A 116,871-nucleotide genomic window follows, 5' to 3' on the forward strand; every position below is an offset into this window, starting at 1 on the left:
GCAGGAATTCTGGAGGTGACCATATGCTTACCGATCCTTCCGTCCGCATTTAAGCCGACCAAACACGACATATAGCATTGTATTAAAATGTAATGTCGGTCGTATTTGCATAACATTTATGAGACAGTTCAGATTAACAGCCGGCTGATGCCGACTCAATTTACAGATTACGCCTGAGCTGCAAAAGGGAAATCAGATGAGCGTAGTTGATTTGCCTCCTGGGCAAGTCTGTGAAGACAGCGACTGCTCAACCAAGCCTGCGAAGACAGCGACTTCACTCAGCCAAGCTCACCGCATTGCACAAGACGGGAACACGCTGATCATCTATCCTGTTTAATAAAAGAAACGAAAAAGAACAACTTTCGTCTGTGCGAAAGAACGAACCTGGAAGACCCAAGAACGAGCGGAACCGGGAGAAGGGGGGGGGGGGGGGGGGGGGGGGGGGATTCAGGGTCTTATTCAGTATGGCGGCGCCCTACCTAACGAACCCCGTCACAGGTCCAAACAAGATGGCGCCGCCCTATTGTTTCGGTGTGCCGCCATCTAGATTTTAGTACCGCCACCAAACGTTGAGGGATACAATCGGCGATGCGGACGTCCATTTCGAGACGCATGGGCGGTATAGGAAGGTGCACGCCTCTGTTTTCACTGTGATGCATCCGCGGTGCCCAACCACGTCAGCTGAACGCAGCGCACTCATTGGACTCGAGCACTGCCTAACTCGGGAGCATGCGGCGTCAACAATGAATCCGTCGACGAACACGTGGATTCGCGTTCCTGGTCAATGAATGCCGTGACGGGGACGCTCGGAGTCATCGCACTCGGTGTCCATGCATGTCACGACCACGTGATTTCTCATTTCGCTTTGAGTTGACGATTAAACCTAAGAAGGAAGAACTTGAAAAAGAATCTGATGGTTACTTTAAAAAAGATCATCGCATGGACAGCAAACCTCTTTAGGCGTTCACCTTCAGTGTTTATTCGTGCAGTATGTATCGCATATGACGTTTGATAGCCATGCTCCTACGAAACATCAAACGAACAACCTCAGATCCCACCAGCCGATCCGTATACGCTACAAGAACCACCTCGTGGCCCTCGGAGTTTATACAACCAATGAAACAGTGGCACCGAACCACTCCGAGAACGACTTTGTGGCTCTCGGAGTGACTCGGTACCATTGTTTCATTGGTTGTTTGATACGAGCAGTACAGTCCTTACGGGTGGGTGATCTTGGGTTAGAGTTCCTGTATAGGCTCCCTACGGGAGCCAGAGTTGCGCGTTCATCCCCGTAGCGCCGTCTTTCCTGCACGGCATGTTGATCCTGATCCTCACGCTACTGACTTCGGCGAATAGCGGCGCCGCGCGTTCGAGGCGCGCGGCGCGCTCAGAAGCAGGGGAACTTACGGCGGGGCGCGTGCAACGTCTACTTTGCTGCACGGCGCTTGATCCGGCTCCTCACGTGATCGGATCTCGGCGAATAGCGGAGCAGCGGCGCGTGGAAAACAGACGCGCAACTCTGGCTCCCGTAGGGAGCCTATACAAGAATTCCAACCTGGGCTGTCGCACTGCGCCATCAATAGGGGGGCGGTGACGCGCCCCCTGTTTGATTTTTTTTATAGCTTTTTGGTTCATTTGATTGCAGTCGTCGCTCGTTTTTGGAACTGGGTTCTTCGCTGACAAAACGCTGATGTTGGGCCACTACTCACATGTTTACTAATAACGTGATGTCGTCCAGCCCTAATCTGAAACTGCGGTGGGAGCTACGTGCCGCCTGACCAATCAGCCGCCTCCCTTTTGCCACCTGACCCGACCCTCTGCGCGTGGGTATGGGCGGGAGCGTGATCACGTGGACAAAGATAGACGTAAAACTGGTTCAACGAGGACGTAGCTTCCACCGCATGTGTCAGCTTAGGGGTGAACACAATCTAGTAGACATGGGCGTATCGAAGAAAGAAAAAAAGGTGAGGGGGGAAGCGCCACGGCCGGAGTTCGGCCAGGCCGTTTTAGGATGTAGGGCCGGCCCTGGATACAAGGAAGACATTTGTATCACAAAATTAAGCGAAAGCAGAAATACAATACACCGCCGCGTGCGCGTTGAAATTTGAAAACGAAACCAACCAAAGTGAACCAACCTAGCGGCGGCGAGTGCACCAGCGCCATCTTCCCACCGATCAGGCAACTACTGATGTGAAAATGTCTATACATACCTGTCTGCAGACAACTTTGTACAAAGTTGTCTGCAGTCAAAAAAAAAAAAAAAGGCCTCAGTCTGCAGACTGTCTTTTGTATGACGTATTCGCGGTAGGAACGCGGCTTTAGAGCGCTATGCGTTCAGTATTTCGCAGTCTGCTGTTGGGGAGGACGCGAAAACGATCTACGAAAACTGTTTAATTGGGGAGTTTTCGTAGAACGATTTCGCCGTCCCGCAACGCTCTCCGCAACCCGCTACGATACCCGGAAGTCTACAGACAAGGCTATCGGCGCGCAGGCGCTGTAGCGGCTTCTTCGTTGCGGAGGGCTTAGCACAGGGGGAAACGCGGTCTACGAAAACTCCCTATTGACACCACGTTTTCGTGCGGACTTTCGCTTATCGGAGTCGAGACTTTAAGGCTTGCTCCACGTGCCAAATGCGCATACCTTTAAGACTTCCCCATGTATAGCTATGTACGTGTAGCAACAGACATTTACAATAGGGCCGCTCGTGAATGTCAGTTCAGATAAACTGTTATGTGATGATGGGGATGTCAAAACATGTGAAAGTTTATTCTAAGCCCTCATGTAAATTCTTCGAGTCAGCTACCTGGCCAGAAAATAATCGGAGGGTTATCAGTAACGCCTCTTGCGATTGCCTACGCAACATATAGTACAGCGAAATAAAAAGAAGAAAAAAACGGTTTTAGAGTCGATCACATTGAAGAGATATTTAGGAACCTCGCGTTATGGATCACAATTACAGAAAAGACGGTGGAACGTCTTCTCTTACGATTGTAACCCTACTACTTTTTTTCCTTCTTTTTGATGAAGGGGGTACAGCAAAAAGCACATGGTCACGCGCGTACGAGATAAAATATTATTAACGGTACAAAACCAAAAGGTTACAAAACACGCGCAGACAAAAAAGAAGAAAAAAAAAGAAAGAAAAAAGTGACGAATTAAAAAGCTTTGTACACCTTGACGGCACGGAATACGGCATTAGCCTATTAGGGCCGAAAATTTTGTCCGTATCGCATCTATAACCCCCTCTCAGTCGCTTCATTTTCAGGCGCAATTAACTGCAGCCCAGTTGACGAATCCTCGGAGCGTCGAGAAGCCATCCGAGTCTTTTCTTGGCGTTTCTCTCTCCTTTGCCCAAATTTGCTCTCTCGAGCGCCGTTGGCCTTCGAGCTAGGCAGCTCGTAATCTTTAAGGCCCATTAAAGGGTCCCAGAGCAGCGGCATCAATAAGGGCGGAGTGCGGGTCGCCCTCCGCCTAAGATTCCTCCATCCCGGGCCCGGAGAGCAGGTGCGGCCGAAAAAAAAAGAAAAAAAGAAAGCCAGCCGAAAGAGGAGCATCGGAGGGTGAGTGATTAGGGCGTCTACCGAGACAAGCGCACATAAAAACGAGGGCTGTAAAAGGGGTGTAAAAGGCGACCGGGATGGCTTCCGGAAACTAAGATAAATTCCTCTTAATCCGGCACTTTTAAGTGAAAAGGGGGAAGCGAGGGGAGAGCCTCCGGTGTCGAGGGTGTGATTTTCCGCCAGCACCTCAAACGAACGTTGGGAGTCCCCTCCCCATTTGCGAGGCCCGTTTTTGCGAGGGCCGCTATTTACTGCTGCTTCGGTTTGTCCCCATCCCCGAAGAGAGAAGGAGAGGGGGAGGAAGAAAGAAAAAAAGGGGGGGGGGGAGGGTGAAAAAAAAAAGGGATGATATAAAACAACGATTTACGTCGCGCGTGCTGCTGCTCCGAGGAAAGAACGATCCATACATCTTTGTTTCTGATTAAAGTGGCAAAATCTACAAAAAAACTGCCGAGGCACGCCTAAAAGCAGACAACTGCCTCGCCGCTGGAATCTTCCTTCTTGTCCCGGCTGTTGTTTGTCGTTGTTGGTGCAGTTAGTGTTGTTGACTTGACTGCCCTTTTTTTTTTTTTTCTTCCTCGCCTTTGTTTTGTGCGTGGTGCTGTCGGCGCTTGTTCACGACGGGCGAAGGCGCGAAAATTAAGCCGGGCGAAGGTGGACAAGGGTAATAAAAGTTAAAGCTGCGCCCGCGGGACGAGAAAGCGAAAGAAAGCAAGAGGCTGCGTCGTTGTACCTCTACGTTGTACATTATGAAGCGTTCTCTAACTTAGAGTTAAGGGAAGAGTGACAAGGTACCAAAGAAGGGGAGGTGCTAAAAGAATAATTTGCAAAATATAAGAACTGTAGCCAGGCACATAGCAGGAGCTTAAAGATGCTCTAGTTGCAATTTTATATATGTATATAGAGGGATGGCAATTTATTGCGTGATACCTCGCTTCCATTTTAGCTTCTAGACGTGTGCATGAGCAGCGGAACCTCTTGTGTTCTCAAGTCAAAGTCACTTCCTCGACACAGTGCGCCTTTCCGCCGCCGACTGTGGCCTCTATCGTTTTGTCGAGCTTTCAATCTGTTTCTACGGTTTTAGACAGTGCACGCGCTCTGGTGTGTTTCCACTCCGAGCGCGCGTGCGAGCGCATGCGTGGCACGACTGCGCAATTTTACGAAATGGAGTCGAAGTTTTTGCGCGTCACAAGGGGCAATCACAAGGGACAATCACTCGCGCAAGGAAATGGCTTTCTTTGCGCGAGTGCTCGTGCGAAGCGAGTATCTTTCCGAGCTCTCTCGCGTCCACCTCTTTACTTGGTTTCACCTTAGGAAGTACCGCACCGACGGCTGCAAGCGCGAGCTCCTTGCCCGAGCTTACCTGCACGAACTCCCTCGCAGCAGGGGCCGCTGCCAAAGGCTATGCGCCGTGGAACTGGGGGGGGAGGGGTAGACGAGAGGGGCGTCAGAACACCCAGCTCTGCTTCGAATGGTTAGTGGGTAGACTAAAGCCTGGTTCAGACAGCTGCGTTTGATTGCGTTTCACTGCGTTGCGGCTCCGACAAACCAGGACATCCCTGCTGCTTATATCCCGTGCCAAGATGATTCCTTGAATTGGATTCCACGCTTCATACGAAGCACAGATGTGCCGGTGACTCGCTTTCGGTTCTCGACGCAACGCGGTCAAACGCACTCAAACGCAACTGTCTGAATCGGCCTTTAAAGCTGCCTTTGTCTCCACTGCACTCGTAGAACGCTTTCGAATGCGAAGACCAAACGCCAGACGCCGGCGTTCCGCGTTCCAACGCGTTCGACGAGTGCAGTGGAGACAAAGGCGACCAGCGTTTTTGTCTACCCCAGGGGTCTCAAACACGCGGCCCGCAAGCCGCTGGGACGCGGCCCGCGGGCAACGGGCTGCGAGCCCTCGTTCCCATGCCTTGAGCGCAAGAAATGGCACGCGCTATAATGATATCATAATACAATGATATCATGTTGCAGATTCATTTCCGCTTGAAACATAGCTCCGCTTTTTATAACGTATTCACACAGTTACCATTCTGTTTTCACTTGCCTTGTGTCTTCTTTTATATTTTGCTTCCCCAAGTTTTGTCACGTTAGTCACCTGTACCACAATTTCGCTTTTGGGCTCTAAGCGCGAGCACTTCGCTCAAGGACACACTTCGGCTGCACAAACTCTCGCTCAGCAGAGGAATGGTCAAAGATAAAGCTAAGAGCTTGAGATTTTCGCCTAAAAAAAAAAATCAACATTCGACTACAAGTATTTTTTTGGACTGCTGCTATCAAGAATCCCGTAGAAACAAAACACTCTCATATGAAGAGATTTCCTCCTTTTCTAAAGAAATCTAGAGCTTTAATAATTCCCGAGTGAATTGGTGAACAAAAACAGCTGTGTGCTTGCTCTCGTGGGAGCGGTGCCCATTTAATTCTTGTTATCACATCAGGCAAGGGCCAAAATTAGTCCTATAAACAAAGCAAAACTGAAGATGCCAGTACCTACATTGGAAGTTTACAAAAAAAAAGAGAGAGCATCATTTTTAAAAACTTCCCTCCCCCTCCCCTCCCTCCCTCCCCCCCTTCCCTCCCTCCCTCCCTCCCTCCTCCTCCTCCTCCTCCTCCTCCTCCTCCTCCTCCTCGGTTGGCCCTCGACCTTTCGGGAATGGGTTATCGGGCCCCCGCACTCGAATGAGTTTGAGACCCCTGGTCTACCCACTAATCCTTCCAATCAGAGCTCGGCATTCTGACGTCCCCCTCGCCTCCTCCTCTCCCTCAGTTTCTCGGCGCATCATGCTCGGGCTTCCGCGTCATATAGACCAGTGTCCGATATCCTAGCCCCCAGCGATAAAAATGGGAAATAATAATCTCAAACGCAGCCTCTTGTAAAGAGGGGGGCTGCGCATAAAACAATATTTTTGCTTTTTACAACGCTCTTGGCGTCGGTGCGGTTCTTGGAGCTTCGTGACTGTGCATTTCTTACCTTCTTGCACTATACTTCGTTTCACCTTATGGCCGACCGCGGACGATGTTATGAGCCGAAGGGCCAATCAAACAGCGCAAAAAGCGCAACGTCATGGCGTGCTTCCTGCGCTTGATAGGACTAGCCGGCAGAGGAGCACGCAAAGAGGGACGGCGAATACCGGCTATTCCTATCAACTGCAGAGAGCACACCATGACGTTGTGCCTTTTTCGCTGTTTGATTGGCCCTTCGGCTCATAACATCGGCCGCGCTCGGGCCTAGGGGGCAAAGGTTTCTAAAAGAAACTGAGCCTTTCAAAAAACGCAGCCGCCCTTCTGTGCCATGACGTCAGCATAAACGAACATGGCGGCGCCCATGGAACAGAGCAGACACTGGTCTATATTGAGGCGAAATGGAGTAGGGCATTGGGCTCTGGCGGAATGAAGTCGACTGCTTCATTGGCATTTGTTTCTTTGTGCACCCAACGTCTTCTGTTTTCTATTTTTTTCTTCGGCACGCGCTGTCTGCACCAGATGGAGCGGATACGTCTCCTCTCCCAGAGCCGTTTATTGGGAGAGTTTAGCCATACATTGGTTTGGATAGGTGAGCATCTCGGTGCCAACCACAGGCCTCGAAACAGCCCCTAGCGGTGGGCGTGAGCTCTAAATATGTTACACGACTAATTTAAGCCGTTTTAGCGGCGCTAGAGTGATAAGGTTTAACTCTCGGTACTGAAAACTTTGGACATGTGAGGTTTCCGTTACGCCAATATTCAAGTATAGAATAAACGAACGTGCGCTCCAAACCGGGGCCGACTTGCTAGAACCAGCGTCTCAGCTGAGACGGGGAAAGAAAGCACTGCCAAAGCCAGCGCTCGCGCGCCTCTCCCTTTGCACTGTTTTCTTTCAACCAGTCTCTGAGACGCTGTTCTAGCAATCCGACCCAGAGCAAACTATCACCGATACTCCATCTGCACAAACATCAGCAGTGTAGACAAAGGCATGGGCACGAGCGCGTGGCTTTGGAAAGTGCCTCCTATGCACGAGTTCTCGTACAAACAAAAGCATTTCGCTGAGCTAGGCTCACGCGCCTGTGCCTTTGTCTTTACTGCTTTAAATGTCGTTTGCAATATTGTGACGTTGCGGTCTCCTGATTGGTCGACGCTGTGTCGCACCTTTAGTTTACGCTCTAACCGCGGGGGGGAGTTTTCGGCGCTGGCGGCGGCCTTTGCTCCGCCCACTGTCCAAACTCTCCTAATGTACGGCTCTGTCCTCTCCGAGAGAGACGAAGAAACGAAACTCCCTTGTATCCTGCATCCTTCGAGACGATAGCTCAAACTTCCGCGGAAGCAGCTAGTCTTGAGAAGTGTTGCGTTCAATTCTTGGTTGTTTCCGACCGTGAGCACGCGTTCGAGCTTTTCTGGAGTTGTGCCCGCTGCTAGGATACACGCGTAACGGCTTTTCAAGCCACTCGGGTCGTGCTCCCCAGAGGCTCACATGAGTTGGGCCAGTGATTCTGCAATGTGCACGCAGGTGCAGATCGGAGAAGTTTCCGAAATCAATCTTTTTGACAGACGGGCATAAGCAGCGAAGCGACCAGAACGACCGGCCTGCTTACGTGCGTTCGCCGTTTCAATGCTATAATCACTCGCACGTGCCACGTACCGACTACCCATTGTCTCATTTCAACGTAATTTTTTTCTCAGACTTTGTTCCACTCAGTTGTTGTGCAGAACACGCCGGAAAGTTTTAAACTAATCGCTCAAATTCACATTTATATATATATATATATATATATATATATATATATATATATATATATATATATATATATATATTAGTCTCGTGGTGTTTAAGTTGAGAGATTGTTTCAAAGATACGCTAGGCCATAGTTATTTATTTATTTATTTATTTATTTATTTAAATACACTCAGGGGCCAAGACAGAATGTTTATGTAGAGGGGGGCGGGCATAAACGTTCGGAATAAATAAACAGCAAAGATACAAACGTAGAATGTTGCTATTTTTTTATGAATTAACGTGATATTAGTAAACGTGTTTAGTTCACGCTGTTTCGAATAAATCAATGGATGGTATGTTTACTAAAGATGCTGGAAGGTGGTTCCACTCAGATGACTTTCTTGATATGAATTGAGGAATCTATTTAAGCTGACGTACATTTCACAATAATATATGCCGGCTTTAAAATGATCATCGATTCGCGGGGAAATATATAAGGGTATAAGAAATAGTTTACTCTTTAGTAAAGCGTTGGAATGATACATTCTTGTAGAAAAGTCGTGAACGGGACATTTGACGACGTAGTGATCGAAGAGGCAGGGTTAAAGTGGTTTTGGTAGATGAGACACTATACACCGACACAGTGTTTCCAAAGAAGTCTGCTCTGCCCACACCAGGTGTGGGCATCGCGCCTGTGCTGAAACCAAATTCGGGAGAAGTGAGGCGTCCTGCGCATGCGCAGTATCGACAGCAGCGCCACCGGAGTGGCGTGACGTCAGTGAGTTGAGTTGGTCAACCGGCAACGGCCAGGCGGCGCCAGCAGAGTGCGAACCCGCGGTTACACCCGGTCTCGTTGTAACTTGGCAAAAAGCGAATGACAAGCCCCACATTCCGTGCGGCTTCGATACGCGCTACATAAACGAGCGCAACGCACACATATTGGAGCATGACGCAGCGAAGAGTCTTCGCAGTAAAAACGCACTCCGGTGATACGTAGTCACGTTCCGATTGGCCCACGAAGGCCGTAGCTTCCGCCGTACTGGCATGTTATGCGATCACGGCTTCCGGTTCCTGACCTATGCCCAGCATTTCTTGCTTCAGACATTAGGCTTAAGCGACGCCACCAGAGTAATAGCTCACGTCTGAACAATGCAGCTGCCACTTCCAGGCGTACCCAAATGTTTCTTGCTTCAGTCGTTGGATAGCGGCAATGCAAGGCAGCATCGCAGGCTGCCTACACCCCGCTTTTCTCCGAACGCAGCCGACGCTACAAACGAATGGAGCCAACCAATCAGCGGAAACAGTGCGTATCGTCGTGGTACTCGTCACCTTTGTACGTTTACCATTACCAACGAGGTACAGGGGCTGAGAGCGATAAACTGGTATCTCCTTCAGCAGGCAAAAGTGACCCCCACTTGGCTGTCCCTATGTTGTACCATTTTGACCACTGGACACGTGACCGTACCAAATCCGGAGGCTTTTACGCGAAACTGAGCCGAGATTTGCATTGCGAGATCTGTAAAAAACATGATAAACTATTTTTTTTCAATACTGTTAGTCCCAGAGATAAGTGTCTATAGCTCCCATAAAAACCCTAAATACAGCACCGCGGCTGAGGGCATTTAGCGGAGGCATTGCGAAGCTGCCTGAGTTTTTGCCGCAAAGGACATTTTGAACTGCAAACAAACGAAACATAACTTATCTCGTCGGTGCTGTTATTAAAGATCAATAAGCATTTATTTGTGCGCGGTACTTCGTTAAAAACTAGACGTAAAGCTGTAAGGTCACGTGTCTATAGTCAGTTGCAACTCAAGAAGGTAGGGCAAGGGTAAGACGGGCCGGAAGGGAAAAGCAGACGGAACGCTAAAGAGTGAAGAAGGTTTTCCCGTCTCTTCTCCAGCGTCCCGTCTGCTTCCTCCTATCCGGCCCGTCTTACCCTCGCCCTACCTTGTTGAGTTGCAACGGAGTATAGTAGTCAAAAATGTGCAACGTGGCGGCGGCCAATTGGGAGTCACTTTCAGCTGCCAGTTTATCGCTCCCTCCCCCCTTAAGGCCCTCTACACTCTAAAAAAATCCCGTGTGTCTGCTTTCCCGCAGAACACTCGGAGAGCCAATCACCGCAACTTACGGAGGCAGCTCAGCGAATGACGATGCCGAAACATATGTTTAGACCAAAAAACGCAGTCTGAGTTTTGACATTAAGCAATGCAAGCGTTACATTTTGCATTGCTTAATGTCACAACTCAGACTGCGTTTTTTGGTCTAAGCATGTGTTTCGCCAACGTCATTCGCGGAGCTGCCTCCGTAAGGGTTGGTGATTGGCTCTCTGAGGGTTGTGCGTGAAAGTAGACGCACAAACTTTTTTACCTCGTTCACCATTACCAACTAAACCAATGAGTGCGTTTTAGAGCGCAGCTCTTAGGGGCCCGTTTCCAGCCTGAGCGGCGTCGGCGTAACCGGGGGGGGGGGGGGGGGGGGGGGGGGGGTCACGTGACCACCGAGGTCACGTGACCCCCCCCCCCTCCCCGAGATCACGTGACCGCCCCGGGGTCACGTGACTACCCGCAGGTGACGTGACCCCACTCAGTACCCTTCCCTACTCCTCCTCAAGAGCTGCGCTCCAATTCGGCGTTACAGGGATTTGTTTTTCTTTTTGCGTTTAGCTGATGATAGTAAAGACCAATGTCCGAAATCCTAGGCCCCAGCGATAAAAATGGGAAATAATAATCTCCAGCGCAGGCGCTTGGGGCTGCACATATAAAAGAAGATTTTGCTTGCTTTTTACGGCACTCTTGGTACCGGTGTTGGTTTTGGAGCTTCGCGACTATGCATTTCTCACGTTCTTGCACTACGATACGCGCGAAGGTTTCTAAGAAAACGGAATCTCGCCCCCCCCCCCCTCCCCCCCTTTTTACTGGGTCATGGCGTCAGCATAAACAAACATAGCTGCGCCGATGGAACAGAGCGAACACTGGTCTAAACGCGCAAAAATAAGGAGCGCAGTGACGATGCATTATTGACGCTATTTGATTGGTTTCACTGAATCGTAGCGTCGGCTGCGCTCGGATTTGGCGTGACACGGAGTATGGCGGTCTCGTCTGTAAGAAAAACACTAATCCTAAAACGTTTTTGAAACGCTTCACGAACTCGCTCATGCATTTTCAGTCACGAAAGAAAAAGAGAGAGAGGGAGAGAGAAAGAGAAAGAAATAATGAGGCTTAGTGTCCAAACCGATGAAAAATACGTTATTACCAGACTGTACCAGGACCCGACCAAGCAAACGTTTTTAGGGGCGGCTTCCCCCGCGTGCATCATGCTTCGAAGGAGTGCTTTCCCTCTCAACAGCTGTGTATAGCTGCAAAGACGTTGTAGCGGGTTACCTTGCGGTAGCCGTAAACGTCACAGGAGAGAAACGGAGCAGTGATCAGGCACGTAGCCAGGATTTTGGTTCGGGGGGAAAGGGGGGGGGGGGGGGGGGCGCCCATGACAAAATGCTGCATGAGGGGGAGGGGGAGAGGAGGTCCCAGCAAAATGGAAGATTTCGGGGGGGGGGGGGGGGGGGGAGGGGAGTAGGCATGCCCCATGCCCCCCCGTCCCCCTGGTTACGTGCCTGGCAGTGATACCGTGTTTGGGGTGGCAAAACCGAACATGATGGGGAATAGTGGAATTCCGCGCTCCAAAAATTGTGACTGAATTGACCCGAAAGTCGCACTTTTTGAGCAATGTCGTTTCTTCGTGAAACAGCCCTGGAGAAATGTATACCTGATATGTTACTCAATAGGTGTATTCCTGTATGTTATAAAATACATACTAGTAGTATGTGTTTTATACATAGAGACAACTAGTATTCGTAAAAATATGTATTAAAAAAAACAAAAACGAAAAGAGCGCTCCAGAGGTTCTTTTCGGAAAGCTTCAGAGTCGCGCTGGCAAACTCTCAAAACTTAGCCAGTGATTTTCAGTATCGTTATTTACATCATTATATGTTACCTGAATGTTCCCAGCATATATTAACACTGGAAATATGTCTCGAAGCAAAATTATCTCACATCAGCGCTCTAACACAGTCAAGTGGCAATGCACACAGCGAAAGACATCCTCAAACGTACCAAAAGACTGTAGGCAACCCCACTATTGTAGTAAATGCCTCTTCGTAATCGGTTGAGAGTTCCGTGAAAGGAGACCGCGCGCCTATTTCTGAATACTGGAGTAACATTTAGTATGCGTTGATATGTGTTCCGCTTAAGAACGACAAAAGTTTGTCCCGGCCAAAAACGCCATTCTATTCTAATTTTTTATTATTATATATTTTTGTAAACGCACCAGAAGGGTTGCCACTCATATAGTAGCGAAAATCATCGCATATGATGTTGTCGCAAAACGCGAATAATTGCTTTTGTTTGTTTTTTTAAATATGAAAAAAAGGTATTGACAAACTTACACTTTGTTTGATTCATAACGAGAGTTTCACATACCAGCGCCGAATCGTAGATAATGCCTGCACTGTGTGGGATTCTGCTCAGAAGAACCCTATTTATCGCCCCGAAAAATACAGTCCCGCCGATCGTTGTCCTGCGGCAGTATGACCGTTACGAAACCCTGACTAATATGAAGCAATCACTAGGTTGATATTCCCTAGAGCTTCGACGGAAAACCTCGCGCTTAAAATTCTTATATAGTATTTATCATAACACGACTGTTATTATTAGTTCATCTTACCTTTTAAGCCCTAATTACTTTTCTTGCCGAAAAGATCATGAACACAAAATACGTGAGTCCAGGACCAGGACTAAGCTGTGCAGAATTTTTTTTTTTTTTTGTCAGGACTCTTAAAGACTGGAACGCATTAAAACATTAGCCTGTGCTGCAAATGCAGAAACTTTTTTTTTTTCAATATTGTTTGCCCCTGCAATAATATTTTAACAGGCGCTGCTGGAGTTTCTGCAATGAAGAATAAAGAAAGATTCGTGGTTTAAAAAGGGTGAATGATTGAAACTTTAAAGGAAAGAGTACCCTATCATTATTATGAATAAATAAAAAGGGTCATTTAAAGTTTCTCACAACCAAAACTGAGACGGAACAAAAGTAGCTTTGTTTCAAACTGAATAACCTAGCACAGCCCGTATACCGCAGCATTCCCAAACATGATCATATGTAGCGAGTTGATAAAACTCGAGCTCAAATAACAAACTTCGCGAGCAGTGCCTGTTGTTTGTTCAGGGGGACCAGTTCCTTAAAAGCAGCCAATCAGCGGACGAACATTTGAACGGGAGACGAAAAAAAGGCGGTGACCGCCGTCACGTGAATTCCTTCGCATACATACCGAACGTTGGCGCCACGTTCGATTCGATACTTCGCGTGTCTGTTGATCAAGACGACGCACGACTGTTTACACGAATCTTGGCCCGACCGCTGTCACCAACCGGAACTCCCCGTGCACGGCCGATTCTTCCGAGCTCGTTCGTAGTGGAAGCGCGCGACAAGACAGTGGCGTCACGGTGCGGCTCCTAGAGGAAGCGTTCCGCTTAGACATCGCATGTAGCATCCGATCTTAAACTTTCATCGATATGAACTTGCCTGAGTACAGCGCTATACAAAACGTTCAAGACCGCAGTCGGCACTAACTTTTCTTACAGACCCGGAAATTGAGAACACATCCCTTCCATGCATGTGCGGGCGAAAATAGCCGCGGTCATCGCAAATCCCAGTACGTCTACTCGTTCCGCACCAGCGAGCGAAGAGCAATCTCATAATGAGAGGAGCGAGAAATACTTTTCATGTAGGTTTTATCACTAAGTGGCGCTGGTGAATGTCGTCCCACGGCGATTTCCGGACCGCCAAACACACATACGTTTTGTAGAGGCACGTTTTAGCGCAGATAAACGAAAACCAAAGAATGGCGGTGTGCTGCACTCATTGTCGCGTACAACTGCGGGGACATGATTGAATTCGAGCACCGAGCAACCCCTGCGGATCGAATGGTTCGAGAACACATACAGAGCAACGATAGATATAGATACTTTTTCGAATATCAAGGGTGTCAAACCTTTGCTCCAAATCGAGATCAAGAAACGTGGCCGCGGGAAGGCGCAGAGGCGGCCAATACGCTGCGGGTCAAGGTCTGAGCGGGCAGACGTTACGCGGATGCTGTCGTTTGTGCTCCGCCCATTGGCCGAGCTCTCTGCAGGGGCAGAGAGCTCGGCCAATGGGCGGAGCAAAGGCCGCCGTTAGCGCCGAATATTCCCCCCGCGGTGAAAGCGTAAACTAAAAGTGCGACACAGCGTCGACCAATCAGCACACCTCGACGTCAAAATATTAGAAACGACATTTAAAGCGTGAAATAGAAACATTGAATCTCGCAGCCGCAATGAACACAACTACGCAGTTTGCTCTGGTTTGGAGCGCACATTCGTTTATTCTACCGTTGAATATGGACGTGACGAAAACCTCACATGCGCCACGTCTTTAGTCACCGAGAGTTGCACCTGTCTACTCTAGCGTTACTAAAACGGCTTAAAGTAGTTGGGTCACATTTTTAGAGCTCACGACCACCGGTAGGGACTGTTTCGCGGCCTGTGGCTGGCGACGAGATGCTCGCCTATTCAAACCAGTGAATGGCCACGCCTGGCATGAGAAACCAAGTCCGAAACGGAGACTTCCCATCTTCGCACCGGTCGCCGTGTTAATAAACACAGCGCTGCTTTAGTGCGTCGGATGGTGGTGAATGAAATACGCTGTGTATGTATACGTCTGCCAGCGCGGCAGCCGCCATAGCGGTCAAAATGACGACCGGCAAATCTTCCACGCATCAAACGGCGGCGTTGCTTTCCATAATTTAATTAATTCGATGGTTCTAGCACTGACCTAAAGTTGTTAAGGAGAAAATATTAGGTTGACGGTGAGTGATGGATAAGGTTTATATAGCTAAATAAAAAAAAATATGCATGGATTACAGTAATCAGCATACAACCGCTCACTGTCTCCCTTTCCATGTTAGCCTCTGCACAGGCGGCGTGGTTAGGCCTTTTTCGCATACTCTTGTCTCCAGCCACAGGCCTATTCGGTATGGGCGACGAAAAAAATAATAAAAAGCTTCAACCTTTAAATAGTAAAAAAATAGAGGGGAGGCAAGACGAGAATCTGTGACAGATACGCTTATATCCCGAATGTCTTCTATTGGCGTGATGACGGCAAGACAATGTTTTCGCCCATACTGGAAGCAACAAAAATTTGAGATGACGGCGTCTTTGTGAAAAAGGTCTACACCTCTCCCCTAACCTCGCTTCACGCGGTCGCCATTTTTGCAGTGCACTGTTTCTCATACGACCGCAATAGACCATTTCCGAAATTCAGTTTGGCCACTTTGATCACCATCATCATCGGAAAAATGGCATATGTGCCGTACTAATGGTGGCCTTCTGTTTACTGGTGAACGAAGAAGTTGAAGATGCTCCTTAGCAGATAATTCGAGGCTTGTACATTCGTGACGTTAGCATGATGCGAAGCAGGAATTGAAAGCAAGATCTGCGTAAGCGTTCATTTCTAGCTCGGGCCCAGCCAATCTGTTGGGAGCATCAAGGTGCTCCAAAGCCACTTGATTTGTAAAACTTTATCAAGCCGTGTACATGGGTTGACGCTTCGTCCTGACTGGTTGCATCTTTGTTTCTGTTGTCACTGAAAGAGATTGAGAAGGAAATGTACTTGGGAAACGCACACTGTCGTTTGCCGTTGACTTGCCAAAGTGACCGTGCCCGATAAAATACGGCAGACTCCATTTTGATTGCCGCCATTAGTACGTCAAAAGTTAAACTGCCATTATAGCCACCAGATGTCACTGAATTTCGGGAAGGGTCTATTACCTTTCGTACTTTCATATCTTGACCCGTATTTCCTCTTCAATTGCGATTTTTTTAATCGGCAGTAGGGACTCTGGTGTGTCTACCCCGGGATATGGAGATCAACCTTGAGTCGTTTTCTGAAAGTATAAATTGACTTACAAGTTCCACCTGAAATGGAGAGCAACTCGCACCCACTAGGCGACGTAATGGATGCCATACATGGGTAAATTACTTCCAAAGTCTATTTTAATGACATTTACAATTACTTTGCTGCAAAAGTAGTCAAACTACAATTACAGTTACTACTACCCGAAAGGTAATTAATTACAATTACAAATTATTTAAAAAAAGTAATGCAATTAATTTACAATTACTTATTTCTGAGAGCGACCCGACTTGGGACATATAACTTTAAACCAGTCGTATAGAATGAAACAGATTTGTTCATTCCTTGCCCCAATGTTTGAGGGGGCTTAAGCATCGCTGCATGTCACGCATTGTACTTTCCTTTTATAAATTTTGTTCAAGTCATGATAGAGCTTGACAGTTTGGGGCAACGAAGTACTACGTTCTTATATTTTTAATAAATAATAATAGATTCGTTCATATGCTGGAAGACGCCAGCAGATCCCTAAAGAAAAAATTGGGTTGACAGACTTTGTTAGCCAGGCAAATAAAAATGCGCCAATTAGTCATATATGAATATTTTACAAGTGTTCATATATAAGACTAAACTCCACAAGCGCTAATACATTTAAATACAAACACCATATTATTTTAAACGAATTACATTGAGTTGAAATTATAATGCTCAGAAATATATAAGAACCGAAACGGGACTCCCGAATTATTGGTGACAATATTCACAGGTGCGAGTCAGTCTCCAAAATTCGTATGGAAATAATATCCGAGGTAAGACCACCAGGAAATAAACTTCAAGATAACACAAAGATACAAATATGCGACAGTACTGGAAGAGGGGCGTAAAAAACTGACAAAAAAAAAAAGAAGAAAAGAAATAATTTCATAGACAATTAAAATTCTCAGCCTCGGCTGAAAGATGAAGCTCATTTTTTTTTTCCTTTCAATATGTTGGCATGTTTAAGCTATTTTCTTCTGCTCGCACGGCAGACGGCGCTGCACGGCGCCGTTGAGGTAGGCTCCAAAGAGGATTGTCTCTCAGCCCGCAGTATAAACAACAAAACAACAAACAACGCGACGCTATTTTTGTTGTGTGTGTAGGTGAATGCGTGTCTATGTGTGCGAGTGTGTCAACCGAGCGCTATACTTCGTTTCACCTTATGTGCGAGCGAAGGCAAAGCTGCAAGCGTGAGCACGAAAGCTCCGTGCGTTCAGGCTTTGCTCCAGCGCGAGCTGGGGAGAAACGCAAAAAGCGCTGGTCTCGCGCTTCTAGCTTTGGCTTCGCTCGCAGATAAGGTGAAACGAAGTATAGGCCACTCGTGCGACCGCGGAGGCATTCAGAGAGAATCCGTGAGCGCAGCCGTCTTGCTCAAGTTTGCAATTCTGCCTGAAATTTTGCAGTTACCGACGCTAGGAAGTAATTAAATTACAATTACACTTCCTTTTAGCCGGAAGTATTTAACTTCAATTGCAAACTACAAAGAAAGTAATTGAATTACTGTCATTGAATTAATTCCCAAGTATGGTGGACGCTGAAACAAATCCGCCTGGTCTGGGATTCGAACCCGGGACCGACACTCCAGGACCAGCGGATCTCTATACCAATTGAGCTAAATCGGAGCTGGCAGTCAGTAGAGCAAACGGCCACCAATTTCGATCGTAGCAACAGCAAGGGGGAGATCAGGCGTTAATGATGAGATATAATGATTTTAGGGGAAGCTGCAGGTGGAGAAGATGTATGCGAGAATAGATTAACTTCCACCTAAAATAAAGCAACGTCGCACCTATTTTTTTTTTTTTTTGCTAGCATAGCCTTTTCTTTGCACAACTCGTGTTCTTTTTTTTTTAGGCGAAGCCGTGTTTTAAGACTGATATGGTGCGCGCGCTGTTTTGCATACCTCTTGAGATGCCGCTTCGACGTTTTCAACCTCCGCGGGTGCTCTGCTTGCACTAATTTATTTGCCGAACGCACAAGCTTTGGGATATTTCTTCTCAAAAGTTTGGTAAAGCATTAGGAATAGTAAGGGCGCGTGTATAATGAAGTTAATCGGGCGTTACAATGCTAATTGCTCTTCTATTCGTGCGAAAAATATGACAAATGAAAAGCATATCCCACATTGTCTAGCAGCAATACAGTTAACGCTCTGGAATCACTACCACTCGCTTGTTGTATAGTTTGATTTCATCGAGCGGATGCATATGTTCCTAGAAGGTGCGACTTTCAGACCTGATGAACGACGAAAGCGCCACAATTGACGCTAAATCTTATTTTAAAAATACTGTCCTGGCATCGGCGACCAAGCACACTGGAACACCTATAAAATTAAATCTATCTAAAACATAGGTCACTAACAGCTCTAAAAGCAACGATTGAAATGTGTTTATATCTAAAGTAAATTTTAAAAAAAAATTGAATTTGAAAAAAAAAAACTATTCATTTGAGTTAAGCCGACACTTTTATGGATGCCGAGAAGCGTAAATAAAAATAAATAGAGAGAGAGTCTGTGTGTGTGTGTGTGTGGGGGGGGGGGGGGGGGGGGGGAAGCGATGAGAGCCGATAGAACAGCACGATGACAATGTGCTCTTCCGGGCAGAAAATCGAGTCCGGGTCGCCCTGCATCAGTAGTCGGCAGACAAGACGTAAGATGGCGTTCGTTGCACAAAAAAAGGTAGAGCTGTAAGGTCCATAAGCTGGTTGATATTATTAACCACCTATTGAGCGTATTTTACACCTTAAATCTTGCGCCCTAGAGAACTGATCGAAATTAATTACTTTACACGCAACCCACATTAATTATTTTACACGCTCTTACATTAGCAAAACCTAAATGTATTTTCGCTCAACCGACGTGCATATGTGCGCTCGCTAGCTCGATTTTAGGTAACTACCCTCGTATATTTTACGTTTCCCCAATTATGGTAAAATTTTAATTTAAAAGGGTGATCAAGAGTCTCAGTAGCCGTCTGACAACGTTCGAAACACGCTTGAAAAGCTGCACTGAGTGCCCTCTTTTTCTTTATTTTCCCTCTTTTTTTACATTTGTGGCGTGTTGTAGTTGCACGGTGGAAGGGTGTAACTGCCGGTGCACACTGGTGGTGGTTACACGCAGACTCGTTCCCGTTACAGGTGAAACCACAGAGGAACATGCACGAGCCGTACATCATATCGTCTTAATTATCTGATTGCACGCGCCAGAAGAGTCACTATCGTTTCTGTATAGTGGTATATTGGCCCGTGTTAAAACAAGGCTGTGAAGTTGATCGATTAGCCTACCAATTAATCGATAATTGCTTTAATCGCAATTATTTTTAACAAGTTCATCGGCTTAATTTTTGACAAACAAAAAGTGAAAAATAAACCCCTTCACTACGCAGACCTGAACGAGTACATCTGTATGAAGGCAAACTTTAGGTGAAAATTTGACCTAAGGCAAGCAGTAGGGGCGAGATTTGAAACTCCAGACAAGTGGAGAAGGTATGTATACGTGCGAGTGTCCATTTAGCTCCGTGCGAGTGTCCGTTTAGCTCAGCAGAGACTATTGGGAACAATGAAAAGAGTTCGCTATTGCTGGAGCGCAAGTCGAGGAGCCGTGGCTGGAGATTATCAACAAACCTCTTTGCCTCTGCGGCTAAAATTATGATTTGAGAGTGTCTCTTTTAACTATTATCAACTACACGTCAAGGATGATTTAAAATCCGAAATTGTTACACTGCGCCCTTTATCACATAATCAGCAAAGGCAAAAACGTTTTATTTTATATATATATATATATATATATATAAACTATTATGCCTGGGAGTGAACGAAATCAATGAGTCGATTAATTAATCGGTTAAAGGATGGGATTACTCGGGTTACACGCGCGCATCACGAGATAAAAACGCGAGGCTTTTGCACATCGCAAAGCCTGACGTTTTCGTCGTGGGATGCGCGTGCCGGGAAGAAATCCCCGGGATTTCTCCCTCGTGTGAATACCCCTTTAAAGGGGTATCCACACGAAGGAGAAATCCGCGGACGGATGTCGTGACGTCAACAGCCCGGGAAACTCCGTCCCAGGCTCCGCCGCGTGCACCGGCGGAGCTTTCGTGCTGACAGAACGAAGCCTCCGCGCCTCCGCCACGGAGGAGAACGGCGGCGCGAGGCCAGCGAGGCGTCAAAAAGGGATGACGTATGTCTCACGTGATGCACGCTCCGCGGAGGAAAGGAGCGGATTTCTCCTTCGTGTGGATACCCCTTAAGGTGTATCCACACGACGGACCGGGCCGCGGACCGATTGATCACGTGATGCGCGGCCCGCGGGCCGCCCGGCTGCAATGAGCATCCACACGGCGGACCAAAAGAGCAGACGACAGAGCGAACGGGCCGGTCTAACCCTCGACCTCACAGCTCCGCCAAACGCATGCACCGAGCTGCTTTGAGGCTATTTGCAGGGATGGGCAAAATACATGCAAATATGTATCGAAATACAACTACAAAATACTTCGTCAAAAATATATTTAATTACAAATCTAATTAGATTCCCATAAAAGCATTTAAGTACAAGATACAAATACAACCAAATATATTTGGTCTCCTTCAAATACTTTTCCAAATACATTCCTCAAAATTTGCGTCAGCGACTTCAGTGCACCTGCAACGGGTTTCTGGGTATCTCATTTTAATTTTGCACCCCACACTCGGGAGTTAGTGTTCGAGGCTCTAGTAACGTAATAGAAATATAATCACAAAGAAATGTAATGAGCTTGGACGTAATAGGTGAAAAAAATACAGAGCTTCAAGCAGCTTTTTTTGTCGATTACATTTTGGTATAGACCAACAAAGAACCGAGACGACCAAGACGCGCAGCACTAGCAAGAGAATTTTTTATTGTTGCAACTCGCACCTGTTACGAAAATTTGGACGACCCGCGCATTTAGAATGTTCCAGGCAAAAATATGGAGGGAAATCAGGCTGGAAAGCATCACAAGTTGTCACAGGCACTTATTTAGCCAGTCTGCCTGTGAACGTCGATTTCGTCACTCTTCTTGCCCTGTACTAGCACCGTAATCACAGTCACTAATCGCTTGTGCTTGATTGAGAGACACTGCATTCGGTGCAGAACATAGTTTTCTGCCTGCACTGGACAGTGACAATAAATTTGAGGGATGTATTTTCGCCCACAAAATTGTATTTAATTGCAATTGTATTTGAAATACCCAGGTTTTAGTATTTAAATACACACGTGAAATACATTGCCCAATATGTAATTAAATACAAATGCAAAATACACAAAGTATTTGAAATACGTAATTCAAATACTTGTATTTGAAATACTGCCCATCCCTGGCTATTTGTAAGGAGCCAAGATGGAGGTTGAACGAAAGAGACGTTTGGCTGCGGTGGCCCTGGCGTTGACTCTTGAGAACGAGAAGGACTTAAGTGAAGCGAAAAAGGCACGGGGACATCTTTAGATGATTATTTGAGTAGTCGTCGCGAATATTGTCCCATAGAGCGGGCAATTGCTCCACGAGCGCGATGAAGTAAAAAGTTCCATCGTCGCACAACGAAAGGTTCGTCTTCTTCGTCTTCAACAGTTGGCGCCAGAAGAAAACGACTTTGGATTTGGATTCCAATCCAAACAACAAAAGTCAGCTTGTTGCCAGACTTAGCACTTCAATTATACTAAAAATGCCTCGGTCCGCCGCCAAGGTCCGGGCGAAAAAAGCGCTTGGCATTTCTCACAAGCGCGGGCCGCGGGCCGCCGGCGGACTTCGAAAAGTGGTGACGTAAGATCACGTGATGCGCGGCCCGCGGACCAAAACAGCAATTTGGTCCGTCGTGTGGATACACCTTTAGGGGCTAGCCATGTCCGTATGTCCGTCCGCCGGCGGGTGCACGTGCTCCTGCTCGTGAGCTCACGCACTCACGTGCTCACGAGCACGTGAGCACGTGCTTCCGTGCTCGTGTAGGGCAAAAAAACAACAACCGCATCTCCACGTGGTGAATGATGTTGATTGGGGCGAAGCTCTGGTTACAGTGTTCTCTGGTGGTGCTTGTCTGCGTAGACGCTGAGCCGCAGCAGGCCGAGCCTTTCGTTCGTTTTCATCCATGTCAGAAAGAGAATGTGTGGTATAGAACGTGGTTATATACGCATTTGAGCATTTGACCACAGCGTGACATGGATGAAAACGAACGAAAGGCTCGGCATGCTGCGGCTCAGCGTCTAAGCAGGCAAGCACCACCAGAGCTTCGCCCCAATCAACATCATTCACCACGTGGAGATGGGGTTGTTTTTTAATAGACGCCCAGCCCTAGTTACAACTCGGGTATACCGTACTGATGTATCCTACCTCCGTGATTTCACACAACGTATACAGCCGTGTGGGTCGTAAACTTGTAACTTAATTACCTTCGTTCGGATCTAGAAGGTCTCGCTTAGAGGCCTTGCATAGCACGTTGCTTTTTGGCGGCGCACTGCTTGAAATGTAGTGAGCACTTTAGAACGCGAGCTTATTGAATTGGAAAGAGATTTGATGAGCACGAGCACTCTCGCTACCTCATCTCTACCCAAACCTACGCGCTCGAGAACATGCTTTTTTTTTTTTTTTTTTTTTCAGTGCTGCACATTATTAATGATACTAAATATATCACCTTGGTTCTTTCTCCTTTCCAGTCATTTTTTCTTCAACTACTACGATAAAGTTGGTGATGCGGAAAACTTGCAGTAGTGTTGCAATATATTGTTTGAAGATATCAAATGTCTATTCATTTCTTAAAAGTATTTGAACATAAAATTTTTATAACGTGATAGTAATTTTTAACGTAACGAGTAAAGGAATCAATTAACTTTTGACGATCGTAATTAGAAACGGTAAGCCATTACATTTAAGGCTGAGAACTTGTAATTGCTAGTCATTACATCCTTAAAGTAACGGGTACAAATCGGATCACAGAGCTTTACCACAGTCAGTTAATATGTTGATAAAGTAACGAGAAATTAAGGTACTGTGATACAAATATAAGGCGCAGAAATGTGACGTGATAATTACAAAATTACTCGAGCAAGTGATGAATTTCCTTTCCAGACTCCCAGACGGAAGGCGGCGGCTGTGATGTCACGTAAGTGCCAATATTACACGAGTCTGCCGCTCCTCCAGCCCTACACTTGCCCTATTACGTGCGGCTATAAATGTGCGATTACCGTTTACACGTCAATAGTCACACGTAATTCGAGTGCTCATGCTCTGTTCACCACTAAGGGGCGGTGGAAGCGGTGGATGCTACGTGCTCGTTGAACCCGTCAGCTGCGCGCACAGACGATGATAGGTTGGCGATTGATTGGTCCGGAGAGCACGTACACCGCTCTGTCAGCTGGGTGAGTGGAGTAGATTCGCTTCCACGGAAAGGTTCACTTGAGATGACCATTTTTCGTTCTCTCAAAATGCAATGATTTAGTAATCGAGAAGTTTGTGCTATTAGGTGCCAGCCGAAAAAAAAGTTATGGAGTTTTTCGTACCGCAAAACCTATGCAACTCCGAAAGCTGACTCTGCAAGAAGTGATTTTTAGACATTTCCAACTGGCGGCCGTTGAGCCCACGAACACATGGAGGTAAATAGCGTTGTCTGCCAAGGACGAACGCTATTATTCTTATTAAAAACTTCAAACAATGGTTTATAATTTTTCAATCAGATAAGGTTGAGTTCTCCCATTCTGGCCGCGTACTTAACCCCTGAAGCTACAATTCAGCGAGTCGTAGTTTATTTGCTGGGAGGAAAACAAGGTTTGCGGATCTCGGCTGACACTCACTATATTTATTCAAGTCTTTGCTTGTCCTTTTTTTTTCAGAAGAAATCGTGAATCTACTACATATTGAGTGGCGGAGATGGGGATGGGTGTCCTAAATTACGCTAGTGCTTATCAGCTTTTCACAAACTGCCTCCTTGTTACCACCAGACACGCGAATTCCGTAGACAATGATGTGCGTAAGACATGCATTTTCAAAATACAAAGTTTATTTGCCTCGAAAAACTCGCGAATCACCAGTTTTGGATGAAAAAAAAAAAAAATAGAAATGTAAAGAAAGGAAATATACCTTTAAACGACCCGTGTGCTTGAGAACATATGATGTCAGAGTGGCATGCATCAAATCGGCGAAATGACAAGTCATAAGGCGTCACCAAGGAATATTGAAGAGCCCGCAAGCCAAAACAGTTGCGCTGCTCTTGTACCCAGGAGGATGCCTGCGACATCGGGTTTGGTCGTCCATCGGCCGTGTATCCAGACAGAAAGGTGAACATAGAGGAATATATAGTTTGCGCGTAGCGTTGCTAGGCATATTGTCGCTGCGATAGAACTATATTTCGAACATAGGAAAATTTAGAAAACTAGAATACGATATCTATACCCTGCTTCGTGTTATTGATAAGTAAAACTCGGAAGGTGGTACACAAAATTATTATTTACAAAATGTTTTCACTGCGAAACTGATAAAAAAAAAAAGAATACTGTCAAATTAGAGACTTGGAGCACTCAGTTGCAGACACTCTGCGCATTATCACCGAAATATATGGCTATACAAATGCAGACTCCGGTGCCAGCATTAGGATATCCCTTATAACAATAGATTAACGTGCCTAGCACATATCATAAATATTGAAAATTAAGCACGTTGTTGAGTAACTTTCACACGGCGCTTCTTAGCATAATGACAAGAGAAACGAGTCGCTCCCTGAGCGAATTTGAACTGTTTGATTGTTTGAAATCACCAAGAACCATTGACCTCCATGGTAACCCGACGCTTCCAGATCCCTCTAGATAGGAACCAACATGCTGATTAGCATATCGTCGAACGAAGTGGATGTCACAGTATACTGTCCCGGCCGCAGGGGGGCAATGAGGAGAAACCGCGCAAGTCAAGCGCGAGGGCACGTCACAGGCAGGGTCGAGCCCTCAGGGTTCCGGTACCACGTCCACGGGGGCACTCGTGCATTTTGCAGTGTTCTGTGTTCTACCGGTAGAGTGTGGGGCGCTGGCTGGCGCTCCCGGAGCACTGGCTGCCTTCGGCGACCAGGAACGGCGGCGCGAGACGTCAACCGCCGTGGCTGCTGCGGACATGCTGCTCCAGCTCCAGGGGCGACTCGAACTTGATGCGGCACTCCGGACAGCGGCCCTGGTCCTGAACGCCTTTGGCGTGGAAGCAGTCCTTGCACATGAAGGACTGCTTCTCCTGCTGCCGGCCCGTGATGATGCGGCTGGCCGCGTCCAGGGGCCGCTCACACACGCAGCACAGCGAACCCTTGTCGCAGTGCGAAATGTGGAAGCGGGCGTGCATACGCAGTTCCACTTCAGACATGAGTGTCTGTCTGCACACGACACACGGCAGTGGCAATGCGGGTCCTCCGCCATGTGAGTTGACGTGCGCCAGGAATTGGTCCTCGGAGCGAAGCACCTCTCGGCAGACGGCACACGTGGAGCCCTTGACCACTTTGCAGTGGGTGAGTTTGTGTTCGGCCAGGGTGGTGGCTGACGGACAAATTTCGTCGCAGATGTTGCACTTGTGCTTGCTTGGGCTCGCCGTGTGAGCCTTCATGTGATTTTCCAGGTCTGAACGCGACTTGCACGGTTCGTTGCAGTAGGCACAGAGCAGGCTGACGGACTTCTGGGAGCCCGAAGAGACCCTGACGTTGTGGACCTGCCTTCGGTGCGTCGCGAGGGACGCGTCCGAACTGAACGCCTGGTCGCAGATGTCGCACTTGGCCTCTTTGAGCCTGCTCTTGACGCTCAGGTTCTGCACTGCGTCTGGATGGAGCGTGAGGTCGGCCGCGTGACAGGCTTCCATGTGTTTTTCCAGGAGGAACTCCACGTGAAAAGCCTGACTGCACAGTGCGCAGGAGAATTGCTTGCCGTGCGTGTCCAGATGACTCTGCAGTAACGGCTCGCTGGCAAAAGTCTGGTCGCACAGGAGACACCTGTAGGGCGCTGCCTTCGCGAGGTGCGTTACCTGCACGTGAAGTGCGAACTCGGGCTCCGATCGGTAGGCCGCGTTACAGGCACTGCACTTGAACACCTGACACTCGTTGCTGTGCTTGACTGCGAAGTGCACTTGGACGCCCACCTTGGAGTCGAACACGTCTCTGCAGAGGGCGCACCGATACAGGTGGTGCGCGTGCATATCCAGCAGGTGCTTCTGAAGCTCGTCGGGCCTCGTGAAGAGCTTGAGGCAGGCTTGGCAGCCGTACTCCACGGAGGTGGACAGGAAGTGCGCCGCAACGTGCGACTCGAGCTGCTGCGACGAGGGGAACTCAGCCCGGCATTCGGGGCAGGACCGGGACATGCGGCCTTCCAGGTGCGATGCCAGGTGGGCCCGGAAGGACTCGAAGTCCGCCGACGGGGCGCCGCACTGGCTGCAGATGAGTGGGCCGCCACCCGAGTCCGCGCCCATCATGGCCGACATGCGTTTGCTCAGCACCTCGCTGAAGCTGTGCGCCGCCAGCGTGTGCGTTTGCAACGCGTGCACGCTGGGGAGCTTCATGCCGCAGTACTCGCATTCGTACGAGGCGTCTACCAGTGTCAAGGCAGTCGTGGCCGCGGGCGGCGAGTGTCTCGAGGGAGTTCTTCCCGCGGGGTCCAGTCGCAGGGGGCCCTGCGATGGACCCACCAACGACGCCGCCGAGAAGGGGACATGCGTGGCGCGCACGTGCGCCTGCAGAGCTTCCAGGCTGGTAAAGTCCCGTCGGCTGCAGAACCCACACGGCAGCGATGTCGGGGCCATGACCAGCGCCGAGCCCCCACGCCGCTCGGCACTCTCCTCCGAGCCTCCGTCGTCGTCCTGAGGAGTCGAGCAGCTCGACCGTTCCGGGTCCTGCCAAAACGGAAGTTATAGAGTGAGACGTGGACGCCGGAAGGTGCCAAGTGAACAGCCAACATACATCAGCGGGAAACAGGGGAAAACGTAGTCTACGGCAAGAAGCATATGCTCGAACGAGGGAGCCCCAACGACAAATAAACGGATATTCAGTTAAACGCTCAAAGCTGCTTCGCACAATTGGGATGGCTGCGTTGCACTGCGTTGTGTTGCGTTCCTTGCGCTCTACAACGCTCTGCGCGTGTTACGCGGCCTTCGGCTGCCATAGCCACCCGTCGTATCCTTGGAAGCACTCGTAAGCGGTCGTACTCGTACAGCAGTCAGTCGTACACAAAATGCGAATGATTGAACCAGCCTTCACAGCTTCGTCACTCCTAGCTACAGCAGCCTCCTTTGACATAGTCCCCGAAACTACTGAAGAGCATCTAAACGTTGGAAAGGTTGTAACGAGGCACCTCCGATATATCAGTTTCACGTTCGGATTGCGTTTTGACGGTATCAGCACATTATAGTGGTGTCAATTTTCATGCGCTCTACATCAACCGCCTACACCATGGAAGGATGATTCATCAAAGAAGTAGAATGCCTGAGTGTGTGCTTCGTTGTGCAACACACAGAGCGCCAACCATTGAGAGTGATCGATGGAATGACTAATCCCAAGAACCAAATTGAGTTACCAGCTTACAAGTGGGCACTGAGTATACAACGTATCTCATTCGGTGTATCCTCAATAAAATTAAATTGGTCAAATACGAAATGCTTTAGATTTGTTCGCTAATCAGCGCTCAAATTTTAGTCAGCTTTTTTTTTTTTTTAGTTATAAACAAAGAGAATTAGAAATGGAAGATTTCCTTCTAGCGGCAGACCTGCGCATGCGCAGCTTCACTTTACTGTACACTAAAAGAGGCTGACGGTTGGTTCTTCGGTGCATTTCAGAGAAGCACACTCTCAGGCACCTCCCTGAGTGCTCTTTACCTGCGCGACGCGAGCGCGCATGGCGTCGGTTTGTACAGTTTCCAACCGGGGAAAGGCGAATTGGAGATGGAATTCGAAATACCTCTTCCCAGTTGGAGAAATCCGCTTACAAAATCCCGACTGTTTTGACTCGGGCTTAGAGAAGCAAAGTAATCTATTTTGAATATGCAAGACGTGAGCCCACACGGAATGCGAGCGAAGCTTCCCAATACAATCCCCCCGCTCCCGAGTGTCCAGGGACGAAACGATGGACATTGCGCGAGCACACACACGCTGCACGAAAAATAAGCAAAAAAGAAACAGCCGGAGAGACAGAGCGAAGGAAAGAACTGGAGGCCACCAAACAGGGACCATAGTAAATCTATCCCTAGCCCGCTATTCATCCCGACCTGGACAGGAAGCCTTCTTTTGGGTTTTTTATCCGCCTCCATCTCGGCCGTATCACGGCGCATGCAAATAGAAGGGACCCCCGCCTCCTCGTGCGTCCGGGCTGTTTCGCATTTATGATTCTCTGTCTGCTGCCCTCGCTTTCTTCTTCTCCCTTCCTCCGAGAGGAAAATCAGTTTCTGGTCCGGCCGTCCGGCCGACTCGCTGCTCGCGCGACTCAGGTTTCCTCGAGCCCTGCAGAGATTTCGTCAAAGCCTCCCCAGATTTGCATCCGGGATGTTAGGCCTCCTGGATTACCGAGAAAAAAACCTTCGATGCTGCGTACGCGTCTAGCGTCCCGCCGCCGCCGCCGCCGGCCGCGTGCTCTTTTTCGCCAAGCTTTAGCAATTCGAGTTGAAGTCTGCGTTCCCTGGTCGAATTTTGAGAGCGAAAAGCTCATAATCTAAGATTCGCTAGGCGTCCCAGAAAGTTGTTTTCCTTTGATAGGTTGTGCTCGCGTTGAAGGGAAACAGCGATTCGTTCAGAAAATAGAGGGGAAAAAGTTTTCCTTGCTTTCGTTCCCAAAGAAGGCGGTGCCGATCACCGATTGTTATCATACAAGCTGATGGTAGACACAAGCTGTTATACCAGAGTCACTGAAAGACAGGGTGTGGCGAGGCGCACGAGCATTATAATGTGAATCCGCAACCAATGAAATAAGCCAATCAGAATGCCGAAAAACGAAGCGTGAACATTAAAAGCGCAACGCCCTTAATAGCCTTGCATATGGTCACTGGCTACGCTCGCGGTCAGCTATACGCACTTTCAAATGGTCAAACATCACGAGGCGTCAAATAAGCGAAGCTTGTTCCCTGTCCAAATTGAAGAAAGAAGAAACACGTAGGGACAAAGACAACGCAACCGCATCGTTCAACTAGCAGCGGGCACAAAAGAATGCCAAAAGCGAGCAACCGATTAAAGGCGGGAAAATCGACGAAAGGGAATGTAACTATTAAGAGAAGAAGTAAGGAAGAGGCGGTAAGATAAAATGCAAAGTCTGGTCGACGGAGTCACCTCTGATTTGAGAAATTTATCTTCAATCTTCGTCAGAAGACCGTGAGGAATTAGAAACGTTGTTGTTTGCGCTGTTCATGGCGAATGACCTCATGCTCTCCCCGACCCCATCTGCTGTTCCGCACATCGGTTAAAAGCCATTACGTCACGGTTCGACACGAACGTAGTGTTTTCTTGCCATATGCTCCTCCCGCAACTCTGCCAACAAGTTAACAATGACCGGATTCCGAGTTGCTGCACCGTCAAACATGAAAAGAAATTCATGCCAAGCAAAGAGAAGGAGGTGCACTCCATTTCCTTGAGTTGCGGGAGCCAACACATAGGTCAGACTGGCAGGTGCACAAATCACCGATTTCGGGACTCAAGTTTCCAAGGTCGCACCTGACTCCTACCATCCCATAGTCATGCACGCTCGTTCCTGCACAGACTGCAAGACCCGTTTTGAAGAGACAAGAATTTTTGGGTAAAGGGGGGGGGGGGGGGGGGGGGGGGGGGATAACAGCAGACATGGCCGGGAGGTTATAGAGCCATTCGCCATGAACAGAGCTTACAACGACGTTTCTAATCTCTCACTGTTTCTGAAGAAGAAAGATGTTTAATATCTCAAATCAGTTGACTCCATGGACCGAACTTTGCATTTTATGTTATCGTCTCTTCCCTCTATCCTCTTTTCTTAGTTACTTTCCCTTTCCTCAATTTTCGCGCCTTTAATCGGAGAAAGAGCAAGTAAACAGCAGAGCTGGTTGATGTTACACATATCTGGAAAAAAAAACAGAGACGACGGACAAAGGATTTGAAGAAAAAAAAAACGGAAACGACGGAAGAAGAAGGTTTTGAAAAAAAAACCGGAGACGACGAAAGACGATTTGAACGGTTGTGTCAATAAAGTTTAGTAGCTGCGTTTGGAGACGTTTTGTGTTTGTCACCTCCTTAGTACGTTGTCTCTAGTTTTTTTTTTTCAAAAATATATATGTTTAATCGGTTGCTCGCTTTTTGGAATTTCTATATGTCCGCTGCTAGTTGAAAGATGTGGTTGTGTTGTCTTTGTCCTACATTTTTATTCTTTCTTCAATCTTGACCCACAAAAACACGCTCTTCGTCCATTAATACTTATTCCCTGCCTCGCTCACGGACCTGCCTCGAACAGCTATTCAAATGCTGCAGCTTCATTGGAAGCTTTTCCATGGACGCGACCGCTGCACAGCGAATCGAGATTTGACAACATACGACTTTGCACAAGAATAAGAGAGAGTGAGATCAGGTGCGCGTGATTGGTCCGCTCACGATTCGCTGCGTCTCGGTTGCATCATGTAAACACAGCCATTAATTGGCTGTGTCGGCGGTCGCAACACAAGCACGCCATTTTTTTGTCGCGGAGTTATTAGTTGGGAGCGCTCATAGATGTTTGCAAGCAGTCACGCTGCAAACGCTAGTCTGGCCACCCCCGTGGCCACCAGGGGTAGAAAATGCCTTGTTTTTAACCCATCTGGCAACCCAGTCGATCTACGCACGCCAACAGCAAGATGGTGGAGCCCTTGCAAATAGAGCACCGGAGCGTATCACTCTAAGAAATGCCTGCGCGTCTACTTACCCGCAAAACACTCAAAGAGCCAATCCCTGCGATTCACGAAATCAGCTCAGCGAATGATGAGGCGGAAAATCCGTTTAGATCTAATAAGGAAATCTGCGCAATGCAAAGCGTTATGCTTGCATTGCGTAATGCCACAGTGGGGACTTAATTTTAAGGTCTAATCAGATGTTCCGCGTCATCATTCGCTGAGCTGATTTCGTAGATCGCAGAGATTGGCTCTTCGAGTGTTTTTCGGGTAAGTACGGTTAAGTACACGCACAAGCATTTCTTAGAGTAGACCCAGTCAGCATGGCGGTGAAGCGAGGGAGCGTACCGTTCTGCATCCGTTGATCTGAAGCTCAGTGCTGGCTGGCAGTGGACTGCCCGCGGCGGGGCTCAGCTTGCCAGTGGAACAGGACGAGCTGTCGTCCCGAGACAACGACGTCTGCAGGCACAACACGTTGGGCGGTCAGAGTCACATAGGGAGTAACGGCGCCGGACACAAATTAGCGGAACATTTCTGGTTGACAATCAACCATGGAGTATATTGACCAAACGATTTTGCACATGAGCCCATCAGCGGCGAGGCAACTATATACACTGTTTAGCGAGATCATTAATGCCGTCACGGAAGATGGAGTTTATTTTGGTCATATCTCGAAGTGTTTCGGGTCTGAACAAGCGAAAAATGTCTCACCGAGCCATCGGCCGTAGGCGCTGCCAGAATCCCGTTGGTGAGCAGACTGGAGCCCAGGCTGGGCCTCGCTGCGCCGGGAGGCTCCAGCACGCCCGGGCCCTGCCTGTTCGGGCCGGAGGATGCGTTTTTGCGGTGGTTCTGCATGTGCGAGGTGAGGGCCGCGGCAGTGTTATAGCCCCTGTTGCACATGGCACATTGGAAAGGCTTGGCGTGGTCGTGAGTCTTCATGTGGATCTTGAGGTGGTCGGAGCGGGAGAAGGCCGCCTCACACTGGGAGCAGCGGTACTTGCGATCGCCCGTGTGCAGCTTCACGTGGCGGTCGCGGCTGCGCTTGTGCTTGAACAGCCGCTGGCAGAAATCGCAGCGGAAGGGCATCCGGTCGCTGTGCACCTGCAGCCCAGAGGAGTCGCGAAGGGTGAGTGTACACCGAAATAGAATAAGACGCCTAGGTACAAGGGTTGGGTATGGGTTCAGTAAACCAATGGCTCAATTTCGCACGATTTAATCAGCCACTAACACCAAGTCGAAGGCAGGCTTTGAGAGACAAAACTCTGACAGTGAAAGGCTTACGTTATTAAGTCGTAGAAAGCATTTCTCAAAAAAAGGAGAAGGAATGTTGTAGCAGATATAGCACCTACACGATACAAGTATTTAATAAAAAAAAAAGCTATTCGGCTATTTTGGACGACAGAAGATGCCTCTTTGAAGCCTTAGTATCTCTGTTCGAGCGTCGCCAAAAGGATCAGAAAAAAAAATTGATGTTGATAACAAACGAATCAAGTTTGGAGTGCCCACATAACGTCCTAAGGCCCAGAGTAACGGGTATTGTTCAGAAATGTTTCACGAGGCAGCAAATACCCTGCGATTGCCTGTAACGTAATCAAGCGCGCAAACATCGCAAGACATACATTTCATGTTACTTTTGTAAGAGTGTAATAAAGGACATAGCAATGTCTGGTTACAACGAAAGTCCCTCTAGTTACACCGGTTTCGAGGACAAGCAGAAATAAGAATATGCAACGCAAGTCTCTTCTCCGAACACTTCCGCGAATGAGCAGCAATTGTCCGCCGTTATCCGGGAAGCTCGGCATCTCCGATGTGGCACCCAGCTTGGTGCCGTCAACGCGGTCGATGGCGCATCAATACGGTGCGCCTTATCCCGCCACGCTCGGTTGCGTATACGAAGGGGCCCGGCTGCAGCTGCCGGAAGGGCCAGAGTCTCGTCAGACTCGGAAGGATAGCGCAGAGGAAAGGTGAGCCGACTGGCGGGCCCGGCGAGTCCCAAGAAGCGCGCACCTTGGCGGGCAATGTTCTCGAGGGTGAGCTAATCAGCGTGAGGGCCAGCAGAGTGGGACAACGCGGGCCGAAACGCGACTGGTCGATTCCCGGTCCCCGGGGACAATCACGATTGACGGCAAGGCGCAATTGCGGACCATTAGCGGGGCCCCTGAGATAAACAGGCTGAATCGGACACTGCGCCGGCCTCGGCGAGCGGTCGCCGGCCCTGGGGTAACCGACTGGCGATAATCCACTTTGGTCCTGGCCGCCAAGCCAGGGATGGCTCAAATTGGATGATCCAAATTGCGTTGTCGCACCTAGGCGCTTTTTGGCCCCTTTCGCTCTCTCTTCTCTCGGCCGGCTGCCACAATATTCGCGGTCCACAGATTAGGCCTAAGCACGTTAATGTGGATCGGGTAACCGCATTGCGGGCAGGGACTTGGGCTCCCGAGGGACTCGCGGCGGAGTCTGGCCAGCGTCAGCTGTCTTTTCGACTCCGGCAGGGGCGCGCCCGCCTCTGCGGTCGCCCGGGGACTGGCTTTGTTTATGTGCGCGACCCGCGCTCCCCGCAGCGGGGCCGGACACTCCCGCCTCAGCAAAGATTTATAGCATTCTTTATGAAGGCCGAGCAACAGGGGACCGTCCCGCTGCCGCCACGGATGTCGCCCTCATCAGAGCGGGCAAGTCGATCTATAGGCTGCTCGTGGGTCCCGCCGACCTGCCCCGAGCCATAATTGCGGGCACTGGGGACATCAAGGGGGAACAATGCTCGACCCAATCGATGCGTTCGGCACTTGCAACGACGGTCGGCTGCACGCCGGCGCAAGTGCTCCTCGAGACTGCTCGGGGCGGTCCGCGCGCGTTGGCGCGACCGCCTCGTCTTGACTCCGCTCGGAGCCCCGAAAACGCCTTCTTTTTTTTTAATCGCACGCATGCGTAGGAGTTAAAAGTGACGGCGATTGAACTTTGAAAATGCACCCGACGCAAATGCTACCGGTTAATTGCCTCTGTGCGTTGCACACGCATTATAACTTTCACATTTCCAATTGAAGCGCCTATGCTCGTTGCATTCGTTTGTACATTATAGGAACTGCCCGGGCAGCCCGTTTCGCTTGCACTCAAATAGGCAGAAGGATCGAAAAAAAAAAAGATTGACAATATCTAATGTGCTTAACGAAACGAAGAAGTTTGGGCGACCGTCTTCATTTCGGTTATCGCACGAGGCTCAGCAAACTAAAATAAACACACTCGGTAGTGCTTCACTTCCAAGTTTCGTAGCCCAGAGACGCGTCCGGCTATTATAAAGAAGACCCGGTTAGTTTAGACGTACATACGAGGATCGAAAGTTCAACGCCGCGTGTGACCGAACAATCACAGATTGGGAAGGACACGAGGCGTAATTGTTGGCGAGCAGCTGATCCTTCTACTGGGAAGCTATGTGTCCGGCGTACAAACTAAAAAAAAAATCCCGTGCGTCTACTTTCCCGCACAACACTCGGAAAGCCAATCACCGCAACTTACGGAGGCAGCTCGGCGAATCGAGCTGCCTCCGTAACACTCGGAGAGCTAATCACCGCAACGGTGATTGGCTCTCCGAGTGTTGTGCGGGAAAGTAGATGCACGGGATTTTTTTAGAGCGTAGACTTAAGCTGAAATGAGAGTAGGTTATGTACAGAAATGAAACGACACGATCCCAAAGAGAACGTCGAAATCCAACCCCAAAGTGCCAGGGTTGCCAAGCTTCTCAAAGAGATTGCAGCGACTGTGCCGTGACCGCGCAACTTGGCGAACGCACGTAGAAAGTATACGCGTGCACTTCTACCACGTCGCTGCGCAGTGCGAGTGAGCCAAGGGCCAAAGCGGACAGGTGTCCCGACCGGTGGTTGGCTGAAGAGGACACCTACCTGTTCGTGCCGCTTGAGGTAGCTGAGTCTGGGGAAGGCCTTGTCGCAGAAGTGGCAGGCGTAGGGCGTCGCCTCGGTCACCCCGATGGTGAAGGACAGCTCGGAGTCCGAGCACGAGGCCGAAGCCGGGCCGCAGGCCAGCAGCGAGGGCGGCGGCGACAGCGACGCCGACGTCAGCTCGTCCTCGGGGCTGTCCGACGAAGAGCGCCAGGACGAGGGCGTGCCCGCGCCGCCGCTGCCCGAGCCGCCCGGAGCTGCCCCTGGGGACGAAAGCGGAACGCGCTCAGCACCGAGCCGCCGGACCTGAGGGTCCGCCGACGCCCCGACACAGCTGGACACGCAGGGCTCGCTTACGTAAGCGAGCTCGCAGACGCTGCCGGCATCCGCCAAACGCTCAAAGGTCCCGAAACGAAACGAAGAAAAAAAATTGGAAACCGACGATTCCTTCTTTTTTTTTTCTTTTGCCGGGAGAAGACCAAGACCACTGATCTCTATGACCAAGACCGACTGGTAGGCTTTGTCCAGTATACATATGTGTGTGTGAGTGTATGTGTGTGTGTTTGTGTGCGTGTGTGTGCGTTTTAAATAACAAATGCGACGATAAGTTTCTTGGCCGGGAAGCGCGCCTCTGGAAAGAGTGAAAGGGCGGGACGTTCGAATAGGCCAGTCGTGGCGCCGGAATCGCCTCAAGGACTTGTTCCACAAGCTATTCCGAATACGCGACTCTGCGTAGCTCTTAAATTCAGATATACAAAATTCTACAATTGCGTTCTAGTTTTGTGTCTTATATATATATATATATATATATTTTTTTTTTTTCGCGATAGAAATTTTAGACAGAAGAGCTGGATTCGAAAATGGACGCGAGAAGAAACTTCGCACCAGAAACACACTATAGATTAAGCATGAATGCAAGGTGTTGTAATGAATGAGAGCAGCACAAAAGTTTGTTGCGTTGGCCGCCTGTCTCTTACTTATGTTCTTCAGTTTCGGGTGGTCGGCATAATATGACATATATTTTTTTTTATTTATTTATTTATTTTTTTTTTGCTTTTACAGCATACAGCATACTGGTAAAGCATTATTTATTTCAGGCTTCATCATTAGCTCAGTTCTGCGTCCTCTTTGGGGGGGGGGGGGGGGGGGGGGCTTTGCCACTCGGCTGTTACGTTACATTTTTCCTCCCCTTTTCCTGCCCACTCCAGGAACGTTCCTTCCTCCAAAACGTTAGCAAAGAAGTTATGCTTGGATTCATATCGGAGTGCCCACAATGCTCTCTCCAACATCCGTTAAAATTTCACCATGATCGAAGCCCAAAGTAATTCGGAATTCAGGCTTTCTGTGTGTACGAGGGGTGCCCCATACATGTGTACCGGAGCCGCACGGGTTTATTCCACAACACTATCAAGCTATGCATATCCCGAATGCACGCGCAGGAACGTCGAAGCATACCAGAAAACAAGAAAATAGAGGCATATATAGCTCCGACATTTCAATACGGTCTTTGTTCGCCGCGAACGCGACGACGGCTTCCTGACCGCGGAGACGCCCGCTCTGAAATGTGTCGCTCGTGATATCTTGCTCCCGAAAAATGATGCCGTTCGTGGCCCCGTTGCATCGGAGGAATAAAAAGTGCGCAGGTGCCCCGCCCCCCTCCCCAACCGTTGCCGTGCTTGTCGCGGGCGACTTCGTTGGCGAGCCTCGGGCAAGTGGGTTAGAGGGCTACTCCCGGCGGGGCTACTCCCAGCGAGCCAGCCGTCGGCACGCAGGGAACGCAAGTGCGCACAACGGCCGGGCAGGCAGACGCGCGCCACGGGAGGTCGCGCCTCGCCCGGGGACCGGGCGCGTTTAATAACTGGCGTCCAAAAAGAAGGAACCCCCACAATGGCAGTCCGGGACCGCAGCAGACGCGCCATAAAGACGTGCCGGTGCACCCCCGACCGTGACCCCCCCTCCTCCCCGCGGAACACCCACCAGCCGAACGAAAGGAAAAAATAAACACGCCAACGGATCTCAGCAAAAAAAAAAAAAAGGAAAACGAAAGAAAAGGGGGGCGCGGAAAAGGGCCGAGTTCCGAGAACCCCGGAGCAGTCTCGGGCGTCTCGGAGCAGCAACAGCGAAGCCCCCCGTCTCGTATGGGACGGTCGGTGCCGGATTTTCGGGGTGCCAGCCCCACGACCTTCCTTGCGCGGTCCGTCACGGCCCGAAAGGACGGGCCGAACAAGCAGAAAAAAGCCCCGTTTTGAGGCTTGTCTAAATCAAGCGTTCGACCCGGCAGCTCCACCCAGTTGGGCGCCAGTGGGCTTATGTTTTGGCCCTGTTTGCTTGCGCGCTCCCGCTCTGCTCATCCGAGCTGACAACTCAATGGAGGAAAGCGCGGGGACCGGGGTGAGCCCCCGGGAAGCCTCCCCGGAGCGGGCCACAAAGGAAGCGGGAGCACCTCCGCCGAATTCCGAGAAGGCCGGACAGCCGACGGCAACAGGTAGATTTATCGGAGACGTCTTCATCGTCCTCTCCCGAGATGCTTGTCTCTCGGGCGCCCGGGCTCCCTCGGGGCTCCGCAGGGTCCCGCTGGCCCTCGCCGCCGGCCGCCGCCGATAGCGGGACCCCCTTGCATGCCCTCGCCTACGGGGACACCCGGTCGGGCCGAACGCTCGCCACTCGCCCAAGATGACGGCGTCATCGCAGCGCGTCGACGCCGGCCCATAGTTGGACGTCCTCATGAATGAGCTCGCAGTTGGGCGAAGAAGCCCGGGGCCGCCGCGCGTAAGCTGTGTACGTGAGCCCCATCAAACCGGAAACTCGCGCTGCGGCCGCCATAAAAGTTTTCACCTGGAAACCTCCACCGCCGATAAGGTCTTCCAAAAGAAACCAAGCGAGCCAGTACGCGAGTCTTCCCTCCTCCCACAAAAAGGGAAAGAAAGAGGGGTGAGTGCAGTTAAAAAAGAGACCGCATTTTAAGGTTTTCTCGATGCCGCCGCTCTCGCAGTCAGCGCTTTAGCACCTTATCTGGCTCAGCAACTTGGCCGGCGCAGATTGGAGCTCGAGGCCCATGTCCAGCCAAAGGGAACGCGAGACGTGAATAAAGAGAAGCCGAGGAACCGGCCCCAGGGACGCGGTCCACACCGCCCGGAGCGGACGCGTGGGCCCTTTTACGACTTTGTTTTGGAAGCCAGCGACGGAGGGGTCCTGCGCGACGGAAGGTGCGGCCCCGACTCGGCGTGGCCCGGGGCAAGCGGCGGGGGAGCGAAGAGTGTCACCCGCGTGGCGGACTCGCCGCCTCGCACGCGAGCGTCGGGCTCTAATGAAGTGAGTGAGCCGGATGCCACCCACCGCTGCGCTCCTGCTCTCCCCTCGGCACCGAGCGTGCGCCGCGCTCGTGTGCTGGGGGGTCCTCGGCCTGATGCGGCGATAGCCTCCCGCGGGACGCCAGACGGGGGCCTGCGCGGCCGCGCCTCCCGCCGCTGGACAACGGCGCGCGCGAGGGGAGGGCGCCCGCGCGACATTTCCTCGGAAACACGCGCGAGGCGACCGGGCCCACCTGAATGGGCGAGATACACTCGGAGGTCGGGCGAGGCCCCAATCAATCTTGCGACCTCTGCTGCCTTGGCACCGACCAAGTCTCTCTCCGACAGCCTCCATTCTTTGTCTTTCTATCGTTTCGTCTTCTCCCGCTCAGCTCCCCTATTGCGTTCTGAAGGTACGATGGTTGACACAAGGTCAAATGTGAAGTCTTCATGAAGATGGCATCTCGCAACCATGTCTTTCTTTCTCTCTAAAACTGAAGTTTTGTTACGGGAGAGAACGAAAGCAACTCCATTCAAATATGTAATCAGCTCGATCGGCTATCCACAGTCACGTGGCTTCCGCAGTATCGTGGGCTGCTTAGCAGTTAATCGGGTCATCATGTGCTCACGCCATGTCGTCCTCAAACTAACGATGCCTATAAAACACGCGAAGAGTGATCACTTTTCAATTTTTGTTTAGCTCTGCGAAGCGACGCTGCATATTCGCTGGCCCATATGATGCGTCGTAATGTTAACGGCAACCGAACCCGAGGGAAAGTACACGCGCTAGTATTTCATAGGTCACCATTGGTGGCTTGCAAGACGAACATCGCGCGAAACTCTGGCGGGGGCCGCGTGTGCCCGTTGTCTGTAAAGTGTTAACGAAGGCACCCTCCGATAAATTTTAAGAATAAAGGAAACAGCGTCCGACTTGTCAAAAAAAATTATGAAAAACGCGGACCTCTTAATCGAGAAGACAACCTCATGGGAAATACAGACATTTTCCTGAACGCCGAATTTAGATCTTTTCTCGTTTTCTCCTAAACCTACACACAAAGATTGCTCTCGCGCACGCATCTCATGCGTGCGCGAGCGTCACACTAGTACATATGTTTGCACTGTTCGCATACTTTCAGTTTTCGGTGTGAGCACCCCCCTTGTCTGTTGTTGTTGATGTTGTTTTCTTTTCAGATAATTTCACACATAAACGATACACAAAGTAGCCACCTCGTTAACTGCGCTCGACAAAGATGTAAGCAGAAGAGGAGACGTGGCGATATACCAAGGCTCCTGCAATGCTGAAACTAGGTTTAGTCTTAGCCAACTTGTAATATCCTCAATTTCCTTTTCTCACAGGAGAAAAGAATCGACGCATTGTTTGCAAGCATCGACTCCGAAAAAACTCAAACATCCCGCGTTCCTCTTTAGTTTACTGTCCAAAAGAAATGTGATACTTTGTGCCGGGCCAGGCGTGCTGTGGCGTCGTCCGGATAGGAGCTGCGCCCCAGCGTGTCCCGACGCTTCTCTCGGTTCGAACGCCAGCGAGCCGACGACGGCAGCGACCGGCCCGAGCCTAAACACTCTCGAGCGACCAAACCCATCTGCTCGGGAAGCGCGGCGGTCGGTTGGAGACCGCGTCAGCGACCAGAAAGCGTTATCCCCGCTCCGCATAAATCAAAACCGTCCACAGAATATAGAAAAACACTTTAGCAAAACCCACCGATCGTATATCTCGGTCCCCACATTTCCCGTTTCGCCCGTATAGTTGCTGCCCCTGTGACAGAAAAGGGGGAAGGTGGGGGAGGAGGATAGGAAACATCTAACTGTGAAAAACGGACTCGGGGAGCTAAGGAGTGCGGAGGAAATATTGAGCTACCTGGGACTCCCTTCCGCGGACCCGCCAAGTGTTCTCCGCCTTTCCCAGTCCCCGTAAACACCCGACACAAATAACTTGGGTAGAACACAAAAGAAAGAAAAATAGAGAAAGGGAGAGATAACGCGTTTATCGACGGTAACTAATCATTTCTGAGAAATTACTTGTATGTAGGATGCGCGTGCACAGACAGCAGGATGCCGGGTTCCCCATTGGGGATCTCGGTCTTATGGCTCTAGGCTGGGAGGGAGGGGGGTTTCTTGAGGTCGTTTTCGATCAGATCGGCGAACGGTGGGGGTGGCACCCCTTTTTAACACCCACCTGTGAAAGTACCCCCCCTCCCCTTTATCTTTCTTCTTCCCAAGCCCACGCATTCTTCTTTCTCGCTTCCTTAGAGAGGAAAACAAACAAAGAGGAAGCGCAAGAAAAGGCTCGCGTCGGTGGGATCGCCCGGGGAGCCCTCTCTCGGATCGACAAAGAGGAGAGCGCAGTGGCTTCCTCGCGGCCGCGACGGCGCTGCGGAGGCTTCGGTAATGAGCGAGTGGCGCGAGATTGAGTTGTTTGTGCCCGGATGATAGGTGGGGGTCTATTTTCCCCCTAACCTAATTTACAGGAAGTGGAGACGTGGCTACAATTTACGCCCGCTTGAAAAAGCGGCGCGCCGGACGCCGAAGCCAAATAGACGGGAAAAGAAGGCGGAGGGAGAACGATGAGAGATGGTGTTTCGGGGCCGTCTGTCTGTACGGCGCGCGAAAAGCGCCGCTCGGTTTCTCTTGCGCGAACAACTCGGAGTCTTTCGTTCGGGCTTTGTCGCATTTCGGAACCTGTTAACGCTTTCCAGTTTCGCTGGATCGAATCGCTTCCGTCAGTGCGTTCTTCTTAGAGAAGTTCCAACACGATGCCTGCTGTTTCACGAAAATAACGACAAGGACAAGAACGTAACGATGACACCGACCACTTGAACCTTCACAAATCGTCACTGTAGTCCAGGCATTTTTATGTCTTATCAACTCCACTGAAAAAAAAAACAAAAAAAAACTTTTTCGCGCTATTAGGCTCAAGAATCACCAGCTGAATTATAGCGTAAGTTCAAACAAATATAAAAACCCGTTGATTTGTAGAATTATAGCTGGACGAAGGGCCAATAAAAGATTGTGCTTTTGCGTCCACATCATTTTTGGCGCAACTCAAAAAAAAAAACATTTTGAACTCAAAAGGCAGCTTGAAGGCTTTCCCTCGCGGTGAATGAGTTCATGGGATACCTCGTGGGTACGGCAGCTGGATCCTTTTCATTTAGTCTTTTCGATCATCATAGATTCCACGAACATTCGAAGATTTCCCAAGTTTCTGAAGGCACGAAAAATGTAATGGTTCAACAGTCTGCTTGACCGACGTAATGGCATGTTGGATCTGTTGGTTACAATAGCACGCGCATTTCCTCGACCTCCGAGACCTCAGCGGAATAAACAGAAAGGAGAAACCAGCGAAGGAAAGAAACGCGGCGTTTCTGGAAAGAGCGCGAGAGCTTCTGAAGTCACGCCGCAGAAAGCGACCGTGTCTGCTTTTATCACTTTCCCCTTCACATATGGGCTGCTCTCCAGCGTGAAATTCTTCAAAGGACGCGAAGACATTCTTAAATGTCGTTCAACACATTTAAAAACACGCATATTTAGGGATGACGGAGGGTTTTCCAAGTTTCGAAGAGTTAATTTTACGTTTGGGAATTCATAACAGGACTCTAGTGCAGCCACTTATACTGTCAAATGATTTACCTAAACCTTTCTCAGGCTATGTAAGTTTGCTAGTGCTGAGGCCTTTCGCTTGTGTTAAACCCACGACAAGAAAACAAAAAAATGTGGAAGAGGGGGGGGGGGGGGGGGGGCGCTTTGTTTTTCTTTTTACTAATATTATGTCAAAACCATTCGTTTGACCGAAGCGTTCAGCCAAAATTATAACTTTTTGATCAAATGATGGTGCCGCAGGTCTAACACCTTTTACGTGTACAGTCGTGGGCAAGTCTTAAAACGACGGAGATTTATGAAGTCAGCTTTGTTCGGCAGTACGGCGGGTCCGACTCATGACATCAAAGCTGAAGTGCAGTTAAAAAACCATCGAGAACACCGCGATTTGGTTGCATTCCGAGTGAGCTGAAGGAGGCTCCCAAACCAGAGTACGAAAATGGCGACCACGCAAGAGAAAGTGCAAACAAACTACAAACGACAGCGTAAAAAAACAAACAAACAAACGGCTCTTTTGTTTTTTACAAACAAACTTCAAGCACGTGAGAAACGTTATCCTACGCAGAAGAGTGGCACAGTTTCTTTGGAGCACAGTCTGCCTGACACAAGTAGCATGATGGACGGGGTCCTCAGCCCGACCCACGGTGTAATAATATTAATAATTGTTTTGTTTTCTTCGTACCCTAGAACAACCTGGCGGTTTTGATGTGGTAGCACAATATAGAAAATTTATGAGATCCAGTGCACATACTTTCAAAGACGATAGAAAATGAAAAAGGTCAAACTCATCACGGGGAAGTCATAAATAAATCTGACAAAGCTGGTTTACACTAGAAAACGTTCACGCTTATTAGAATATTAAATACAAAAAAAAAAATGAATGAAGAAATTCACGAAGAAACGAAGAACACCGTCGCCCGACCTGTTCACCGAAGCCTCGCGGAGCTGCTATCGAGTTTCGCTACCCAGACGCAACAGAACGACGAGCAACCGAAAACGCGAAGGCAGACGGCGTCGACATTTGATTCTATATACTCCGCGTACACACTATGGCAAAAGTGGAACAAGAAACCCAGGCTCGATCCCCTTCGACCTTCGAGTTTCCGTCACTGAACAGCCTCGCTCGAGCTGTTGCCAGGATTGGATGGAGAGGAACACCACCAACACCGCACCGCACGAATGCGTGTGACCGGAAGTCTTGTTCGAGCTCGAAAACATCCACACGATTGCAGTAGAGACACATGACCCAATATCAAAGGTTTGAAGTAACATCTGCTCGACCCTGAAGCGAACTCTCTCGTGATATTGAGAAGTATCGCAATGACGTGGCATGAAAAAATGGACGTCCAAGTTTCGTGGTGCTTCTGAATAAACACGCGAACCAACTGAGCTTTCTTGTACGCGTGAAGGCCTGCTTGATAGGCGATGATTCGTTGCCATTCAAGTGAAACTTTAGCATCTGTAGATTGACAAATAATCGTAACGTTTGACTGAATAAAACGAATTTTGATTTGATGTGAAGTCCCACGTTAACTAAAAGCGCAGCCGAGTAACACGTGGAATCCGAGGATAAACCCGCATTTTGTTACACAAAGTCCCCAGACAAACTCAAACCTTATTTCAGAAAGCCCATAGTATACGTCCGCCACCACCGAGGGACAGGCTAAGTTCCTCCGTTCACGCTGCGCGTTCATCAAGGGGCTGTATACTCGTTCTCCCACAGAAAGAGAAGCAAACCTAGGAGACCATGTGAACAAACTGGATTGCCCCCACCACGTGCTGGTGTTGCTTAAATCAACGGTGTCACAAACCCACTCGGTCGATAAGCTAAATTGGCCCAGAGTTGCTCACGCCCACTCGCTTTTCGGGTGATATGTTCACTCTCGTGTCAGTCGGGCAGGTAAGGTGATCTGGCTATCCTGCGCGACCGCTCGTACAGTTCAAACACTGGTGCCCTGTAGCATAGTACTCAAAGTACTCCGAATGTGTATTCTGGGTACTTTGATTGAGCTCGCCCGAGTACCTGAGTTGTTGACTGATTACGCGAGTATGTACTCACTGCCGCCAAAGGCCGTCCCGTCGCACCGACGATACCTCAATAGAGGCAGTCCCCGAGGTATATGCCTATAGGGAACTATACCTACACACCGATGCACTGTTTACAAATAAGGCCGCCTTTGCCCACACCGGCTGGAGGTAATGCGCGCGCGCAGAAACGAGAATTGCATGAGGCATCTGCGCATGCGCAGTGCCGACTGCAGCGCCACCGCAGTGGCGCGACGGCAGAGAGTTGAGTTGGTCTACACTTCAGACTTCAGTGTCTATAGCACATTTCCACGTTGAGCTACAAACTGGAAATGCAATTCCCCGCAAACCAGAAACTGAAGGATTGCGTATACAATTCAAGAACAGGAAAAATACGAAGGAGAGAAAGAATAAAGTTCTCTGGAATTCTGACAAGAGATACAGCGATACAGTGATATTGAAGAATTATGCAGACAAAAACACCAGGCGGCTGGAATTTAAAAAGATGAAACACTCGAATGCGCGTCCGAACGTGCGATGAAATAGCTGATAAAGAGGAGCATCTCCATCAACGCCTTGGGCCCTCTTTGGAGAAAACAAGAGCGTGTCTCTGTTTTGTGCAAACAGGACCCAGGACTCTCCGAGCTAGCGCAAGGCGCAGACTCACCGACATCCTGGGCGTGCTCCGTCGAGAGGCTCAAGCAGACGATCATGCCCTCGGACTGGGACTCGGATGCCACGTCCACGTCGTCCGTCCCGTCAACGTCCACGTCGGAGCCGGGATCCGAACTCGCCATCTCCCGGCACATAACAGCGCTCGAGTTGCGGCACAGGGGCTGTCAAGCGCTCGAGTGCAAGCGTCTTCCCTCTTCCGGCGCCGAAGCCTGCGGGCCCAGCAGCCTCTGGCGGAGTGCTTGGATGAGGGACCTCCGCGCGTGTCGGGCAACAGCGGTCGACTCCGAGCGGGCGAAGCGGCCGCCGCGCGGCTACCCACGGGGCGACGGGGGAAGGGGAGAAGGGCGTACCAGCAGCGGCGGACCCCCCGGAGGAAGCGGAGGGGGCGCCGGTCCAGGGGGGGTCCCGGGGGGGGATTGCACGCGACCTCCCACAGAGCGCACCCCCCTGGGCCTTTTTTCTTGTTGGCCACGGTCGCTTCCCTCGCCCCTGGGTCACCCTGGTGATTATACGACCACCGGCTTTCTCTCGGCCCGAGGAGGGAGCTTTCCAGACGATGTCTTCATTACGGACGCCTTTATTTATGCTCTCTGCCAGCTCTGGCCCTCGCCGAGCTTTTGTACGAAAGTGGAGGGCCGCGGGAAATGAAGAGACCTGGGAGGAGTGGACATGGGTGGCGGAGGTTCCCGGTGGTCGGGCAGGTGCCACTTTGGGCCCGACCGGCTAATGAACTGACTGCTCGCATGCGCCGGAGTCTCGCCCTGACAGCGCCTCGGGCCGACCGTTCGTCGCCCACCGGATCGCACTGACGCGCTTGGGCGGCCGCCCGCTCCAGACGTCCGACCGACGGACGCTCGTGGGCGCGGCTACATTCCCGGCTCCGGGGCCTGGGTGGGAGTCGCTCTAAACTCACGGTCCTCCCACCCCTTCTTCCCGCCTTCCCAGACATCGTCCAGGAGGATCGCGTCATTAGCTCACGCGATTCCTCGGAGCCTGGCTCTGCCGAGCTTCCACTTGGCCGGTCTTCGAACGAGTCCGCCACGTCAAACCGTTATCGCGATCAAAGGTTTCTAGCCGCAGAGGCGCATCGATGGGCGTGCCTCGCGGGGTATGCAACTGAAAGAGTTGCGATGTGATTCGTTGAGACGTTCGCACGTAGCTTCGTGAAGATCCATAACATCTCCGTCACGTCATGAAAACGCCGAAGGTTTCGAAAAAAGCGGTAAAGGCTTTCGGATGGTCGGCCTTCCAACAGGAAAGGACGACAACGATGAGGGCCACTCTTCGTATCGGTAGTTCAGAAACCAGTTCCCCAAATCTCGCAGTAAAAATTATGTTCGCTTCGCAGTTTTAATTAAAAGAGCGTTTTCTTTTTTTTCTAAATAGGCAAAAACAAGAACTGTAATTTCGATCCGCATTTAGGGCTCCCTTTCACAACTTTCAATTTTACAACAACAACAAAACAAAAAAAAAAGGGGGGGGGGGGGGGGTTCCGATAGAGGAAGAGCAATCAGCGCACCTCACGGAGGAAGCTCAGCGGATGACGATGCTAACACATACCTTTAGACGAAAAAAACAAAACAAACGCAGTCTGAGTTGTTACATTAAGCAATGCAGGGGTGACGTTTTGCATTGCTTAATGTCACAACTCAAACTGCGTTTTTTGGTCTAAACATATGTTTCGGCATCGTCATTCGCTGAGCTGCCTCCGAAAGTTGCGGGGATTGGCTCTCCGAGTGGTGTGCGGGAAAGTAGACGCACGCCGCACGGGCTTTTTTTTTTTTTAGAGTGTACTCCGTTTCACTCCGTCCGCATCCGACGCCACGACCCTCGGGAGCCAATCGGACAGCACCAAAAAGTGCATCGTCACGGCGCTCGTCGGCTTTGTCCGTTCGCTATCACCGGCTCAGCCAAATCAGGCAGAGAAAAACAAAAAAAAAAAAAGAAAAGCGCCGGCTCGTGGCACATTCACCATGCCTGATTGGTTGAGCCGGTGATAGCGAACGGACAAAGGCGAAGAGCGCCGTGACGGTGCACTTTTTGGCGCTGCCCGATTGGCTCCCGAGGGTCGTTGCTGCGGTCGGACATGCGAGTGCAACGAACTATTGGCGACCGGGGGGAGAGAGACGGACCAAAAGCGTTGCTGTAGTTTGCGATTGGCCAAACGTTCACGTGACGTCTTCATTTGGGTTAATTTTACTTCCATCGGGCGGAAATGAAAAAAAAAAATGTCAGACTGTCAACTTTGACTGTGAATTGGTTTAAGAATGCGACGACTCCAAACTTCTATTGCGCTTTTCTTTTTTTTCTTTTTTTACGTGCATTATTGAATTTGTAGTTCGCAACCGATGATAAGCGGTCAGGGATTACAACTCGTGATGTCACGGTGCGGTCAAACCCCGGTCGTGACGTCACGAACGGAAACCATTAGAGGGTGCCAGCGAGACATCTCGGCGCTAATAATAATTAGGTTTTTAACACACTCGCGCCAAAACATTTTCAAGCCGTGCTTCATTTTCTAAAAAAGAAAAAAAAAAAGATTTCGCGCGTGATCGGTATTTGTCATTGATCGATGTTTGCGGGACCTTATTTGTTTTACCAGACATCATTCATTCTGTAGAACTGAGCACGAAGCTTTTCCGGCTTGCGTGTGTATTTAAACTGATATTTTGCAAAAGCACGGATGAATAAACAGTACCGCTCGAGAAATTTGTGGAAAAACAAATCGCGACATGTGGGAGAGGTGACGGGTAAGTGTCACATCGCTGATTTCATTTCGCAGAAGGTTATCGTTCGAATTGTTCATTTCGCTTTACTCCTTTACTCATCTGCCCATTTGAACGGCCCGCTCACGGAAATCTGGGATAAAGGGGCGATGCAACGGCTTTTGTAATTTCAGTAAATACCGCTCAGAGTCATTCCTTGATACCCTTAACCTAGGAAACACGCGTTAATTGTTTTTGTTGTTGTTTTTCTCCACACAATAGCAGTTGCAGAAAACAAATTAGAGAAAAACGAGCAGCATTCACCCCCTCAACTCGCAGCCAGAACAAGCGGTCACGTGATCTGGAGATGATTATATGAGGGGTTGGCAAGGCACGGGATAGGCGCTAAATTCCAGACATTGTTATGGTTCGGCTATCGTTGTCATTGCAGCGATTAGAAACGAGCCACATATCCGAATGCATAGCGAGGCATTGATTGTCACAAGCCCTAATCGAATGCTCATGGAGTGTTCATGTCCACTGATGAGCCGCATTTAAATATCGTCAGGGCGAGGATCGCAAAGCTTAATGACAAAATCGTGGAGATAGCGTTATTGACAACGCCAGCAATGCGATCCCCACAGCTTCGTTATCAAGTATTACGAAGGAGAGGCTGGAGAAAAACGTTCGCTTTTATTCTTGAAATATTACGCGACGACAAAAAAAGCTTATTGGACAGTGGCGTTGCGTACGAGCATACCTGAGTCCCACTGGTGCCGGTAAGTAAGCTTGTGTAAAGTGGGAAACATTCCATCCCAATATAGTTGCACGGTCCCCTTGCAACGAGAAGATTCAATCGAAAATCCCTTCATGCATACTGCTCCGCAACTCACTCTCTCCACCAATCACTTGACCATTTTCAGAAATAGCCTTCTCGAAACGTTTGGGTATTGGCAACTTTCAGCGGCGGTGGTACCGCGGTGTGAGAATCGCGCTCCCTAACTCGTCGATGGTCAGTTTCACAATAAAGGTGCTTGCCAACACCTTCCTGACGTGAAAAAAAAAGAAAGAAAAAAAAACTAAAAAAAACTAAGGCTCTAATACTTTTCGTATATAGTAAAACCAGAATTACTCATGCGTCGCAAGTCCAGCCTCGTACTGCTGTTCTACGATGATCATCCACATGACAGTCGTTTTGATAGGCACCAGTGCGCCCCCTATAGACGCTTTACACACGCGCCAAATTACAGCCGCCATTGCTGACCTTCTCTTGTCTTACCGAGATGCCGAGCAACTGAAACGGTAGTTGACGATCCTCTACAAAGGCCGATGCTTTAGAAAAGGACACAGTTGAATCTAATGTGGCAATAACCTGGCCTGCTATGGTAATGATGTAGTGAAATAAACGAAATAAGGGGAAACAAAAACTGAAGGTCAGTTATGGCGGCGTCCATGCACAGCTGCTGCAAAGCGTCTATAGGTCGTGAAAGTTGCGAATTTAAACATTAAGCGCTGTTCATCCCAAAGCCACTCTTACCTCATACCAAAATCTTATACCGCGAGTGCGAGAAGAATGGCCCGATCGAATGAGCATTCGCGCAATGGAAGCACGTTCTCAAACCGCCAATACTTAAAATAATGGATTACTTCAGCAGATGAGAAGAGCCAACGTTGTCGCACCTTCCACCCCTTTTGCCACTAAGACTGAATTGAATGACCACTGAATAGCCATTTCACTCACCCTCGCCCCTGGTGAGTGTGGACTCAAATACAGTGTACGCTCTAAAAAAACTCAGGTGTTTGAGAGAGTGCGCAGCGAAGTTTCAAAAAAGGTAGGAGCAACTATGCATGTCATACGTGTGATCAAGAGGCGCTGTCGTTACGGTTTTCTAGGATCAAGTAGTCATAAGTATACGTTGGTCTCCATTTATAATAATCAGTGGTTTGCCGTGTGGTTATGTGCTCTTGTGTACACGCCGTTTCACGTTGGACATATGTTACTTTCGCGTGCTAAAGCATCCGGTGAAGACCATGGAAATCCACATCGTTTATAGACGTTTTTCAAGCGCGCCAGAACTGCAACGACCTTCTGTTCCCGCGCCAAGCCACTGAAATGGGCAACGACGAGTTCACACAAAGTCTGCGTCGGGATCAAGAACACGGTGGTATCTAGAAGGCAAATAACTTGTCGCACGACTACAATGATGATTGAAGAGATCGGAATGAGAGGAAACAAAAAGGGAAGGTCAGTTATGGTGGCGCCCATACAGTTACCAAAAAGCGCTATAGACCCCTTTTAAAAGTGTGCCCTCTGTTGAATCAGTGGAGCGTGTATACATGGCGGACACAAAAGTCACGGCTAAATTTAGAGTCTACATATGGTACTAATGGCACTTCATCGTCAACATATATGCAATTTTAAGCTGTAAGTGGTATCGGTTGTTCCGCCAGCTCAGCCTAGAGTCACAGCTCAGATTTTCTAAGGATCGGCACGCCGACTTTCGAAATGGGTCTACGCATATGATCTAAAATAAAGGCAAGAGCTCTTGGTCTTCGATTTCTTGCTTCCATCGCACGAACTAACGAGCAGATCGGCGAATTTCCAAGCTTTGAAGTATTTGTGCTGTGTGCATCTTCAGAGAGCGGAAAGTTCCCCAATCGGCGTCAGGTGTCTCCATGAGAAATTTAGCCAGTATACTGTACCACCGCTAGCATTGCTTCTTTAACATGCATCATGCAGTAGTGATACACGAAAGCACGCCGGTATAGAGAGTATCCACTGGCGGCCATAGCTGTGTGCGCGGCGGCTATAAGCGAGTGCTAGCGGCGAGCTTCTGCAGTTCTTTTGCAACGTGCATTCCGCACCATCAAGATTGCCGGGCTTAGCAGGCTATTAATGTGAGCTCGTTCTGAGCATGCGCTCTAAGCATCGCCCTCAAATATGGCGTCCAGTGATTACGATGCTCATTCAGATCGAAGCGGACAGGGGTGGATGGAGATTGAACCCAGCCTCCCTGCTGTTCGGTAGCGCGAGCTTTTGCTTTACGTGGTCTGAGCTGCGGTGAAGTAACACACACTATATACTCTATACTCCGTTCACCCTTAAGCTGAGACTTCAGCCAAAGCTAGAAGCGCGAGCTAGCCCGCGCTCCTGGCTTTGAGACATGCATTTCTAGCTCGAGCGCTTATTCTGCGGAAGAACGTTCAAGAGCAGCGACCTTGAGCTCTCGTGCTTCTGGCATTGGCTGTACAGTCTCAGTTTAAATACCCATTAACTGAAGAGCGTGTTGGTAACAATGATTGGCAGCCACAGCTAGAAGCGCACGCTCTAAATATTCGTTGTCCCATGTCCGGAGTTTGTTTTATTCTTTCTGTTGCCAGTTAAATACCCCTACGCAGAGCTTCGTCTGAGAGGGCGCCTTCATGTGCGCTTTGCTAAGAGTGGAGACATCTGGCTATTTTGTCCCACACTTTTATCTTTATTTTTTGTTAAGAAGCGCCTGAAAGAGCGTGTTCCTACACGCGTTTGTGGCGCTAGTGGCGCTGACTGTGCTATGGCGACATTTTGTTTTTGTCGATTTCTTTGTATTTTACCCGTGACTGCGTTCTGTCGGCATCGGGTACTACAAAGTGTGGCATCACCCCACACAGAAGGACGTTGAGGCACCCTAGTTTGAGCGCGTTTGACTGCGTTGCGTCGAGAAACGAAAGCGAGTCACCGGCACATCTCTGCTTCGTATGAAGCGTGGAATCCAATTCAAGGAATCATCTTGGCACGCGACATGTGCAGCAGGACTGTCCTGGTTTCTCGCAGCCGCAGCGCAGTCAAACATGACCCGTGTACCGCTCTGCCGAACGGTGGTAAGCTGCACGTGATCGCGTAGTCTTAGAAAGTGCTTTCGTTGCATGAATGCACGTGCATGTAAATGTTTTTTTTTGTTTCTTTTCTTTTTTTTTAGTTTCGCTTTTTTCCCCTCTCTCTCTTGCAACCGGTACGCGAGCTACAGTAAAGAACCAATAATCCCGCTGCATGAGCGCTCGTGCAGCCGAGGCGCGATCACATAGAAGAAGCTCGCGCTTGTTGCCTTTGCGAGCTATCAGCTCAGATCAAAACCAGGAGGTATCGGTTGTATACTCCGTTTACACTTGAAGGCCCTTACGCACAGTTGCGTTTGAGAGCGTTTGAGGGGAATGACCACCCAAGTGTAGTAAGAGTTTTGCATCTTGAATATGTGTATTTATTCCTGCGTGATGCAGGATAAGGGCACACTAAAATATAAGTTTTCATCTTGGTTATTTGCTTCAATGTGGCGGCACCGGATCAGGTTCAACAGATAAACATATCAGCAGAAACGCGAAAAAAAAGACATTTTAGAATTAAACGATTCTCAGATAGTACCTAGCGGGCGCCTATCTGTAACGTCTCGTCACGTCCCTGATCTCACCAGAGCAGAGCCGAGGTGCGACAGCACAACCTCTTTGTAGGAGCAACGAGGCGTGAACGCACGTGCGAGTGTCGAGTCGGCGGAGCTGACTGAGGGTCGCAATACAGCTGTTCGGTGTTAAGGTATTCAGACTGGTAACAACTCTGAAACGCCGCCACATAACGGAGCTCGTGAGCAGGCCAGCTTTGAGCCGTGCTGAGACAGCTGACGTCACGACTGCTCTACGATGTATTTCGTATTCGACGGCTTTTTTTGGAGCGCTTCGCTGAGTGGGGCATTAGAAACTGAACATATCGTGATCTGTTCCGAATAAAAGTGGGTTACTATTAAAAAACGATATTATTGTAGCTACAGCTTAATTATTAAGATAGAATTACGTGTATAATTCTGTTCTCTGTTCAGTATCAAAAACAGGTCCACAAATCTTGAGGTCTATTCGATTAGATTAAAGCTGGAAGCAAGGACATACAGTACGCATGAAAACGAATATATTAGGAACTGAAAACATTCCTCGATGTTGCACATTATACTTGCGCTAACACTATTAAAAAGGTCATCTGCTGTTAGCATAAGAAGGTAATTAAAATAGTAGGCTGAAAACAACATTTCATATGAAGAGCTGATATCTTCAGTGTGTTTCAGTTTAAATTTAGTAGACAAAAAAAAATGAATCATCCTTCTGTCGTTCTATACCTAACCCTGACGAGCACGGACAAGATAATAATGACGTAGATGAGGTCACACCTTTGGTCATACAGCTTCTTCGTTCCTTACAAAAACAAACAAACAAACAAAATAACTGGACGCTTCATGCCAAAATTAACTAGATACATTAGACTATACAGAAAAAAAAGTGAGGCTGTTGGCCAGAATAAGGGGACCAAAAGATCAGCAGCAACCAACTCGCTTGTGTTTAAGCACATTTTGGGCAACGCTCTTGAAGATAATACCTGTAATGGTATCAGGGCTTTTCTCGGGGTATAAAGAAATTCCGTTGCCATGAGTCTTTTGTAACAAATTGTCAGTCAAATTATCCTCTACAATGTGACAAGCGATATCGCCAGGACATTAATGGAAAATGCTGCAGACTATCACTCGTAGCGCATAACTCAATTTGAGTCGTTGCTGCCTTAGTTTATGGACCAGTGTGCGCTCTGTTCAATGGGCGCCGCCATGTTTGTTTATGCTGACGCCATGACACAGAAAGGGGGCTGCGCTTTTTTGGTTTTTGGGCAAGTCTCCGTTTTTTTAGAAATATTCGCACATAGCGTAGTGCAGGATCGTCAGATATCCATAGTCACGGAGTTCGAAGGAAAACACCGATACCAAGAGTGCTTGTATGTAAAAAGCAAAAATCTCGTTTTATGCGCAGTCCCTCTCTTCACAAGAGGCCGGGGTTTGAGATTATCATTTACCATTTTTGTCGCTAGGGGCTAGGATTTCGGACACTGGTTTATAGATTCTGTAAGAACCGGCACCTTTGTATTTTCTAAAAACACCAATTCGTATTGTTTACCTTAGGCATGACCATACATGCCTCGTTCTTTCGATGTTCTATAAAATACTGTTTATGCTACCGACTCGCAAAAAATCGAGAAAAAAACACAAGATATTATACGTTGTATTTCGAGAAATGTACACATGGCAAGGGATATAATTATAACTGTCCAGAAACAGTGTGCTCGTTTCTAGCCCATTTGCCCTTGTCCTGTGCAGTGATAGTGGACCAGATAGCAGAGCATGTCACTGTATCGGAGTGTAAAAAGCACACACAAAAAGTAGGTGTTCTGATATCTAGAAAGTCTGAATTTAGTCTGCCATCTTGATATCAAGAAAGGCAACTCATTTTTCCCTTTTAGACACGCAATTTACGATTTAACGTGCATCATTCAGTAGCGATTACACGACTGCACGCCGGTACTAAGCCGGTACTCTACCCGTCACTATTGAAACCGGAAAAGGCACAGGAAGGCCTATATAGGATTCCTGGGGGACTGCAGCGTGAGTTCTTGTGCCACGGGCTCCGAGCTGCGATGCGCCAAAGCGCTCGGCAACCGATATCATATCGGTATACAAACTAAAGCCCTCATAGTAAAATTCACGCTTCGGATTTCTTACCTCGAAGTGTATACACACAACGATTGTTGTGCAAACGCGCGACACGTGTTACGAGAGAGTTCCCTAACAACAAGGCAGCATGAAGACGGTCCTTGTGCTTCGTGGAACTTGTCGCTGAGTATAGAAAGCAGCACGATAAGGGGCTCTGTTCGCATCGCCACCTCTAGGTTTACCATGAAGGCGTACATCAGCACGGAGTTCACAAATTTGTTGAAAAGTTTCAAGTGCACCGGCCACTGCTGCCAATAAAGACAACGTTGATGGTCTGTCATAGAACAAAACAAAACAAAAAACAAATTCCCAGCGCGCGCATTGAAAAAAAAACAACTTATGGCTCGTTTGTTTAAAACGGTGAATGACTACGTAATTTTCTTTGATAATTTCATCTCCTGAGGAATAAGCGGACGCTGTAAGTTGAAATCCTGCGATATGTACAGTGCAGTATGATGGCCGTTTCAATAAAATGTTTATCTTCGGCGCCCAAAAGTGAACTGAAATAATCTAGGCACGGGAACGAACTTGACTGCACCTTTAATCGTCCGCTGTAGTTCGGATGCACCTCATGAACCTGTATAGACGCGGTTTCTGGAACATATTTGTTGAAGCTTTGTCGGCTGGGCTACACATCTAAAGAGTAAACCATAAATGAAAAGCCTTGGTCTCTGTGAATTGGAGGTTGTCACTGTATGAACTGATGTGGGCTTCGAACGGTATGCGAGAACGAGTAGCACAGATAAACCGATCTTAGAGCGCGCATGCTTTAGCTGACTCGACGGAGAATAGGAGACTGACAATATTTCCCTTTAGCTATCTATACATACGAGTACAGGGTGAGCATGTTGAAGAACAAATAAAAAAGGAAATAAGAAAGCATATATAGTCACTATGAACGCAGAGACCAACCTCTCATTTCATGACGCATAAATGTTTACCCAAGAGCGAACGAAAAATAACTAACACGAAGCCGCATCCTTTGAGGGGAGCGGTGGAGTACGATACGCTGACAGAGTCGAAAGTCAGAGAGCGAGAACACCACAGTGCTTAACGCTGACACTTGGGACGGATGAGAGTTCACGTTGTTTGTTCCATCATTCGTCCTCTAAGTATCAGCGTACACAGCAGAGAGTATCTGCAATATCGTGGAGATACTTCCATCTGGAACAATCACGAGAGTTCTAGACGTGTCGATCCCAACTCCCCGATTGCCGCCAAAAGGGGAGAGATGGGGGGTCACGATCCAGGGCCCACACTCTCGGAAGCTACGACAAAGTGGCACTCACGTCCAAAGAGAGATTCAGACACCATGGCACCGCTGCCCGGGAGTCTAGAGGCCGGCGGATGAGAGGCTCCGCAGTCGGTCGAGGGTGAACCGCGTGGTTCCCGCGTCGTGGACACAGAGCCGGCCGGACGCCCCGAAGCGCTGCTCACCGCCCACGGCGACGCCAAGGAAGCCAGGGCACGACAATCGGTGCCACAAAGGAGGCGAGCGCGGGGGGAGAGGTGGTCCGGCGGGATCTGTTTCAGGCCGGTTCTGCTTCGTCATTGGCCGAGGGAAGCGAGCGGGCCACCGCAGCCGCTGAAACCGCCTCCTCCGAGAGAGCGCCTTCCTCCCTTTCGGGTGTCCTTCCAGCGGCGAGAGGGCGACGCTGCCGCAACACCCCGCCACGCGGGTGGGTGTAGCGGCGAGAGAGGGTCAGCAGCCATCCGATATGCGGACAGCGGGAGACGCGCAGCCCGAGGCCCCCTGCCTCGGGGTGGCACTGCCGAGGGCCTTCCCCGAATTACACGGCGTCTCGGCCAGCAGCGTTGCAGCCGGCTCGCCCGGAGACACTCGACGCGCCCCACCCGGCCAGCCGCGCGCTGAAAGCCCTCGAGCCCGAGTGTTTCGCCAGAATTCCTCCGGCTGGGCCGCCGCTATGCGGGGTACGTTTCCGCACGCCGCTCGAGAAGTCGAACGGATCGTCCACCGGAACATGGGCCCCTGCGACACGGGCGTCCTTACTGGACTCCGGAGCGAGGCGGCGAAGCGCGCCTATTATGGCCCGCGTGAAAATGCTCACTCTGTCTCGTCTAAAACATGCAATGGTCATTTCGGTTTTCACCCCCGAGTAGCGTTCTCTCGTTTTCTGTTATTTTTCGCACGAAAACTGGCAGCAGCCTGGTTTCATAATCCCAGGAATCCAGAAAGACTTCCAAAGCTCGGCTAACAGGCCACACAAAACTGAGGGATCCGCAGAAGGTTAGCGCAGCCCGGAAACCGACACCTTCGAGAGCTAGGAGCGGCGGCACACTGGCAAGGAGCCCGACAGCGGGCAGGCTCGGCCCCTGGCTCCCGCAAGGCACCGCAACGGGGCTCAAAGGCTCGCAGGAGGAAGTTCGTGGTATCCGCGGCGGCCGGCGAGCTTGCCGGCCGTCGGACGGGCCTTCAGAAGAGACGCCCACCTGCCCCGCACTTTATTTACGAGGCGGTCCTTTGTGGCCTACGTCTTCCTCAGCGCTCTTCATTAGGGCGCTCGGCTGGGGCTCTCCGCGAGACGTCGACCTGCGGGATCCTCCCAGCGCAGTGTCCACGGCTGGTCGTAGACCCGGCAGCCCACAATGGCCGCTCCCCGCGCCCAGCCTGCGCGCCCCCTCCACGCGCGCGCCACCGACGCTTCCGAGAAGGGCCTCTCAGCACGCGCTCGGCAACCTCGTTAGGCGACGCGGCGTCCTCGCCCTCCCGGCGCACCCGTGGTCGCCGCACAAGGCCTCCGCCGAGGGGCAACGCGCACAAAACGACACGCGCACAAAGAATTTCACCGAAAGGGTCCGGCGATTCTCCGCCCGAATGATGAATGTGTCACGATTCTTCTTGGGTGTTCGAATGCCGTTCGTGGCCAACGCGCTCGCCCCGGCCATACTGACGACGAGACCTCTATCGCATTCCTCGAGCGAGCCGGTCGATCACCGATATCGCGGTTGCCTCACCTGTTTACCGCGATTTCAATGGTGGGCGCCTTCAGCCCGTAGCTTTTGATTCCTTTATCAATCGAACATACACAACCGAAGCAAGAACACGTGTAGTTTCAAAGATAAGTTCGTTGAACGAGTGCTCGTGCAACAACAAGCACTTGTCAAGGTTGTGGGCTTCCGCTGACAGGCTTTTCTATCAGGAAAATTGACGTTGGGCGCATCGCGCTGCGAATGTTTCGCAGCACGGTTCTGATCAACGATGCTGATGGCTGCAGTCATTCAGCATAATCGAGTAAAGAGGAACGCGAAACTGCCATAAGCAATATGAGCCATGGGCGAATTTGTGACTGCTCCTTGGCTAAGTTCGTACTACTCGTGCCGAGGCCAAATAAGTTTGAACACACGCTACTGGCTCCAGCAACAACCTGCGGGGCTTGATAAAAGTGCAGGGCTTGTTACACGCCGGACGTTTCTTTTGTCATGCAGCTTTTTTTTTATACTAGCATTAAATTATTGTTTGCCCGTAGAAAAGAGTCAGACTAAGAGGCCTGGATAATGTCAGGCTACACCACGTGTTCCAGTGAACAAATGGACCGATAGCGCAGCAGGGAAAACATCCCAAGTCGGAGGAATCGTTTGAACAGCGACTTAAATATCACATGTCGGGATATTTGACAACAACGAAGGACATTTTGAAAATCAGATGTAAAAAAACTCCAAGGTAAGACGAATGCGCGCCTGCGGTTTCACCCGAATTCAGAGATGCCAATCGAGCACAAAACTTTCGCATGCAAGTTGACGTTGCGATCAAGCAGGTTCTCCAAGCATGCTAAGAGTTATTGAAGATGGATCGAGCTTAATATGGTCGCCATTGATGTTATTTTGCCATCAACCACGCCGATATAACTTCATGCTGCAGCTGAGAGAACCTTAGAATCTCGGAACGATTATAATTCTTTTCTCTTTAAATTCTAGGACAGAAACAAATATGGGTAATTTCTAACCGCCACTGATGATGCTCGCCGCTACATCCTTAAAGTTCCAGTAAAATCACAACCTCCGATTACTGTCTTCGAAACAAGGATCTCAAAATAGTCACTTTTGCCATTTCAAAAATTTCCGGGACGACTTCGACAAAATAGCATTTTTTTTACATACATTTTTGGCAGTTTAGGGTTGCTATAAACTACCAAAGTCGCTAAAGCGCGACTTGAACGTGTATTCAGTGCGCATACTTAGTATGTTTTGTCACTAAAAACAATTAGTACGCAATGTTGAAAGAAGGTTGTCCAACGAATATACTTTACAATATTTCATGCTCAAATGTTCCAAACTATTCTTTTTTCTTTTTTTCTTGGGGGGGGGGGGGGGGGGTGGTTGTCGATTTTCTATGTTTGGAGTGGATATATATCTCCCACGCGGAGCCTGCGCAGGGCGGCATATCCATGCGACACCTGCGATCTCTAGCAAATGACGAAGCCGAGGAACGACTTTGAATCCTAAATGCAGTGTGATCTGTGCTCTCGCGTGCATCACCCCTTCGGACAGGGAACAGCCTGCGCGCCTCCCCAGTCGCTATTCGCAACTCCAAAGGAGACGACGCACGCCGCCCAGCGAAAAAGAGAAAAACGGGGAGCTTACGTCTATCCAAGTGCGCAGCGAAAACCGGAGAAGCCTCGCGGCCGAAACGTGAAACTGAGATAAGGTAAATAAATGCACGAGGCTGGAGTTGTGTCTCCTACACGAGGGTGCACAGCGCCTGATGCCTGGCGTGTTCCCTGGGAAAGTATGCATGCGACCATCTTTTAGAGGGAAGTTCCTGACGTGTTAAAAAACGGAAAACCCTGCTACGTGATTGTAGACGCTATCCCGTTTCGTTACCAACCAGCATTGGCCATCACCTGCTCGTACGTAGTTGGTTGACGCACGCGCCCGCGTCTTGGTTCTCGTTCCTCAGAGGTTCGGGAAGTTTAGACACTCTACGGGGTTCGAACGCGGAAGAGCGTTTCGGAGGTCCTCCAGCGTGTGCTGAATGCTCCCACGCACACCGGCGGCGGGGCCAACCTCCTCCACTGAGCGACGTTTTCACCTTGGGGAGGCACTCAGGCGACCGCAAAGGGCTCCGCGACGTCTCAATTCGGCAGCTCATTATTAATCGCGGCGCTTCCAGCGCGTCCCGCCAAGGTCCAGCCGCCGGAAAACCTCTCGGCACGGCCGCATCTCCGCCGAGCGTCGTGTTTTCCATCCCGGAAAGCGGCGCAGTCTTCTTTCAGGATTAGCGCCCACGCGTCTGCGCGCGGGGACAACGCCGTGGGATCCCAGAGACAAGGAGAGAGGACCCGAGCACGGCGTAAGTAAGGGCGAGCCGGCGCGCTAATCCCCTCTTCGGAGCCGCGGAAAAGCAACAGGTTCTCCGTGCAACAGCGCGAACCGCGTGCACGCGGCCCAGGCGCCCGCGCCGACTTCCTCGCGTGCATCTCCGGCGTCTCCCGGCAGCACGGGGACCCGCGAATGGGCGACTCGTATACGCGACGAGACGCAGCTGTGCGCCCGAGTGGCCGGCTCAATGAGGACGAAAGGCCCTACGGGACAAAAGAGGTGGCCGCGAAAAGGACCGCTGTTCCTCGCGGGGTCTCCCGGAGCGTCAGGTGTGCTGGTACCACGAGGCGACGTCCATCGCGAGGAGGGGGGGTGGGCAGACACACCGCGAGGGAAAGAGGACGTGCAGGGTCCGGGGCGGGGGTGGTGGCGACACAACGGCTGATCTATGGCCCTTCTACGCGAAGAGGCCGGGCGCCAATGGCGCGCAGGCCGGCTACTCCAGGTGGCGTCTTTCTTGCGCAAGGGCGATTTTTCACAGTAGGGATCGCTCGCGGGAGTACGCGACGCACTTAATCTGGGTGCCCACTCCGGCGAGGGCCGCGCGGATTTACAGGGATGGCTTCATTGTGAGCACGCGCGCCTCGATGCTACGTAAGCGGGGCTGGGCCAAGCTGCCGTTTATGCTACGGCTTTTTGGGTCGACCTCGTCGAAATTGTGGTGGAAAGAAGGCTCCCGGTTGCGAGCCGGGGTGCCTGAGGCAGTGTGCCCTTCGCTCCTTCCGGGCGGCTCACGTTGACCAATGATGAGACCCGTAATTAAAATCGTCCAATGAGCGGTCGATATGCTCCAACCTTGCTGTGACTGAAAGACTCAGTCTGCTTCTTTAGTGAAAAAAAGAAAAAAAGGAAAAAGAAAAAAGGAACAGTTGATTGTTCCTAAATGTTCACCTCCTGGTGGTAGTAGAGAAGGTAATTAAATTATAATTGTGTTGTGTGTTTCCTTAGACAGTCAGAAGTTGGTCAGCACCAGTGGGCGTCTGTTCTCTCTCCTGTAGATGAGAACTTTAGCTCGGGCAGTACCACTCTTAGCCTGGGGTCTTTAACGTGCATCACGCAGTAGTAATACACGGCCGCATGCCGATACGATGTGTATCCAGATCCAAAGGAGCAGAGACGGTTAATTGAGCACAGGATCACTGAATTCTGCAGCGCGAGGTTTCCCTCAAGGTGTTCCGAGCTGCAGTGCGTTAGTACACTTGGCCACCGACCCTCCATGCACACACGTAAACATAAAAGGAAATTTGATTGATAATTTTATAATTCAAGCCGACAAATTACCGGTAGATTTCTTTCCCCAGCAGAGCTTTAAAACAGCGAAAAAAATAGCTAGAGAATCTTAGAAACTCCTCAGGGATGGTTATTATACTCCAATACAACCGCCTGCAAAGTTCGCGTATACGGCTCAGCAACGGCTAATTTCTCACTTTAAGTCCTGTTTGATATGAAGGCAATTGAACTCGAAGTTGAAATCTAAGAGCACCTTACTCTACACTCAGTCAAAGTCCGAAGACGTGTTCCTGGGTATGGCAATATGGGGCATCCAAAGGATTGGCGATATGGGGCCTAGGCCCAGTTTTCGTACCACGCGGTGCTGGATGGTCAAAGGTTTGTGATGCTCGCTATCACTTAAGCTGTACGCCTGACTCGCAGGAAACGAAATGACCTCGGGTAAAATGTTGGATACCGTTCTATTGAAGGCACAGCGGAAGTTTGCGCATCGACAGTAGCTCAATCTGTTTTAAGCAAACCGATGAGACGCAAATCAAATTTGCGATTTGATAAAAAAAAAAAGAAAAAAAAAAAAAAACACTGATCTAAATATATCTCCAACAGAGCCGTTCTGCATGCATATGACTCTGCGCTGCCTGCATGGCCAGATGCGTGGAGGAGCTCTGCACCGCAAACAGTAATATCGGCGGTCAAAAAAAAAAAATTGTTTTTTAAATGATTGCACAATTATTTAAAGCTCTCGTAAAAAATAGAAAAAAGGAATTTAATGCGTACTTTATGAATATCAAGGAAGGTCGCAAATGTTTTGATTATCTATTTACATTTTCATCAACGTGAATAGCGAATTATTAATTTGTTTGGATGAAATTAAAAAAAATATAAAGAAACGTCAGAAAATAGTTTGGCACGTGTATTTGTCGCCGCGGTTTGAAATAAAGTATGGCCTTTTTATACTGCCACCTATATGATGAATGGTCACAAGTAACGCAAGCGTGCCAAGTTCGTTCGTTTTAAAAAAGAAACGGTAACTTGTGATACTTACGACGCTGCGATGATTGGTAAGGTAACGAGTAGTGTTTGTTACTTATCGTTTATAAAAATATAAATGGGCACAAACCGCGGTTTTATATTAAACTTATTTAATGCAAGAATGATGATATCCATTTCTTTTTTTGCAATCTGATTTGAAAGTACAGCGATACGCGAAAGTGCTTGTTCACTACCGCTACATTAACATTTTTGTCAACACAACAACTTTGTGAAAGCAATTCTGAACTCGCACACCCCAGTCATCTCACAGCAACGTAAATAATATACGAAGGCAATTAAACGTGCCGCGGGCTGTCACCCCTGCATAATTTTCTCCGATATATCTCAGACACCGATTCCCTTTCTGGAACGTTAAAAAAAAAAAAGAGCCCGAAAAGAAGCGATTCTATACTTTGTTACACCTTAAGTCCAGACGAAGACGACGCTACGAGCAGACGGTGCTAATCAGACAGCCTCAAAAACGCACCATCATGGTGTTCGTCGTGTTTCTGTGCGTGTTCTATCATCGCTGAACCAATCATAACAGAAAAGGTCCAGTGACTTGCACTTTCGACGCTACTTTATTGGACCCCTTTCCTCGTAGCGTAGGCTGCGTCTGGAATTAAGCTGAAGCGAAGTAAAGAAGTTGCCATTTTATGTCGACTTATGTTGGCAGGCGGGACGCTTTGCGAGCAGAAATTCAGCGCAGTGTTGCTGAGTGCAACATCCCCAACTCATTACGTCTCAATACAATAAAGATCTGGTAGGGCTCTTTTTTCTTCTTTTTTTTTTTCTCCTCCTCCCTCTCTTTCCCAACTCGAAATGCAGGCTAGGTCACCGGAGGCAATACAAGCGCCACGAGAAGGCCTGCATGCAGCAAAGCAGCGCACGAAGAGGCTACCAGCCATATGCTTTTAACTCGTCTGCTTTGGAAACTCGACCCACCTTTTCGAACCGATCCTCCTAAGAAATTTCGCCCAAAAACGGCGTCGATGGGGAGGAGGCTCAATAAAACCCGAGACAGCCGCGCGCCAAAACACACGGCGGCCCCTAAAACTGCCCCCACGTCAAATTCACGAGCCAAATCTGGCGTCGTCCCTCCCCTCGAACGCCCGCTAAGCCCGTCCAGTCATCGGAGAGCGGATCGCAGGGCGCGTGAATCGTGCTCGGGGCAGGAGCGGCCGCCACCGGGCCCCAGGGGGAGGAGGAGGGCCCGTCGCCCGAAGACCGCTCCGCAGGTGGGCCCCATTCAGCTGACCCCTCACCCCGCGCCAAAGAGACCATCGCGGTCGCAGCACTCGGCCGCTCTACTCTCCGTTTTAAAGAGAAACCATCCACTCGGAAAGCATCCCCCCTCCCGTCTCCTCTTTGCCCCGGGGGCAAAAAGGTAAACCGAAAGAGCTATTAAAAGATTTTCCGAGTCCGGCAGTGGGCTTGACACCAGGACCGAGAACTAGCCTGCCATATGCTACCGGGAGGCTTCCCTGAATGCGCTCCCGTTGCTCGTACGTGAAAAGGGACAGTGTATATGCAGCCGTGTTTACACGCCCTTTAGGCTTAGCAGCGAAAACCCGGGAGAGAGGGGGCGACCCGGCCACGGCCCCCTTCGGAGACTCGCTGGGTCCCCAGCCAGCGACGGTTCCACAAACGGGGGAAAGTGCCGCATTGTGGGCGAGCAGCATCACGTCGCAGCTTTCCAATTGAGCCGTGGCTTTAGTGGGCCTCGAATGTCCAGCCCGGCATGAGATTGGGGCCGAGGCGAGGAGGGAGACCACTAAGCGTCGATCTGTTCTTATGGGGGGTATTAGGGGAAGGCACCTGAGAACCTGGCAGCGTGTGCAGAAGCGTGCGTCGCGAAAGGAGCCTGACAGCGGAAGGGTTGGGCCGTTTCTCGAGAGCTCTCTCCTCGGGGGAGGAACGTGCCACCTCGGCGCCGTCCTCGCTGTCCCGTGCGTTAGGACGGCCCCAGTGAGCTGCATGTCTGGAGGCTGCCGCTCGGGATCACGCGGCTCACAAATACGCATACCGGCGGCTACGGCGCAGGCATACCCGAGATGAAATAAGAGAGTATGCGCTAAGGGCAAGCGATTATTCGATCGGCTTTTTGGGAGTTGGAGGTCTGGTCTTTGCGAGGGTCGATTGGTTTAGTTATTTTTCGAGCGAATGAGCTGCTCGGTGTGTATACTTTCGGTAGGTGTTCTGCGCATCTCAGATGACCACAAAGCTCAGAAGCGAAATGAACGTACATCGAGAAAATTTAAAATAGAAAACACTGCGTTTTGATGCGTCGAGTAAAAGGGAGGTTTCGAGAACTCGTCGTGTTTAGGCTCCACCAGAGCCGTATAGGCTCAACGTGGGGCACGAGGAATGCGACACTTTCCTCGTAGCATACGCTGTTTAGGATCAAGGTCCGTTGTTAGCCTAGACACGCGGTACTTCTCCTGGAACACAAGACCTTGCTCGGTATCCTGGAACAGAAAACTGATCGCGCGTCCTTCCGAAAGAATAACACGAACGAAAGTAACAGAACAAATTAATGCCCTGGCACAAACAGCAACTCGAGGAAGACGGGCGTCAGATTCCCAGCCGAGACCACGTGGAAACGAACGTCTCTAAACAGCAGCAACATCGGAGCACGTGTTTACATGGCGACATGACGGGCGAGCCCATCGAAGAGCGGCGTTCCTGCGGGCTGCAGCGTAGGCAGACGCGAGTGTCGGGCAGGGTCCCCCCCCTTCCTCGCTGCCCCCTCCTCCCGGCTGCAGCAGGTCCGAGACGGACCCGCGTAGCGTGCGCTCGGCGACCAGGGTGGTCGGGCCGCTTCCTCCGCGCTCACTGCCTCGCTTTGTTTGTTTCGATCGCCTGGCTGCCAGCGCTCCGGAGGCTGGCAGCGAGACGGGTGGCTTCGGTGGTTGTCGGCGGTGGTATTTAGGCTGGCCAGGGAACATAGTTATTTCGGAGGTGACGTTATAATTTGAGCGGAGAGGAGGCCGCACTTCCTCTTGTTTAAGGGAGGGCAGGCGCGGGGGCTCCCAGGGTTCGCCTCGTTTGCAGCCGGGGGTGGCTCGGACGCGCGGCGTGGGTCGGCTGGGAGGTCGACTCCGGCCGCCGCATTATGCGAACGCAGCTTGTCCACTGGGCGGCTGAACGGATCCGCCGGGAAAGTTGGGGAGGGACGGGGTTGGGCGCTCGGGAAAAGAGAAAACGATTGTCCGATGGTATGGGCTTTGGGTGGGCTGGCACACTTCGCCAAGACTCCTCCTCTAGGGTTCCAGTGGAGGATGATTTTTTTTCCCCCAGAAAGAGTGTGAAGTAAAAAGGGTAACGGATGCGGCGATACCGTACCGTGCACAGGTATCCGAGACCAGTGTTTGCACACCGCTAGATTGGCTTTTCCCGGCTTCAGGGGCAAAATTTTCATTGTTTTCTCCCACAAAGTAATATTCACTTACGAAAGAAGTTAACGGCACACAAGCATCTCCGAACCGTGCTCCAAACACACACGCACAGATAAGCAAAAAGGAAAATAAAATCCGGCTAGAAGTTTACTACACAAGAATGCTTACTACTGCATTCATCATAGGAATCATTTATTTAATAAAAACAGTTATTATAATAACGCTCATGCTTGCATTTTTTTTAACGTTTGTTGGACGTCCCGGCGAGGGCCTGTATTTTTGAAACACACAGAATTCCATTATAGAAAAATACGTTATAATTTTTTTTAACAGTTTTACATTGGTTTAATTAAATTAAGTTTCTCTTTGTGTTTCGGGGTTTCCATTTTCCCCCCGATATGGGAAATTTCCCAGGATTCGGCAACAGCGCGCGGGACAAGCGATAGTACTTTATGGAACAAGAGGGCTTTGCGCTCGCCCGCCCGTTTTCCGCCTCCAAGACGACAATTTTGTGGAGATCAATCGAAATAAAAAGCGGAACACCTCGAAGCGACATAGTTACACCTCCAACGTCGCCAGGTAACCGGTGCAAAAATGCCGTTTGTTAAAATAATACGACGACACGAATCTTTCAGGAATCATTGCACTCGGTTCGTTTCGGCAACTGCCGCACAACAGGCCCGTTGCCTCGTCCCATGCAGTGAGCGCCGCGCATAGGCAGCGCTCGGCAGTTCCTCGGAGGGCGCGCGCGAGCAGCGGCAGATGCGACGGAAGACGGCACCTGCTTAAGACATCAGGCCGAGGGTCCCCGCACCAGCCCCCGATCAGGGCGTAATCACAGCGCGGGCCCATCTTGGCCCGGGCGAGAGGGCAGGCAGACGCGGCCCCCGCCCGGCCTTCCCGCGAAGCGGGGCAAAAGACGCATTCCCGCAGAAAGAGCGCCGGGAAAGAGCGCTGGGACCACCGCGCCCTGCACTTTTGTTGCCAAAACAGAGGTCCGCCGCAATGAAACCGACACAAAGAGGGTCGGCCGCGCGGGGACCAAAAATAAGCAATCCAAGCGGCACGAGAAAATTGTTTCCTAACTACCGGCGGATGCTCGGCTGGCGGCTGCTCCCGCTGCAGCGATACGTGCCAGCGGCTTCCAGTTGGTCCGAGACCCCCCGCAAAGGCGTTCGTCGCCGCTCTTTTTTTCTTCTTCTTTCCGCTCGCTTTCAGTTTGTAGGTGGCAGGAAAAAGAAACGCCGGGACGAAAGAGGAGAAGGCCTCGGCGTCATCTGGCCCCGTCGTCTCCGGCGCTGATGAGACGTCGAGGAGGCGACGCCGGCAAGACGCGCTAAGTGATCTGCAAACCAGAGGCTGCCCCAGAGGTTCGTTCGCACTTGACGGAACACACACGGCTCCGAGCAAGAAAGGAGGACACCAGTGTCGCCCGCAATGAACTCGCCGGCCCTTCCGGAAAGATGCTGAGCGTCTTGCACCGGGCCTGATCGTCGCGGGGTAAATGTCCCTCGTGCCAACTGTCGGCCCTGGCTTCCTGGCTGTCGCCCGACACCGCGGAAAGCGGAAATTGATTTCGGTGTCCGTCGCAATTACAACTCGCGCAAATGCGAGGGGAGCGAAATGACGATGACGGTATACTTTTACGACGGGCTCATAAAGCGCGACCGAGGTTCTCTCGGGAGAAAACCTGGCTGATCTCGTTTATTCGATAGACGCGTGGGCGACCCTGCTGTTTCTTTATCTTTTGTCAACCGACGTCGCTCCCGAGCTTTCCGAGGTGTAGAACGTTGCCACCGATTGCACGGCTCGTCTCAAATATTGTCGCCTCAGTTTTTCATTAATTTAACTCGCGGAGAGTTACGTTAAACATTGTCGGTACATATGGAGCGCGATAGCAGAGTGACGAATAAAACACATCTTAGGCTAAGATTACTCAACTCATGGCGATATGATCGCGAACGAAACGTACACTAGAAAGTAAAGCGTCAATCGAACGTTCAGTAAGACAGTGATGTCATTGGTCTGAGTCATTTTGGAGCGCCTGCCGGAGCAGCCAATAGTATGCACATTTTGAAGGAACAAAAGTCACTTTTTAAAGCATACGCATACACTTCCTTCAGATTCATACCACTGCTGATATTATACGCTAAGATTCGTGTGTTCGCCCGTCCAACTATAAGACAACGTCTTATTGCCTTCCCACTTGTTTGCAACCTTTCGTTAGCATCACTCCCACGGCAGGCTTCATTCCCTCAAACACAGGTCTAACTGTTTAGTTCAGCGTAGAAGCACCAGACAGGGCAACAACGATATGCTGGTTGGACAAGGACAATGGGAACTGCTCTAAATGGCTATTTTAGGTACGAAATTAAAGCTAAGCCAAAGCATATATTCCACTGAAATAATGTTGAAATATTTTAATTTTGAACATCCAAGCTGATGTTTCGTTCGAGTTCCACAGATTGTACTAAAACTGGCACTCTTAATTTAGATAAAAAAATATACTTGCTAAATCAATTGTACTAGCTAAATGAAATAAAAAAGAAAAGTCCTCAAAATATGGCAATTTAAATGTACATATACTAGCCGCAGTTTTTTTTTTTTTTTTCTTTTTTTAAGTTCCTGCAAAGTACAGTTGTTTCATCAGCTATCACCAAATAACTGTTTCTTCGTCCCGCTCTGGAGGAATGCCTCCTTCCTAGCACAAGCGTGCGCTGCGGCGAAGCAAGATGCGCAAACTCGCGATGCCTACTCCGTTCTTACCAGTGCGCTGTGTAACGATCCGCCCGAGTAGCAAGGCCCGAACTATTATATTTTAAGTAGCAATAAAGTGCAATTAAGCTTTAGCGCAATGTTGGCGCAATTTCACCATATTTTTGGCCAAATGCGGAAGGGTGTAGCAGGATAAGCACTTTAGTGCAGTTTGGCGCAAACGGCGCAGCAATCACATCACCGGTAAGAAGAGCCTGCATCATACAAGCTAGAAATGCATCTAAATAATAAAGCGCGCCCAGACGGTGCTGGCACATAGACTGTCCTCCTAACATAATAAACTGTCACTTTCACACAGAGTCATCTCTAAAACGGTGCACTCTAGATGCTCAAGAACGTTCACACTAGCTACGATGGGCGTACCATACTGGTTTCCAACTTATTTGTTCGCTGTACATACCGGTCACTGAGAAATCTGTACATATGTCCACCTTTTTGACAGAGTCCTCCTGGAGCCGAATGTCCCGTACACACCCTGTGTGGCAGCTTCTCCATGCCGTGCCGTGCTGGAACCACTTTTTGGAAGTGCGTCGTACCCACGCCTGGACAGCTGCTTCCAGCTTATCAAAGACCGTAATATGGCGCCCTAACGGGAGTTTATTTTTTTTTTTATTGCATCCAGCAGATGATAACCACTGGGGACCCGATCAGGCCGTGCCCGTGCACAACCAAATGCTTGACTGATCGTACGACGTGCACCAAAAAGGCAGCCGAACCTGATCAGGCGCCGGTCAATCACATCGTCGTCCGCATTCACTGAGGCATTGGCCGACGTCTGATCGAGTTCCGCCGTCTTTTTGGAGCAAATTGTACGACCAGTCAGACATTTGGTCGTCTATAGGTATACCCTGACAGGGCCCTGAGTAGTTATCACCTGTTCGGCTCCATAAAAAAAAAAAAAAAGGAGGACGTTATTTTCCGTTTATTGATAAGCTGGAATCAGCAGTCCAGGCGTGTGTTTGAGGCGCTCCCAAAAAGTGGTTCCAGCAGGGCATGGAGAGGCTGCTGGACAGAAGTGGTGCAAGTATCTGCAGCAAAGGAAATATATAAATTGTAAATCAATATGTCACACCCTCGTTACACAAAGAAGAATCTAAGAAAAATAGTGGTTGCCGGCTGGATGCGGATCCTTGCCAACGAACCGAACGCCCAGCAATGCATTCGCAGGTCGCCATAACTTTGGGTGTGCTGGGAGCTTCCATCACTTCTATTTTACATCATCAGTGTTATGGACAGGTGACAAGTAACTGCACCAATAGATCGCACTGATGACAACATGCACCGGGGTGATGTTCTTTTGAACTTCTTTATTCGTTTTAATGACCTCAACATGCCCGAACGCCCTTTCCATGTTTTGCGAGGTGAGGCCCGCTGCCTCCGTTTCTTTTCGGTATACAAGGCGCGAGGCACGCGGTGCTCCCAAATCCCGGGGCTTCAGTGAAGAAGGCGGCCACCACGGAGAGCTTCCCTCTTCCGGCGACTGCCCTGCCCGCCCGAGGCAATCGAAGCCCCGAGATCCAGACACGGGCGAGCAGCCAGAGCCGCGTCTAAACCGAGGGCCCGACCAGGAGGAGAGGCAAGCGGGAGAGGAAATCCCACCGACGGTGCGAAGGTGGCAAGCCGGGGCACGAGCGCATCTTCCCCGGCTCGACGTCCAGCGGCACTCCGAGTTTCCCGGCAACGGAGGAACTCTAATTAAAGTCCTCGCGGAGATCCCACGGGAGCCGACTTTGGAGCCGTCTTTGTTCTCGGGGGCGGAGTGGGCGGACGGGACTGCCACCGGCGCCCGGGTGGCCCAGGGCAGGGCCCGCCGGTAGCAGCAGCCCGCGACGCTGGGCGACGGCCGGCACCGCCTTCCATTCTGGCCACGACGACGGACGAAGGTCGCCAGCCCCGCAGAATGGCGTCGGGAGAGAGACGTACGAGTGTCGCCTTCGGTGCCCGCGTCGGGCGTGGACTGCGGGAGGTCGCGAGAAACGCCACGGGCACACGCCCAGGCATTCTTCGAGTCGCGGGAGGCGGTCACGTCCCCAGGACTGCGTCCCTCCGGAAATGGACCTGCCTGGTGGACGGTGGGAACGTGCCCATGTCGACGCGCTGGCATGTTGAAGACGGGCGAGAGTGGCCACAGAAAGAGCTGCTTTGGAAGGCTTCGTCGTCGCCAGAAGAAAACGTATGGTATACGGTGCGACAATTGTTGCCTTCGAGTCGCTGCCTTCGCCTCCGCCCCAAAGAGCGCGACAGTTTTATGACAGTGAAGCCCGATGCAGCAAATATTCCGGGAGGTCCCGTACTCGAGGCCCCGCCTTGTCTAAAGATCAGCGCTATCGAGTTTGGATACAGACGAAGTATGTGCGAGGCACAGCAATGCACGCACTGAGCATGACGTTCGAGCGATCAGTGTCCCCAAAGCAAATTACGTCTAGACTTTGTAATCGGCTTTGTTTCTTTCGACTAGTTTACTGGGTCCCCCAGAAAACTAGTCGAACGGACGCACGTGCTGGCATTTTTAGAGCGCGAAATTTCGGTAATAGAGGAGGGCCAATGAGGGTTATTGAGGCGCTTCACTTTGCAACTATTCATCCACATTAATTATTCTTTATGAACGACAATTCAAAGAAGTCAGAGACATCCCAAACACCCGACCGAATCACCGGGTCTCAACTACGAGCTGGGGCGTTTAATACTTCAAAATCTCAGCATCGCAAGATGTAAAGAGGCGGGCGACGCGTCGGGCACGCGTCGGGCAGTGTCGGCGATATGCCTCTCTGCCGACACCGTGCTGAGGCTCTTAGGTCCTGACTCGTGACCAAAGCGAGCGGCGCCAGCGTCAAAGGGACCCCAACAGAGCCCGCTGCACGCGCCGTGGCTCGATCTCTCGGCAGTCGCTGCGGGCCGTTCGGGTCCACACAGCACGGCTCGACGCGAGCTGCTGGCGGCACCGCGGTGGCACCACAAAACGTCTCAATCGGCGCACAAAGGCGCACGGCGGGCCCCCGCCGAACGGAGCCGTGTCGCACGGCCCGGACCCCATTGACCTTTGGATTGGAGGGCATGTGCTCGTCCCAACGGTCCGGCTCAAAAGGACCGCTTTGTGGGGGCGGGGGGTTCCAGCTGGGGGCCCCCCCGCCAGCCCCCCGAGAACCGCTGTTCACGCGGCGCCACAAGTCTCCATCGCGTTCCGGGCAATGGGACATTCATTACGTTCCATTTAAAAGCGGGGAACGGGGCTCGAGACTCGATGACAGTTGCCCGAGCGGCGTCAGCGAGCCTCCTTGGGATCCCCCTTTGGGCCTCGGGACCTTTGTGGCCTCGCAGCTTGGCCCGCCGCCGACGACACAAGCGTCCGCGGAGGCGGCAGCGGACCACCGGTTCCGCCCTGCTCCTCGGGTCCCCCTTCGACGCACCCCGCCTTCCCTGCCCCGCTGCGCCCGTTTCTCCGTTTCGGCAGGCGCCCAAAATGGAAGAGCCTGGAGGATGCACGCATCTGGCAGATGAGCCAACGACCGGCTCGCCACAAAAGGAACGGGGCGGATCATAGCCACTGACGGGCTACGAATAACCGGGCAAATGTTTCTTTGTTTTGCTCACAGTGCGAGCTAGCTGCCTTCCGTGGCGCTCTGGCAGGGCGTCGGCTTAGCCTTCCCCGTGCTAAAGGCTATAGTCGCCGGCAGAATGAGAACGGCAGGGAAGTTTTACAGTTGTCCCGCCTCCAGCGCGAGCTTCCTGCGTTCGATAGCATTTCGGTGTCTCGTGAGCTTGAGGAGCTCGCAGCCAAAAGCACGGCGGAAGGCGACGAGCGCGTCCTGGAAGAGACACCCCGCCCTTCTCATACAGTCAGCCCAGTTGCCGTCGTACTACTATGCGACAGGGATGGGCAGTATTTCAAATACAAGTATTTGAAATACGTATTTCAAATACTTAGTGTATTTTGCATTCGTATTTAATTACAAATTGGGTAATGTATTTGACGTGTGTATTTAAATATTAAAATGTGGGTATTTCAAATACAATTGTAATTAAATACAATTTTGTGGGCGAAAATACATCCCTCAAATTGATCGTCACTGTCCAGAGCAGGAAGAAAACTACATTCTGCACCGAATGCAGTGCCTCTCAATCAAGCACAAGCGTTTAGTGACTTTGTGATTACGGTGCTAGTCCAGGGCAAGAATAGTGACGAAATCGACGTTCACAGGCAGACTGGCTAAATAAATGCCTGTGACAACTTGTGAAGCCTTTCAGCCTGCTTTCCGTCCATATTTTTGCCTGCAACATTCTAAATGCGAGGGTCGTCCAAACTCTTGGTAACAGGTGCGATTTGCAATAATAAAAAATTCTCTAGCTAATGCGGCGCGTCTTGGCCGTCTCGGTTCTTTGTTGGTCTATACCAAAATGTAATCGACAAAAAAGCCGCTTGAAGCTCTGTACTTTTTTCGCTTATTACATTCAAGCTGATTACATTTTTGTGATTATATTTCTATTACGTTACTAGAGCCCCTCACACGAACTCCCGAGTGTGCGATGCAAAATTAAAATGAGATACCCAGAAACCCGTTGCAGGTGCCCTGAAGTCGCTGACGCAAAGTTTGAGGAATGTATTTGGAAAAGTATTTGGAGGAGACCAAATACATTTGGTTGTATATGCATCTTGTACTTAAATGCTTTTTTTGGAAATGTAATTAGATTTGTAATTAAATACATTTTTGACGAAGTATTTTGTATTTGTATTTCAATACATATTTTCATGTATTTTGCCCATCCCTGCTATGCGAGTACGTCCACAACCGAGGCCAGCTTTCCTTACGGCCTTCGCTCTCGCTTATGAGCAATGGGATTTTTTTCGAGCCGCGCTCAGGCGCGGCCACGCTAAGCATCCCGTGGACGTCTGTTGCCCGACCGCAGTGATTGCACATTTACGTCAATCTACACATCTTAAGTGACCGCAGTGAGCTGATGGAAATATTTTGGCTTACAATATATAAACGCTTGCTTATAGACTCAAAAAAAAAAAAGTTAGAGGTTTAAAAAAATAGAAGTGAATTCTACCATATTTTTGTCTTTTGAATTTAAATATCACGAGCATTTTACCCGAACGTATAAACAAACCGCGAGAAAAACCGAAAAACCAACCGATGGGTGTGACGTCGTACCCAGAGGTTTGAACTGCCCTGCGCTCGCCGCTTGTGAGGGAATGCGTGCAGTGTTTTTCATTGCTCGGGTAAGGCATATATGGGAGGCGCGGAAATGTCCAGATCTCTGCATAATACCTCGCAATTCTCTCGCACCGAACGCGCCGCAAAGGACTGGCTTCATCGCTATTTTGAAAGTGCTGTTGTGGCTACGGGGCGCATCCATATGGAATATAATTTTGATATTTGTCCCTCCTTCCCGGCGCCTTTCAGATCGGATCAAACGATTTAAGTGTTTTTTTTTTTTTTAATACAGAAGTGTTTTAGTTTTTCTTTAAGAAGACGAAGAGGAAGATATGTTTTGCGTAAGTCCCTGCATGCCTGCAGGCGGCCCCATGAGACTAGGGTGCCTCAATGTCGAAGGCACCCTACATGGGACTAACTGATCTGGAAATTCCTTCAAATCGACCCCGAAGTGAAAAGGCCCAGGGTGAGTTCGGGGTGCCTCCTTAGAACAAATTAAAGCGCTGTAGGACAGGTGAGCGACCCAACGAGCTGCAATGCCGGGGAGAAACTACCCCCACGTGAAGGCCGTTAGAAGCGAGGCTGCAGAAACTAAAACGCAGCTAGGACTCGCAACCTGGCCCTCTATGCAGATCCTAAAGCGCTCGTTAGAACAAGCAGGGACAGAAGAGTGTGACTCTGACCACGTTGTGATGACGCGCACGTTGCTCAATTTTTTTTTTTTTTTTGCAATCGTTTTGCACGTTGTCTGGCCAAAGCCGACGCCCTTGTTTCAATGGATTTTTTTTTTATAGTGACGAGCTTTGGATTGTTTCATCAAAGCTAAGCTCAACTTCAGCTTTTCATTTCTGGCTTTGCGTTATCCAGGAGTGACCATGCAGGTCAGATATATCACATCTGAACGAACAATATCAAAAGACGGGGACGCTGGTAGTCAATAATTTGACTCTATTGGTCTTGGACTATAGATGAACGATGTCGGTTTCTCAAAATCAATTTCACATTCCTTCGCGACAATGGCGATCGATTTAATAATATCAGGAATCGAATATTTCACTACTCTATCGTATTTAGCTTCCATTTAGCCCCTTTGTTTTCGTTTTAATTGTATACCTGGTAATACGATTATTTGCAACGAGCACGGCACATATCATCTGTGGCGTGCTCACTGCAGAAGTAAATATGCGAGCATAGGTTTACGAGAGCAGGTGACAGCAACCAGAACAGCGAATTCGACACTCCACTACCTTCGAGAATCTCGGGTTGATTCACTTCCACACACACACACACACACACACGCGCACATGCACACGCGCGCACGCACACACACACGCACACTCTTTCTCTCTCTCATGCCCTTTTCTTTCCTCCCCGCCTGTGTATTCTTTATTTTGGCAAGAAAATTCACCACACTTCGTGCAGTGGTCCGTGACATCAGGCGGTGTCCAGTGCGCCTCGTTCGCGCCTTACCGTTTCCGCTGCGGCCTCAACGGGGCGACCAAATAATTACAGACGCCGACTAGGTGAACGGATAGGGAAGGAAAGCGGAACGAATCAGCCACGTCCATTCATCCAAGAGCAGAGGACGGGACAGCCCGAGACACAGAAGAAAAAGTCGCTTCCGAGAGAACCGATCTCGGTGGAGAAACAACAGAGCCACCGACACGGACGACCGAGCCAAGCGTCTCATCGGTTGACGCTGACGTACGTTGTGAGGAATAACGGCGTAGTCCAAGTTGGCTGCGCTGATCCCGATTTCCGTAGCCGTCCGTCTCGATGAGCAACGTAACGGTGCGCGGTCGCGTGATCAACACTGCGCGCGTCTAAGTGTATACCGCATTGCCTCAATCGTTCCTCTACAACGATATGTATCACCGACCTGAGGGCAGATCTACTTCTCGCGGTGGTAATGTTTGCAGTTCCAGTAACACTAAAATGCGGTAAAATTACTAACGCTGCCAGGTCGGAGGAAGAAGGGGTGAAATCGTCCCTAATCACATCTCCAACCGAAGCTCACGGGTTGTGTCGTGTGCCGCAAACTATTTCTCGCACTTTCTGAGCCGCCACTGCAGTTCTCAAAGTAACGCTCTTTCCCGACCCTTAGAGGCCTCATCCCTAAGCTGACAGTGCGGTGGAAGGCTCGTTGAACCAGTCATATACGTCTATCTTGTAGCAGGTGATCATGTTCGCTCCTATATCCACTTGCAGAGAGCGGGGCCAGGCGAGCGAGTAGCTCCCACCGCACCGTCAGCTTATAGGATTGAATGGAGTATAGAAAACGGTATGGGGCTGCGTCACGGCCACTTGATGACCGCCACTTCGCTGCTGCGGCCTGCTGCTCGACCAGGAGATCCGTAGAAACAGCGATCCACCTGAGTTTCCTGGGCCCGTCACTGCGGCCGTGGCTGTGTCAGGTAATTCAGATCGAATATCTTCGGACGTGTATACACATCTTACATAATAGAATGGACAGAGAGAGAAAAACAAGGTTACCAAACAATGGCGCCAACCTGCCACGCGTAACGTACGAGCTAACATACGACAGCGTAGTAGATATATAGCGGAAGAAGCGGAGGCGAACAACGACAGACAACGACGAAGCCGGCTGTTGAACAAGCAAATGCGTACAAAAGAACATGGAAAAAGCGGCGTAAAGAGGTGGTACTTGTCGAGAAATTCGGAGCTCGGATTTTGTCGACTGCCTCGGCTGATGACAAGACGTGGGTCGCCGCCGTGAGCGACTGTTGTGGCGGCTGCACGCTTGGCAGGCGAGATCAATAGACTTGGCCGGGAGAGACCCCCGCAGGACGGCGCAGGCGATGGCGTGTCAGCGGCGGCCGCCTCTGGCCGTGTCGCCTGGCTTCCTTCGCAGGGAGCGACTTGGAAGAAGGCGTGGGCCCAATGGACACAGCCATTTACACGGCTAAATTGCAGGAAGTGGCCGGACACCCAGACGCACTTCAAGGGCTGCGTCCAGCGCGCCGTCGGCGGCTCTTGAACACAGACCGGCGGGGGCTTTACCGGTAGAGACTTTTGAAAAGCGGTGTTTGTTTTGTTTTTTTATCTCGGATTCGGGCATTAAAGTGTGGCTTACGTACAAGACGTTACGCAAGTTATTGCCACTTTCTAGGTAGTCGATGGTTTTATCTCTCCGAGTTTACGCCGCAGAGGTGAGGATAATGAAGTCGAACATTTATTGAGTGGATAAAAACAACAACAGAAGAAACAAAAATCCCTCCGCTGAGTGGCTCTAGGCAGCAACATCGTCATGTTCAAACCTCCGACTTATTTCTACCAAGGACGTACGATAGGCCGTGTTCTGTTTGGGCATGCGCGCAAATGAGGCGCCCGAAAAGTTGCTCGGAGCTACAGACCGTTCCAATAAAAAGCAGGCGCCATCTTGAGAATTCGTGCATATAATGGCGCGTGCTTCGCTTCCTTTCGTAAGTCACGAACACGCGCGTAATAGGGCTGTGGACCTCTCAGGCTAGGCTGCGCGTTTGTGAACATTAGCAAAGTGTATATCCATCGAGATAATGAAAACGACCAGGAAGGTCCTTCAGTTTTCCCGCTTCCAGCAAGAACTTCCTACGTGCGATGACGCTTCGGCGCCTCGCGCGCCTTTAGCGTACAGCCAAAGCATACTACAGAAACAAGCGCGTACTGGAAGCCGGGCATCAGACACTGTTCATATCCTGTCATTGACTAAGGTCTGTTTTCTGCTTTCGCCATTGCCCCCCGTATATTCGTGTTTTTCGGTATAGACGAACTCGATTTTTGTACAGGGGTCTACTCGAAAGGTCCAAGCTAACTCGCGCCGGGGGGGGGGGGGGGGGGGGGGGGGGAGGTATACGTCAAGCGGTCGTCTCGTTGCAGAAAGCCAATATGCCGTGCGCCACATGCACTAATTTTTGCACCCAAGGTACCTACAGGGACGGCGAGGGGATCGGCTGCTGTTTGACAACAATGACGGGGCCGCGGTGAACCGCGCCTCACGTCTCGTCTAGACTGCATGCATGCGCCGCCTATCCATCTGCCATCGGCTCGTGACGGCCGTGCTCCGCACTTGAGCTCTTCTCGACGGCAGCTCGTCGCGCGACGACGCGGGGGTCGACGCGGAGGATCTCCGAGGGCGCGTGGAACTCGGCCACCGGATACGGGCAGAGGAAACGGCGTGGCCACTCAGCCCGCGGTGCCTGTTTGGCGTGCAAACAGGGGGCCAGCGGCGCAAGGTTGCCGGTCTTGAGCGGTCCTCCTGCGTGCGAGGGTCGGCCAAAGGCGCTGCTGCGGTTGCGCGGCCAAGCAGTAACCGGCAGGCACCCCACGGCGCGCCTGCAGTCCCGTCGCTGGCTCCTCGAGGCAGACAGAGCACCCGCGACGCGACGGGCCGACCTGATTGACAGGCAACCGGTGGGCGAGGATCAACACGGCCTGCACTGCGAGTTCTTCACCCCGAAGCCGAGGATATATGCTTTTTCTCGGGTTCCCTCGGGGGTATACGCGCGTGCCGAGCCCATGTGGCAATACTGGCTCGTTGACCATGGTCATTAGGTGATCGGTTGAACCATTAAGACGCTTTAGCGTAGTACGCAAACATATTACGGTAGATAGACCGGTAGCCATAAGCTGTGAGAGCCTTCGTCGCTCTGCGCAGTCACGCAACTTCGGGGATGGCGAAAACTATACCCAACGCGGACCTTGGGGTGGGAAAGCGAATCGGAGGGTCATATGTAAGCCTAGTGGCACCGCCTAGACGAGTAAACGAGTGAAGCCGCGATAAATGGGTGTTCCGAGAAACTCTCCGCGTCCAGTCCACCGCGGATGCTGACGCGCGTGAAAAGTTACGGGAAACGTGTATTTTACGCATTTTGGGGGCATTTACACCTGTTCAGTGAGAAACAAATCGGCAGAAAAATTGCATCAGTAGGTCAAACGAAGGTTTCGATCTGGGAATACACGCGTACGCGTGTAAACTAGTGAGAGAGAGAGAAAAAAAAAAAGAAAAAAAGAAGACAGCATTGTTCATTTTATATACCACAATGGGTCAGTAGGCTGCGATAGCTGATATTTGCTTAAATTTTTCTTCAGTTTCTACATCGAGTAAACCGTCCACTTTTTAAGACGTTACGTGCATAAGAGCCTTAGTTAAATTAATGCCAAATTTCGTTGGCAATGTCGAAATGGAACATCGCTTGTGGGCGGGTTCGTGCTCCCCTAGAAGTGAGCAGCCGAGCTACGTTCAACACGAACTAAACACTAGCACAATCACTTGCGCGCTGGCACCACGTGCTCCTAGTCAAGCCTCCTTTCGCATACCAAACTTCGCAGATGAAATGTCTGACACCGTTCACCCCTGGTACTTGGAGGCGCTGCGCTTGCTTAGTGGCATTTTCTCAGTTTCGACACGAGCACCGTTGGTCCATCCACGAGTAATCACAGGCGCTCCGAACCGGCGGCGTGAGAAGGATCGCTTCGGTCGGTCGGCGGGATAATTGGTCGGACCAACGACCAAAGAGCGCCGGAAAGCCGAGCGCAAGATAAAAGCGCGCGCCGAAGCAGACGACCCCAAGGAGTGTCTCCCAGACAAAAGCAGACGGAATAACGCCACCTGGCAAAATATCATTATACGCGCGGACTCGTTAAAATATGGCCGCACTAAGTGCGGGGGCCAGGCCGGGAAGCCCGCAAACAAGGCATAACCGTAACCCTGACGAGCATGCGCAGCGAACGCCACCTGCGTACGTGACCGCGCGGAGAAAGGAGCCCGCCTCTCGGCTAACGAGTCCAATCGATAATCATCGAAGGGTCGTCGATAATACGTTCGATTGTCTTCGCCCCATTGTCCCCCTCCTGGGTGGGAGAGGTCCGGGTGATGGCTTCGGAGGCCTGCCCTTTCTCATGCAAAGCGGCCATTGTTCGGCCCCGGGGACGACCGGGGACTTCTCAAGTGAGGACGAGCCGCAGCCCGCATTGTGACGCTGTCCAGCCGGACTCTCGGGGCGTGCGACGCTTCGTTGACCAACGTCGGGCCGACGCCAAGGACTCGCGCCCCTCGCCGTCGTTCGAGCTCACAGTCGGTGAGCACCGGCGCGCTTGGCGAAGCAGCGCCGTGGAAGAGCGACGCGACTCGCACAAAGCTCGTCCCGTGATTCGGAGGCCGATTACGCGCCGCCACGGCCACTTCCGACGCCGAGAAAGTAGGCGTCGTGTTCCCAGAAACGGGTCTTCCCGGCAACTCGAGAGCAGCGCGGTCATCTTCCCCGAGCACTCCCGAGCCGAGAAAGCGGGAAAAGCGACGCACCCGCGAGACGTATGGAGTATCGAGAGCAGGAACATTAACCATCTTGGCGACCGTGTTCCCACTTGCAACCAAATGAAGCACCATCGCCCGCAACATTTAGGCGGATTGAAGGTACTTCATAGCTTTCACTCAGAAAGTGTGTTAGCAAATAAATTTCGAAGGCCCTGAGCCTCCGGTGAATGCTTCAAAGAATGCTTCAAAAAGTGCTTCAAAGTGGCAGCGCGAGCTCCACATATGAATATCTTTATAAGAAAACGCTATCTGCTCAAACTCCTTAATAACGGGGAGTTTTAGTAAGTCGTCTTTGTATTCCGATAAGGATACTCGAAACTCCGCCGGCGCCTTTGCGTATGAATCATATCCTTATCGAGGATCGTTATCTGAGCGCAAACACGATGTATGGACACTCCCTGATAATATCCAAACTTTACGTGGTGTTTGATATGAAACCCGTAACTTCGGCGAACGACCATCAAACGCACCTAAAAAAACTTTTTTTTTTGCGAAGCACACGGCATCGTTTTTTGCCAGCCCACAGGACAGCCGTAAAACAGCTGTCCACCCCGCCGCAGTGAACGCCTTAGGAGCGCCAAGAGCGTGAGTATCGAGGACCACGTGGAGTGGCACCGCGTGCCGTGTCTCCAGCAGCGAGCGACACAAGCCCGGAGCACGCGACGCGCTGCTCGTTTGCCGCGACGCATCGCGCGTGATTCCGCTCCCGGAGACGCGCCTCCGGAATAATCATCCCTTTTCATTAAAGTGGTTCAGCTGCCACCGAGAGCGTCCGAAGGTGACCCGGCTTACCCAGGCGCTATCATTCTCCGCGCACCTGCAGCGTACTATCTCCTGCCTCCTTGTGGCCCGTGAAGGGCGCACCGAGCAGGCTGCCTGCCAAAAGGCGCCAGATGCGCCTGGAATACAGAAATGCGCGCCAAAATGAGAGCGACAACGAACGAAACGGCTCTGGGCGGACAGGTGTTCCTTTGGTCAGAGAGACAACAGCACGTCCATTGTTACAACGTACAACTGCCGCGGCCAGGGTTGCAAGTCGCGACGTTCATTTCCGACGGGCTCTGTGGAAGACAACTTTCGGAGCGCCCGGATAGCTCAGTCGGTAGAGCGTTAGGCTTTTAACCTAACGGTCCGGGGTTCGAGTCCCCGTTCGGGCGCTATTTTTGTTTTTCTTTTTTAGATTATTATTATTTTTTTTTTTTTTTTTTTTTTTTTACCCGACAAAAAGACGTTTTCGGTATTAGAAATCCCGGATAAACCCAGTGGAGGCGGGTCTTCGGCGATTCAGCAAATCTATCGGTTAATTTCTTCTGCTCAGCCTAATCATTATTTGCTATATATTTATTGACATCTATACCTGCTGCGCCGTTAGTCATCATGTAGGCGGGTTCATAAGTGCAAGCATAAGCAAACGCTGCCAAAATTAGCCAAAAGCCTCTGACACGCCAAAAAAAAATTTTTTTTTTTCATGCTAGGCGTTTAAATGGCATGTCAGGACATTACAAAAAAAATGTTTCACTAAAGAGTTGCCGTAGTTTTTTTTTTTTTTTTTTTATAAAAATAGAAATAGGAGGCCCAATTCAAAATTCCCGCCAGTGCACTGTGACGTAACAGTGTACCGCAAGGTGTCGGGGCGGTCAGAAGGGAGGCATCGACCTACGTCACTAAAAGTGGGTTCGCAGGAAGTCACGCGAGTTTCACTCCTCGTGCTCTCCGCGACCGTGCCTAAGACTTTTTTTTTTTCTGCTCTTTGTACGAGCGATTGTAGAAAACGAAGTTTCAGTTCCACTATGCTTCGCTTCACCTTATCTGCGAGCGAAGCCAAAGCTAAAAGCGCGAGACCAGCGCTTTTTGCGTTTCTCCCCAGCTCGCGCGCTCGAGCAAAGCCTGAACGCACGGAGCTTTCGCGCTCGCGCTTCCAGCTTTGCCTTCGCTCGCACATAAGGTGAAACGAAGTTTTTTTTTTTTTTATAGCTCTTTATCCCTGCACCGTTGATTAGTTTGCGTGCTGTGAAAGTTGAGGACGAAGAGTCAGTAAGGTCAATGATGAAAGCGTTGCGAGTACAAGCCAGTGTACGAGTGTATGCGATTAGTCCGATGATACAGAGCTATACTGGGCGCAAAAGAAACTATCAAGTATTGCAAAAAAAAAAAAATTTAGAACGCTCGCAGAAATTAGAATTGCTTGCGTACGACACGCCCAATCGCTTTGGTGAAGGTTCGGACACCGAGGTCGTCGAATGATCGTATACTCTCCAGGCTGAAGATGCCTGCCGTCCCTCGGAAATGCATGCAGTGTGATCTCTTCTTCAGTTGCTGAAATACCAGGACAGTCCCTCACACAGCACCTTCTAGGCATTGTAGTTGATCACGTCAATTCACTGACTCCTCTTCTTCTACCTTTACAGCAACATTAAGCGATGGAAAGCAGATAAAGGAAACCTTGTCTGCTCGGATCGCTCGTGGAGGTGCGGAGAATAAAAAAAATATTTAAAAAAAAATATTACACGCGCTCGCGGTAAGCACGAGGAGGGATACAACTCACGTGACTTCCGCCGATGCCTCCCTTTTGACCGCCCCGACACCTTGCGGTACACTGTTACGTCACAGTGCACTGGCGGGAACTTTGAATTGGGCCTCGTATTTCTATTTTTATAAAAAAAAAAAAAAAAAAAACTACGCACCTCTACAGTGAAACAATTTTTTTGTAATGCCCTGACATGGCATTTCAACGCTTAGCATGAATTGTTTTTTTTTTTTTTTTTTGCGTGTCAGAGGCCTTTGAAGCTCTCGGCAAAATTATACAAACCAAAACGCATGTAAAAGCACTCCACGTTTACCGACGTCTTTTGTTTGTTTAAGTGAATGACGTCCTATTGATCACCGTAGACACACACGTAAACATACATACACGTACATACGTACACATGCACGTAAACGTCACGTAAACATACAAAACAATCATATGAAAGAACAATAGTTCATTGGTAGGTTTCCTACACTTTTTGTGATATATTTTAATTTTGCCTTTGAGAACACCGTTCATAACAAAAATAACCTTCTATTCATGCTCTTGATAAGAGTGGAAGAACTTCACGTACACGTTATCGCTCTCGATTACGCATTTGCGATTCGTAAATGTGTTCAAATACGCTTCCTTCTTTTTTTCACTTGCGTAATTTATTTTATTTTTATTTAATGTGGAAACACGTTTGGAGACGCATTAACCGAAGACAAGAATATTTTTCAATAAGAGAACGCGGAGAAGACACAATACCTATTGTTCGAGGCTCTCCGTTCATGAACCACCGCGACACACACAACAGGGCTTACTGTCTAGAATGCGCGTCTTAGCTTAGAATGTGTAAAAGAAAGCCTGCAAAGCCTAGGGGAGCGTGAGCGCTTCAGACTCGACTTCACGCGTTACTCCGCTCGTACGGTAGCATTGACAGTGCTTTCTTTCACGCAGCCCCAGCTGAGGCGCTAATTGTAGCAAGCCGGCCCAGGACATTAGTTGCAGAAGTTGACCGGTTGAGTCATACAAAAACACGACAAAACGTTCCACGTAATCTACCACCCGCAAAATTTAATTCCAGCGTTTTAATGCATCAACCTGTGCCCACATTTTTGTTGTTGTTGTTTTGTTTATGCAATAATCGGTTGAAGAGACGGACACACTCGATACGATCGCTCGGAGTGCAGTTCAACCGTCAAGTGTAAACGAGGCTATGTCAAGTGCGAGGCAGCTGCAGCACAGAGGGCGAACCCACTCCACCGCGTGCAGTGGCGTGGAAGTCCGTAGAGAGGCCAACGTTGGTATGGAAATCGACGTCGTACTCACAGGCCCCGGGGTCAAGGGGGGTCACCGACCGCAACGTTTGGCACCCGGAACCTGGGGGCGGCCAAGCCACGACGTCCGAGCCCAGGGCCCAGAACCAGGGTTCCAGGGGTGTCCAGAAGAGCCGTCGCGGCGACCACGTCCTGACGGACGGTATCATGGCTACCGCGCGGACGCCACGTGTCAACGGAGCACGGCGCGCGCATTCAGTGCGCTGTACCCAAAACAGAGCCGTTACCGGTCGCGAGGTGTTGCATTGTCTGACTGTGCCGAAGATGGATTGGCTCTTGAATCGGAAAGTAGCGGCACATAAAGCGGAACTCGCGCTCGCACATGCGAGGGCCCCGCGACCCGCGGTTCCCCGGCGAGACGACTCTGGTCTTCGTCTGGAACCGAAGCGCCCACAGAGGTTGACAACTCCCCCTCTACCCTCCTCCCCCTCCCCCCCCCCCCCCCCAAAAAAAAAAAATAAAAAAAAAAAGAAAGAAAAGAGAGTCTTTTAATAATGCTTGAAATTATGGAGCCTATCGCGCGAGGTGCACAAACAAAGCTTGCTCTTTGTCTTTTACGGCGAGGAAATGTTTGGCCTCAGTGCGGGTCGCTGTCGCCACCGCGGCCTCGCGCAACACATCCAGAGCCTGGAGTTAAAAGTGCGCCGGCAGCGGCAGGTCATTTAAACAGATCCGCACAAGCGCCAGAGAAGGAAACAGCGCACGAGTTCACTCAGCCGGGACAGCTAAACAATAAGTGCATAGTGGCATTGAAGATTTGTGAATGATTGGAAAGCTCAAATAACAAACACAATAACATGGTGCACGGAAAAATGGTTAAAATACAAATGATTCAACGTTAGCCAATAGTAAATGTGATACTTAAATAAACAAAAAATAAATACAAACACACATGCGCGCGCACGACCTTGTTAGATCAACTTTAGCACAAGGTCTAAAAATAACTTGAAACTTCTTTACGGTTTCTTCTGTATAATCCGTGGTACCAGTTATCTTGCGAAGCATAAGCAGGATTGAGAAATGTGATGGTCTACTGGGGTTTCTTGTTTGTATACAGGGTGAAAGCCCGGACAGGGTGTTTTGGTCAAAGGTTTCGAAAGACCAGCGAAAACGATCGGTCGTTCGCAGAGCCTTTGTTTAGGTAAGCTCTTCCTCGCGTTTCAGCCGTTATTCGACGTGGTATATCCGAGCTCATTTCACAGAGATAAAATCAGCGCCGGTTCTTCATCTATTCGACTCCAGGTCACACAAATCAGCAAAAGTTAAAACGACTTCCCACTTTTTTTTTCTTGCTTGGGAGATACGCAGCTTTACCATGACGCCAGTCTACATGCCAAAAATAGAGAGTTTTAGTAGATCGTTCCGATACCCCTAATAACGACACGATGTTTGCGCAAAGGCGTTTGCTGAATTCCGGTTATCGTTATGGGAGTCATCGGAACTATATGCTAAAACTCTCTAATATTAGTATGCGGTGCTTGCGTGAACAAGGCATTGTAACTATAATAAAAAGAAACGCCTAGCAGGGCATTTAATTTCAACTTGGTTCCAGGAATACCTCTTTTCGATGTTTCGCAACCGAAAACACTCATTTAACGTTTTCTAGTTCGGAAAAAAAAAAAAGTTTGACCCAATATTAACATGTGGTACCACCGATCAGTGGCGTAGCAAGGATATTTCTTTGGGAAAAACCTAAACCAGTTCGCTTGTTTACTAGCTTTATCATCACATCATCGGGAACAAAAAAAAAGGGGGGGGGGCAGTTCTCTTTCTCTCCCCTGCCTCCCTTTACCGTCACATTTCCTCTTCATGCAGAGGCGCAGCCAGGGGAGGGGCTCATAGGGCTCCAGTCGGAACCCCCCTTCCCCCCCCCCCCCCCCCCCGCACCCCATGTCATGGGCATTCCAGAAATGTTGACTCACACGAGGGAGAAATCCCCGGGATTTCTCCCTCGTGTGAATACCCCTTAACGGATTACATTTTTCTGTAACGTAGTAACGTGCTGGATAGTTACGTTTTCAAAAGAGTAATGGGTAACGTAGTTACGTTACTTAATTCGAGTAACTGGTAACTTACATACGTTACTCGTTACATCTTTCCAAGACCCGAAGAAAAGTTCACTTACATTTTTTCGTGTTTACATACAAGGTGTCCCCCCCCCCCCCCCTCCAAAAAAAAAAAAAAATTACTGGCATTTTTACACCCCAAAAATAAACTAGGCATCGCCGAACGCTCATTCTCCGCCCAAAGGTAGCGCCAGAGGTCACAACCAGATGCCAAAGTTTCAGTCCGACCCGATATCTCATTCAAAAGTTAAGCGATTTTCTGAAACTTTCAATGGAAAAATGGCGGCAGACAGAGTTTTCGAATACACGGGGCTCTATGGGCACCAGAAACCGAAAACGGGCAAAAATGGGCTCCATTTTCCCATTGAAATTTTCAGAAAATCACTTATTACTTTTGGTATCGGATCGGGCTGAAACTTGGGCATCTGGTTGTGAACTCTAGCGCTACCTTTGGGCGGAGAATGAGCGTTTGGAGATGCCTAGTTTATTTTTCCGATAAAAAAACAAAAACAAAAAAAAAAAAACGGTAAATTTGTTTGGGGGGACACCCTGTACTTCGTTTTACCTAAAGTCCAGACGAAGCCGACGCTACGAGCTGCTATGACCAATCAGATAGCGTCAAAAGTGCACAATCGTGGATTTCGTCATGTTTTTGTACGTGTTCTATATTGCTGAACCAATCATGAACAGAAAATGTTCAGTGACTTGCGTTTTTGACGCGGTTTGATTGGTCCCACTAGCTCGCCGCGTCGGCCGCGTCTGGACTGAAGCTGTAACGAAGTATAGGCGCCAAGTCGTCAACTTAAAGCCTGCAAACCCCCCCCCCCCCCAAGCCATTAATTATTGTACTCATTCCACATGCCTTCAAAATTTGGCCTATCTTTTCCCTAAACAGAAAGTCCCACTTTAGACAAACCCCAATGCCCACGTCCTTCGTCCCGTTGTCGAAAAACGCTGTTGCAAAAAGCAAAAAAAAAAAGAAGCTTTTATTGATTATTTATAAAAAGTAACGGAAATGTAACGTGCGTTCTTTTAATTTGTAATGGTAACCATGACGCGTTCCTTTCTTTTTGTAACGTGGGTCGGTAACGCGGTTTTTACTTTGCAAGTAATGTATTTCGTTACCTGCTTTCGGTAATGCCGACAACACTGCATTCCAGCCACCTCCAGCCCCCCCCCCCCCCCCCCCCACCAAAAAAAAAAAAAAGAAAGGAAAAAAAAAAAGAAACAAAATGCCGTTAATTTGCAGTTTGAATCTTTATTCTGGAAGCCAAAAGTGAAGTTTAACTCGGAAAATACGCAGTACGTATTCGAGCGTGATGGGAAGAAGGTTCAATACTCATCACCACCCCACAAAAAAAAAAAAAAAAAAAAAAAAAAAAGCCTTTGGAGAAACTTTGACCACTGTGCCCCGGCGAAGACAAGGGCCCCGGTGTTGTCTCAGAGAAGACAAACAGCGTTCCCGAACGAAGCGGGCCCGTAATTCTGTCCACTTGAAAAGATCACGCCCAACGCCACGATCGCGCGACTCCTATCTCTTGACAAATTGCGCGGACTGCGGCGGACGCGTGGCCAATTACACGCCGACACAAAGGGCGAGCCGCTTTTGGGGAACAAAGAAACAGCGACTGACCCACCGCACGAAAAGGTGCCGCGAACCCGCTCTCGGCCCGCTGCAGATTGTTTGCCGCCAAAACAAAACGGCCCTCCGTTCGGGGTCCTGCCGCGAGCTTCCCCGCAAACGAGGCAAAGCTCTGCATTGTAAGGCTGCCTACCCACTCGCGGCCATGGAGCGCCGTCTGCTCCGGGGTCACCCCGTGGGGAGGCAGCACGCGGAAGCGCGCCCGGCCAGACGTCGGGTCCATTTGGGCGGCTTCGTGGGCTTCGGAGCGGCTCTTTTCTGGGCCGGACACCCCTCACCTTGCCGCACGCGTCTCTAACGAACAGCGCTCATTATGGCCAAGGAAGCCGTCGCGCGCCCCGTTCCTTTATATAGTGTAGGCCGTCGAGGGAGAGACCGTTGACCCGAGACACTAAGCTTTGTGTACGCGGCAAAAGCATACAACGTAAAATAACGCGAGAGGCGACGGGTTAAATAAACAAAAAAAAGTTCACGTTTTATTTGTTTCTTAAAATTATTTCTCGTAATTAAAAAAAAAAAATGACGCGTAAGGTAAGAAGTCGCGTTGTTCCGGAAATCCGACTGACAGAGGAGGCGACTCATTATAGCCCGTTTATGGGACAACGATTACTAGGCAAATACCGCCCGGCTATAGACGTCGCTGCCAGATTTATGCTCTTCACGCCCGGGCCACCGTTTCGTCGGTGAATTGAAGACAGCTTTGGCCTTGGAGAGTAAACACTTCGCGGCGAAGCAAACACAGCTGGGCTACTGCGAACAAAAAAGCGTCCCCAGCACCCAGCAGCCTAGAATCAGGAACGGGGCAAAGCAGCGCCAAGCCGGCCTCCTCGGGGTCAGCTGATAACAAGCGGACTCACGAGGCGGTCCATCGTCGCCCGGAGAAAGCTCGCCGAGGACCAAAGATGCTTTCGAGACAAACCGTCCCCGAAAAAGAAACCAACAAACACACCCCGAAGACGAGCTGGCAGGCAGCCCCGGAGACAATGTGAGGCTCCCCCCTTGGAGGATCGGCGAAAAGGAAGCCATCCCCATAAAATAGGGGGCCTCGGAGGCGGCCGACCCGCGCGCTCGGGAGCGCCGTGGGTTCGGGATGCGCGCGCCGAGAAGAGTCAACAGTCGTCCGCGGCCTCAGAAAGCTTTTTGAAAGCCGGACGCACACCTGCCCAGTCCCCCGAGGACCCCGAGCATCGCTCGCGGGCCGGGGGTCTCTCGAAGGTCCGGGGTGCGCTCGGAGCACGTCGGATATGATAAGCGATCTCGCGCGTCAAAGCCGCCGTTGACGAGCTCGCCACGTCGCGAGAAAAACAAAAAGTCGCGGGCATCAAGGGCTTCGTCAAAAGTGCTCTTCGCCTCTGCCCCGGTACAGGGTTGACGGCTGGGACGCGCCGCGCCACGGGGAGGGGGAGAGGGGAGAGCCGCACCGGGGACCTTTGCGTGGGGCCCATGTGCGGGATTCTCAGAAGCCGGGAGAGCCGACATCATTCCCGCCCAGTTTTCATTTCCTCCCTTTTGTTTTGTCCAAGCCGTTTCGACACTGTATCTATATTGCGCCCGGCCGTTGGAAGCATAAATAGAAGACGATAAAGACGATTCAGTTACGGCGAAGGGCTGCCGCTACTTTTATTTTTGCTCTCTTTTAACAGCCGAGGTATCTGAAACAGTAAGAAAAGAAGAATCGATGAAGTTTCATCTTTACTTTTGCCCGCCTTCTGAATTACGTCGGCACTCTTACTCGAGCGTGCAGTGCTTTCTATCCGGCGATCACGTGCTGATTTTAGGTAGCGTAGTCGTGTTGTCTGGCCTTTTAAGATAAACGGAGAACGCATCAACGGAGCAGTGGTGGACTGAGGATTCGCTGATAGCTAGTTATTGAACTCTCAAGTTTCATCCTCAAGGCTTCTTCAGACGAAAAGTCTCGACTGGCAACGCTCAAAGAAGTGACGATAGTCACTATTTTTAGCGTTGCCAGTTACCCCAGCACCGAGCCGGTGGGGCCCGTGCTGGGATAACGCCGACTAGGTTTGACCAGTGGAAAATTGGCGACTCCCTCACGGGATTCGCCAATTCTTTTGCCCGATCCCGTAAAGGTCATTCTGGTGGTATCCCACACCGCCTGGTGATAGTTTAAAAATTGCAAAGGGGAAGCAAATTAGCTTAGAAGAGCGAAGGGAGGAGTCATACTTTTAGATGTTAGTTTCTAGGCTAAGTGGTGCAAGCTACCGCCCGATATAAAGAGTACAGCGGTAAGCATTCATCCGTCCATCCAGGTGTGGGTTCAGGTTCACTGTTTGGACGGCAGAACTTTATGGTTCGCAACGGATTACAAGAAATTTGATGGTGTGAAATAAACACTGCTGAAGCTCACTGCAGCAATCGATCAACAGCGCGAATAAACTGCGCGACATACTCTGCTTTTTAAACTGGTCGCGCGACCAGCAAGGTTTTCAACACGTGGTGTCACGCCCACGGAAAGCGCGGGTAAATTTGAGTGATGGTTTTGGCATCACGTTCGTTTGCCATTTTCTCAATAACTATATGCTGAATCTAGGGATGCATGACGGGAAGACTAAAGCCAGCTAAAGTATTCAGGAAGTGTAGATAGTTCAGGTTGCTCAAACAACCGCCGGAGTACCCCCCTAACAGCTTGTGAGAAATGTGCCCTATCTGACAAGTTAACACTCTCAATAAACTATGTATTATATACAAAAAAAAAATTGCATTTTTTCAAAGTCAGGTTACGATTCCACAGCCATAACCCCTCGGCAGATTTGTGCAGGACCAGTTTGCCAGTCTGGAAGGAACGTTAACAATACGCTACGAAATGAAAATTCATCGATGAAAATAATGTATCGTGGACGGAAAACGGTATACGATACGAAGTGAACGCTCTCTCGAGACACGCGGAAGCATCATCGAGCAGAATTCCAACTCCGAGTGCGAGCCAACGGCGCTGTCGACTTCTTCCGCTGGAACGCGTGCAGTCGGGCAGCAACCGAGCATTTCCGTCAGACCCAGACTCCCGGCACCCGTACCAAATGCGAAAAAGCAAGACTCGTCAAGCAGAGTCCCGCGTGCCGGGTCCGCGCGCGGGTGCCCGAATCCCGGGCGCGGGTTTTGCCGAAGCCCCGCGACACGCGGCTTATCGGATCGTCTGGAAACCTGGCGGGCGTCGCCGGCGCACGGGCCCCCGGTCCGGGCTCACCCGGGCCGGCGATCCGTTCCAATTAGCGGGCCGCGACGCAGCTGGCCGGCTCCCCACGTGCGGCTCCATCGCTGGCCGCGTTTTAAGCCGCCTCCGCCAGGGCAAGCCAAGGCAAGCCAAGGCCGGGCGCCGTGGCGCGCGCTTCCGCGAGCGGAGGTCAAGTCTGCCCGATCCGGCCATTAATAACGGAGACGCCGGTCTTTGCGCGCGCCGGGCTGATTTGATCGATCGGCGCACTGCGCGGATATAATCCTTCCGCCCTCGCGTCGTCCGGGATCTATAATTTACCGGGGGCGTCCAGCGGCTCGCCGAGGGACCCGTGGGGCACGGCGACGTGTGCAGGCGACGACGCGGCGACCGCCTTTGTTTTGCTACCCCGAGTGGCGCCCCGGCCTCCCACAAGCTCCCCCCCCTCCGACACTCTCCCGAGGACCAGAGTCCCTCGTTTGCTGCGGGGACCGCACCACAAATGCGCACAGTGCGAGCTCGATGCCGACCTGCGGCAATCGAGGGTTTGAATGGGCAGCCATAATGCCGAGGGCTTAAAACGGGAACGTGCTTTAAACCCGTTCCGAAAATTCAGAAGGAGAACGTTCATTAGCTGAATGCTGGTAGACGGGTTTGAACTTTTAACTTCGTCATTAGCTATGCATATTACCGGGATCTTCCTTGCATTTCGTCGCGCCGAGGTCCAGTAATGTGACTGCGCGTCTCTGAGGGCCACTGTAAACACAATTATAGCTTTCTGTTTTTAAGTGTACTTCGTTTTTGTTTTCTTCGGCAGGCACACAGGCTCGAACTAAAAAAAAAGATGTTTATGAACGCGTAGAAAATGCCGTTTCTACAGTGCTCCCACAAATAAAAACACCGTCTTTAGAAACGCAACTATATTACTAAAAATCAGAATGCACCAATCAACAACTGAGCCTTTACTTTTTTTCTTTTTTTTTACTTTTTCAACGAGCGACGTGAGGTAAGAAGTATGAGGCTTCACTCGCTTATATCCTGTGCGGGGACGATACTACGTTCCAGAAGGGATCACTCTGAGGCACCTAAGATGCGAGAGCTTTCACAGACTCTCGAATCTAACCCAGGTATCGTCACGGGTCATTCTCGTAGCCTCATCGCCAGCGCTCCAGCGAACATTTTTTTTGCGATGTGCACACATCGAGTGTTTGTTTCCAAGATAACTACAGTTAGAAAGTGTTTAAATAATCTTAAGAGGAAAGAGCACCCGAACATGTTCACGCAGGCCATTTCCCACAGCACCCGACCTTTGCGCCGAGAGCGGTTCGAGGCGCGGCAGGAGGCGGGAGCCAGCGACATCCAAGAGCGGCGAGGGGCGCGTGTCCCGCCGGTATGAGCCAGGCGGCGAAGCCAGCCGACACGGGGCCACGCACTGCCACCGATCGAGCGGACATTCCAGGCTCGCGCGGGGGCTAACTCAATTTCGCAAAGGACAACGCCGCAAACTCGGCGCGGCTGAAGGAGCGTGGATCAACGAACTCGGGCTGGCGTCCAGCCATCCATCATTGGCGCGACTGGCTCGCCGCCGCGCGGGAGAGCCCTGAATATTCAGGGTGACGATCTAATCCATTTCGGCTTCGAGTCGAGGCGCTGGACATGCCCGCTTCGGTAGCTGCTCTTCTGAGCGAAGCTATGCGGTTCGGCGAAGGGATCACAGCCAACGGGCGGCCGCTGCCGACGGCCCAGGCTAAGTGGCGCGCCGGTCACTGGGTGCGTTCCGAGTCCAATGATGGAAGAGTTTGCTCGGGGCACATTGCTTCGGTCTCCATCGCGGCGCGCTCGGAGACGACGAGGAACCGGCCGCGGCGCAGCGGGCGGTTCGCGCTCCCGCTGTCAGCCCTGCTCGCCTCCGAGCGCGGCTGATGTCTCTCTTCGAACGTTTCAATTACGGCGGGCCTTAGCGCACCCAGCTTAATGACGGATGTGTCGGGGCGGCCGCTGACGCGGGGCCACCGAGAGTCCGGCCACGGAGAGGTCGGCACCGAACATCGGCTCCAGGTATATATAGTGGCCCGCATCCTGCCGCTTCGTCTTTGGCCCTGAACAGGAACGAGTCCGCAATGACTTAGACGGCATTGAGAAGAACGAACTGAAACGATCTTTAAATGAGCGTTCTCGTCTACTCAGCCTGGAGCGAACGGAGCACTCGGACCACTCGTAACGGAAACACGGAGTCTCCGGCGCCCGGGCAGAGAACAAGGGCGCCGTCTCGCACGGTGCGCTCCTTGAGCCACTTAAGAGAGGGGGCAACGAACACAGGGCACGCCGAAGAGCCCAGCCTAATTCATGAGAGCACCTTTCCCAATTAGCCGAGAGGCGTTACAAGAAAGGGCCGCTTAAAAAAACGAGTCGGCCCAAATTAAAACAGACGACCGATCGATACGAAGAATACTCAAAACTACAACTGTCCCCCGCGCAGTTCCCCCATCGCTAAACCCCATAGTAGAAGAATAAAAACGAATAAAAGGGGAAAAAAATAAAAATAAATGAACGACAGAAGCGTTTGAAAAGTGTTGCCAAACGACCTGGAAAAGAACAACAGGAGACGTAGGCTCCCCCCAATTACGAGCGAGGTGAACGGTCCATCCCTCGCCCTCTCCGCTCATTTAAATTCCTTAATTGGAAGCGTGATTCCCCACGTTCTCGGCGGGCCTTCCACTCGAAGAACCGCGAGCGCCACCTCGAGTGCGAGCCATGAATGAAACATAATGGCCGGGCCGGCGAACAAAGCGCGCGGTCCGGCCGAGAGCAGCCCGTGTGACGTCGGGCTGCTTGCACCCGCTGCCTTTAATAGCGCTCAGGTGCTCCCGGCCGGAACAAAGGCAAGAAGCCAGCCCCGGGGACGGCACGCATCTCAAAGCGGCTTCCGCTCTGGACAGGTGCTGCACAGCCAAGACACGCGTCGCCTCTGCATGCGCTCCGGCGCCGCGGCGACGAGCGGAACCGCGCGAATGCGCTCCAACTGCTGCCGTCCGGAGTTGGCAGGCGCGCCCGACGACCGCCTGTGCGAGTCGGCTCGGCACGCACTCGGCGTTGGGTACTCTCCCCCGCGCAGCGTCCGCCGCTCGGCCGACTCCGGGGTCCAAGCAACCGAGGGTTCCGGAGGCCAGGGCTCGGGAAACACCCCCTCGGAAAAGCGGCCTCCTAGCCAACGGGCCTCAAACCACGATTTGGTCTCCCACCCCTCATATACGCTGCCAAAAACTCAAAATTGGCCAGACGATAAGACCCCCCAGACGTCATTTCGTGCCTTCGTTGAAAAAGAAAACGTAAAGGTATGTTGATCTACGCCCCAATGGCTCTAAGCTATAGTTTCTCGGGGATCGGGCCAGGACCCAACCGAGGCGGTTCCAATTTGACGAAGGCTGATTGCAGTATAGGCACCAGCCGAGATGTGTCACGTGGGGCACATAAAGTTTTCCACAGTGTCCGACTTCCAAAATGTGTAGCTGGCTGGTTATTCGCCGGAGTGACTGCACCGCGTCTCGGTGTAAGCGGCCTACGTTCCACGACAACCAGGAGATCGGCATTAAGAAGTCGGTAGGACCTTTCGGAGAACGGATTTTTAATGGCCTCGGATAATGATGACCGAATAACGGAGTTGAACGGCCAGAAATACGCTTTTTTTTCCTGCGCCATGAACATTGCATTGCGTGTTAACTGTGATGAACCTTCGGTAATCATCACGTATAGTTAAAATAAGCGTATTACGCGGGTCTTCGGATTGAAAATAGAACCTTATACTATTGATATTTTGTCGTAACCAATTTAATCCATTTCACCAGAACTGTTACAATTATTGATATTTTAAGAATATCCTCGTCCTCTGGCATCTATAATATAAATTCTAAAGTGCTTTGTAGCGCGAAACTGGCATCTGCCCCTTTCCTCAGCAGAATATTTCAACAATCGGTGGAGACGGGAGAGGTACCCGACGATTGGAAGTTCGGCAGAGTCGTCCCTCTCCACAAAGGCGGTATTAAAACATCCCCTCTCAACTATGGGCCAATTTCCCTGACGTGTATATCTCCGAAAATTCTTGAGCATATCATCTCCAAACATTTTCATAACTTTCTCGATTCTAGCAATTTCTTCTGCAGCACACAGCATGGTTTTCGCGAGTCCTTGTTCTGTGAGACCCAACTCACCTGCCTTACTCACAATCTCGTTCACAAAATGAACTCCAGTTATACAACTCATGTAGTGTTGACGAAAATAATCCCTGGAGAAAGGGAACAAGAGGGACAAAGGACAAACACAAATCTCCAAACACATCTAAGTGACTGGTGCGCGACCGAAAAAATCCGCCTGGTCCTGGTATCGAACCAATGATCTCTCCTTTTCCAGCGAGCGCTCTACCAACTGAGCTAACCAGGAGTTAGATGTCAGCAGAGGAAACGGGTTTTACCAGCTGCCACCAGTCCCCCTTTTTCCCCTTTCCCCCTTCTCCAGGAATTATTTCCGTCATTCTTGTCCAGCTCGCCTGCACCTTTGCCATTCAATTGCATTATAATTATAAACTTAAAATGCAAGTCGTTCACCCTTGTTGGTGTTAGACTAGTGGCAGCTGATTAAACCGACTGGTGCGATACGTGGCAGATGACTACAAACATCAATAAATGTGAATGCATGTGTTTCTCTCGTTTTTCATCTTCACCAACCGAATTTCACTCTTCATGGCATAGCCCTTGCTTATGCTAATGAGTTTAAGTATAGGGGTCCACATTACTTCTATTCTCTCCTGGCATACTCATATAATTACTATCATAGCTTGAGCAAACCGCAGTTTAGAATATTTCTGCCGAAACTTCAAGTCCGTCTCACCTGCCCTTAATCGTCTCCTTTATGTTACCCTCGTCCGTCCAAAATTAGATTATGAGGCTTCAATTTGGGGTCTTCACCGATTCACTTTAGCAAACCTAACTGAGTCGGTCCAGAACCGAGCCGTTCGTTTCATCCTGTCTAATTGCTAACGTTTCCCCAGTGTGTCTGCCATGAAAGCGCAACTCAACATTCACGATCTTCCTACTCGTCGTAACATTCCCCGCCTTCGCCTTCTGCACAAAATATATTACCACGCAACCTTTCATCAGTCCCTTCATCACGCGCCTGCTTACGTTTCTTCGAGGTTTGATCATTCCTGCAAAATAGTGTGGCCAACATGCAGCTCAACGGCCTACCTGTATCCTTTGCCGACGCCATTGTGGGCTGGAACGACCACCCGGAGGATATTGCCACCATCAGCGACGGCACGTCGTTTCGGAGCGTTATGACAAATCACCTTACTAACACCAACTCCCCTCTGGAAGGCCCTGAGGGTATTTGAAATAAAAGACGAAAAAATATGACGTGATGTTCTAAATTTAATTGCAGACTGCAGGTAATCAGGGGTGTGCGAATATTTGAGCTTCGAATTCGAATGGAATACGATTAACCGAACAATTCGATTCGACCTTCGAATTCTTATATTCGAAATTTAAAATAATTTGATATATCGAATATCAGTACTGATGGCAAAACGTCGAGATTCAGGGACGTTGTGCAAATGATGAAATAGTCCTCCTCACGGGTCTATGCTTGATCTACCTTAAATTTAGCCTACATTAGGAAGCATTGACTAACAAACCATTTCGACAAAAGGTTGTTGGTTTCCTAATTCCTCAAACGAAGCAGTCATGTCCCTAGATTCTTGGACCCGCTCGGCGAAAACCCGTAAACCACGTGCGTCACCGTTCTGAGGATCTTGCATCACCTGTAGCTAGCTGTGTCCACTGTAAACCCGTTCTCTGTTGTTACCTTGATGCTATGACAATGATCAAAATACCAATGACATGGATAATCCGCTCCCCGCGGCATCAAGCCAAGAGCCAGGGCTATCGGCGATTTTCACCGCTTGTTTTCGCACCTACTCTCACGGCTTCATATTTAGACCGCTAGGCGCTGTGAATGGACCTTTTTCACATACCGACGGCACCAGGCGGTGGCTGCACGAACTAAAAATCGATTAAGAGACCTACCTGCGCTACCAATCGATTATGGAGGCTACACTACCAGTTTCTTCGCTTTCTGAGCAGCTGCGCGTGCCCAGCGCGACTTTAAAGAGGGGCATCCGTGGCGTCCACCCAAACGTCGTGTTTTCCCTTCCGTCGACGTTCTTTTTTTGTGTAACACAACTATATATATGCTGCAGTTACGTGTTCTACTCGCTGATATACAACCTCCTTCCGAATTTCCTCGATTTTTCGTCCCGACTTCCGCCGCTTGGCATCGGGCGCTCGCGCGTGCGCAGAACGCTTCTCGGAAAAGGTCCATATCTGATTCGGTCGAGAAGGCGGTTATCGAACCTGCTACCACAGCTTCCTGTTCTAGTCACTAGGTGCCGCCGATTTCGCTGGAGTCACCAATAGGTGGCGCAAGACGTCGCCCGATTCATACGGTTCAGTAATATCCGTCAATTCCTCCAGCACGCTGCGTATCCAAACGTGAATGGGTGGACTAGAGTCACTAAATAACCTACGCTTCAGAGTAACGACACTTACCCCTCTTGCTGCCTAAAATCATGGTTGGCAGTTATCTGAAGCTTCATCTGAAACCATAGGAAACGCTTTTCCGTCCTACACAAATGTTTGAACAGTTCGCGACAGAGCAAAGCAATATTACATTAGCGTCCTAACAACGAATACTGAGGAGGTCGCACTTTTGAATCATGCCGATCGGAAATTGCTCGGCTCTGTACTAAGCACCAAGATGGCTGCGCTCGCAACAATATAGGGGAACCCAGGTATCCTGGGTTCAATCCCCACCTCTGCACGTTTCGATCTGAATGAGCATCATACCGGGATGCGGTCGTGTATCACTACTGCGTAATGCACGTTAAAGACCCCAGGCCAGCGGTTGTACTGCACTGGCTAAATTACTCATTTACAGCTGAGAGACAATTGTCGCCCGTTGAGGCAGACTAACTTCAGGCTGTATAAGCATACACACAAAACACACACAGAGTGCCAATACTCTAAGCGTAGCTCATTTAGTGGCTCTAGGGTGGACCAGGTGGACACATCCGTTAGCTCTCTCTGCGTATCAGTGTATCACCAATTTACAATGAAGCTGTATATGTCTCGTTGGTCGGGTGTTTTCGTGTCCGTCGACAGAAAACGATCGCGCGCGCCTTTTGATTTATCATAGGGCTTTGACTCTTGTTTAAATACGAAAACCACAAAACAAGTGTCAAAACGACACGATAGATGATAAGTCGCACGCGAACAATGCTAGACACATAGCACTCCCCGCATGCGTTTCTCGGTAAAGATTGCGGTTGCAGAGACTGCCGCGGCAACGAAAGAGTACGAAGTGGGGAGTGACGTCACTAGCCCCGTTAGCAATGCGAAGCATGTAGCGCTCCCTGCATGCGTCTCTCGGTAAAGATTGCGGTTGCATAAGCTGCCGCGGCAACGGCAGCGTACGAAGTCTTTCATGTATGAAAAAAATTTTCATACAGTGCATTTACTTTTCTTTCGTCAATCATTAGACCCTTTTGCTGCTTACAAACATCAACTGCCGCTTGCGTCCCAAGCTACTTAAGGTCGCACCGTCTGTGCAAGCCTGTTGAGCTTGTTTATGTCGCCAGTGCTAGAAAGCATAAATGCTACACAGACAACAAAGTTGGATATTTAATGAGGGCCTTCGGCTGTAGAATATTGCATCTTGGAGGAGGCAAGTTGGTTTACAAGAATACTCGAACCATTTTAACAGATCTGGCACTCCTTCGTTCTTTTGGCGTTCACCTGGAAAAGTGGTGTTTAACGTTTATGTACATTTCAAGCAGCGGTGTTATGGTGGCCTTTGATCATTCTTTTTGTAAACCGAACTTTTCTGAGGCGTCAAAGACTGGAGCACCACCTGGTGGCGTTTGCCATTGAAAGGGTCTCTAGTGCAGTGGGCAATTGTTGCAGGTGACACCACAGCTTCGCTGTCCAACCACCTTCAAAGCGTGGACTGGAGCCTAACTTTGTTCCCCGCGCCCTCTAAGGGAATAAACACGTAGACATTTTTTCTTATCGATACGTCTTTTTCTTTTACCTTACGAAAATTGTGTTTAAAATGCTTGGTCTTCAATATTCGATTCGACATTCGACGTTTTGGTCACTATTCGGCACTATTAGATTCAAATTCGATTCGAGCTGAAATTTCCCTATTCGCACACCTCTCCAGAGAACCATTAAGAAATATATTTTTTATGAAAGATCTAAATAAGGTATGCAAAAGAAAGGGGGAAAAAAAGCTCTGTCCGCTTTAAAGTAAGAAACCTCGTCGAGCTTGAATTGACGTAAAATTATCTGTTTGCACCCTGTCCACTTCGGTTCGAGTTCCGAGGACGGAAAGCTTGGTCCGTCACTTCGACAAGGTGCAGGGCTCTCAGACCATGCACCTGTTGGAACTCCCATCATGGAGCTCGAACACCAGGGGTGATGGAAGCAGGAAAGGTAAGCCTTTGTGAGGAGGCCACGCCGTTCGGCCAACGAGGTAGCTGCATGATTAATAGGGAGTTGTAGTAGAGGGCGTTTTTCTCCTCCGCTACGCCATCCCCGAAGAAAACGCCGCAGCTGCGCATGCGCGCCGCCAGCTTTGTCTGCATAGTTCAAGGTCTTGTGGCGGATTACGGAGCGCTATGCGGGTGTTTAGCGGGCTGCGGAATCGCTCTACTACAATTCCCTAATAATGCGTTAGCATTAATACCCACATGACAGAAAAAAGCTGACGCCGTCCGTCTGTGAACAAAACAGTGGAAAGGGAAGCGCGCCGCGTGGAGGGGAGGAGAGTGGTGAAGGACAAAGGCGAGAGGGAGGCGATGTCATGGGGTGGAAGCCAATGCGCGCGCGGATGCTGGGGCGAGTCTGAAGACTAGCGCTGGTCCAAGCAAGTGTTAGCGTCTCCCTTTGGGAAACGCTAACACTAACACCATAACGAAGCCAAAAAGAGGCAGCGAAAAATAGAGGAAGCAAAACAGAACGCCAAAACAGAAAAGTGAGGGTGTCAGCTTTAGCATTTCCCAAAAGGGACGTGTGTGGCCTTATCCAAGGGTCATGCTAACGCATTCCCTAAAGATCCACCGATTGATATTTTTTGGGAAGCGTAGGAGTCCTAGAATAATGCCCCCTCTAAAAAAAAATGCAGCTACAAACACAACAACTATAACAACGAAACAACACATGCATACACATAAGCAAACAAACGTGAAAAAAACCAGCCGGAAGAGAAGGGACGGGGGGATTTGGGAACCACGTGTCTCTTTCTGCCGCTTTTACGCATGCATTGCATTCTAGAGGATCTGGATAACCACCGAAAACAGCACATCGAAGAGGTGCCGTTTTCTTGTTGTTCAAACTCTGCGCCGCACCGTCAGCCGGAGTCGCGACTAACAAAAGGAGAAAAAGGTGCACTTCTTCCAATTTCCCTTCTATTTCGTTTATTTTACAACGCCGGTTTAAACTGCCACATTCGACTCCATCGTTAATATTAGCAAAAACGAGACTTCCTCCACCAGCCCGTTTCGTCTAATCCGCCGCCCGACTAGTTGCCAGGAAACCACCGCAAACCCTCAATATGCTTTCTTTTTTTTTTTTTCCCGACACCCACGACAGCGCCGTTATATGGCGGCAAGCTTTACGATTACACCTCGGGTTGCAGCCGCGGTGCTCAGCACGGAGAAGGCACCGCGATCAGAGGTCTCTCGGAGCGCTCGCAGCATGGACTCTTAAATCCCTACTACACGCACGCCCGCCTCCCCCGGTGCGCCCGTCGCTGGTTTTTCTCCTTCGGCTGCGCGAATTTTTGGTGGCAGCGAGACAGGCAAGGGTTCGGGGGAGGAAGAGCCCGGTCGTTGGGAGCGGGCGTCGGCAGGAGCAGCAGCGTCGGCGTATGAAAGAGAGCATACGGAAACAGTCGTTAAAGCTAAAGCCGTCTCGAGGGCGCTGGGAATTCAGCGCAGGTTTTTAATCCCGGGAGGTTCAGCGAGAGCCAGGAGGAACCGGCGGTCGGGAATCCCAAGAAAAATGGCCGAGGGAAAAAAAGAAAAAAAAGAAGAAAAAAAAAAAAAAAACGGCGCCGGCGTAAATAACGCCAGGTGATGAGGATAGAGTGCGCGACGACGAAGAGGCGACTTTCAGCGACGTTTATCGTCGGAGACCAAGTACCGTCATTACAACGAGGCGGACATCAGAGCGCCAGAACGAGGGGACTCGGACGGTTTCAGCCCAGCCCGAGTGCACCCCGCTGCCAAATTAAAAAAAAAAAGACACCAGACGTCGTCCTTGCGCGCGCGGAACAAGGAAGTCAATCCACCGGCTTTGTTGCAGGGGCAAAAGCGCGGCACAGCCTCGTTTTTTTTCACTTGTAGCGCCAGGAAAGACGCGCAGTGCTCCAAATCGGCCAACTTCAAAAGCACCGCTTGACCACGTTTATTCGCGTCCCTATAGTATATAAAAGCTTTTGAAATATGAAGTCCCTTTCGAAATACGGGCGCATCGTGATTTCATTTTTCCTCCCCCACTTGTATTATGTAGCGGGAGAGGGAAACGGGGATCGAAAGGTCGGACCAGGCAAACGCGACCGGCCATGTGGCGCAAATTAGGAGAGCTGCAGCCGGGAGGCAGTGTCTCCGTTCAATCGTTAATGAGCACTGACCGACGCTCGCTAATGCCGACGCAGCGAAGCCCCGACTTAAAGCCAGACTAAAACGGAAGTTTGTTCAACTTAAGAGCTTATGTCTCTATCGCTGGGACGCAGGCACTCTCAAGCTGCGCCTCTCCCTTTTTTTGACGTCTTTTTTTTTTTTTTCCCCGTGCGTCGGCGGGACTCGAGGGTCCAGATTCGATTTGGGAGCTCATTCCGGGCTCCGGCCCGTGCGTCCCTAGGGTTCGGAAGCCCCGCCGGCCGGGGTCCGAGCGAAATAAACTTTGAGAGCCCCCGGGCTCAGACGGCGGGCGCACGCAGCCCCGAGTGCCGCCGGGAATTCCCAGGCCTCAAGGGGTTTCTCAAGATGGCACACGTGCGCTTGCCGTCCGCGGTGCGGCGCGCTGGACGTCGGCTTTTCGGGGCTTCTGGCCTCGGTGGACGCCTGTCCCCTCGTCGCCGGTGCGGCGCCCGCGCCCCGCGGCGGCCGCGACGTGCAGAAGGGGACCCGCGCCACGCGCTGCGCCAAATCAGCCCTGGCTGGGCCGTCTGGGTGGGATAATGGGCCCTTCGCAACGCCAGAATATGGTACACTATTTGAAAGAAAAAGAGCCAGCGATTTAATTTTTTTTGTTGAACACGAGACAACGAATGACGGAAAACAGTAGAAAGATCTCAGCGAATGACGAAGCTCAGAATGCGATTAAACCAAAAATTGAAATGTCCGCAGGGACGCATGACGTTTCAGTTGCTCGTCGCTCATTGTCCCTATACTTGACCGCAGTTTTTTTTTCTTTTTTTATATCTTATCCTGTCAGCTTTTTCATTCACTGCGGTCCTTCAATACTTCTCCGTGATTGGCTGTCTACGCGTGCATTGCGGCAAAGCAAACTCACAGACTTCTCTTAGAGTGCGCCCTGCGTACGCCACGAACTCCAATTACAAAGAGCTTCACTTTCTGCCCGAGGTACTTAGAGTATGGTTGTTCATGGGAAGGGCGGGCATCGTTGCTCCGAAGGGCTTTTGTTTCGCTCGATGAACGCACGTTCCACGCGTTCTGCAACTCTGTGTTATACCTTTGCTCATCCCAGTCCAGTGATTCGGTGGGAAAGGACGTCTAGGTCATATAACATAGCGCTTTCTGGTTTTTATGCGTTCAATAAAGATCAGTACCGAAAATGCAATTGCTCATCTGGCGGTTCTCATTGTCTCCTTCCCAATATTTTCTACGGAGTTAATAGAAATGTTGAGCCTGCCATACTGAAGCTGCCTTCCCGAGGGCCAAAAGATACGTCCAAATGTTTGATATTCGTAGAACTGAACAATCGCTCATTTTGTGCGCACGGCTGTTCACGTTTTAGGGGTAATGTTTCCCGCAGATTTACGTGCTCGAGTTGTAGGATACGCTTAATATACACCGATAAATGATAATCTTATTTTGGTGATATTAACACCATTTTATTACGGAGGATATTCTCAGAAATAAACGCCAAAAATCGCATTGGTTAACAAAGTAAGGAAGCGAATACTTTTCAATTAGACTTTTAAGTAAGAAACAGCTCCCACAACTGTATAGGTATCTGTGTGCCCCGTTATGAAATTATTTGATCGTGTCGTTTCAAGTAACGGAGGATGTACCGAGAGCTGTCCGGAAGCTGTGGTGGCTCTCGCGAGTTGCGACCGAAGGAGGTGCCGCATTCTGAGCGAAAACACTCGAGCCTCTGCTTCGGGGTTGACGCCGGTCACGCCTAATATGCGAAGCAAGCGCCGGTAATAGCGGCTCCCCCGCCGCGCACTCTGGCGCATCTCGCGGGCTGCTCTGCGGGAGCGGCGTCTTCTCCCTGCGACGCGGGGAGCCCCGAGTCCAGGAGGGGGGTCCACACATGCGACGCGCTCCCTGCTCGCTCCGCTTAGTGCGAACACGGGGGCCGCATTTTCCGGCTCCAAATCTGGTGGGAATCGGCGGTCGTGTAACCCATAATACGCTTAATTGAATGAGCGCGAGTGCACGTGATTGGGCGGGCAGGGGGCTGCGTCAGCGGTTGATTGACCGAGCACACGCCCACCCCCGGCCGGTCCCGTTTCCTGCTCGCGAAACAAAGCGGGCGGGGGGAAAACGGCGCGTGGGTGCGGGCCCGCCGAAGCACTCGCGGAGCCTGTGTCCGCGCTGCGGCGGGCCACCCTCCACGCCGTGCGGGAACAAAGCCAGCAGGCGCCCAGGCTACCGTGCTCGTGCATGCCGCCCACGAGGCCGCGCAGGGCCCGCATTGTGACGGCTCGCCCGCCGGCATGCGTGGCCCAGGAACCGGGCAAAACGCTCGCTTTGAGCGGGACGGCCGCCCGGATTAAAGAGGGGGGGAATCGACCGCTATTAGCGACGGTCTTGTCTTTCGTTCGGGGACAGAGGACCGCGGGGAGGACGGCCTCATTGTGGTCCCCACTGCTCGGCCGCGTCCTCGTTGGGGCCGTCGAGGGGAGCGACTCCAGGTTGCCCCGAGAAAAAGGGAAAACAGAAACGTAAATAAAGTAAGACAGTCCTCTCCAGCGTAAAGTGAGCATTTCTCTAACTTTTGTGAGCCTGGCAGCTCGCGAAAGTTCGCATTTATACGGTGGGAGTTGCCTATGAGAACTTGTAAACACTTTTCAGAAAAATCCAGTGACGTCACACAGACTGTCGATGGACCTCGTGCAATCTCTCCTCCCCACCTCCGTTTTTTTTTATTGGTGGAGAGAAGGGGAGCGCCCGAAGCATGGCATCGCTGACAGCTACTGACATCATTCGGTTCGTAACGAAACGAAAACCTCATGGGCGAAATTCGTAGAAAGATGCCCACGAGATCAAAGGTTCTCATGCTTACTTCGAAATTTCGGCGCCGCGATTGAAATCCTGCGAACTCGCTCACTGTCTCCGAACGACGACACTCATTTCGTAGCAATCATCTTTAATAAAAAAATTAAAAAATTCCGTAGGTGAATGCTACAAAACCTGAGCAATGTTACGGTACAACACTTAACGTTGGATACCTAGTCGTCTGTAAAAAGTCCTGAACTGGAAAAAAAAAAAAAAAAAAAAGAGAAGTGCAGCAAATTAAACAGAAACCGAGTGGTTACTGGAGTCCAGTAACCACAACGCGTGGCTGTTGTACTTTGCTTCATCTGGCTTTACACGAGGTATTTCATTCCCTTCTTTCCTTTAGGCTTTCACAGTGAGCATAGCACTCAGGAGGTGAAACGACTGAAGACATTATGCCTTGGCGGTGTGTCAATATGTATTGTATAGTTAGAGCATCCCATAGTCATTATCGGCGTAGTGCCCGTGTTTTTTTGTTTTTTTTTGTGTGTTGAGCAGTGTTTATTGCTTTAACGACGTGAACACTTAGAATAATAAACTCGCGTAAGAAGTCTCAAGTATGACTATAGAGTTTATGTTTTTAACCCCGTTTCAATCATTAGCGCTAACCAGCAATGTTTAATACAAATTGTACGATAGATTTCGTCACATTTCTGTTACCTATTATGAAGCTTTAATAAGAGAACAAAGAAAAAAGCTAAGACCTTTAGGAGGCAAACACGGATAAAAAGAAAACGTAAGAGCGAAGCCAACACACGGAAAGAGTCGGAAAGTTCCGTGTTTCCTCGAAAGGAAAACAATAAAAGCCCCACTGGAGAAACACTGATCCTCGACTTAAAAACGACGACAACACAAAAAAAAAAAAAAAAAAAATAAAGAACCCGGTCGAGTTTTATCCAGCCAATTTTGTCTCCCGTTCTCTTTCATACTTCATCCTCTGCCATCCCGAAATCGGCTTTATCCTCAAAATCTTACAAGAAAATAACCAAAGAAAAGATGGAATTGTCCCTAAATCCCCTGACATTCCCCCCGAGGATTTACAAACAATTTATTCTCTGCTTGTTCTACGCGCTCTTTCTTTCTAGTTTCTGCGTGGAGAGTTGGGGGGGGGGGGGGGGGGGGGGGCATTTTTGAGTCCAACGCTACACCTCTGGCGGGCGGGCGATCAGTCCGTGCCCGGTCCAGCAAAACCTCGCTCGTTTGTCCTATACAGAGGAAGCGACTGTCCACCCAGCAACCGCCGGCGCTTTTGATGCAGGCTTATTGATTCATCCCGCTTTACCCGAGCGCACGGAGAAGAAATCGTCGGCTAAGGGTTCCTTCCTCTCACAAGGTGTCTCGCCTCGATCAAATTGAGCCATACTCCCGGTCAACTTTTTGCGGCTATGGCAGTCGAAGCTGTATATGAACGGTGTATGGGCGCTCGTGTACCTTGAGCGCTGACCGAAGCTGAGCACGAGCACTTTTCGCTCCTTCTCAAAAGCCAGTTTTCCGAAGAGCTGCGATGCTATGCACGCGGAACAAGTCGGTCCCACAAAAACAACAACACACACCAAAACAATTAAGAAAAGTTAATGGTGGTGCGATAACTTCCCAATGAAAGGGGTCACGAAAGTAAAGTAACGCTGCACCAAATAGTCACCGCACGCCAGGCGCACCAAGCAGTTGAAGGGCTTCCCGATTTCGGGCTCAGCTTCAGCGGCAGGGTTCTCCATAGCCCACGCGCAGTAGTAAACTCAATCCATTTAGCCGCGCTGCTTGAAACCTAATGCGGGGCAAAAGTTGTCTGCTTCTTCCGCAGGGGTTGCGGTGACGTCATAAAAACGCCAAGTTCTGATTGGCTTAGATTAGAAGGATAGTGGGTAGACCCGAATGCTAGATGCCTCGAAGTCTACCCACTATTTCTTTTTAATCAACCAATAAGAGCTCGGCGTTCTGACATCATCGCAAACCCTGTGCAAGTAGCAGACGAACTTCCGCTCCGCATATCCAATATTTATCGTGATAGACTGGCTGAGTATTCGGTGTCTGGCAACATGATATTCTAGTCACCAACAGCGTCACGGGCGTGATTTATTTTGTTCACGATTCTTGCTCCGTGATTGCTTCTTCGGCGCTCTTATCTGATAATGCTGCAATCTCGTTGGCCGCCGAGTAACACTGATACGCTCGGGATTCTCCACGCCCTGTGTTTCTTAGGTTGTCAGCGACTCTAGCCGGAAGTTCCCGGATCGACGAAGCGAGGGTTCGAAGAAACGAAGCAGAGCAGCCGGCATATATGTGAGCGAGAAAGTGGCGCGGTCCTGGAAAACGACTCGGCTCTCCAATCAGGCGGAAAAGGAAGGAAGGGCGCGCGGGGAGAGAGCCGGGGGGGGGGGGGGGGGGGGGGGGGGGAATTGGCCCGGCGATCTGACAGGGAACTCCGGGACCACGCCTGTCCCGGGATGATCGACCACAGAACGAGGACAGCTTCATTCGAGCCGCGAGAGACACCCCGCCGTGCACCCAGCTGCCGACAGGGAGACGCGGGCATGGCTATAATGACGCCCCGTGGTGGAGATGAGGAGAACCTTTTCTCTCTCTCTCTTTCCCCTTCGTTCTTTTTTTTTTTCCCTCTGTGTTCTGTTTTTGTTTTTTGTTTGACTTCGGACATGCCTCGGAGGCCCGGGTGCAGAATCCGACAGCACGCCACCCAGCGGATAATGAGTACAGACCAGGGGCATTTCCAGGGTCTGTCGTTTTAGACGACGGCACCGCAGTTATAGAACATCCCTTTATCGCCTCGACGGTGTCTTTGAGAGACGTTAATGTGCATAAAACTGCAGCTTTGTATGCGAAGCTGGTTAAAAAGACAAAAACGAAAAAAAAAAAAGAAGTGTCGCGGAGTTGGTTTCTGGACACGTCGGTCGCCTCGGGGGACAAACACTTTGGATTCGGATCAAGTACGTCCCGAGCAAGACGTGATACGCGTGGACGGGTTACCAGCGCGTGTATAGGCGTAAGTGCGTCGATCAATTTTGCAAACTCGAGTACGGGACGCACCAATATGAGCCTGCGCTCAGAGAAGACCGGAAGGAGAAGTGAAAAGACAACGCATACATGAGCACGAGGATTGGGAACAATATAACACAATTTATCGTTCCCCATATAATATCTCTATCCGTAATTAATACAAGCACACACGAAAGTTTGCGCGCACGCGGCCAGAAATTGTGGGGGAGGGAGGGAAGGAGCGTGGAGGGGAGGGGATTTCAGCAGTATTTCATATCGACTTTGAAATTCCAGCAGGAAAAGGAAAGCCCAGCTTCCCTGGCAGAAAACATGCGCCGAAGAGACAGCGGAAATCAGCAAAATATAGCTCCAATGCGAGAGTAGTTATCGTTACAACAGTCCACGAGCGTCGCTGAAATCAGCTCAGAAAACGATCACAGGCGAGGGCTCTCACTCCTTCTTTGAGGAGGCGCCCAAACCAGCGTTGAACAGTTTACGGAGCACTGTCGCAGAGTTCCCGGAGAGCCAGTCGACCGCAGGGCCCCCGTAAACGAAGCTACCGTCAAATACTTTTCCCATATAGGTACCGTGACACTCCGAGGGAGAACGAAAGCGGCAGGGTGCTCGAGGACGCGTCACAGGGAGGGGTGCGAACCCGCGGCTCTGAACGCGAGCGACGCAGCGAGCAGCATGCGGCCTCGACGGCCGCCCATTTTAAAGCCCGGGGGTAACCAGGGCAACGGGTTCCAGTCTCGACCCCAGGGTGCCCTCCCCGCCGAACGCAGTCTCAATTAAGCCCCGGCGTGGAGCCCCCTGGGGCGACGCAGGGAGGGGCGCACGCTGGAAGCGGAGGGACGTGCGGCGTGGGACTCGGCCGCCTCTTAATCCCCCCGGGAGAACCCCGGGGACCCGCCGTGGGCGTGGGGCCCGAGCTCCGGACACGCACGGGGGACCCTCGGGGTTCGTCGCCAATTGGAAAGTTTCGGGGCACCCTTGGGGCAGCCACGCGCCAAGTTTCCGGTCCCTCTTTCGGTGCTGCTTTTGTCATTTCCCCTTCTGCTTGGGCTCATTTCCCAGTAGGACGGTCGGATAGTTCGCACAACGCGGCGGGTTCCTTTAGCGCGTGGAGATGGAAATTGTTTTCTATAACCATACGGCGTTTACCTTCCAGAGCAAAGGAATCCTTATCGAGCGAGTGCTAAACGTAAATTCGAGAGGGGAAAATAGAAACGAAATAAAAACATGGAGGTTCGAACTTTACCCGAGACAATTTTTCGTCTTGTCGCATGCGCTCCAACGTCGAGGATGGGAACTAATTGCGAGGTGTACATTTCCGGCGCTGTTGTGACGAGAGCACAATACGTTTCGCTTATAAATGGGGTCCGTTAGTGGTCCCGATGCGTCGTTCCATTCCAATGATTGTGAGTTTGGGGCTCTTCTCCCGGCGCTGCGCCGAAGAGTGATGGAAGAGACTTGGGTCTTTGAGCGGCCCTTGGCTCGGGGTTTAACGAGCGGCTGAGCGCGAGGCCCCGGGGACCGATCTCGACTGTCTCGGGGACGCGATGCCGACTCGAACGGGAAAGAAGGGCGGGGACAATATGTTCGGACAAAAGTTATGGGCACCACTGCGGGTCGGCCACGAGTCAGAGAGAAACGCGCGCTGAGCCAACGTCTCGTAGAGCGCGACACCCGAGTTTCGAAGACGTTGAGAAGTATTATTAGGTGAAGCGCAAATTTGTTGACTGCACGCCAGAATGGCGCATCGCTTACATCGATGAACATCGCGCCGTTGTGACAGGCTCCTGCTTCATAGTGCAGGCATATCGAGGGTCGTCATGGGTGCCCTCAACCCTCTAGGTACATGTGCCCCGAGCAAGAGATATTGATGAGCCGTCAAACAACTTTACATTCCAAGGTTTTGAGGCGTATATCGTATCTTGTCTACTGCAGCATATATGGATATTTTATTTTTAAACGTGACAATTTTCACGAAGAAGGTAGGTCATCGTTTATGCAGTAATCTAGACGGCAAAGTAGAACAATTTTCGATTCGGAAGATGTGGAAATCTGTATAGAACGTTGCTACAGTAGATGCAGCAACAGATATTTTTGCTAAGTAATTGGAACCCAAAATATCATTACGATTGTAGTTTTACGCGCCACATGTACTGGCCATTTTTAAAACGTAAACTGTGTGTGCGTACAAAGAGTTATTTGCTTTAAGTGCTTGTTTAAGAAATTGATTGCAGAAGAAGACAGTGGCACTACGCCCGGAACTATACAATCGCAACCTGATCCTTAGTGCTACAATTATTTAGCAAGGTGACCATTGGGTACCTGGTAGCCAACATATCGTAAAGATCGTAAGGTACGCGTGGGCAGGAGACGGGGTGGACAAGTGCTCCATTTACACGCGTGATCGTGCCAAGTAGTAACCAGTAAAACTTCTGAAATTTGATAGCATCTTGAGGGATGCGAGGGTGAGTCTAAAGATCCGCTCTTATGCGCGCAGCGTGAAAGAACTGTGACTAACTGAGAAACGTTAGAAAGTCAATTAAAGCTACCAATTATTGATTCGCGACATTTCCCAGACTTCCTAACGAGGTGAACAGAAAGAGACCAAAGTACTGACTGACAGGCGAGTTTTACAATCAAACCTCTTGTGTAAAACAGCCCGACGACATGGCGCATTTCAGCAAGCAGCAAATGGTACCGATAATTTAGCGGCTATGGGACAAAATAGTATCATGAATATTTATTTGTGGCGCTGCTCGCCGCAGTGCATTCCAGCTTAAAACTGCATACGAACACTCTAAATGTAAATTTGATTAAAAAAAAAAGGGTCGCTGATTCTAATGTGCCGGAACGTGGACTTGATTGCTATTAGTCGGCGTGACTCGTAGCCACAGACCACGGTGAACCTGATCTCGTATATGAAGTTCCTCCGAAACGGCGCCCCAGTCAGAGCACTTCCTTGGTAGAGTTGGCGATCAAGTCCCACAATACCAATGTATTGTGGGACCATCTGGATGACCACCTGGATTCAGTCAGTCCAGATGATCTGGTAAATTGGCTGATAACTTACGACCATTCTTTAAATCTAATAATTAAAGGGCCTAACCAATACAATCGAAATTCATTACTTTTTTTTTTTTAGAGTCTAGCACGGGAACCCGACAACGAGTTATCTTATTTAGGCGCGGTACTTGACCAAGTCAGGGCAAGGTAAGAAAATGTTTACTCTAAAAATATCTGACAAACAAAAAATACGCAAAGTCACGTCGAAATTCTTTACACAGCGGGAAAGTGGGGAATGACGGCACCAATTGGGATGACCCTCGCGAGGTGGCGTCCTTTTAACGAGGCCGCCACTGCCAGTGTCTCGTCGAATCTCCAGATATCGGAAACTGTCGCTCTCTAAGGGGATCCGGCAGAACTTTCCGAAGCAGCGCCCGCTCGAGGTGACGTGCCGTGTTAGCGGCGTCGCCAAATGCTGCGCTGCAGAAATTACAGCGGAGGTGGGGCTGCCGCCTGTACCAGCAGGGCCCAAAGAAGCTTCCCGCCTGCCGCGAGCAGCCCAGTGCCGAGCATCTCGAGAGTATGAGACATGGGCAGTGCCAGCACAGCCGGGCGGCGAGAGGGGAAAGAGGTATCGGCGAGGCGGAGAGTACGGCCCCGAGGCGAGTCAATTTGGGCGGCGGGCGCTCCCCGGGGGTTCCCCCCGCGCCTGCGCCGAGGCCGACCCGACCCGGGCCGGCTCCTCGGCAGGGGGTCCGTCGCGGTCCTCGGGGGACCTCGGGCCGCCTGGTTAGGCTTAACGAGAACCCCAGCTGGGACGCCGACTCGTCCCGGCGTCGCGTCCGGCCTCCGCGCTCGCCTCGAGGCGCTCTCCCGCGGTCGGGGCCGACTCGTGAGGGAACAAAGGACGGCGCTCGGGAGGCCAGCTCGTGCAGAATAGCGAGCATGCGCGCTCTCCCCACGGACTCCTCTCGCCTGGACGCCGTCCACTTCCGCAGGCGCCATTCATTAGACGGGGTTGGTGGGCCTCCCGAAGTTCCGACAATGGAGATTTCCAAAGTGAAGAACAAATGGAGCGAAGAACCGCGCGTGGCTCGAATCCTCTGCTGTCTTCTCGAACTTGTGTTCCTGAAATGCCGAAGACGCCTCACTGGGTTTCGTCGAAGTGGCACTGGCTGCACAAATAAAGCGTCCTATTTACTCGAACCAAAGGCGACCTCCGTAAGAGCAAGACCACCGCGGCAGACATGGAAGTAATCCGTTACAAGCAACGGAATTACTTGTAACCCGTGACTTCTTTTTTTGTTTTATAATTTAGTAATTAATTTATTAGTTTTTCGAAAATGTAATTTATAAAGTATTTTCATTACATTCTGAGTAACGACTTAGTCACAATTACTCGTTACATTTCTACCATCCGGCAAAAACAAAAGATATGGTGGAAGAATCACGACGCAAATATATCTGCGCTTCGGCAACACAAAATGCGGGTTCGCAGTGAAGGAAGTTCTAGCCAGGGAGAGAAAAGGAATTCCCGGAAAACGCGACAGCACAGTGTTCCTAGCAATGGAGTGTGTGTGAATGTGTGGGGGGAGGGGGGGGGGGTGCACTCGGAGTGCACCCTCCCGTGACTCGGGAGAAGGGAGACACAGAAGCCGTACTTGGGCACAAAGACGCAGTTCGGTGTTTTATAGCCCATCGCCTGCGGCCACTTCCGGACACCGCAACGAGCGGGTCCTGACCTTCGCTGCATGTTTCAAGAGCAGAACGAACGTATTCCAGGAACCGTTAGCCAAACAGGGGGACCAAAGCACATGTGCGCGTAGTGTGTAAGCGCGTGCGCGTAGGCCAGTTCGGAAGAGGGAGCGACGGTCTTGAAGAAGAATCTTCGGGCATATGGCAGTGACAAAGCCATGACACCGTCACCTCGAAGTGCCCCCCTTTTTTTTTTTTTTTTAATTTTCCTTGGAGGATGAACCGCGAAGGATGTAACGAGAGCGAACCAAATGCTGCGGATCTAAAGAATGTTTTGAGAATGGTCCTTTTGAGAAGGTCGAAACAAGAACGGGCTCAAATGATAACCATTCCCCTCCTCTGTCTGTGTTTTGTTTTTGTTGTTGATTGTTTATTGATGTTTCCGCCTAAGGCGCCCACCCCGCAAACACACAAAGAACAACGTGGGGCCTGACCCCTGTTCACGCCTGAGCGTTATAAAAGCTAAATACTGCTGGCCAACCAGCTATGTGCTTTGTGCCACGTGACTTCCCACTAGCATGCTTGTGTAAGTAGAAGATGCGTCGGCGATGTGGACACCGGCAGCTTATAGTAATACCGAAATTGTGTTATAAACTCTGCTGCCTGTTTAAACGGAAATCGGACAAAAACCCTGGTCACTTTCGACGGCAGGCAATGAGCAGGCAGGGGAGCGCTGGCGAAACGGCTTCAGGCTTCTAAGCCGTATTCTTAGGAATGAGAATGTTGGAGGTACTGTGCATGAGGGAAGTTAGACCTAAACTTTGGGGAAAGGAAAGCACTGAATTAGCAGTGGCTGGCATGGACACTCGAGTTGAGACAGGCGAGAACGGCTGTAAACGTGTGAGAGACGTGGACGCGTGCTCATTACTGATGATGATACCTTTTTGATAATTTCTGAGCGGCATATTCAATTCAGCTATGACTTTGTGCATTAATATTTCAATTTGGTGAACAAGAAAAAAGAAGACATTCGGTCGGATAGCAACCTTCACCAAGCAGCAGTCTTTGAAACGTATCCAAAAGCAAGCAGGGCATTTTGTTCTCACTATTAAACCGGAGCAAACATAGCCCTTTAGCAACACGAAGCAGACAGAGCGAGCATGTGGAAGGAGTGTTTTGTAGTTCGCCAATGCTGAGCTAGGATGATTTCGAGTGTTTTGTGTGTGGCCTCCCGTTTGTAAGGGTAATGCCCAGATGTATTTGTCGTATGTTCATGTGATACAACTCTTTCTCGGTCGATCAGCGCAGGACCCACTTATCTCAAATATCAGTTCAAGTCATTTATTATTTTATAGATTCAACCTCTTAAAGTTCTTAACCTAAACATATGTGACAAATTCAATTGAGTGCATTTGATCCGTGTTTTATTTTAGATGAGGCAATAAATCCCGCCCCGAAGACACGCAGTAAACATTGAATGCTTTTTGTGATTTTCTTTAGAGTAACAGGTAACGAAGTGGTCACTTTGTACGGCGATTAGTTTGTAGCGGTAATCAGTTACATTTTAAGACAAGTAATTGTAATTGTAAGTAATTACTTGTTTCGAGTAGGGCACAAGTCTGCACCGCGGCTGCATTTCCGCACAGCACCCGCGCAGTTAATCGTTGGGGTCTGCCGACCGAGACCACCGAATGAAGGCTCGCCAATAACGTGTAGATTTGAAACTACCCGCGTCGGATAACTGAGAATGGACTTCATTGCTCAGGATCCCAGAGTAGATTGCATTCTTCACCCAGAAACATGCCCGTGCGTCTACTTTTCCGCAAGAACACTCGGAGAGCCATTCAGTGCGAAGGCCCAAAAAACGTTTAAGCTAAACTGAAATTTCCTATGTGACAGTGAGCACGATCCAAGCTGAAACGTCACGCTTATCTCTAAATGTTTTCCCGGTATGGCTATTTCTCGATCTCCTTGCGTTGATCGCAGCAAATGAATCTCAGAATGCTCGGTGGGAAAATACACACGCAGGTATTTTTAGACTGCGGGGTAAGTCCGAACGTAACGAGCACCTCATTTGGTGCCGATTGTCTTCAAGAAAATTGAAATGATTGTCTCTCCGCGTCCTGGGCAAAAACGTAAACGCGCATTTTTGTGTGCGTTTTGATGTGTGTGTGTGTGGGGGGGAGGGGGAGTTATTTCAGCTTAGATAGCTTACCATGCCAGGGCCTTGCATGATATAAATGATAACTCAGCCAAGTAGCCAGCCACGGCTTCTTCGATTCAAGAGTGAGCAGTGACGTTCGTCCCCGCGCGCCCCGAACCAACGCGCGAGTCACGACGGAGAGCGCCGGCCCCAAGTCGCGTTCTCGCAGGAGTGATGAAACCGAGTTAGAGCGAGTCCGGTAGTCCCGTCGGAAAGCCAACGGCACGAATGCGGCAGAAAGACCTGGTAGAGCAGAAACAGAGCTGCAGCGAAATGACATTTAGACGACCGGAGGAGAGACTCCACGGCGTCGTAAACACGGGCTCAGAAAAAGTCCGCGCATCGTCCAACCCGGTTTCCCGCAGCACTCGACCGCCGTAAGAAACGGACCAAAAAAAAAAAAGAAAGGCAAGTTTGCCATTGCCCTCGAGCGTTTGCGCTTCGACGTCTACCCTTTCCCTTCAACGCCATCCCCCGCATCCCTTCCCTTTTCTTTTTTCCTTTTTTTTTGTTATTGTAGATTATAGTTTTTTGTACTCGGTAAAATATTCATGCGTTCCAAGCCGAGCCGTCGGTCCCAGAGAGTCTCGTTTCCCGACGGGAATTCGCGAAACCTGGCTCGAGATCCGAGCGTAGAGCCCCTGACTGACCGCATATTACACCAGCGACAGGGGTAAAAATATAGCGAACGATAAAAGAGACTAGCAAAAGTTTCCGCGTTCTTTTTCTTTTTTTTTTTTTGTACGTATACGTATGTATAGAGTCTCGCTTCGGTTGAAAGAAAGAAGGGGGGGGGGGGGGGGGATGCAAAGATGCGAGGATTTTCGTCCACATGGGCTTCCCTCACGGCCGTCTGAATAATAAAGCGAAAGCTGCCCGACTACAAATTACATTTCGGCCAAACAGAATGCACAACACACGACGAAAGACCCACTTTTCGCGGATATATATGTAAAGGCAACCACCTGTTCGGACCTTGTCCCCATCTCGGATCGGAACGACAAGAGTCAAAGCTCCATCTTTGACTGTTGTCTATGTCTACACCCGCTCGCGGTCATTGCGTTCATCCGCGTACGTAACATACGCAATCATGCGGAGCCCTTCGAAGGTACGCGCGGAGTATTTGGGAATTCGACCAAGGTGAGTGCTTACCAATTAGACTCGGGCAAAACTACGCAGGTTTCGGCAGTGTCTTTACTCCCGTCGGATCTGAACAAAAGTAACAAATGTTAATAAGTAACGCTTTCTATCCTATATATATATATATATATATATATATATATATATATATAAGACGAGGAGGAGGAGATCGACAACTTTACGAATCGGCACTGTCCGTTGAAGCGAGCAACGCGGAAATAATTGAAGCGCTGCTTTAATTGCAGTTTCTGTGCAAACGTAACGCCTCGAATAAAAAAAAACAAAAAAACATTATTAATGTAAAAAAAGTTGCGCGAGGACAATAGACGAGCGCTGTATCGACAAAGAATCGCGTTTAACAAAATAAAAATAAATAAATAAAAATAATGAAAAATTAAACACGCTTGATCGATATGTTACCAAAGAAGCCATTAGATAATTTAAAAAAAAAGACCGGAAAGTCTTTCATTAATTCAGCGGAGGAAAATATAAAGCCCGAGAGGAAAACAAAAATGAAAGAAAATTACCTTTTCAATTTGCCACGAGCATTAAGAAAAGTATCGCCTTACAATCTCCCTGAAGTCTTTTAATACATTTCTAGAGCTTCGCATTTCACGGTGCGCACCAGCGTCGAAGAAGAAAGGGTTAAAGTAAAAACGACGCAAGAAAAGAGAAAACAAACGTGAGCCAAGAGAACACTTCTGGCAGCGAATGCGAAAATGCGGCAAAAGAAATATATTTTATGGAAAACCTAAAACGACGAGAACGCACTCAAACGTCCCTCGAAGAAATATTTGAAGCATATGTTCGTTGATCTCAATATGTGACCGAACAATTACCCCTCCTACAGCATACGTTAAGCACCGAATACTAAATACGACCCCAATGTTGCCGGCACTCATCTACGAAAGCGACGGCGAAGGCCATTTCGCCCAAGCGAAAAATCCAGTGCCGACACAAAAGTGAGTGTCTCTCTTGTCTCGGCACTCACGCACAGAACGTCAACTAGTGGGAACTTTAGGTAAAAATGTAGACTACCGTAAGTGACGATCAAAAAGATTACGAGAAATGGGGGCGATGTCAGCCTACTCGCGATACGCGTAATACAATTCGACCTTTCGTTTTTGGTCAAACATTCGTGCTTCACTTTCTATCCCTCCGGAACCGGTTCTACTGCCTTGCCTTGCACCTTGCGATGAACTGTACATGACGCTACGGACCTTCGAAGTCAATCCAACGCCATGCGAGTCTCACGTGACCTAGGGACACGCATCGCCGCATGCAGTGTCTGCGTTGCGGAGAGCGCTGCGGGAGTGGCGAAACAATCTACAAGCTAACGTTGGCGGCGACGACGGTCACAAGTAACGGCGTTGCCGGTAATTCATTACTAGTTCGGTACTCGTTACGTATTCGAAACAGTGGGGAGTTTTAGTGGATCGCTACCGTTTCCCCGATAACGATACGAGGCACGAGGAAAAAGCGTCGGCGGAGTATCGGGTATGGTTATGCGTTGGAATAGTTACTCTTAGCCCGAGGTAGCGTAGGGCACTAACGCGTTCCTTTTATTTAAAAGTAACGAGTAACGTACTTACTATTTTTCAGTAACACAAACAACACTGATTCGATAATAAATGAAATTTGGTACTATATTTGTTTGAAACATGCACCGGTGAAATGACATGCCGAGGACGTGCTCTACTCCGTGTCGCCAGTTCCCAGGTCAGGAAGAACGGTGACACGAAGTTTTGCAACCTCCCAGGAAATTTAGCGCGTACTTAAACATTTCGAGCTTGAAACAGCGCTTCCATTCCCATTCCTAGCCAGCTCACTACACTCGATCCTATAGTTTCAACAATCCGAATATGAAACCCTATGGCAAAGGCGCCTCAACTGGCAGCTTAGATATGTTTTGAGATTAAAACAAAAAGGTAATGAGACAAATAAAATTGTAAAAGTTTTTCATTTATATCATTAAAAGTGAATATGTAAAAGTAAAACGCATTCTAGCGATGTAACAGTCACATTTCTGTGGTACACTGAACTCCGTAGTTAAAGGCCGACGACCAGACTCGAGATTCTGCAAGGCAGAAGATCCTCCTCACCATGGGAAAGAAGGAAACAGGCAACGGTGCATAGAGTAGAAGGGGGGGAGAGGAGGAAGGGAGGGGGGAAGTGGAAAGCGCGAACTGGTCGTCGGCCTTTAACTGAGAAGAACCTGTTACAGAACATCATATACAATGTGAGAAGCACACTCTAAGAACACATTCTCTCTAGAAAATGTAAATTATAAGCTTGAAATTTCTGCTCGCTCGATGTCCTGCTTAGCTTCCAACGACCCTTGGTCAGACAGGACGGTGGCGCCAGGCAGAACGGCATCAGACGCCGCGATTACAAAGGATATCCACTGTTGACCGACACATCTCGACATCTCGGTAAGTAGGCTTTGAGCAAGCACTGAAATGAGCCCGAAG

The 116,871-nt window shown here is 50.2% G+C and overlaps 1 protein-coding gene and 1 non-coding gene across 2 annotated transcripts; one reads left to right on the forward strand and one right to left on the reverse strand.

Moving 5' to 3' along the window:
* Positions 1-24,888: 24,888 nt before the first annotated feature.
* LOC8052849 (zinc finger protein 423) lies at positions 24,889-83,043 on the reverse strand. Its single transcript, XM_029982150.4, has 5 exons — positions 82,887-83,043; positions 34,944-35,203; positions 31,762-32,151; positions 31,399-31,509; positions 24,889-27,076 (listed from the first exon to the last, which is right to left on the reverse strand). The coding sequence occupies exons 1-5, from the start codon at positions 83,041-83,043 to the stop codon at positions 25,304-25,306; spliced, it is 2,691 nt and encodes an 896-aa protein (XP_029838010.3). The 3' UTR covers positions 24,889-25,303.
* On the forward strand, positions 80,130-80,202 carry Trnak-uuu. The gene has a single exon. It is a non-coding gene; the product is annotated as a tRNA-Lys (tRNA).
* Positions 83,044-116,871: the final 33,828 nt, after the last annotated feature.

This window comes from Ixodes scapularis, unplaced genomic scaffold (genome assembly GCF_016920785.2).
Source record: "Ixodes scapularis isolate PalLabHiFi unplaced genomic scaffold, ASM1692078v2 PGA_scaffold9__187_contigs__length_104089568, whole genome shotgun sequence".
NCBI classification, from domain to species: domain Eukaryota; kingdom Metazoa; phylum Arthropoda; class Arachnida; order Ixodida; family Ixodidae; genus Ixodes; species Ixodes scapularis.

Bases quoted from the DNA above. Each gene is read 5' to 3' on its own strand.
- LOC8052849 (XM_029982150.4), bottom strand. From the start codon at position 83,043: ATGATACCGTCCGTCAGGACGTGGTCGCCGCGACGGCTCTTCTGGACA. The intron at 31,510-31,761 runs GTGAGACATTTT...TTGTGCCTGCAG, and splicing joins CGCCTACGGCCGATGGCTCG to ACGTCGTTGTCTCGGGACGA. The intron at 27,077-31,398 runs GTACGCTCCCTC...CCGTTTTGGCAG, and splicing joins AGATCAACGGATGCAGAACG to GACCCGGAACGGTCGAGCTG.